The sequence below is a fragment of the Camponotus floridanus genome, unplaced genomic scaffold, assembly GCF_003227725.1.
Source record: "Camponotus floridanus strain SB8 unplaced genomic scaffold, Cflo_v7.5 scaffold164, whole genome shotgun sequence".
Lineage (NCBI taxonomy): Eukaryota > Metazoa > Arthropoda > Insecta > Hymenoptera > Formicidae > Camponotus > Camponotus floridanus.
Genome location: NW_020229286.1, coordinates 270,694 through 376,882, shown reverse-complemented (window position 1 = coordinate 376,882; position 106,189 = coordinate 270,694). Strand labels below are relative to the sequence as shown.

The 106,189-nt window shown below is 31.9% G+C and overlaps 3 protein-coding genes across 13 annotated transcripts; 1 reads left to right on the top strand and 2 right to left on the bottom strand.

Annotated features, from left to right (window-relative positions):
- The first annotated feature begins 7,772 nt into the window (after positions 1-7,772).
- LOC105248517 (histone H3.3) lies at positions 7,773-12,160 on the top strand. 3 transcript variants are annotated; one of them, XM_011253345.3, is made up of 6 exons: positions 7,773-7,833; positions 7,976-8,031; positions 8,307-8,346; positions 8,485-8,642; positions 9,149-9,338; positions 11,948-12,160. In XM_011253345.3, the coding sequence occupies exons 2-5, from the start codon at positions 8,006-8,008 to the stop codon at positions 9,318-9,320; spliced, it is 396 nt and encodes a 131-aa protein (XP_011251647.1). In that variant the 5' UTR covers positions 7,773-7,833; positions 7,976-8,005; the 3' UTR covers positions 9,321-9,338; positions 11,948-12,160. The 3 variants fall into 3 exon arrangements, with proteins under 3 accessions (XP_011251647.1, XP_011251644.1, XP_025262937.1); XM_011253342.3 differs by lacking the exon at positions 7,773-7,833 and having other exon boundaries at positions 7,840-8,031; XM_025407152.1 differs by lacking the exons at positions 7,773-7,833; positions 9,149-9,338 and having other exon boundaries at positions 7,840-8,031.
- LOC105248518 (sterile alpha and TIR motif-containing protein 1) lies at positions 12,079-105,972 on the bottom strand. 9 transcript variants are annotated; one of them, XM_011253350.3, is made up of 11 exons: positions 105,787-105,972; positions 103,608-103,807; positions 32,455-32,595; positions 29,537-29,775; positions 27,855-28,113; positions 26,976-27,143; positions 18,747-18,848; positions 14,762-16,792; positions 14,218-14,384; positions 13,689-13,910; positions 12,079-12,259 (listed from the first exon to the last, which is right to left on the bottom strand). In XM_011253350.3, the coding sequence occupies exons 2-10, from the start codon at positions 103,647-103,649 to the stop codon at positions 13,721-13,723; spliced, it is 3,339 nt and encodes a 1,112-aa protein (XP_011251652.1). In that variant the 5' UTR covers positions 103,650-103,807; positions 105,787-105,972; the 3' UTR covers positions 12,079-12,259; positions 13,689-13,720. The 9 variants fall into 9 exon arrangements, 8 of the variants coding, with proteins under 8 accessions (XP_011251652.1, XP_019882212.1, XP_011251648.1 ...); XM_020026653.2 differs by lacking the exons at positions 103,608-103,807; positions 105,787-105,972 and adding exons at positions 41,454-41,700; positions 43,293-43,439; XM_011253346.3 differs by lacking the exons at positions 103,608-103,807; positions 105,787-105,972 and adding exons at positions 41,454-41,647; positions 43,293-43,439.
- LOC112637424 (thioredoxin domain-containing protein 6-like) lies at positions 68,527-68,961 on the bottom strand. Its single transcript, XM_025407153.1, has one exon. It carries the CDS (start codon positions 68,959-68,961, stop codon positions 68,527-68,529), a length of 435 nt encoding a protein of 144 aa, XP_025262938.1.
- Positions 105,973-106,189: the final 217 nt, after the last annotated feature.

The following is a 106,189-nucleotide window of genomic DNA, read 5'->3' as shown; positions in this document are numbered from 1 at the left end:
ATCGAATAATGAATGATTGCGATTCGATAAAGATATCGTTTCATGTTCGCTAATTAATTTCTAATTTAATTAATTATTTATTTAAAATTATAGTAAATTATGTTTCGATACTAATCGTAATCGTGTTTAGCAAAAATTATAATATACGAAGCGTTTCTCACCACAACTTTATATACTCGAGAGTCACTGTGCGAATGATGACAAAGCGGTAACGTATAGAGCGCTATTTGTTTATATTTATATTGCCAAAGTCGAACGCCGTGTTTATCGATAATTTGCTGAAATATTTTATAAATTGTAAAATATACATTAACGCAGAATCTTAAGTTAATGAAGTATTTTAATTTATTGATTAAAATTGATTATTTATTAAACAATTTATCACGGAGCCTTTCGTTATGCTAATTATTTGTATCTATAATTCGATTGCTTTATTTCGCGTTCTCTCACATCCTAAATTATATTTAGATTATCAAGTAGAACGATAAAGTAACACGGACGAAATATATTTGTGATTCTGAATATTAAAATAATAATTATTGTCTGTAAAAATCGCAATTATCAAAGTGATTATTTCATATTTCAGATCCCTATAATTTAATCAATTTTCGATTAAATTGTGTATTTAATTAACAATGATGGACAAAACTTAAAGCATTGGTCGAAATCTATATTTAATTCTAATATTATATTCTAATATTATATAGAAATATTGTAATAAGTTTTGATGATCGAAATATCGCAAATATCTCTTATCCTCTTTTATGTATAACCTGTGTTTCAATTTTTTTCCCAGTAATGAATGATTGCGATACGATAAAGATTTATCGTTGCAATACAGTTTCATGTCGTTAATTAATTTTTAATTAATTCACATTTATTAATATTCTAGCAAATTATGTTTTAAGACTAATCGTGTTTACAAAAATTATAAATACGAAGCGTTTCTCACCACACTTTATTACTCGAGAGTCACTGTGCGAATGATGACAAAGCGGTAACGTTTAGAACACTACTGTTTATATTTTATATTGCCAAAGTCGAAACGCCGTGTTATCGATAATTTGTTGCTGAAATATTTTATATTATATATATTATAAAATATACATTAATGCGGAATATTTAAAGTATTGGTCGAAATATATTAATTCTAATATTATATTCTATATTATATAGAAAATATTGTAATAAGTTTCGATGAATCGAAATATCGCAACATAATCTCTTTATCCTCTTTTATGTATAACATGTTTAATTAAATCGCGGAAATGAATGATTGCGATACGATAAAGATTTATCGTTCCCAATACAGTTTCATGTCGTCAATTAATTTTTAATTAATTAACATTATATAATATTCATAGCAAATTATGTTCAAGACTAATCATAATCGTGTTAACAAGAAAAATTATAATATACAAAGCGTTTTTCACCATTACTTTATTACTCTAGAGTCACCGTGCAACTGTTAACAAAGCGGTAACGTATAAAGCACTGTTTATATTTTATATTGCCAAAGTCGAACGCCGTGTTATCGATAATTAATTGCCGAAATATTTTTATATTATAAAATATACATTAGCGTGGAATATTAAATTATAAAAGTATTTTTATTATTGATTAAAATTGATTATTTATCATACAATTCACAAAGCTTTTGTTATGCTAATTATTTGCATATATAATTCAATTGTTTTACTTTGTGTTCTCTCACAATCTCCCTTCCCAAATTATATTTAGATTGTTAAGTAAAACGATAAAGTAAAACGGATAAAATATATCTGTGATTCTAAGTAATAAAATAATAATTATTGTCCGGAAAGATCGCAACAATCTAAGTGATGATTTAATATTTTGCATCATCATTCATTCGATTCTCGATTAAAATGTATATTGTTTAATTTAACAATAAGGATTGAGAAAATTTAAAGCATTGGTCGAAATATAGCTAATTCAAGTATTGTAAAAGAAATTTTATAATAATCAGTGATGGATATCATAACATAATTAAATCTTTTATCCTGTTTTACGTACCCCGTGTTTCAATTTTTATGCAGTAATAAATGATGCGATACGATAAAGCTTTATCGTTGTGATACAGTTTCATGTCGTTAATTAATTTTTGTCAATATTTATAGCAAATTATGTTTTAATATTAATCGTAATCGTTTATAAAAAAATTATAGTATACGAAACGTTTCTTACCACTACTTTATTATTCGAAAGCCATCGTGCGAATGATGACAAAGCGGTAACGTACAGCGCGCTACTGTTTATATTTTATATTGCCAAAGTCGAACGCCGCGTTATCGATAGTTTGTTGCTGAAATATTTTATATTATATATATTATAAAATATACATTAATGCGGAATATTAATTATGGAAGTATTTTAATTTATTGATTAAAATTCATTATTTATTAAACAATTTATCACGAATCTTTTCGTTATGTTAATTATTTGCATCTTTAATTCAATTGTTTTACTTCGTGTTCTTTCACAATCCAAATTATATTTAGATTGTCAAGAACGATAAAGTGATTCGGATGAAATATATTTGTGACTCTAATAGTATTAAAATAATAATTATTGTCCTAAAGATTGCAATCATCAAAGCGATTATTTAATATCTTGGATTCCTATCATTTAATCGATTCTCGATTAAATTGTATATTGTTTAATTAACAAGGAGAAAATGTAAATCATTGATCGAAATATATTTAATTCTAATATTGTTAAAGAAATATAATAATCATTGATGATTGGAATATTATATTTAATTCTCTTATCACCTTTTATATATCCCCTGTTTTAATTTTTAATCATGGTAGTGAATGATGACGATTCGATAAATATTTATCGTTGCGATACAGTTTCATATAGCGCGCTACTGTTTATACTTTATTTTGCCAAAGTCGAACGCCGCGTTATCGATAATTTGTTGTCGAAATATTTTTATATTTTATATATTATAAAATATACATTAACGCGGAATATTAAATTATGGAAGTATTTTAATTTATTGATTAAAATTCATTATTATTAAACAATTTATCACGATCTTTTCGTTATGTTAATTATTTGCATCTATAATTCGATTGTTTTACTTCGTGTTTTTTCACTATCCAAATTATATTTAGATTGTCAAGAACGATAAACTGACACGGATGAAATATATTTGTGACTCTAAGTATTAAAATAATTATTATATCGTAATCCTACAATCTCTCTCTCTTATAATTTAATCGAGAATCGATTAAATAATAGGAATCCAAGATATTATTAATTAATCACTTTAATGATTGCGATCTTCACGGACAATAATTATTATTTTAACACTTAGAATCACAAATATATTTCACCCGTATCACTTTAGCATTCTTGGCAATCTAAATATAATTTGGATTGTGAGAGAACACGAAATAAAACAATCGAATTATAAATGCAAATAATTAACATAACGAAAAAGTCCGTGATAAATTGTTTAATAAATAATGCGTGCTACTGTTTATATTTTATATGCCAAAGTCGAACGCCGCGTTATCGATAATTACGTGACATTTATTATTAATAATAGATATGCAACAATAGAATTTAATAAGTTTTATATAACGTAAATAATCGTGAAAGAAGAAAAAGAATCATTAATAAAATTATTGATCGTTTCTTCGACTGTAAAAGAAAGTATTTGGATTACTGGCGCATTTTGTGTATATTATCAAAGGAAATATTCAAAATGAATAGAATACTTCGAAATCAACAATTAAATTACTAAATAAATTGCGATTTAAAATTCGCGAGAAAACTCGACGATTAAATAAATCGACAATAATTGGAATATTCGATTGCAGATGTGCGAATTAATAATAAATTTATAAAAAAATTAATATATGTATAACACTTATCATATTACAAGTTATTTCATTATAATAATTAATCATTTGGCTTTACATTAAGCTTAAAAACAATATCTACAACAAATTCTATAATGAACGAGCTATAAGAAATTAGAATAAGGTAAGTGAATAAGATAAATACGTGTTATAAGAATAAATTAGCATCAGATGTAATTGTTAGAATTTTTAATGTTCTTTCAATAAATTAGATAAAATTACAAGAGTGATCTTTTCTCGATCTTCTTTCTTTATAATATACTGTAATGTTTTCGCGATGAATGCAATACATTTCAAACGAATTTATTAAAAATTATTTAATCTATACCAGCTCATCCATTTTAAGGCAACAGATTTATCTACACAATCTCTACTATACAATCTCTACCGTTACCTTAAAATTAAATAAAAGTTTTTAATCACTCACCACGGCATTAATGTGCAGCAGCGGAGTTATCGTTATCCATATTATTGTTGTCATTAAAACTACGTCTAAAACATACAAATATAAAATTCATTTATAACAAGGCTGCGGAATTTCATATTCGGTGTGTAAAATAATAAGCAGATATAAATACATATGGGAAGATTTTATAAATTTAAAATTATTTTTTAAATAGAAATTTTCATATTTATAAAAATCTTTCTCTCTAATTTTTTCTTTAATTCCTTTAAATTATAAGAACCAATTATTATGCGTACGATTTATAACAATTGATATACAAATAATAAATATTCACCATCAGGTTGCTCCACCGATGCAAGATGCCTCTCCCAGGCCTCCTCCTCCTCTCATGTTGTTGGCGCGCGATACTTTGACGACACTCCCGCACTCGCGAGCGATATTTTTATATCGCTATTTTCGTTATTTTACGCGCGATACTGAACGACACTCCCGCACTATTCGATATGATTAAAAATTTTCTGTTTTGTCGCGCGATGTATATATTTAATATATATATACTTTAAACGGCACTCCCGGTTTCGGTACGAGCGAAAATCCCGTTTCACACAAGAGTCATCTTCGAGTTAAGGGTCCGGCTCTTTTGTTTCAATTTTTATTTTTCAATAACGAAGGATCGCGTTTCGATGGATGTATCATCGCCATATAGTTTCATGTTATTCATTAAGAGTTAATTAATTGTTAATTGTAATAGTCGTAGCGAATTATATGTCGATATTAATCGCGATCGCACTGTTAGAAAAAGAATTCAATAATACGAAGTGTTCCGTATCACTACTTTACTACTCGAATATCGCCGTGCGAATGATACAAGGTCTTCGCCTATGTAAACAATACAGCGCTACGTCATCAAGGCCGAACGTCGTGTTATTGACCTCGCTGCCGAAATATTTAACGCGTACTATGACGTACATATACGAAAATTGAATTTATATACAAGTATATTTTTAAAATCACACACACATGTACACACAGATTAATTATTTATTAAACGATTAATATACATCACAAGGCTTTCTATTACGTTAATTATTCGATTTTGCCATTCGATCAACGAAATATTCTTAATTATAAATATTAAAAGAATAATAATTATTGTTCCTAAGGATTGCAACAAAATGATAATTTATAATTTTGATTCCGGTCACACATCGATTCTTAATTGCATTCGATTCTATTTTTAATTAAATGAACACATCACGCGAAATACGTGTTTCGAAATTATATTCTCATTATATTCCAATCGTATAATCGAGTATTTCGAATAATGCAAAGAGCAATGATCAAATCAACTATTTATTAATAATAAAATTGTAACTTACGAATGTATTCCGTTTATCCCGTACGTTAACATCGCGGCAACAATGAATAAACTTTTAAAATAAATAATCAGTATATCGAAACAGTTTTACCGATTTAATTACTGATATAAAAACCGATCAATTGACCAGTTGGTGAAACTGTTTCAATATACTGGTTATTTTCTTAAAAGAATTGTTATATGACGAATTGATATATTATTTTTACGCGCGTCACGCGTTCGAACTCAATTTTGACTTCTCGCGGGAAGACTCGAATCGTTCGTCGAGAATCGATCCTTCAAAACGCGATTGTTCTGTATAATTTTTACAATTAGTGATTATTAATTTGTACGAGTTTTATTTACACAGCGAGTGGCGCGATTTGATTTTGATTTTAATTAATGTCGAGTGAGTCATAACTTTTTGAGATATATTGCATTATTATCACGTAGCAAAATGACAAAAGGCTTGGTGTAATGTCGCGAGTGTTGTACAAAGCGTAAATTGCTGTATAATCGTATGCTGATTAGTGTGTAATTACTTTTTTTGAATATCAAGTGAATATCATAAAGCAGAAATTTATTAATACATGTGTAGAATTTGTCAAATTAATCACTGATTCTTTTGAAGTTTTTATAACTATAAAGTTTTTATAACTAGTTTTATAACTATAAAGATTCGAAAAATATAGATGTTGCAATATATTTTAAGTCTCTTCCTTTATATAAAATATAAAGAATTCATATGTTCCATTTTAATATAGCTAACATTATTTTTATATATTTTTATTATAATTTTTATTTAATTTAAAATTTAATTTTTATTTAATTTAATTAAAAATTTTTTTTACTTTCTTGTTTTATATTAATTTTTATTTTTCAATTTTTAAATAAATTTTTAACTTTTTAATATTATTATTTTTGAAAATTAAAACAACTATTTTGTATAACTTTTTCAATTAAAATATTTGTATAATATTTTCAATTAAAATATTTCTATTTAACTTGTACAAGTTTTCTTCCTTGTACTTCTATTTATCTTGTACAAATTTTTATTCTTAGTTGGCACAATTTTTTTATATCACTACTTTTGTAGACAATATGAAAGTTGAATATAATTAGTTCATAAACTTGGCGCCCTTTTTTTACCTTTTTTTAAGAAGGTAAGTTTTTGAGGATTATATCACTTCTTTTTTTAGTCTAATTTGCTAAGAGATATTATATTAAAAGAAGTATATATATATATTATATTAAAAGAAGTATATATATACATATATATATACATGTATATATATACATATGTATATATATATATATATATATATATATATATATAGCTTTTATTAACAATATAACTAAATAACTACAGTAAGTACAGACGCGGAATTTTAAATTATAAAGGTATATTTTATTTTAAATTAATTATTAAACGATTGATCACGGAACCTTTTGTTATGTTAATGATTTGAATTTATTCGATTGGTTTATCGCGCTTTCCTGAAGTCAAACTTTTAATGATAATAATAATAATTTTATAATAAATTTTACAATATTTAGTTTTGTACTTTAAAAGACTTACTTAGTGCAAACTAAATAAATAAATAAATAAATAAATAAATGATGTTGAGAAAAAGAAAAAGAAAATACATAAATAAATAAATAAATAAATAATAGTGTGAAAAGAGAGAACATACTAATATTTTTATATAATAAATTATTATTATATTTATATATAATCAATTATTATTATATTTACAATTAAATTATTTACATTTTTATTTCTATTATTTACATTTTTATTTCTATTATTTATATTATTAGAGGAATATGTTATCCTCTGAGAACATTCGTGGACATTGGCTTTGTAGTTCATATCCACGTTTTCAATGTCCATAGAGGGAGTATCGCTTTCAAGGATCACCTAAAGGCCGTAGCACACACTTTTGCATAAGTGCATAACCATAAGCATAAGAAATTTGATTGGTTCATTTTCTTATGCATATACTTGGAGACCAATCAATTTCCTTATACTTATGGTTATGCGTTTATGCAAAAGTGTGTGCTGCGGCCTTAAAAGCAGGCCATAACATCTCAGTCTAGATCTCAGTCTTCTCTCTGGTTTGTCTCTCTATGTTATTTGGACTGTTTCATGGATGTATTTACAGATTAAGATTATGGTAAGGTTAAGATTATGCATAAAATTGGCGCCAACTCGACGACGCCTATTATGTTTAATCACAGACTTCTATATAATACACATATAGAAGTCTGTTTGTTTAATAAACGTGTATCTAATATTTTGATTGAACTTGTTCGCAGTGTCTGATAAAATAATCGCGATATCACATAATGGTTCGACGAAAATCCGTACCCAGGTTTATATCCCTCGATATTGTTAATATTTGCAAAACTTATCTTAACTGTGTGTGTTATGGTTTTCGTTAATTTCAGAATTTCCTTTATTTATTGTGATTATTTTCTATAGTCAACATAAATATAACATTAAAAGTACTTAATTGCTAATAATATTGTAGTATTGTATTGTCTGATAAAAATTTAATAATTTAATTTATTGTTCATTAATCAGCGTTGATTTCTGTTATTTTACATATCTTGATAGTTTAATATAAATACATATTTATTATTTCAGAACATTTCCATCTGAAGCGGAAGGAACAGAAAGAAACAGGGTAAATGACATTTACATTAATTATATATACATTTGTGTGTATATATATAAATTATTAAATTATATTCCCAATTATTATAAATAGGTAGTATGTCACTATTAAAATGCTGTCATCTAATATTTGCTTGTTATTGTTTAGACAAATGTAATAGTGAACAAACGCAAAAGGAAAAGCCGCGTACTGCAAGAAATTAAGCATCTAAGGAGGACTACGCACTTTCTTATACCCAGACTGCCTTTCTCACGATTAATCAGACAAATTATGCTGGACTTATTTCCAAGACAAGAAATCAACAAGTAAATATTTTTTTTAATTTTTATATGATCATTAAGTTAATTTCTATTAGTTTTTATCATTTTTTTATTAACTATGATTTCCTTGAGTTTACATCTTTTTTTATTTGAAGATATAATTGTGTTATTAATTAAAAAGAATTTTATCTTTTACATGCATATGCATTGAACGCTCCATGTATGAAACATGTAATAAATTATAATATATATGTATACATACCTCTTGTAGTTAATATTTTTGCAGAATATGCTCTATCCTTCTCAATTATATATATATAATATATTAGTATATATAAAATATAATAAAATATATATTTTCATAGAATATTTTTATATTATAATAAATCTGTATACTAATTTTTTTATACTAAAGTTTATAGATATTACTAAATTGAATTATAAAAAAAGAAAAAAAGAATTTACAAAGACTATTATATAGATGCTTAATGGAATCCATACAGTAAATGATAGATTAAAGATATGTAGATGTGATTAGAACTAATTTACAGGATACAAGCTACTGCCCTCGAAGCCTTACAAGAGGCAACAGAGATGTACATCGTACAATTCTTCGAAGATGCATTACTGTTGGCGTTGCACGCCAAACGGGTTACTCTTATGCGACACGATATGGTTTTAATGCGCAGATTGAGAGGCCGCTCAGATATTATCAATAGATAAAAATCTTATATTTTTTAGGTAAAATTTAATATATGTATCTTTTTTTCTACAATTAGAATTTTAAAAACTTTATTTTTTAACATTAAATTAAATTTTAATAATGAAAAAGAAGAGATACATACTAATTATATAAAACCTTGTAAAGTTTTGACGATATTATTTTAATAGATGAAAATTTGCTTCATGCTATTACGTTTAATTAATTAAATGGACAGTATAAAATATGAAACACTGAAATATTGGGAACATATTATATTTAAGGATTGTCATAATGACTAATGAAAAGTATTACGAATTAAACATATTTATTATATTAATATAAAAGCTATGTTTGATATTTTTGATAAAAAAACGAATAAAAAATTCAATTTCCAATGAACGCGATTTTTTCATGCAATATTTCCTCGAGGCATTCGAAAAAGGGAGTTGGAGAGAAGCAAAATAAAATTTTTAGCGAAATATTATTTCGCTAAATAAAATTTATTTTTACGAAACATTCAAATATCTCGATAAAACTCGTAACTTTACGAAACTTTGGTAAAATATACAGTTTTGCTATAATCAGGCGGATTTCTCTTAAACTACGAATATCGAAGCGTTGCCATTTCGATTCTCGGTGAGAATCGAGTATCAGCGATTGATACGATAAAAAAAACAATGTTAAATAATAAAATATCGCGCGACTTGAAAAACGATTACGATTCTATATCGGATGTTCGGTAATGAATGTGTATATTGCGCTAATGCATCTTACCATTTTTTTTCTGGTGACGATATTAAAATGTCAATAATTCACAATCAATTGAAAACAGAGATTTTAGAATAGGAAAGTAGGAATCGTGTAAATTGATGGTAAAGCTTTTTTTTTAATTAATTTTAGATGGGTTCTATTTTAATGGAATCTTAATTCAAAGTATAGCTACCAAGATATTTAAATTCGAAAATATTCTAAGAGCTGCAACAAAAAAAACAACGCGGTGTACATTTAATTAAATATTAATAAGAAAAAAATTTCTTTTTATTTATCGACTTCTTAAAGATCTTCTCAGTTTTCAAAAAGGAATGTCGCTTGTTCACGAGTTACTACCGAACATTCCGTACGCTTGTATATATGTTTCTGGTATTAGCTGCGACAAGAACAACCATAATTCGTGACTATGCGAGTCATACGTGGATTCTAATAGAGAAGAACTGTCTAGAAAAATAGTATTACAAATAACAATCTAGCCGCCTTAGCTAAACGTTCTCGATTCGTTTGCTTCTAACATACACAATGTAGTGTATATGTATAATGTATACAATACAATTCAACGAGAGAAAAATACAATACAAAAGGGCACCTGGAAAAGCAGCCTAAATTCACATTAACATATGTGTCCCATTCTGGGACTTGTATGAAGACACTTGTCGTATGTATAGGCACAACATTTCGCTATATACTTTCATGCTGCCTGTCATTGTACATAATGCGGATTACGAATTCCGCATGAAATTCAAAATATATCTTCGCATCGCGAGAGTAAATACGCGAAGTTATTCAATGCTGCGAAATTCAGAAATTGCCGACAGCAACAACCGCTGAAAATTTTCGCAAACAATGACTTGAAAGACACTGAAGACCTCCAAACAAAAAATATACTTCTTCGACCAAACTTCCTTTAAATAGAGTTTTTTAAAAAATGCGCCTTTTAATTTCTTAAACTAAATCTAAGATTTAGTGTAGCCTAGAAATGTCTAAAACACTTTAAGAAACTCAAACTTCCTTTCGCGTTTCTTTCTATATAAATACTTTTTTGATATCTAAATTTTTTTAAAAAGTCCTAAAACTATCAATATGACTCTGGAAACTTTTTAAACGGTTTTTTAGATATCTAAAATTCGCGCGTAATTGTTGGATGATAGAGACATTATTTTCATCCCTCAGACATCTTTCATAATATATCGCGCGCTCAATTTCCAATATTCGGTACGGTCCGCGGAATTAAATAACAAGAAGTTTCTCTTCGCTTCACTTCTTCATAAACGACCGCACCTTGTTCACGCACTTGTCCATGAAGTTTCGTTTGCGCTTAGGTTCTGCGCCTGCTGGCAATGATAACAGCGAACCCGGGCTTTTCGCAGTCCTGGACCCCCCATATTCATTTGACGAAATGCTTCCGTCAGAATCCAATCCCGCACCACAGCTTCTCGATGCTTTCAACAATATCGTTGATTTGTCGTCATTATAGTTGTCTTTTTCGTTGTTACTTTGCGTCATTAGCCTCTCTTGTATCGTTTCTCCAGTTCTTTGTTCTTCTACCTGATGCTCCTGATTTCCAAAGTGCTTACTCGAACTTGTCGAAGACTGCTCTGAGCTGGAATACCGACTCGGTTTCGGAGGACGTATTGATAAAATTTCTTTATCGTTTTTATTCTTATCCGAAGACGTTTGTGGGTCCTCCAATTCAGACTGGAATTCAATAGCGTCGGGCATTTTAGATTTCACTCTAGGAACCGGCCTTGGTTCATCCTTGGACTCAATACTTTCAATATTAGGCTTCTCTTTTGAAACAGAGATGGTTTTATCCTCCTCCGGATTTGTCAGTGATCGACTTTTCTCACGCTGCATTTTGTTTTGCTTCTCGCAGGACTCCTCAGCACCACTCTTCACATCTTCATCCAGAAGACCATCCAGACTGCGTGACCTCGGTCTGGGTCTAGGAAGCGGTGGTCGTTGAACGATCGCAGAGGAGACCGACATCTTTCGTTCCTGTTCCTGCTGATCCAGCAGTTCCAAAGAACGGGAACGCGTCGATGGCGAAGAAGGCTGCCTTGGCGGTCTGCGAGGTACTGCCGAAACACCACTGGCATTTCCGGAATGCGCGTGCATGAATTTGAACCGCGGCGATGTGGGTGGTAGGCCCATCAACCAACGGGATGGACTTGACGACTTTTTAAGCCTAGAAATGCAAAAACGCGAGTTGTAAACTTAAATTTTCAGTGCGTTTTATATATTTATCTGTTTATATATATGTTTTAAAATTTCTTTGATGTTAGGTATAAGAAGCTATATCTTCGCGTATTTTTATTGATAACTACAATAAAATTCGTTGCAATTAAGTTTTAAAGTGTAAGTTTCATATTAATTTTAAATCTTTGTTACTTGGTTAAAATCTATGATATATTGAGTCATTCAAAAAATTAATATATTTATATCTTTCCTTAAAAAATTTATATTTTAATAATTTTATATTTAACTTGTTTCCAAATTTTCTTATACTGAATATCGAAGATTTATTTGACACAATTACATTGTAAATATAATTGTATCAAGTTGAATCCCAATTGGACATCCACATAAATAATAGTGTTTATGTGTAGAAAAATTCTTGTATTTATTATATATATTTTTGAAAAATCTTCTTAATAAATTTTAATGCCGTCAAAGAATCTGTTATTAAAAAATTAAAATTAAGAATTCAAGTTAATTTCAATTTAACTATTTTTATAAATTTTTTACTTATTTTTATTTACTTTATTTATTACTTCTTTATTTTATTTATTTTTATTTTATTTACTTAATTTATTACTTCTTATTTTTAGTAAGCGAAACATAATTTTATTGAAAGAAAGAGGTTATATATATTGATTTCACACATAGACTGTAAACATTTAATACGATTAGACAAGATTCCACCTAAACTTCCATCTTAAACTATACATTTACAACAAGCACATACATGTAAAAGGACACAATTAAGGTTGAAAACGTACTAAAACGATATCAAGGAATAATTTAATGCAAAGGTCTGGCAAAAGCAACGAGATGATAACGAATTGACATCATTTAAACATTAATAAAGAATTTGTATCGCTGACCTAGTCATGGATTGTCATAGAGCGATTCGCAATCTCGGCTGCGTGAAAACAAAAATTAATATTGCGTTAGTAGAGCTTCAAGATCGAAATAGTAAACTCATTAATGACTAATAAAAATCCAATAATTCAAATTATTATAAAAACTTCTTTTTATCTATTATAATTAAATTGATTCCAATTATTTAAACTTTGGTTCCTTTAATTATTCTCAAAAATATTAAAAGTTTTGTTTTTTTTTTCGTTTTTTTTTTTCGGTTTATAATTTAATTATATAATCCAATTACTTAAACATTCTATCGTTACTTTCTATTATTTTTAGTAATGGAATTTATTAATAAATATGTAATTTGTAGTAATTCATTCAGCCTAGCTTCGTTAGTGACCAAGTCCAGACTTAGTGCTGCTCCAGTTTAATGGATTTTAAATATTTTAGATTTTCTGACGTTTTGACAAATCGATTCGCTCAAACTCAATATATTAGAACTATGTTACATTATCAGGAATAACTACCTGCTCGGTATGGCTGTGGGCGGGCCATCTAGTCAGTCTCGTCCGCACGTGGAATCTTTATCGCTGCCCCTGCTCTCGTTGCTATGCATCCGCTGATAGTTAGGCGGCTGTCGTATATTCGTGTTGCCCGGTGTGCTCGGCTGGGTTACGTCCTTGGGCGCCATGCTGCGCGGAATTCCGGCGGATAGCTCAGATCTTGCAGGTATCTCGCCTCGCATAAACCTTCACGTTGTGAGAAGTCAAAATAGGAGTTATTTTAATAGTTGTATACATTTTAAAGTATAATTGAATTATGCAGGAAAAAATTATATACATGATAGAATAATATTATAGATATAATGGAATAAAATTATTAAATAGTAACAGAAATATAATTATATGTTATATTAGAACAAGGGAGATTATTTTTTAGCGTCTTAACTATTGTCTTAGAAAATTGAGTCTTGCCTTTTTCTTTCTTGTTTCATGTTCTTTTAATTATAGGTACAAGAAAATTTAAAGATTAGATAAAAGATTGATTTTATTTTACCTTTCTAATTTATCTACGCAGGCATCTTGGTAGTCGTGAATCCAGCGGACACCGTTAAAGTGACAAACCGCTCGCATGTCCTCGGGAAGTTCCTCAGGTTCCGGCCATTGAAAGTTATCAATGATAGGGATTATGTTACATTGCGATTGCAATGCAGCAACAATCTCCTGCAAAATAATCGAACATTATAAAGTTAGCATATATTTTAAAGCAATTTATTTATTATTTAATATTTAATTTTTAATTAAATTTTAATTTAATTTTTGATTAAATATTAAATTTAATATTTTTAGAGCTAGAGATTTTTCTTAAAAATATTTTTTGGAAGATATCTTCTTTATTTTTTTAAATTCTTTAAAAACTGTAAATTTATAAAACAAATTTTTTTTTATATATAGAATTTTTAACCAAGTAAAAAATAAACACATAATCAATATATATATTTTCTCATTAAAATTTAATATAACTAAAGATTATAAAATCTCTCCAATCTTTCATAACTGCAAAAGAGGAGATAAATAAAATAATGAATATCATGACTCACCCTGTGAACCCAATCCTTGCACTCGCTGTCCTGTACACATCTTTCCAAGGCTGAAGGCGTGAGCACAAGGAGGAAGTGTTTAGCCTGTCTGATGCTCTGCAATAGATTGTTGTCAAACTTGCCGGCTTCGAGTCTCTCAACGTCAATGAATACCGAGAAACCGCGCAGCTGCAGGTGCACTTTCAATAGACTCGCCAACTGCGAGCCGTTCGATCTGCGATAACTGACAAACACGTCGAGCGACTTGTCTGGCGATTCGTACTCGCACGAGCTGAATTGATTGTGCTGCATGTTCTTGATGGCATCGAGTATCCTAAGTCGGTGAATGCTATTGGTGATGCCACATTCGGTCAGTAACTGATCCTCCGAGAGATTGCGTATCGAATCCTTGTCCACGCCGGCGTTTAACATGCTGTACGTATAAATAGAAAACTCTTGGCCGATTGATTGCAGGAAGCTATTCAAATTACCAGTGTCACGGCTGCTATAGTCGGCCATCTTCTTCAGATTCTGCAGCTCTCGAGCGAATCTCCGGCGCATGATACCGTTTGTCAGGCCAATGTCCTCTCGCAGATTCTCCTCCGTCAACTGCAGTAACAGATCGCCGTCCACTCGACTCTCCACAAAGTTCGGCGCGACCTCAGCAAAGCCGATTTGCTTCACCCACTCGCGAACGTCCTCGGTAGACCACAAGGGTACTTGTTGGCTGAGTTTGTGCGGAATTTCTTCACCGATCAATCTTAATGCCTGAGCCGCATATTTGGACGCGATTGCGTTAGGACAACTGGCGACCTTCTTTAATGGCTCGATCGCGCCGATCGTCCGGAATATCTCGGTGTTGCCCTGCCTCTTCTTGATGCCCGCTTCCATACAAAAGTGGAAGGCCGCTAGATTGCGAGCCTCTTCTCGTTTCGAACTCAAAACCGGTACGAGCCTCTCCAGCCAGTTCTTGCTCTGGCCGTGAGCGTGCGCCAGGTTCGACTTGGCAAACTCGTAGGGGTTGTGCGACGTAATAAACGGCTCGACGAGGTCGAGGGTACCGGACTTGAGCACGGCCGCCTCGATCTCCTTGTTGGCGACTAATACAGCGATCGCCAGACAGGCATAGTACTTAATATTATCGTCGTTGTGGAAGGCGAGCGGAAACAGCCACATCGGTACTTTCCGCTTGATCATCGCCTCCTGATTCTCGGCGCCGCCATACAATGATAGATTCGCGAGCGCTCCCGCACAATGTCGTAGCGTCTCCACGTCATTCTTTCGGCACTCGAACAGCACCGCATCCAGACCGCCCAACCGGACCACATCACTGCACGTGCCTTCGCTGTGCTTGAACAGGTGCTCGAGGATCCCAGTGCCGACGCGCGCGTGATCTACCGAATTGGCGTTCTTCGTGCACACGCACGCCACGTTCACCACCTTCTCCAGGCCGTTCTCCACCACGTGAGCGCGATTCTCCGTAGTCAGACATTGTTCCAGCAGCCTCGCCGACGAGAACTGCAACTCGTGATCGTTCGCCACGCAGTTCGACATTAGGAGATCGAGACCGCCGCGCATTCTCAGGGTGTTGCACAGAGTATAGCCCAATTCGTGACCATGCGTTGGTACCGCCCAAGCTTTTCGGATGATCTCGTTCACCCTATTTAGCAACTGGGGTGCCTTGTTGCCGCAACTGACGCTGCTGCTCTTGCTGCAGCCATCGACGTTCGCCTTCAGTCGCTCCACGAAATTGTCGAGCAAGCTACAGTACTTGGTGATCGCGCAGTCCACGTCCTGCGGATTTGACTTGGAACACAGCAGGTCGAGATCGTCTAGTGGCAGGCACAGTAGCTCGTCCTCGGCCGTTGGTGGTCGCATACCATTCATTAGTTGATTCACCGCACTCGCTGCGCTGATCATCTTGGATGCGCTCACACCAGACTTGGACGCGATCGTGATGCTTGACTGCGAGCTTGACTCCATGTGTTTCTCGTGGTTGAAGATGCCGGTCGACGTGACTGTTTGTCGTTGCTGCTGCGCCGCCATCGCTTTCTATGAAGCAGAAAATATCATTTGTCAATTTTTCGGATTTTAAGGAAAATCATGAAGAATATTGCCATGAAGGTCTTGGGGAATATTGTTGGAGTTTAGTAATTAAGAAGGATAAATTACAAATATGTTTTGAAGTATTTTTTAAAATGATCTTCAGAAGTTAGCAGGCTGTTTAGCATGGTATGGTGATGAGAAATAGAGTATTTATACTAAATATCTTTTACTGAATGATGTAAAAATATATAATAATATATGATAAAATTTATAGATTATATTAGATGTCCATTCAAAAATTTTTGCTAAACTTACAATGCATTTTTTCAATTTACTTTTAATCCCAAATAATTCTTTCTAATTATTAAGATTTTTTTGCTTCTTATAATAATATTCTTATATCTATATATGTCGTAATTCGTGTTGTTGATGTTTACTAATACGCACATTACGTATTTTATTTTTCTATGACTTAACACTTCTAACTTTTCTCTTAGTGTAAACTCGCCTTACTAATTGCTCGCTAATTAGTATAAGCGGTACGAGTGACATATGTTGTAGCAATATATCAGATGTGTACGTTTTGCCTTCGATCCATAAAAATTTGAATCAAAAGTTTACGATTTTTCAATATAAATTTCTCAAATATTATTAACTATTATTACACTATTATTAAAGCTTACAATATTTTATGAATATTTTATAATTATATATTTCAAATAATATTTCTAATATTTTTTATTATTCTAATAAATAATTTAAACAATTGAAAAAATTAGTAATTTCTAATAAATATCTCTCCATAAGTGAGTGTTTTAATATTTCGCAATTATATATTTTATCAATAATATATAAATATTATATATTAATTTTCTAGAATTCTATAAATATATAATTGCAACATTACAAAATATGATTTCTTTATATTTTTCCGCGTTCATTTAAAGAATTTGAAATTTTCTATCACATATGTATAATGATTAATGTACAAAATATTTCATAAAAAATAATAAAAACAATCAACCTCTCAAAAAACATTTTTACGCCCTTAAATTGTGCCAATCTCACATGGCGTTCATTTACCATTCGCGAGTCGAGGCTGCACTTCCTCAGCATCATCTTGCCGAACGAATGTAATGTTTTCCGGAACGAACGAGTGTATTACGCTTCTCTCGCAGCCGCTGTCGAATCACGCGAATTCACTTTTCGACTGAAGCCCGACCGCAAAGCTCACTGGCGTTTAAATCACCGCCCGGTGTATCGCGAAGAAATGCATTAAACGCCGACGCGATCCAAAATGTGCCAAAATGCGGCGCAGCCGCCCCAATCGCGTTCTCCGCCGTCGTTAAGGATGACGATTTACAATTTAGGCTGTGTCGCTACCCGTGTGATGTTTTAAAGCTTGGTGATTCGCCAGAAGTGCGAATGTAAAACGAGAAAATTGCGTCTCGAGTTTTTCCGCAAAGCGACGACACATTACACATTGTCGCATAGTGATCTTATTGTTAGATCAATCGCGATCATTTTCATAAATAAAATCGCGTTCAACAAATATAAAGTGGATATGATATTAGTAAAATTTGCTGAAGTTGCTAGTCTGCAATTTTATGAACCCCAACAATATCTAAGAAATATTAAATAAGTAATTTAAAATCATCGAATATATCTTATCTATTATTTCGAAATATTTTATATCTACTAAAGAATTTTTCAAATTATTATTTTTTTATTAATTTTAAATAAAATTTTAATTATATAAGTATATTATTTTGTATTATTTTATTTTATTTTCTACTATTATTTTCTACTATTATTTTTGTATTATTTTATTTTCTATAATCTACTGATGATTGTAAAAATATATGAATTAATTAATGATTATTTTATGTAAAGCAAAAATTTTATAATGATTTAATTTACAAAAAAAAAAAAAAAAAACGATTAATATTCGATCTTTTACCTTTTCAGAAGTAAACGAATCGCTGTGGAGTTTTATCGTAGACGCTGCCATATTGTTGCTCTCCTGATGCGATAGATCGCCAGCTTTCAAGCTTCTCTGTTCCTGTAAATAAAAAATACACGCAATCGATATATTTATCTCCTATTTTTGAATTTGAAATTTATCTTTTATAAATTTATTGTCCTAGAAAATACTATATTTATTATATTATTATCACAAAAAGATTAACATTTGTTTTGTAATTTATATTTATAATTATTATCTATTATTAATATTTATTCAAGAAAAATATACGCTTTTGTGATTAAGAATTATTTCTAAAACTTATAAATTTATAAAATTATTTATTTTATTATTTATAAAATATCAATTATGTTATTTTTATTATATTTAATATATTGTTTCAATTTTGTTACTTGATTTTTATTTCTCCGAAAAAAATATTCATGTCACAAAATCCAGTATGATTCTTGTACATGTATAAATACGAAATAAAACAGACATTCCTTATAGTAACGACACCCTATATAACATTCCGCGCGTTGCAAGGAATTAACGCATATTATCGAAGGTCCACTTATAACGCACTCACTAATTTGCAGTAGCAGATAGATGATAGTATCTTATATTGAGAGAGCACAACTGTTGCACTGTATTCGAAACGATGAATGATTTTTTCGATGATCCGACATGTAGCCACAACATGCACTTTGCGCGCAATAACGCATAATGAGATATGCATTTCTGTCATTTAAATCCCTCGTACAATCATTACCATGATTAACATAAGAAATCGAGGTATATCACAACAGCATAAAAATTTAATTATAACACATATAATACATTGTAAAAAAAGAAATGACTGTTTAAAAAATTATTTTAATGTTTTATTTATCTTAAAATTTTTATTTTTTATCGTGCTTAATTTGAATCAAATAATACATTCATAAATTCATATATTCAATAAAATTAAATGTATAAAATAATATTAAATGTTTCATGTATAAAAATTCACATAGAAACACTTTACATTTCGTTCTTATCTATTTTTTCACCGAAGAAGAGAAACAATACTTTGATTCGAATAATTAATGCTTAATTGTAACTAATCAATTCCTGATACACATAAATATCCAGCATCCAATTGTATTAATTGTATTAAATACCACGGTATCCCGATGATATGATATGACGCACCTTTCTTATCGCTTTTCTATTGCCGCGTTTTTACAAGTGTCGATAGCACAACGGTCCTTTTCCCCGCAACACTTCGCGATACAATGATCCGCATTGTGGAAAGTGCGTCGATCTCGTTCGTCTCGAATGTCGATTTCTCTCCTTCCCTCTCTTGACGTATTTCTCTAAATATAATTCAATCGTGTCGTCACGGCCGTCTATTATACGACGTATTAAGTTCGATCCGCTACTTCCATTATACTATCTTCTATCTTGATTCGTGATTCGTGACGTCTACGATAATATCGCATATAAACGTATTGCCGAAAGAGGAAAAGCGTTATCTCGTCGCGAAAAGCTTGTCTGTCTCACTCGATGTACTCTGTATCTCGAAGATTTATCATTTCGTTCTGATAGAACAATAATTAATAATAGTTGCATTTTTTACATCCCATTAAATTTGAATATTTAGGATACCAAAGTCATCCTCGAATTAATCGAGTGTATTTATTGCGGTTTTGAGCAATGACTATTTTCTAGCATTGAATAATATGATCATTTTTTTAAATTTAAACATTTTAATATACTATATTTTAATATATAATATTTAATATTTAATATATATTTTAATAATATATATTTTTTATTTTTTATAATAATTCAATGTTGCGTGTTCTCTTTTTATACTCTCGTGAAAAATTTTCTCGTCGACTTTCGACATTTTATTTACAAAAGTAACGAATATATTCATTTACACGAGGTCTGCTTTGTTTTATTTTTAGGCGATCGCATGTGATATTTTGAAAATTCTTTGTATAAACAAATCTTCAATTTTAAATATGCGGTTTTTCGAATATGAACGGAATATTTTTAACGATCATCGAATATTTTTCAAAGGCATTTACGTCAGTAGAACGTTGTCTCATATACGTTTCTCAAAATGTTACATCAAAATGCTTCATGTTAAGAATTGCCCGTTCGTTACGATTCATAGTAATTTACCGAGGAAATTACTAGATGTCAAAAAAGAATATGAAACATTTCCTCGGACTCACCACTCGCGATCGTTCGAATTGTTTTCGATGCAATATTCCACGATGTATCGGCCACGGTGCACTCATATTTTAATTGAGATTCACATCACTCTTTTAATATGGAAAATAAAAATGAATATTTGACGACAATTATCCCTTTTTATTTAAACAAATTGCATTGCTCGAAATAAATATTTTCTTTCACAGAAGATAATTCATTATTTTTTATTAAAGAAATTTTTATTAAAGAAAAATCTGAAAAATAGAGCACAATTATCAAATTATTTTTTTATTAACCAATGTAAGAGTATCTCAAATTAATTTTAATCAAATTTCTTTTATTTAATTATAATTCCAATGAAATAAATTAATTCAATAGAGATCTTGCAAGGTACTTTTCTTAATTATTCCAAGCTAGATTATTTTTTAATTAAATAATTAATATTATTTATAATTAAATTAAATTAAATTATGTTTAATTAAATTAAATTATTTATTTAATTAAATTATTTATTTAATTAAATTATTATTTAATTAAATAATTACGAGTCACACACATTCGTCAAAATATTTACAGATGAAAAATCAAGAATCGCCACTATTTGGCGTTACTAATTGTACAACACAAAGAATGCGGTAACAATAAATCACTGCGGTCGCGAACGTAATGGCAGCGCGGCGCAAACTAATCTGAACTGTGTTTAAGCTCGATTCACTACCCCGCGAGAGAATTTAATTTCGTTACGCCCACTATGTGTACGCCACTATGAATCAGAGACAGAGAGAGAAATGCATTTCGCACATCGATCGCGTAATCGGTGCGGCTTTTTAAAAGAGGTCTCAACGTTGCATCGTGTCGTTGCTATTTTTCGCCTAGTCTAGAAATAGTCCACGAGCAGATTCTCTCGAATCGCGAATGACTCGTCGTTCGTCTCGATTCGTATTCTACGGACGACCGACAACGTTAAACACTGACAGACAGCCACTGATGCATTATTCGCTCACAGCTGCACCCTATCACATTGATGATTTATATATGAATGTTGAAGGGATTACAGACTCTCGATTAGAATAAAATTAACCTCTTCTCCCCTGTATAAATTTCTTTATTGATTCAATTTGTGCTTTCAGTTTCAACCTCGTAATAATTATATTACGTATGATTATAATAGCCATGTACAAAAAAACACAAAAATTATTATTAATTAAAGAGAATGATTTCACGTTAATCAAACAATTATAACAAGCAAAGCTTCCCGTTGTAAGACGCTTTGTTCTTCCAAATGATCTCCACAGCCTCATAAATTCGATTGAATTTGCACGAAAGAAGAAAAAGCTGTTTATAAATTGTAATCTTGCGGTAATTTCCGCCAAGATGTCGCCGAGCGTTTTATCAAATTTTCATTGAGCTTTTATCACTGTGGCTCTCATTGGTCGATTCGATAATGGCCTCTGTACCTCGGGGAAATTCACGGTAACCTTCGTCTGCCTGTAGCGACCCTCGTGTCCTTGAAACCGTGACATTGCAGTCAGCTGGTAATCTGACTGAGAATACTCGCTCTATTTCCGCGTGGCGGAGATATCGGTGACACCTAGTAGTATTCGTAATCATCCTCAGCGTCGTCTTCTGGCACGTCTTCTAATTTCTCACCGAAATCTGAACGATGATGTCACATTCGCGGCGTTGAATGAACAACAACTCAGGTGTCGTTGACAAAACACGATTCTATTTTAATAACCCTCACCTTCTCAAAGTGTGGATCGTGTCTCAGAAGTCGGAGTACTTGCTTAAGCTACTGTTTAAATTTTTAAGCGCGTTGTCAGGTTGATGTGCAACAACAATAATGGACATTTTCATATTCTTTTGATTCGTGAGACAAAAATTGTCCGGCAATTATATAAGAAAAGAAAGAATGATGCAGAGAATTGTCCGCTGTAGTTTTGCACCCTCCTTCAAATTCGATTAAAGAAACGCTTGATTTTAATAGCCAGGATTGTCGTACCATTTGCGAGGTGTTAGTCAGGATTCGAGTACGAGGGAGTAGGACTATCGTATCGCTGCGGGACTTCGGACCTGGGCAAAGGTCCCGCGCCAGCAGCCTCGACAGTCGCTGTCCCATTCAAAGTCGACATGCAACCAACGAATCGACCGATTGACCGAACGACCGTCAACGAGGAACGTCACGAACGAACTGCTCCTCCGCGGGGATTGCGAATTATCGACCCGCAGCGGTTTACTTTCGCATTCTCGGCCATACCCGTGACTACCACCCCTTTGCCATGGAAACGAGGGTGATGTTTTCGCAAAAGTAGGAAAACAAGAAGATAGAAGAAAGCGGATAGTACTCGCATCGACTTTAGCAAAGCAGTTGGAATTTTTCTTATGCGAAACAAAAAGATTTTTCAATATTTCTCGATGGATTTTTATCTCAATGATTTTTGCTTTCGATTGAAAAAAAAATTCCTAATATTTATAAAAAGAAAAAAGAATTTTTAATATTTTAAGGGTTTTTTCTGTTTCAGAATATATGATATTTTCTTTCAATTATTACAGTAATAATTATATAATTTAATTAAAATAATAATTATATAAAATAAATAGTGTGTTTATTTTAAAATGTAACATGAAATTTTTAGTAAAATAAATATTATAAAATAACTATTGTTTTCATTAGTCTTATTCAAATATTAAATAGACTATTTTAAATCAAAACTGCGTGTAAATTTTACAAAAAATTATGTATCGGATTTTATCGTTCCGTAAATTATTCATGTTGTACTAAATAAAAATTCTTCCATATTGCGTTTTTTCCGAATCGCATGTTATCGTGTAATTTTCAATATTTTGAATAATATGTAGAAAAGAAAGAAAGAGAAAGATATTTACATTTCATGTAATATTACAAAAATACAAAGAGAAAAAAAGAAACATATATTAAATAAAAATTAAAATTAAATTAGAGAGTATTAAATAAAAAAATTATTTTAAAGTCTAAAAAACTATTAAAAAATATTACTAAATACGAAAAAAACTATTAATTGTAATATTTTGTATCAATGATATAAATCTGTTCGCATTGTAACAATGAGATAACATCGAAGAATATTGTTCTTTAAGCTAAATCTGGCGACATCTCTTGGAAAAGCTTGCAAGTCGCGAATAAAGATAAATACAATCGAATGTTCATTTATCAGATGTATACAGAATATCTTATTTTAATCCGCTATGCGCGATAATAATCGAATTAATTAGATCATTTCAACTCGCATGAGGCACACTTGCGCTATCGTTGCTTAAAATTCCGCGTATTTTCGTCGGATTGAAAAAAAAAAATAAATTTATGATGAAATTGCATTGCGTTAAGAACAAAGTTCGACACGAATGTTGCAAGGTCGACACGTGGGGTCAAGGATAGCACGGATAGCACGATAGAATGAAAAAAAAGGAAAAAAAATAATGGACCGAACACACCCACGGACGAAATGGCACGCAATCGTCCGCGGTTTTCGAGACGAGCACGCATCTCTTTCCCATGAAAGATGATTTATCTTCCTTTCGAGCTAATCGAGCTTTTTTGTTGCCGGCTGAATCTACCTACGCGACTCACGCGAAAGCGCTATCAACGCAAACGTCTGGAAAATTAATTATTCTTCCCTTTTTGTGGCTACATTAAAATATTGTGACATTTCAAAGATTTAATGTTTAAAGAAAGATAACATTTTTATTATTACAATAATGTGTAGAATCAAAATTCAAATAATGAGAAGTATTTGATTTGAAGATTTAATCATTTTTCGTGCAAAGTGAAAATATGTAAAAAAAATATATAATTTCCATTTTTTTTAGATAAATAAAATAATAAAATTTTTTTTAGATTAATAAAATAATAGATTAAAATTATAATGATTTAAAATATCTTTGTAAAGTGCATATTTTATAAAAATATATATTTTTATATATATATTATTATATATTTTAATTTCTATAAATTTTATAAAATAGTTATTTATGAGAAAAAATATAAAATTGCTATCAAATTATTTTATATTTTTTCTCATAAATGTACGATTCTTTCCTTTTATTTTCCACTTTTTATTTATAGGGAGAAAAATTAGATACCAGGGTGAATCGTATCGAAAGTTCGTGACGGCTCGATTCTACCGGGTGACCCGGATCGCGTTGACGAAGCTTACGTTTCGCGATTATTTACTCCTGGCGGCGTGTCGTAATCTAAATTTAGACGAATTCAGCTAGGTCGGCTACTACGTGGCTTTTGAGTCAGCAGCGTGCACATTTTTGAACACGAGCCAAACTGACTCCTCGTGTCGAACGACACGGCGTCTCACGATTATACGGGAGTATTCGAACTAACCGCTTGTGTTCGCTTGTATCTCGTGGTACTTTTTGCGAAATCATCGCCTTGGCTAATAGTCAAGGTCGAGATTACGGTCGTTATCAGATACACATATGTACGCATAAGAAACAGCAGCTTGGCTTATTTAACGTTACTTAACAAAAACATTGAATTTTTGAATATATTTCAGACAAATCTGACTTATGTTAGATAAATTTTACGTTATATTTACCTTCTTATCATTATATTCAAATATATTTAAATATATTTAATGTAATCGCTCTTCCTCTCTAGCTCGGACATATTAAATTACTCAGATGATGTAGCGTTTCTTTTTATTTGCGAATTTTTTACGTTTTTATATAAAAGATTTATGTATTTAATTAATTTTTATTAATCAATTACGCTTAGTATTTAGATAATATAATTAATAATAATATTAGTCAACATTTATAATTAATAATATTATTCAACATTTTTGAAGTAGGAAAGAATCTCAATTAAATTAATTAATATTAATATTTTTATAATAATTATATTAATTATATTATTTTATATTAATATTTTTGACATTTAATTGAGTCTCTCTTCTATCTAAAAAAATATCAAATAAAATAATATTATCAGAATTATTAGAAATGCAAGAATTCAAGAATTATTTCAACGAATATTAAGACTTTGACTAAATTGTAAATTCTATATTTTAATTTTATCAATTTTAATTTTATCACAAAACACGATTAATATTAAGCTTTAAATAATTTTAGATAAATAAATATTTTATTATTTTTATATTTTTATAAATTATATAAATTAAAAAAAACACTCGTTAAAAATCAACATTGATTCTTTCGCAAATCATAGGATCAAAACCGAAAGATCTCATTCACGATGCGCAGCTTCGCACTTCATCGAGTGCAACGCGTCGGAACAACACCGTTGTTGAGGAAAACGGAACGCACGCGCATGTCAACGACCCCCGCAACAGCGCCTTATCCGCGCTAGGTTTCCGTGCCAAATTATTCGCCGCACGCGGCCGCACCCACGGAGAGTCTTCCTCTCGATCCTTTTGTCGCTTAAACAAGAAAGGTCAGGCTTAGAGAGAAAGAGCCAGAGCCTGAACGGACGAGGAAACCTTGAAAGAGCCTCCTTTGTCCACCTACGATTTTTCATTCAGGCTACCATGTATTGTATACGAACGTGTCTCTCTTTATAAACCTTCTTAATTATGAAAAATATTGAAATACTCTCGTAAATACTCTCGCATCTGTATCTTTTACGCCAAACCGGAAATAATAAGAGCGTAAAAATTTTGATTTCACGCGACTTGTTCGGGAATACGTCCACTTTATATTGATATCGATACTTTTCCTTTCATTTATCTATTTATTTATTTTATTTATTCAGTTTTTATTATTTATATTCAATTTTCATTTTATTTCATATAAAGGAGAAACTGCAAATGTACGTGTAAAATAAAAAATTAATAAAAATACGTGGATAAATCAAATAAAAGTTGAATATAAATAATAAAAATTGAATAAATATAAATTTAATATAAATGCAACTGCTAGGATTTTGTTAAAAATCGAAAGCAAATTTCTCGCAATGATTGTTCACAGTCTGGCATCTCTTCGTTCATTCATTAAGAAGTAAAAACTCACCCTCGCGGCAGCGACACTCTTCTCTGCCGAGACGCCATCGAGCTCGACACGCGCTCTCGCCGCCGTCGCGGCGCTCTGCTCCTTGTACGAGACGTCGCCAGCTTGCAAAGCCCTCATCTCGGCGCTGTTGGCCGTCGCCTTCTCGGCGCTAAATCCATCCGTGACAACCTGATGGAAACAGATGATTAAGCATGAGGGAAGAGTAAAACCAAGCGAATTAATCAAATCTGAGATTATTATCTACTTTAGATGCAATATTAAAATGCGACACTTTCGGAGATGGACGCAATCCTTGACCTAGACTAGCCGGAGGAAGCCGCACCTCAGCCATTAAACATCCGCTCTAAACGTTATCGTTGATGTTTGTAACGTCTATCAAGCAAACTTCATTCGAGACAAATTCAAGAGCTGAATCATCCGCACAATTCTTATCAAATATGTATTTTCAGGGAACAGCCGAATAGCTCGACGAATCCATGTATTGATGACGTACGTGAGATAAATTCTTCAGTTTTAATTTTAATTTTATGAGATTAATTCGATATGTTGATAGATAAATATACATATAATTTTGTTCTTAATTCTAATTTATTACTTCTGTTTTTCGTATCTTATTATTTTATTTTGAATCAAATCTCTAATCAAATTCTGGACGAAATTTTTTATAAATCTTGCTGACAAGATTTTTCATTAATACTACTGCAATTTTTAATTTCCATAATTTTACTATTGTATTTAACTGTTAATGTTTTATATATTAATTATTTTTCAATTAATAATGAATATAAAGTTTAATTATAAATAATAAATATAGAATATTGAATCTTTTATTAATATTAAAAAAAATCAAAAGATAATATGAGATAAGAAAACGCTTACCTTTGTTTTAGAGGCGCTGGTCATTTTCTTCTGTTCAAACTTCATAGTTTCTTGACCAGCAGGTAGATTTGCTATATTAGGTATGTTTATCGGCTGATTTATACCATGATGAAGATTGTTCAGGGAATTCAGAGAACTCAACTGGGATGGAGAACCGCCCGTCAAAGTGACAGCGTCGCTGACAGGTGGCGGCGTATCCGGATCCGGAAAAGTCACCAACGGTTCCGTGAGATTGGTTTCTTCCGGTCCATTGCCATCTCTATGAAATAAACATAAAAAAGGATTCGTCATCGAAACGAGAAGTAAAAATTGAGCAAGATAAAAAATGACGTATAAATTTATAAGACGAGAATTTTTTAGAAAAATGTGCATAGCAAAAATTAAGGCAATATTGAAAAAATTAAATATTTTAAAGAGACATTTTTTTTAAATGACATATACATATTTCAAATTTAAACAATAAGAGACATTTATTTTTTCCAATTTCAAAAAATTAATATTATAAATAAAACAGTTCGTCGAAGCTAATTTTAACTCGATATTTTCAAGCAAAATTATCACCTTTACGTTTATATCATTGATAATAAACCAGTTTACGGGAATGATAATATGTTCAAACATATAGTATGTTACTATTGATTGGAAAAATACACAGTGAGCAGATAAAACATTTTAAGGCTACTTTTATGCAGATTAAATTTATATACAATGTTCTCTTTTTATTTATCTTTCGCTACGTGATATAATCAACTCAACACACATCAATAATGAAAGATTATCTCGCATTCCGATGTAAAATGACACGTGAGCAATGTGTTAAAAATAATCTGACCGTTTCGAAAATAACACGCAAATCGGAATTATACGTATACAAATATTCCGTTGACGCGTTTCAGAGCTTTCAATTGCGAAAATTTTCGTTATGAAACTTAAACGCATGTCCGAACCTTTATATATATCGAAGGAAATGAATCACTAAATTTTTAGTAACTGGAGAAGTTGAAGGCGAGAAACCTCTGATGTTTCGACAGAAGATGAAGTCAAATATTTTTCGAATTATTACTGCCAGCTAAAATTCTTTGAATTTTTATTTTAATGTTCTTTTAATTTTTATACTGATAATGAGATCGACAAATCTTTAGCAACAGAATATTTGAACGTTATTGTTTTTATTTTTCGATCTAATAAAAATTTCATTTTATTTAATATTTAAAACTAACCAAATATTGTAAAAAAGCTAAGTATTGTAAAGCTAAATGTCGAAATAATAGTTATATTTAGGCATTAGATTAAAAAAAATATATTATACAATAGTATGTATAATTGTATATAAATAAATATAAATAATAGAAATTTTGAAAATAGCTGCACGCAAAAATAGCCAAATATCACGACGATGAGTATTAGATTTGTCACGTTGGCAAACTTAAAGATGTTTCTAAAAATATCAATTACTTATGAGAAATTACGTATGAGAAAAGCACGCGAAATCACAATTATTTTCGCGAAACATTCAACGTGACACGTGATGTATCCCTTATAAACACACTCGTTCAAAACATTTTTATTAAACACCAAGTTTCAAAACACTAAATTTCTTCTCAACGATCCGAAGAGTCACTTTTAATTTACAAGTTAGATTTAATTTCGAAAGTTGTTGATCGACTCGAGAATGAACCAACCTGTCCACGAGGTTCTCCATACTGCTTCGCAGCCGTTGCGAAAAGTTGGTCGACATGTTCTTCATCTCCGAAATGCCGCGCTTGAGTTCCGTCAGATCGCTCTTCATGGAGCTCGCTTTCATCTCACTCGACGAGGACGAGGTGGAGAGGATCCTCTGCGAGGACTTGACCCTGCTGCTGCTACTACTGCTGGTACTGGTGCTGCTACTCTGGCGTTGGCTCTGGTTTGTCGTCAGCATCTGTCGAGTCAAAAGCCGTTTTCGTTCTATTTAAGATCCAACATGACTCATTCGTTTTGCCCCTCTCTTTTATCTCTATCTCAAAATCTCTTTCTCATTTTAAATGTATAATAATATATAATTTATTCGCCAAAGTTCTCTGAATTTCTCGATCAATCTAATATGAAAATATAGCATATAATGAATACATATAATCATAATATTCACTACAATATATATATTTTATTGATTACCCCTTCCATAGTAATTATATCTTCTTTTCTACTTTCTAAATTGATGATTGTAAAATAAATTTTTTAATTTGAATTAAAAAAATCGATACTTAAAGTATTTATTAATTAATATTAAAATGTATTTATTTTAAATGTATACTATTTTAAAATAATAAACATACAAAAAAACATCTTTTTATATATTTCTGACATGAGAAAAAATTCCTAATTATCGCTTAAAATTATATAATAATAATTTGATATAATTAGCAATAAAAAATTTATCACAATATTATTTATATATTATGTAATATTATTAATATAATATTATTAAATATGAAATTTATCACATTTATCCGTTTAAATAAAATTTACTAGCATACATTCCTTTAAAACAATCTTTTTATCATATAAAAACTACTAATACAAATTTATTTGAAAATTTTTTCGTGTAAATATTTTATTTTCAATTCCGTTTGACAATCATGATAATAAATTTTTTATACAGATCTAATATTTTGCAAAGTTAAATTGTGCCATACAAATTTAATAAATATTTTGAAGAAATAATCCTTCTAGAAAAGTTCAAAAGGAAAAATGTAAACAATATTTGTGCATAAGAGAGTAATATTAGCAATGGCGGTCGGCCAGCAGTCATTATGAGACACAAGATAACTCGGCTAAGACGCCTGGAAACGAAAAGGGCCCGATAAATTTAGAAAGAGGCAATGTTCTCTCAAAAGTGAGAAAACATCGAGAGAAGGGACCTTGAAACATAGCATCAAGATTCACCGAGAGATTACGTGGAATTAATCTTTAATGGCACAAAAAAATGTATGTGGGCGACCATATTGCGTAAATGCCTACAATCATTCGTCGAAGGATCGTGATTTCTAATTACGTGATGATCAGTCGGAGATGGACCGACAAGTGATTTTGCTCGTAAAATAACGTTTAATGTAATGTCGTTGACATTTCATAGAAACGATGAATTGAATTTGAATTTTTGCGAGATTTCGTATTTATACATACTATATTTAGCAGAATATAGAGTGCTATTTCTGCAGTGTTTGTAATTTTCGAAATCAAATCTAAAATATACTAAATAAACTATACTTATAAATTTATTTCAATTGGAATAAAATAATTTTTAATTAGATTTAGTAGTATATATTTAAGTAGTTTTATTTTTTATTTTTAATTAAATTAAATTAAATTAATTTTATTATTAATTTTTAATAACGTAATAATATTAAATATTCTATAAAATCTTATAGCTTGGAAAATAAAATAATAAACGAAAATAGGGGGAAAGAGGGAAAGCATTGTTAGAAGCGATTTAAACGAGCGATGACGACGATTATTATTTTTGGCGCTTTTAGCAGATTGTCGAGATAGACTCATAATAGATGAATAATTCGAAATTTCCTTGTACACACTTTCAGGAAATTCGTCTCAGACGTGGGCGTCAAAGACGGCGCGACACTTTGACAGCCGTTTCTAGCTAACGCAGAGATTAAAGACCGTGTAATCCTCCCGTGTAATCGTTGGATTAGAAGAAATAGTCTCGAAAAAGGCAACGATCATGTTTCCTCGAAACAGTGAGGCCAAATAAATATTGCACGGCGCGACTTGTTTCTGCTAAATATGCACAAACCTGTGCGAAGTGTGCAGAAGAATATGAGTAAGTCTCCGACTTACATTCGATTCGAAAATATCATACAAAAAATTACATTTGGTCGCTCCTCTTTCCTTCAGAATTAATAATTTAATACAATTCAGTAGCTTGTGTATGACTGAATTTAATAAGAGAAAAAGAATAATAAGAGATAAAAGAAGAAATACAAAAGTACTAAAGTGCGATTGATGATTTAGGTTCGAAATTTATTATTAAAGCGTATCTCTTTTTACCTCTCTCTCAATTTTTCTTTATCTATCTATCTCTTATTGTATAATTAATTTTTCTTTTATAGAATTATTATTTTGTTTTCCAAGCTACAAGATTTTCAGAGAATATTTAATATTATTATGCTATATTTATGAATATTTAATATGATTATGTTATTAATTAAAAATTAAATAAAATTACTTAAATATATTTTAATAAAACTAATTAAAAATTATTTTAATATATTTGATCGAAATAAATTATCTAACTAAAATCTCATTTCGAATAGTCGTAAAAACCGCAAAAATAGCATTCTATTTTCTTTTATAGAAAGAAAAATAGTCTTTAAGGATTTAAAATTTAAATAGTGAATTTTCTTGAAACCATTTTGAATAAAAATCATATCTCTCGCGCTTGTTAATCAGCAAAAAATACTCGAAACGCAAACGATTCTTGCGAAGATATGCGAGCGGATGACGATATCTCTTCTTCTTTCTAAAGAATCACGATGTCTCGAAATATATGGGCAAATATTTGAGAAACAAGTAAAGCGGGAAAGGAAAAGCAAGAAATAATCACCTGCGACGATGTGGTGGTGACCTGCGGATGATGGGTGACGTGGTGCGTCCTGCCCGTCACCAGATTGTTCTTCTTTTGGAAGTTCTCCATGACGGTATGCATGTCCCCGTTCTCGCTTCCGTCCACTGGAAACTCCGACATCTGCAACAGGCGTATCGGCATCGTTAATCGAGATATTTACGCATATATTAATTGCGTAATAAAAAGATATATGTCCATCCCTTTATTTGTAACACAAATATATGTCGACAAACGTGTGCACATGTGTTTTAATTGCGCGCTAATCAAATCAAAGCCTGATGTATCTTGATTGCAAGGCCCTAATAATAAATCCTGAGAAGCGATTGGCAGCGCGACTTTGGCAAGATAGAAGGTGAGACAGTTGATCGCGTTGACAGGAACTACGCGTTGCAACTATGCGTTTGCTTAAACGAGAGACATATGGAGAGCGAGCTCCCACGCGGTCACTAATAAAAACGCGCGATCGAACCCGGATCTATCCGAACACTCGATATTCTTCTAAGGTGATCAAGCTTTCTAGTCTCGCGATTCCCAGTCTCTCTCCAGCAGCGGGAAATCAAGCTCGCTGGTGGAAATGCTATCGGATATGCTCGAGGCCGCTCGAGGTCGACATAAACGCTGGATGTTCGATTAAACTCGTCCGATAATTGTGTAATAGCTTGTATATACGCGAATATAATCTTGGAACGCGATTCTAGAACGATCTCTCTCATTAGAAGGTTCCTCTTCGCGGATAATTATTATCTGAAACTATGCAAATCAAGTCTGAATGTAATATGCTTGCAAAACTAGTTAGTATTTCATATATTATTTTTTTACTGTCTTCTTCGTGATCCAAGTTAAATGTGTAATCTTAGGATATTTTATATTATTAAAGGAGATCGATAAAAAAAATATTGATTTTATCGAATAATCATCTTGAAACATTCTTTCCTTTCTTTGCGACATACTTGCGCTTTGTTGTTACATCATTTATACGCAGTTACATATTACATAAGTAACTTTACGTTGCATATAATGCAATCGTCGAAATGTTTCAATATTCCTATAATGCACGACAATTCAAAGAGAATAAATTTCGTCCGAGTGTTGATTTGCAGACACACTTGACAATATTATTGCAATGTTTTCATCAACTAAATGCAATGTTTTCATTTCATTAACTTTAATTATTACTCAATAATTGCCACTTTAATTATTTGTGAGACACGTAATACTTCATGCAACATGTAATAATGTGTAATTAGTCAAATGTGTAATTAGTCAAAATACCCCACAGTATTGTTGCGTTGCATTCGAGCTCGTTTCGCGTCTTGGATGCAGCAACTATATAATCGGGACAAGTGCAACTATCGCGAGACGTGCGTGGATGGGCGATACGTTGCATTCCATGCATGCACTCTTTCGATAATTCCGCGGGATTTGCATAGGCGTGGGCGCGTGCAATACGCGTGTGTACGCGAGAGGCGCAATATCCGGCATCTTTCGAGCAATGTTTAGAATCGCGTCGCGATTTTCTTTCGATTCAGAAGAGAAACCCGATTCAACAACATCGGTTTAATCCCCTTTAAAGCTTCAAAAATGTTACGTTATTTATCATACATTACTGTATTATTTCTGTTATATAATAATTATATAATTGTTATATAATATCACATAATTATATTATAATTTTTGTTATATAATTAAAAAAATATATTTAACTATTGTACATATGTGTATGAAATATTACCTCATAAGTTTTTAATTTGCATTTATTAAAAAGTAAAAGAAAAGATAACTATAAATACTCGGTGCTGAGAGATAAGAATTAAGTATGAATTGCAAACAAAAGAATACCAGAGAATACATACTCCAAAAAAAACATCTTCAAGAGTCTTGAGTCTTTCCGATCAAGCGAGTTAAAATATCTCAGATATAAACATCAAAGTATATAAATCAAATCTAAAAAGATCTATCATTTCCCTCTCTCTTTCTTTGTATTAATACACATATATATTATAATGAATTTAAACTAGTGAAAAAAAATAAATTAATAAACTGAATAAGTACAGGGTAAATTAAAACCTCGACTGACAGGTTTAATAAAGTGTCAGGTTAGGTTAGTTCTCAGTTTATGCGGAAACCGGAAGCTACACGCATGGAATCCGTGTATCTTTGTACATGCGGGCGACTTAAATATGCTTTTCCCGGACAAAGACAGCTGACATGTAGACTATTATCGAGCGAAATAGAAACGAAAAAGATCCATCTCTCTTCGATAATACAACGCATGGCTATCCCTGGTTATTCCAGGATATCCCTGATCGGGATCGGCCATTCCCTCTCCTCCCAAACATTCTTAAACATTCATAATTTAAATTCGGGAGCATCAGAGAGAACTCGGACCTCTCTGATCCTCCCGCGTCGAAAAAGCGAGGAGAGAAAAAATTGCCCACCCAGCTGACGCTCGCCGGCGTCCGTCCGCCTCGTAGTCTGGCACGTAGTCCGTGGCGACGTGAGATCGACGACGATCGAGGAGAAGAGGAGAGAAGGCTCCGAGGACAAAACGGACCGCGCGTCGTTGTTATGGCGGATCGGTGAGGGAGCCGAAGTCGCGCGAACGGATAGTACGTCGCGTACCGGCGACGACCGCTGGCGGGAGGAGCAACGACACCACCCCACAATCGACGTACATCGCGCGCGCCGGTCGCGCTCGCACTGAAGCAGCGTGCGGTTGCCACCCGTGCGACGCGACGGACGGGTCACGTGACCCGCGGTCACGTGACGCGCGGCAACATCGCGCCGCCGCCGCGCACGTGAGCGCCGGCGAGTTAAAGTGACACGAGCAAAACTGGAGATTTAAATGGTACGAGTTTGCGAATTTGCTTTCTCACCTCTATCTTACCTTTCGTTCATAACAAGCTTTGGAATATTGGAAAGGGATGTGAACGATAGAATGTTTTGATTGTAGATAGACGGAAAACAATAAAATCGAAAAGCCAATTTAATTGAAAAAAGGTTAAATAGATGGCTAGAATAAAATCTTGTTATAAGTGGGAAGTAAAAGATTCTGTAAGAGATAAATAGATAAAATTATAGATAAAATAAAATAGACAAAATTTTAAATTGATAAATGTTTTTAAATAAAATAAAATGGATAAAAAATTATGGATAAAATAAAATTAAAGTTTCTTCATTAGATATGTTTGTGTGTATAAAACACGATAGATTCAGAGTTCGAAGTATATGTGGAATTAATAAAATTTCACGCGTGCATTTGAAGAAAATTAAAATGAAAGACGATAACGTTGAAAAATGAAAAAAAAAACATTCTAATTAATGTTGAAATTCCAGGAAGTTTATATTTTGCTAAAACAATAGATTTTTCGATCTCGATTAAGACGAGAATTACAGACAGCACAAGTGGAACAACGATAATATTCATTTCTCAGAACGACGATGGCAAAGAGACGATGCTTCTTGTCATCATCGTCGCTGCGACGTTATGTAAGAAGCTCATCTCTTTCCCTATCTTTCTGACTGACAGTGCATCTGTTGAAGTGCTTTGCAGCGAGCCACTTGTGGTAGAAAGTTTACGAGGGCGCAGTTTTAGGGGAAGAATTATCAAGCAACTTGTCGCTTTTCCACGTCTCCTTTCATTGATAAATGCGAAACATGCGACACTTGAATAGCTTCACAAATTATGGATATTCTCATTTGTTACATTAATTAATATCGTTCATATTCATATTATCATTCATTTTTTATTAGAATTCTGAAGAATGGGATAAAATTTATCTTTATATTCGACAAATTAAAAGAAAAGACAAAAAAAGGTCTACGTTGTTTAAAATAAATAATTCTTTAGCATACACTGATAAGGAAACAAGTTTAGAAAAAATAAAATTACAATACTGATTATGTGTTTTTTAATGAAAAGACATGATCTGCTGACAGTCTTTGACTGATTTATGATTTAAAGAAATGTGAAATTTTATTATTTCCAATTCGTAACTAAAAAATTTAAAAATTCGATTAAGTTGATTTTCATATAAATAATTATATTTTCTATAGACAAATAAAGCAAGACAAAAAGAAACGGTTTACGAATATTGTAACGTGACGTCTGATGAAACTGACAATCAGCTGTTTCGCCAAATCAGATAAGTCACAACCTTTTCACAAATTTTCCAGATAATGCATTACAACAGCGAACGCATTAAAAACCGCATACACTTTCTTATTTCCATCTCTCTTTCTTCGGGAGATACGGATAATCAACCGGAGTCACTTTGTCAGGATATCCTTGCGCGGAAATCGCTTAACTCGACCGTCATAAATCAGTATCGACCGCAAAGCATCGGTCGCGAAGAAAGAAGCCTGGCATTCCATCTGCGGGAAAAGAGAGACACAAAGAGCGGAATGTGGTCCGGCGAGGTGCGCGAGGAAACTCGTAGCCGCGGAATTTCGGCGAAACATACCGGGTGTACTCGCGACGCGCAACAGAAGGTCCATTATCATAATGACATAGATATAATGCCTTATATTAAATAATATTATTCTATTTAAATATATTTGACATAAATTCCATCAACATTTTTTTCAATATTTTTAATATAATCTCTTCGATATTTTATTAATAATATAATTTTTAATATTTCCAATCAATACAATTCTATAAATTTATTATAATTGTTTTGTAATGAAATTCAACCTCGCCTCGACATTCCATCTTTAATTCCGATCGACCAGATTAGAATCGCTTAGCGATTTCGATCCTGGAATCTCGAGAGTTCCTCCTCGAAGTTCAAAAGCACGATTCTAATGCTGAGGCTCGTTGAATAAATATGCGGACGCGAAGGAGGGCCTCGATGGATCGAACGAACTACACTGAATATATTTCACGCCTTTAGCTACGTTGCGTCGCGGCAGCCACGCGCTCTTCGGCGCCGCTTGATTTACGGTGGCCGTAAATAGCGTTTGCGAGTGGCTTTTTCCTGTGCCCGACGGCAATAACAATTTAGAACACGCCGCTTAACCGCGGGATTGCTCACGTTCTTGCTCAAGATCAATTCTCTCATATTATATTAGCCAAAAACTGTCGAACAATCATCAATAATAAGAGAAACCGCAATGCGAAAAATTTCGGAGAGATCCAAAGTTGTAAAAATTGGCGTTATATAAAACATAAAATCAGTTTTTATCAAATATTTATATGAATATAACGTACATGTGAAATTATATTAATTGTAGAAATTAATGAAATTAATTAATTAAATGTAGGATTTTACTTGAGTAGAAAAGAAATTTTCTATCTCTCTCTTTCTCTTGATTTTACTTGAGTAGAAAAGAAATTTTAAAAAAATTTCTCCTTCATTCTATCTCTCTGTTTCTCTTAATTTTAAATACAAATTTCTCTTTATTATTAAATTGCTAAAACAATTTTATTCCCACTTACTTTTTAATCTTTTTAATTTAATTCTTCGTATGTTAACTGTTTTTTTAATAGATTATTTGAAACTTTCACCAAAATTTAATTTTTCTTTAGCGAGACTCTTTGATAAGACGGTAAATTTTCTACAATGAAATTATACATCATGAAAGCACGGAATATTACGAGAATCGATTTCTTCAATAGCCTCTATTGTCAAAAAAGTACACTGGTAAATATAACTATAATGTCTTGCTTCTTGCCAGACACGAAAAAGCGATTCGGAGACGATATTATCATCGTTGCGTGCATGGTATATTAAGTCACGTTCATAATCTTCTTTAGTTTTTAATCCCTCCGCGAATCATGATTTAAATAAATACTAAAAAATAATAATTCACATATCTAAAAAAAAATAAAAATAAATCGCAATAAAATCAATCTTATTAAGAAATATCGCTATAATCTTTTCAATGTGTAAGAGAATAATAAAATTGACAAATATTTTATAATTTATCAAAAATATATGTACGAAAGATATTGATTTATTTAAATTAATTTAATAAAATTTTATTTTGTAAGAAATTAAAAAAGACTGATTATCTAACGATAAGATGAAAGACGCCGCATCAATTTGTTTAAAAGAAGCAAGATACTCGAAGTGATTATCGAGCATAACGATCATAAATCTAAATCGTAAAAACATGTCGACCGATTCGACCGGTGAATTATCGATTTGCGCTTTGCAGTCAATTATTTATTGCTTACTTGGTTATCATATTTGGTTATAAAACCAAGTGTGAAACAGGCTTTAAGACCGGTAATATTCGTTGCTGTCCATATATTGAATTAACCTTTTGCGTGTATCCACTTCTTTCGCGCATTCTTATAACTCTGTAGGAAATTACGATCGATGAAGTTTTTTGGAAATTCTCAAGTGAAAAAGCAAAAATCCTCGTTTTCGTAAATATCGTGTTGGATTTTTATTCTGAATCTTTAATCTGAATCTTTTCAAAAATGCAATTGTCGTTGAAATAAAATTATTTATTATTTGGTGTTGTTCGTAAAATTCCTCGACATGCGATATATTACACTTGTAATGTCTTATTGTTAGACAAAGGTGCCTTGTGCTGAACATCGACACGCAAGAAGAAACGTGTTTCCATGAACACGTACTACCGGTTATAAAGGAGGCCAGCTGGTACGATTATAGCATGATAAAAATTTCGTTTCGTCGTCTTTTACAAACGAGTTTCGAGTTTTTAAATTTTTTTAAATTTTTAAACAAATAAAAAAATAATCTGGTGTATTTAATTTTATTCGCTGCTTATTTTAAAGATATAAAGACTACAGATATAAAATTAAACAATTTTCTCTTATCACAATCGCATTTAAAAATAAAGAATAGACAAAAATTCAGCAAAAATCAAATAAGTAAAATGCATAAATAGTAAAATGCTTTATAAAAATTTATCTCAAATTGATTCGATCATCTCTAAAATTCAAATTCAATTAACATCCATATTTAAATGTTTTCTGATTATTCTCTTATCTTTTTCTTACAAAATCTTATAAAATCTCAGATATATTTACGATATTTAAAAATTAATAAATCTCTTGCAAAAATCTTGTGTCACCTTCTTCATATCTTTTACTAAGAATAAATATCTGTCTCTCTCAATGTTCGAAGAAATGCGATTAGACATGAAGATTTGACGACTGATCGACAAATGATTTGAGACTGAAACAAGTGAACAAAAAATCCTTTCGAGTAGCCCGATGAGTCAGACAGTGGAATAATTATTTGATATTTAAATTATTTGATATTTCGCTGATATATCAGTGAAATAATCGTTTGCGAAAAATAAAGAGCGTAAAATTTCTCAAGTAAATTCATCGTTATTGATAATGAAATTTTAACAAAAAAAAAAAATAGAACGTGCGTGTCGTTAAAAATAATTATCATACACACCTGTGCCATATATTTCTGCGTCATAAAATACACTCGCAAGCCTAACTTAATCATATCTGATAAGGCTGTCTGCGAAATGTGATATTATCACCAATATTATCGGCGCTCATGCAATAGTTAAAAAACAATAAGAATGCATAAACGATATAAATGAGAATATCATCGATAAATAAAAATTATCTTACAATGAATCTAAGATAAAATAATTTAATTATTATGAATAAAATAAATAGATAAAAATTCAGGAAAATATAAGTTTTAAAATTGATTTTTTAGAAGATTGATTTTTCTTTCAAGCAAAAAAGATAAAATATTATGCAATATTTCGGAAATTATCATTATTTATCAAGTGATTAACTTATTAGAAAAATCGATACGCAAAGATGAATATTTGTGAAAAGCTCGTAAATTGTTCCGAGAAAAACAGAAATGGAAACTAAAATGAACATTTTCCAAAATTATTTTACTTTTTAATTCTTAACAAATCATAGTGTAAATTAAAAATATTATTGATAAATTAGGATTTTTTTATAACTTTTATTTTATAAATAATAAAGATTTTGAATCTTTTCTTATCTAACTTGTGATTTTAATCTGTGATTACTAATATAAAATAATATAAATCATGTAATATGTAATATTTTCTTATAGATATTTGTCATAAAAACAAAGAAGAAAAAATATTTTGCTGCATCTAATTTTAATTCAATGTAAAAAAAAGAATGGTACTCATTATTATTAGCTTTTATAAGCATAGAGTGTAACGAATAGTTTCCTCCAGTTCTTCAAAGCTCTCGAGGAATATCTTGCATATCATTGCATTCATCATAACAGATATTTCATCAATCAAAACACGATAAGAATATATATCTATGTTAAATCATCTCCGTTTAATAATCATTGAAGAACTTCCAGCATTCATTCCTAACATACAAGTTGTAAAAATGACGTAATATATTATTTATAAGATTTGTAAAAAAATCACTTTTATTTTTATCGGCGATTTATAAAATTATGACACACGTTCTTGAATAAAAAAAACCTTATCAATTATACTCTTCCTTTTCTAAAGCTTAAATACGCATCCGTCTAATTTCAGATGCAGCAAAACGGAGCAAAATGAGGCTGAAAAAGGCGAGTATCGACAAGTTCTAGATTTTAGACTCGAGTCGCGAGTTCGACCACCGACAATCATCGCACAACTAGTCATCAATGAGGAGGATCTGACCCGCACGCGAGTACACGTGCTTCCGCACGTGTCGTCCGTCAATGGGGGGGTCAAACTCCCCCTCAAAGACGCAGTAACGTAGAGAGGTCGATGCTTTATGACATCGTTCGTCGTTTTAACACGATGATGTCACATAATGTTTCCCTCGTGACGTACAGATATGACGTCGCGATTAGATCGACGATCTGCACCAAAGACGTTTGATACGGGAAAAAAATTCGAACAGATTAAGTAAAAAGGAATGATAAAAAATGTATTAGTTGGAAAAAATGTATTTAGTTGGATACAACTTTCTTTTTCAAAAAAAATTTGAAAAAAGTATTAAGTAGCGAAAATATGAGGTACGTGTGATTTTGACAACTTACTGATTTCAAGAAAGCACCTCTGCCCTTGTACACGGCGCCGTGCGACTTGCTTCCATGCTTGTGCAGCATGTTTAATCCTCTATCGACGCTCATTCATGAACCGAGATCTTCAGGGGAATTTAAATACTCGGAGCAATTTATGACGCACTTTCACACTCACAGCTCACGTTTGTTGACGTTTACTCTCGTGAAGTCTGAACGAAAGAATTTGTTGATATAAATACTCGAAGAATCTAGTACCTCTTGTCTATTCAATCGAAACTCTAACTTCAATACTTTTCTCATCAGTTATAAATAAGATAAATACGAAAAAAGTGAAATAAATTAAATAATTGCCTCGATTCTCTGTTTTTAACTTTGCCTGATACTTAATTAATCGACAGCTTGTTTTAGCGTGATTTATAAATATCGGTGTTGACGTAAGAAAATGTGTCGAGACAAGTTTCCCACGACACGCAAGATCAACACACAGAATGATTCTTCACGAAAGGATATCTTAACATGCTGTAATTTATTGACATGAAGCGAGTGATGATAAAGCGTTCTATATAAATCGTGTTATCGATATAACCCGATATTCGATCCCCCCGTAATTTCTCGGAATGTCTATTGGACGAGGCTCAAGATCGCGGGAATCTGCTCGATTAAATTCCTAAGTTGATGTCGGCAACGTTTTATTGACATGCGGGAAAAGATCGCGCATAATCGTAGATAAGGTCGTTATCGAGTTCCGGTGTTTCGAAATCAAATATGTAACGAATGATTAATCTTGTGAGAAAAAATTCGAAGAACAAAAATAATTTATAAATTTTTGAACGAAAAAAAAACCACCTCCTTATTAAAAAGACATGAATAAAATATTTTATAGAGAATTAATTCCTTCGGAAATGAAGCGATTTTCGAACTTGAAAATTTAAAAATAATATTCGCGAAACTATCGTTATGAACAAGTTCAATATTTAGTTCCATATTTTTCGCATAGTAATAATTCGTCGCGAAACAGCTGTTTAAATACGATGACTTGTTTATGCGCGAACAAGGAATTCTCGCGATGCGAGTAGCAAACGTGCTTTATCAAGTGCTTTGAGGAAACTAGTCTATATAATTGTCACGAACGATTCTCGATCGACGTGCATTTTCGATAGATGTATCAGCGAAACTCTATTCAATTTATAATCACAATAATAGCAAATAATATATGTAATAATTATTTGAAATTAATTTTAAATTAAGCAAAATTTTCAGCGATAACCGTAATAAATTTTTAAAGAACGAGTGTCGTATAATTAGATGGAAAAAAAATAAAATGTCTGTTTTGTTTCCGCGAGGAAGTCACGTAGTCGATGGTGCCATAAACGACGACAAGTCTCGCATACATAAGGATGCGTGTGCACGCGTCGAAGATGCGTTTTCATCTCGAGAATACCTTCTTGTTTCTCCTTTTACTCGTCAATGAGGATTTTTACGCGAGGTCGCGATTTCAAACAACTGTCAATCGCGAACTTGGCACTGTTTAATTAAACGACACGATTGCACTAGCTGCAGATAATGATAATTAATAATGTAATTTAATTGTTGAATTACAAGCTGAAGATATCTTAACTATTATATTTTCTTTCAGGTGTTTCCTTCCAAGCAAATGTATTATTGTAATATTTATGTATTTATGTAATATTTTATAACTACTCGTTATTATTTTATAACTATTTCGTTATTGTGTATTAATTGTTATTTTTTATTTCGTTAAACTAAATTATTTTCAAGCTTTAAATTAATATATTGAAGTTAGTGTTCATGACTAGTGAAAAATAAATAGAGAGAAAAAAACCATGTCTGTACAATCGCAATATTTAGAGGCGAACACACTCAAAAAAATTGCTGTTCACTGCTCGGGATTCGCGAGTATACTGTCGATTTATAGGCGCGATTTCTGGATATCGTATTATCGAACCGATGATTCATACACGTCCGTTGTCAACCGAGTTGATGCGTCTACTAACGATGACGACCTTACGATGACGAGGAAGACTCGCTGTCGTTGCGACGATAATGGCGGTCGGAGATCAGCTGGTCTGTAGGAGGTGGAGGAGGAGGAGGAGGAAGAGATAATCGCGGTAGGAGGGCCAGGTGTCACTTGAGGTAAAAAGATAGTGCCGGACTCGAGGGAGAAATACCTGGCATTCTTTACTTCTTCGATTTACTTCACTAAGGTGAATAAAGAAAATTAAAAGTTACAAAATTATTAGAAGATTACAAACAGTAATATAACAGTTATATAAGTATGATAAATTTATCTAATTTTCCCTTATTTAAATTTATTTAATTATCAAGTTTAGCATTAATTATAAAATTGATTTTCCAATTTTCTTTATTCTTATTAATTACCTAAAGCTATTCGAATGACTAGATTTATTCTTTCGATGATGACGTAATCGCGACCGTACTACTATTGCAGCTAATCTTTCAATTATATTTGCATTTTGATGGACTGTAAATTTGCCTGAATCTGCCATTCTGAATGGAGGGGCTGTCGTAATAGCGGTACACGTAATAGGCAACTTCTTCTGAGAATCGTACGTGCGTGATTCACCGCATGTATAGCTAAAGTGTGGAAGAGAGGAGGAGAATAATGTTCTCGGTAAAGATATTCAGTGTGTAAATACGGGCAAATGTGCGGTTACTTCGTCGAAGAAATTTCCCGAACGCCTCTCGGATTCAGTCCGACAAAAAGCCTCCGAAAGTGGGGTATTAAAAGATATTTATATATTATATTAACGAGAGAGAGAGAGAGAGAGAGAGAGAGAGAGAATTTAAATTCATGAAAAATTATTCTAAAAAATTTTTTTTGACTCGATTTTTTCGCTAGTAATTTACGTCTTTTATATAATTTTTCATAAAAAAATTCAGATACAGTTTCTTTAATTTTGTATGCTTATTATTTTTATATTTATAATTATAATATGATTTTTATTTTCTTAATTAATTTTCCATATCTTTATTAATTCACTATTCTATTGTTATATATATTTTTTTTTGACACGCACATCGTCTTTTACAATTTCATACAAGTATATCGAGAATTCAAATGCGATTTCCGTACGATTCCTGATATGGCATTGCCATAAACACGAGCGGCGCCTCGTTAATCATGTTTTATTCCCGGATTCTTGGAATCGCAGACCGATTAACATGTTATTTCTTTGCTCATTTATGTTGTCGACGTAATCGACACAATCCATGTCGAGTCGATAGCGACACGTAATCAACGCACGCTAAATAAAGCCAAAATCAGTGCACAATCCGTGTTCGTTTCCTCTTATTAACCAAAGTTAGCGCGGTCGCGAACAGCCATTGGGGTCCATTCATTCAATCGATGATGTAAGAGAATGATCATACTACCGTATGCCGTTGAATTGGACAGACAAAAGCATCGTTAAATGAGATGCATCATCGCTGATGCAACTTCTACTTCGACCATCCTCGTGTTTAATCATAGAATCAGAAATTTCTCATAAAAATATATTTTTTTAATATTTTAAAATGTTTCTTATCTTTAAAAAATGTTGCCCATCTAAAATGTTTAAAATAAAAAAAATCTGCTAATTATTTATGACTTTTTTTAATTGACAATAAGAGATTTTCGTATTTTAAATTTGATAAAGAGAAATATATATTATTTCCGAGATATTTAAAATATAATATATTAAATGTTTTTCAAACACAAAGAATATATATATAGAATATATATATTAATATTTTATCTTTTATTTATATTACTTTTATATCAATAATTAATTCAATAAAGTAAAAAAAATATTACAATATGAAATTTAATGAGATATAAATTTTGTTATATAAATCGTATTATAATAAAATAATATAATGAAAATTAACATTAAAAATTCGTTTTATTTTTTCTTATTATTTATATAAATATTTATAAAAACTGTACTGTGTGTATGAATGTCGTGTGTATAAGAGAGAGAGAGAGAGAGAGAGAGAGAGAGAGAGAGAGAGAGAGAGAGAGAGAGAGAGAGAGAGAGAGAGAGAGAGAGAGAGAGAGAGAGAGAGAGAGAGAGAGGAGAGAGAAAGAGAGAGAAAAAGCTTATTTGCGACATCATTGACAATTCAAAAAGTTAAAACCCTGAACTTAAGAGAAGGACGACTAACAAATATGTTGATTAATGAAAGTTTTAGCTTCGCAACGTCTATTGGCAATTCAAAAGATCAAAACCCTGAACTTGAGAAGAACGATTAACAAATGTTATATTTGTCATGTCGACCATCGCGACGGATTTTAACTCACTTTCAAAAGTCAAGGATGTCATAATTCTTATTGAAACACAAAAGAAGTCGTAACTAAATCGCCGTTAATTACCCAATGTTATTTATAACGTTGCTACGAAAAAGCAATTTCGCATTTCGATCAAGATCTAACGAAGAAATTTCAGTGCCACGTAATATGTAAGCGGGCGAAAATGAAATTGAGCCTCTCAAAAATAAAATTGACTCATCTAGATGATGAATTTAAACATTCGTCACTTCCGGAAATATTGATTTATTGTTCCACTTTAAATCTCTCGCGCGTATTAATATCGATAAATAAATATTTGTGCACAATCAACGTCTCTCTTCAACTCGAAAAAATTGACAGACTGAAATATATATAAATATATATAAATATAATTTATATATATTTATAAATTTATATATTAAATATAATTTATTATAAATATGCAAGCTTTTTTATTTTTATTTATTTAAATAAATAAATAAATTCGTTACTCGTTATCACATATCGATATAATAATAGAAATAATTATAAAAATTGCGAGAAACAACTGATTAAATTAATTTTGCATATGGAGCCAAAAAATGGCATAATTATCCGCACGAGCGAAAAGAGGCGAAGATTAAAAAACTCATGAGAAAGATAGAGAGAGATATACCAGGTATACAACCTCCTCGGATCGATTAGATCGAATAGTTCGCATAGCATCTGGTACATCGAACCTCTCTGCCACTAATCCAAAGATCGCGCAAGGAGACAGGTAAACTTGCTCTATTAGGATGCCGGGCATAACTCTGGGGAATTCTCTAGAAAATATACCTGTTTTTCTTTTTTCCGATACCGCCCCAGGCATTTACCGCCCCAAGAATTTTCATTCTCAGATAATTATCTCCGATGCATCGCATCAGCTGACATGGATTCCCCCTATCCCCTTCTCTTACATCGCACTCGTGAGAACATATTTTTTTTCTTTTATAAATGAATACTGCAATACTGCTTTTTGCTACGATTATAATATAAATAATATAGGAAGAAATAAACGGCGTATGTAATAAATAACTGCAAGTAATAATTAAAATAAACGCATATAATGAAAAATCAATGGAATAAAAATGAAATGAATAAAATATAAAAGTTATATTTCAATTAAAATATCAAATAAAATATAAAAGTTATATTTCAATTAATAAATAATTAAATAATTAATAAATTTACTCTTTCTAATATATTTATATAAAATTATATGGAATTATATAAAATATAACTATATAAATGACTGCAAAATAACTGTATTGATAATTTTTAATAATGATGAATTTTTATATGATAATGATAATTTTTATATTATAATATTAAAATTAATAAATAATATTAAAATTTGTATATAATTTTTTATATAAAAATTATTAATAGTTTTGCGTTTATTTACTTGCGTTTATTATTTGCAGTTTTCGTAAAAATGCACTTGAACAAGAAGAATGAGCGAGTACATATCGACGTGTGAATTCGCTTCGGACATATTTGCGGGATCTCTTGCAGAAATATAATTTAATCGTCTATGCAGGCTTAAAAGCGCATCAGTTTCCTCGCCGTTGCACTCGTTGCTCCTGGACGTGTTGCGTCTAAATCGAGATGCACTTCAATCGATCGATCGGTCGATTCGCAACTGAACTTGAGCGCTCGACGAGCTCGATGCATCGATCGAAAATAATGATTCAATGATCATTCGCGTAACGTATGAATAACACGTCGTAATAATCTCTATTATTTCTCTGTTGTTTCCGAACACGTTATTTTAATCGATATCTCAAGTTATGCGTGTATAATGCAAGCAACACAACGTAATGATACATAACGAGTCTCATAATAACCGGTCACACGCGTAACTCTATCTCGAGGCTCGCTATGAATCACGGTTCCTTATCGGAGGGTGCTTGTGTACGTGGTTTTCTGCGAGGCGATGATAAGGCAGACCCGCGAGCATGAGAAGGGGAATAATATTTTCATTCGTGTCGCTATTTACGACTGGGATCGTGGCTCTTTCGCGGGAAAGGATGATCTGTTGCAAGGCGCGGGCGAGAGAGATCGAGTGACTCATTAGACATTTCTTATTAATTACCCCGTCACACATTGAGCAACTTAATTACTTCTTACTCTTGCATTTCCGCGCGATAATACATCGTGTATTTATCTCGAATATTTGAATTTGCAAGAATAATTTGCACCATCAGAGGTATCTCAATTAATAATCACGCATTAATTTAGAAAAAAGATATTGTTTACTTGTTATTGGCAATTTTTTAAGCTTATCATTTTTATACTAAACCAGAACAAATAAATGTAAATAAAAATAGTTTTTCTGCAAGAATAATTTGCACTATCAGAGATATCTCAATTAATAATCACGCATTAATTTGGAAAAAAAATTGTTTATTTGTTATTGATAAGTTTGTAATTTCATACTAAATCAGATGTAAATAAAAATAGTTTTTATATTAAGAATATTTTCAAACATAAATAGAACTATTCACTAGAAATATAGCTTGAATCATCACGATTTCGTGTGAAATATAATATGTTCTCTCTTTCTCGTTTACTAAAATATTTTTTCAAACGGATAATCTAGTATTCAAGTTTTTTTTTCAAACGAATAGCTATGAATAGATATCTAGCATACAGTTTACAGGTTCGTACAGGTGATCGTACGTTGTCAGGTCGGTGAGTCACACGACGCGTATATCTCCGAGATATCTTTGCATACTTGAAGAGGCAGCTCTAAGACAAGAGACGAGTGATTCATCTTGATAGGCGTCTCTTTTTTTTCTCTCCCCCTCTCTCTTTTTCTTTCCGTGTTATCTGTCATGCGAAAAATTTATCGCAATCGCGACTATGCAAATATGCTGAAAATACGCATTATGTCATAGCTGCGACGAAATCATCTGTTAATTATATATTTATCGATGACTCGCAGAAATCACAGTCAAAATCTTTATGCGTCTGTATACATTATATGAATCATAAAGATTTCTTTAAAAATATAAATATGATACGAATCTCTCATTTTGAAAATTTATTAATATCTAAAAATAGCGAGGTAATCTCGAATCAATCGGAGCATTAATTGTGCAATTAAAATGTGCAAATTGTTCCTACAATGAATCGTATAATTTGATCTTTTAATTAAATCTTTTAAATAAATTTAATTTGAAAGACTGCAAAAGATCACTGTTAAAATTAGAAATAAAAATAATCTATTATAATTATGAAAAAATCGATTTATGCTGGTCCTCAGATGCATAATAAAATCCAGAGAGATAATTCGATAACTTTAATTATCAACCAATTTTCCTCAAATTCTTTGCGATTTCTTCGTGAAAATTTTTCAGAAAGTCTGAAAACAAATCTTTTTTTAAATTCTTTGAACTCGTGCAAGATAAATCTCTTTCGCAAGAGAATCTCGTCGCGAAATCATTACATTAAAGACTGGCATCCGTTGAAAATCAAACAAACAAGCTACGTATTTTAATGCACATCTCGCGCTAAACTGTTCGGGACGATCGGAGCAGACTTGAATGAACGAGAGGATGAATGAAAGACTCGTGAATCATTCGAGCAGGAAGTTCAAGGTCGCCATTTACGATACCGAGAGAAGCGCGCGCCTATATCGTATTGTACGTTATCAAGAACACGCAATGCGTGCGGTCATTTGACATCCTTCTGCTTCGAACTCGGGAAAAAGGTCAATCACCCCGCTCGTTAGTTTGTCGAGGAAAAGGGAACGCACTTGCTAATCATACTTGCAATTAAAGAAAAAATGTACGCATTTTCCAGAAGTTATTTTACAGATTTTTAAAATGTATGCACGTATTTCAAAAATATCTTGGAAATTCTGTGTAAAAATTAATATTAGAAAAGATTTGAAAAAAATTTTGGAGATATTTTTGGAAGACGAAAATTTATTTATCACCTTTTGTTTTGGATAAGTCTACTATAGCTCTGTTAAAAAATATTTTAAAAATTATTTGTCTTAAAAGTGTTCTAAAAAGTATTCTACGTAAAAAAATACATATACATTTTGAAAATATCCTGAAATATTCTAAAAATACATTCTGCAAACATCCTGAATAATATTCTTTCAATATAAAATAGATAATTATTAACTATTTTTCTGAAGAGTTATTATTCCAGTTATTATTCCAGATAATAATTATCTTTTTATGTTATTATTTAATAATAACTGGATTAATAACTCTTCGGAGAAATTCTGCAAAGTACATATTAAAAAAAACGGTAATCACCAAGCATGTAATATCCGTCAAAGAGATTAAAAGACGATAAGACACGAAGACCGCCTTTGACGTCGCGTGCAAGAAAGCAATTGCTCTCGTCATCGATCTCGATATATCGCAATTCAAAAGAAACTTTCGCTGAGGGCGATAATATCGAAGGGGCAGAAATTCGGCCGCGATGACTCACGCCTCTCGTGCATGGAAACACAGTGAACGAGACAACACGACACGCGGGGTACGCGGGTTCCCAGTTAGTCGGGGTCCAGGACAACCTCGGGCGGCGAATGCCGATGAGTCACGAAGGAATTCCAGCCTCGCGAGCACGGTTAAGCCCTGTAAAAGCGAGACAGAGAGAGAGAGGGAAGTCTAGAATCTCCTTCCCCCAACCTCTCACCTCCAAAGTAAGCTCGAGGCTATTGCGTACCTGTGCGTGTCTATCGACGATGCGTACTCGATCGATACTGCCAAGCAAGGTTCATTGCTGCTCTTTGTGAATATTTATATTTATGTTACATATATCGCTTTGATGAGAAAGAGAGAGAGAGAGAAAAACAGAGAGAGATCAGACAACTTGGCGAGCGATAGTCCATTGACCTTCGCGTATAAATACAACGCAATTTACATCACTCATCTATTTTGTGTATCTTTTTTTTACGATATCACATATGTAACGTGATTGGAAAAAATGAGACACATAATTAAAACATTATTTTGTAGCCTTTTTAAACTCGGAATTATCTTTTAATTACGCGTGAATTTGCACTCAAAATTATGAGGATAATTAGGAAATCAATTTGATTCTGTACAGGTAGGAAAGAATATTTGAGCAATTCGCGTTGGCACGAGAGATGTATCATCGAGCGTACTCGCGAAAGGGTGCGGATGCATGCGTAACGTACGCATCGTCTTCACGATGACTCATCGCGACTTTGCGAAAGTGGAATGCCCGGGTCTTGCCTTGCGTGTCGTTACATTGTGCGTACATGACAGTACTACGGATAGCTGCACCGTTATGATGACCAGACAACTTGGCGAGCGATAAGTCCGTCGACTTTCGCATACAAATACGACACAATTGAATCACACGCTTCCCTAATAAAAATTATATACCCAAGCTAAAAAATTAATACGAATATCAGGTGTCAATTTTGTAACATAACGTTCAGCTCCGATCTTTATTATCGCATAGAACGAAACTTTTCACGCCTCCTGCAAATCTTGCAACGAGGAAATATATAAATTCTCTTTTTTTCTATAATTTTGTTTCATTTTTCAAAAGGGAAAAAGTCGTTCACGCTTATCCGGCTTGAAAGAGGTCCTTTGGAGAGTCATTCGCGCCGACGCGAAAAATCGACGCGAATCGGCGACTCGGTCGATCGCGAAAGAAAAAAAAATACGCATTTGTACAAACCCAGACGACAGGATTCGTCGCGACACAAAGGACTCTCCGGCAAAAAACGGCGGAGATCCAGTCTACCAACGATTCAGATGGAAATTAAAGGTGCACTCACCTGAGACAGAGAAAAAAACGATATTTTTTTAGTCGCGCGACGAATTACAATATGAATAGACGAGACGAGATACATCGGACCGCTTTTAATCACGAGACCCCCATGTTCTACACCCACCTCTGCGGACGTCACGCGACGACTAGAAATTAAACGGATTATATCGATGATGGAAGGCACTTTTTCTCTACTTTTTATCTGCAAACTAAATTATAGCGATAGATCAGCGAATCGAAATTTATTTACGAATCAACCTGGCAGATATGGTATATCTGATGTCTGAGGTGCGAAATATGTCTGTCTATAAAAATATAACATAATAATAATAAAGCAACAAATTTTCAATACAAAAATAATAAACATTATATTTATATTGTAATTATTTTACATATTTTACACGTATATATTTCAGGAAAATCAAAAATATATAATCTATAATATAAAAATATATAAAAATACATAAAATCTTGGAAATTTCATTATATTTGTATGTGTAAATTTATATCTTTTAATACTTTTAATTTGTATCTTTTAATTTAAAATTATTATTTAAATTATTTAATACGTGTAAATTAATAAATTATTTAATACATTTAGAACTATATTCATCCTGTTCCTTCATATCGCGATTTTCTATCCGAATATCAGACAAGGCACAATAAGAAAAAAAAAGAAATTATCGATTGCACTCGGATAGTTACATTCAATGAGGCTTGTTTCTTTAATTGTGAATAACAAACGCGTCGGAGTAACGGTTGTATCATCATTTGCCAAACAGTTTGTACATATTTACCGAATGGCAGAAGAAGAGGGACGAGAACAAAGAGACGAATGCGAGGAAAGTGCGTGGGTGTCGTTAATCAGCGACGGCGCCACTCGAGGCGGATTATCAACCTGCGAGTCTCGAGGTGCGTCGATAAAAATTTGCAGCAAAGAAGGTGCAGGAAAAAGACGAGGGGAAAACCAGTGAGAAATGAGATCCTGTAAACCGTTCGCGATGTAAACGACCGCGCGATCGCGCCCGGTTACGTCAGGAACTCGCTGTCGCAGTCGAAGTGCATATGCAACGAGACACCCGAGACATAGAAACTTATCGACGTGATTCGCAAGCATCGTCTAATATCTGTTTACCGTTGAATAACGGTGTTAGGTTGACACTGTCAAAATAAACGAAAAATTATTTCTTTATTTTTATCAAAATATTATCAATCATTTGTTCACATTTATTTTAAATATATAAATAATAAAAATAAATATATAATATATAATTAAATAATAAATAATATAATATATAAATTAAATAATATATAATTAAATAATAATAAAATAATAATAATATATTAATGTATAAATAATTATATAAATAATATAAATAATCGTAATAAATAATAAAACATAATAAATCATAATAAATAATAAATATTAAATATAAAACTAATTCAATTCTTTTCTTTTGTTTTTAATTTTTTCCAAGGTGAACAAAAAACAATACATTTTTTTTTAGACAAATGTGAACAAATTGCGAATAATCGAATGCCATATCTTATAAAAATTTGCATTTCAATTGTTGAATTGTTGTGTGTCAATTTCATAGACCTTGTGGAAACGAAGATGATGAAGATCGATTAACATGATCGTAGGAAAAGTTTATACGAAACGAGTTATGCCAGTACATCAGATGCTGATTTACTATGCAAAACGTCTGCAGGATCGTTAGTCCTTACAAAGTGCGAGATAGATGCGCCGCTAAATGATTCCTTCGTTCGCAAGGACACAAGTCAATTTTTTTCATCCGACTTATGTCTTTTATTGTCATTCTGCATTTAATATCGGTGATCTTTAGGGTATAATAAACTCGATGATGCAAGAAATTCTTTCGAAATAGCATGTAATAAATTTTTTTGCATCTCAATTAAAAACAATTAAATATTATTATATTATATAAACACGCACTATTGCTATTATTAAATCTGATTGAAAAATAATGAGAAAAATGCTAATTTAAACTAATATATGGAAAAATTTTAATAATGTATTCAATAATTATTTCTATATATCTTTATCTCTTTTCCTTTTTAATTTTAAATATCTGTAAATATCTTTAAATATCTGTTTCTAAAATTATAATATCAATATAATTTTTTGATTATTTTTGAATTAATGTTACTTAATTTGATCAAAAATTATCAAATTCTATTTTCATAAATCTCAAACGCATTTTAATAAATGTTTATTATATTTTATAATCGATGCAAATAAATCATACAAATCAATTTTCTTCTAAAAAAATTCTCAAGGTAGAAAGCTAACTAAAAAATATAAAATGCTACAAAAACCTTGAGAAATCGTTCTAAAATCTCGCGGCGATTTTAGTACGTGTCAATATTATTATGTCCAAAAATAAATACGAAAACATCAATGAGACGATGACGTCTAAGTTCCTTCAGAAATTCTGCTTCGAAATGCTGGTTATTTTCGACATTCCGTTATTACACGTGTAATCGTAATCTTAATGTAATCTTAAATGATACAACTGCAATGCTAACGGGATACGCTTTAATACGGGCTTATCGTTCTTATAGAAAGAATGCTAGATAAACATGTATTTACGCGCAGATTCTAATTAATTAAAAATAACTTCGATAATATTGCACTTAATTGCGCGGATTTACACGAAACGTTTTCGATACTCAAGTACCGATGCGAATAGAATCGTAAGTTAAGCATTTAGATTTAATACAAGTCGCTAAATTTTAAAATAAAATTATAAAATAAAATAAAATTGTCAAATAAATTAAAAGCTAATAATTTAATTTTTTGTTTTATACATGTTATAAAACAGTGTATAAGAATGAAATGCATATTACCTAAATATAACCGACAATATTTCTTTCTTTTTCTGAAACCGATGATTCAGGAATGACATTTTCTCGTCGGAGTCGGAGACGCGCACGTGTCAGGTTGCGCATGATTTGCGTGACATTTCTGCGACAACAGAAATACGATTCGATAGCTAAGCTACATGTCGTGAAGGCGATATTCGATGCCACGGCGACCGACCAATCGGTTAGCCAACCAGATTTACATGGTATCATGAGACGATACCTATCCGATATGTGTGAGCAGTCATGTGAGAGTATATTTAACATATACACGTGCGAATAAGGCGGACTCGTTTCTCTGGCGAAATTAACAAATGACTTCAAAAATGCTGATTTCTCCAGCGATGCAAAGTAATTTTTTTTAACTGTTTGTAAGATACAGATTTTACAAAGTGACCTTTCAAAAAGAATATTTCGATGACTGATATTCATTATTTTTCATCATGTATTTCATAATAATTATAGATTTTATCACCCTCTGCAAGATTATTAGCTCTGCTTGTTCAGCTTGGATATTAATTACATTAATAAATTGCTTGATAATTCTCCTCATCACATATGAAAATCGAATTATCGAAAATATCAAACATTGGATAATTTTAAAATATTACGTTTACGTAAACGCAAGCGTTTATATAAACGTATTAAATATTAATGAAGCTCAAGAATATATGCTAATTTTAGAACGCTATGCATGTTCTATCAATCATTCTTGCTTACTTTCATATAGATTCCATGAAGATTTAAGCTTTCTAATGATATTTTCGTTTTCTCCAAATATCAAATTATTTATGACATTTTAGAAAGTTACGATTTAATATATTTCTGAAGCTATATATTTCTAAATAAATTTTTGAAAGTTTCACAAATAATTATATTAATGTTCCAAGTTTTCAAGCGATAATAATCATAAGTTTATGCAAATGATTATTCAAGAGAGAGAGAGAGAGAATTAATCAGGAATGCAATAATTATATTATAATCTTTAAATGTAAATGTTAGATAAAAAATCTCTAGATCGTCTCGTCGATTTCACATTACTCACAAATTAAACGCATCCGGTTTCCGCTCCAATACAGAAAAGCTGAAGGAAATTGATTTTATAAGAAGTGATTAGACCCCCGGAAATATCTTCGATGTATTATTAATATATCCTTTCGAATGACAAATAAAGTAATAAGAAATAAAGAATGACCGCCTATGATATGATATTTCCGTTGTATTTCTATCGAAATCATTTTGAAACAATTGTATTACAATTGCCTATTTAACAAATCATTTCCGTTTTTATAATTTTAATTATAATATATATATATATATATATATATATACATACATTAATTTTATTATATAATCATAAGAGAGTTAACAAAAAGAAAATTAGAAGCTATATAATAATCTTCAGTTTAAATAATTTTTAAAATTTTCGAATAAAGGTTGCATAATAATCATAGCGTTAAGTTTACATAAACGGTCGCGCAAATAAAAATTCACCACTCACTGTAATTACAATAATAATTCTCTAATGAGAGAAAATGTAATTATACATTAAAAAATAATTGACTTATATAAAACAAATTGATTATGCGATAAAAAACAATTCTCAATTCCTATTAAAACAGAAACCAGGATGAGATGATTAAAAAATGATTAAAAAATATATATACGTTTCTTTAAAGCGAAAAAACAACACTTCGTCTCCTAACTCTCGGCAATTTAGCGCGAGTTATACTTAATCACCAACTGCTTGATCGTCTCAACGAGATTACTACCTCCGTCCATTTCTTGTTTTACACGTGCTCACCTCGAGGGTACAGGATGACGGAAAAGATAGAGAAAATATCTCGCCTAAAGATAAAGTCGTAATTAAAAGACAATTTAAAGACAATTTTCTGATTTATTCGATATTATCAATTTTTCCTTTCTAAAAAAAAACATATTATGTCGATATTCGAAAATCTTGAAATGTTGTTGTCTCTTATCAAAGTGTAAATAAATGTAATATTTTTATTATGAATTTTTATTATTATATTTTTATTTAGAAAATTTAAATAGAACGGATTAATTAAATAAAATTCAACAGACAAATTTTATAAAAAAAAAAAAACAGTGCAATATATATATATTTATTGGATGAATAGTAAAAACATAATTAAAAAATTTCTATATAAATAATTGATTATTGTTATCGCTTATTTAAACATAATCAATATATTTGGAAGAAGTTTTTGTCCATATAAAAGACTATTCTAATATTTGAACATTTTTCTCGCAAATTAAAACGTTTCTGGACAAAGACAGAAAACGAAGAGAATCAGAGAATGAAAGAGAGAGAGTGCAAGGAGAAAAGATCCGAGAGTGCCGCCTACGGAGAGCGGATGCTGGGTCGGCGGGGTCACCTCTCCAGCAAAATGAATCTTTTATGCCTCTCTTATATCGGAGTCGCTTTTATGGTGTTCTTTCGCGCGTCCTCGAGAACGCTCTGTTCTTTCTCCAGACTCGATGGAAAAAGTCGGCTCGGTTGGTTCATCGATTAATTCGACGACTAAAGGAAATCAGGAGCAAGAATTGAATTTATTCCGAATGTGAAAAACGAAAAATTTACACAATTATTTGAATGGCAGACTATTTAGCAAGTCATATAAATTATGAAAATTATAAAAAAGTATTAGATATAAATCTTGCTATTTTTAAAATTTATATCATGTATATAAATCTTAATCTTAATAAATAATTGTTGAATTAAATTAGATAAACCTTGAATTTTCTATGTGAAATTTTAAATTGTATATTTATAAATTTGAGCAAAATCTTGTAAATTTGAAATTGAATTATATATTTTTAGATTAATAAATACTTGTTAGTTAAATGAACCTTTTTACATTATTTTATATGTGTATAAAATTATTACTCAAAAACGTATAAAATTATTACTATAAAAAATATGATTTCAGATAATATTTTCCGAGCAAAAGCGGAAGAAAAGGAGAAGTAAGTTTATCTTGCAAATAAATACGGATGCATAGAGTATTTGTACTATCGCCTCCAAGACTTAAATTATGAATGACTAGAGGAACTAGTATGACAGGCTGGAAAAGGGTGATTAATGTGAGCTTCAGGAGGAAACAGCCGCGGCCTACAAAAATTCTCGGCTTGCTTCGGGCTATTTCGGACACGAGCCGCGACGGTGGCTTCCCTAATTCGAGGTCTCGCTTCGCGTGAAAGAGCGAAACGCCGCCACAGGCATCTCAGCATCTCCTCCCTCGCTCTCTTTTCCTCTCTCGCGTACGATACATTGATATTAATGTCATCCCAACGGCCATGAGGCATTCTTAATGAGAGCGATCGTCGCTCGTGCCACGAGCTATCCTTATTCCTTATTCAATTCAACAATGCGACTCCACGTGTCGCCTTTTAATTCCCTATCAAAAAAGGCTGCTTAATCATGTCTCCAAGCAATTATAGACGGCATTCTTACTAACATTTTTTATTTCTTTTTTTACCAGAAATTATATATATTATATATATTATAAAAGAAACTATATTTTTTTGTATATTTTATACTTAAAGCAACTCTCGGCTATATAAAGTATTTTAAATGAAACGCATGGCCTTATTCGCTGATCATAAGTCTTTAAAAGAAAAAAAGGCTGCTAATCATGTCTCCAAGCAATTATAAATAGAATTCTTAGTAATATTTTTATTTATTTTTTTATCAGAAATTATATATTATAAATGATATTATTTTTTTGTATATTTTACACTTGAAGCAACTCTCGGTTATATAAAGTATTTTAAATGGAACGCACGGCCTTATTCGCCGATCATAAGTCTTTAAATTAAAAGAAATGTCGCGAAATATTGATATCCTTTTTCTGTTTTATACAATAGAAAATTTAAAAAAATCTCTCTTTAATTGCTAAAAATTTTTAACTATGAAAAATCGCGTTATACATCAATTATTTTTTTATATTAAAATATGTATTGTGTGTGTGTGTATTGCATATATTCTTTATATTAAAAATGTCACATGCGCATATATATAATAAAAATTCTCTCTTACTATAATATAAATTGAATATCTCGTTATTTCAACAACAATGATTAGATAGAATAGAATTGTTATTAACAACGTATTAGCGATAAAACTGAATAAAAAATAATAGAGAATGAAAGAGATCCGGCTCTAACGAAGCCGGACGAGATGAGACAAGTGCTTTTCTACGAGGAAATCACTCTAAATATAACGAGACCTAAATACAACGTTGCAGCGCGAAATTACGACAGTCCGTAAGGAAACTGTACTGCATACTTGAAGATACATCTCGTAATTCTCTCAGTCTATCATGCGAATTTCTTCTCATCATGTGATTAATTCAGTAATATTAATACGGATTTATAGCTAGAGATAATGAAACATCTTTAATACATCATGTCAAGGTAAACAGCATAGACAAATTAATAACCGTAGAAAATATAATAATTGCATATAATTAATACATTCTGTGAACTAAATATTCAATAAATTATGAATGGTATAAAATATTTATACATAATATATTGATACTAAAGATATCAGAATACATTAATAAAATATGAACGAAACTTTTTCAATATTAAATACTAAAATATCAAAGAATGTTTAATTAATAAATGATGTTGAAAAAATGTCGGGAAAATAAATGCATTTTTCATTTCAACCAAAATAAATGCATTTTTCATTTCAACCAAAATTTATTTCTTAATTTGTGTAATTGATTAAATTAATTTAACACGAGTTATATTAAAAATCTTGCAAATTTTTTTCATCGAGAATACATTCTGAATAAAAGCAATTTATATTCTCCATTTATATTGTCGACCTTTAAGAGAATCGCAACACAAAGATGCTAGTCTCGAATCGCGTAAGATTATTTTTGCGCATTAGCATGTATATTCAGGAGAAAAAAGTTGTTTTGTATCAACACAAGAAATATGTAATTGACCTTTTCATTTCGCGATAAACAAAACGAGACGTCTGTAATTCTTAGTGATGTTTGCGTTGACGGAAAAAAGAAGTTTTCGCAGCTGCGAAGAGACGAGAGTTTAATAAACTAGCAGAGAGAGTTTTGCGGTTCGTCGCCATTACATAAGTTACTACCAGCTGTTCGCTGAATTCGGCATCAACCAAAAAAAGATTGCAGCTCGCCGAGCATACATAAATGTAGCGACGTGCCAAAAATATCGTGGTGAAAAATATATCGTAGCAACGTGTCTGCTATTTCCTTCGCTTCATCCCCCTAATTATTTTTAAGAGAAAAACTCGTCGTGTGTATTGCACTTCGAAAAAAATAGCCACAGTTTATTATTCGATTCAGTTTCGAACCGTGATTCGGCGATCAGTTTATAGCCCGATAAGTTTTTAACGATATAAAAGTTTTTGATATGTGCTGCATGTCATTTTACATATTAACGATGTAAAATATTCTTAGAGTTTAATTTTTATTCAGATCGATTTAGAATTTTTTTTTTAATATATAAATAAAATATCAATGCCTTCTGAATTATAAGTCCATGAAAATAACGAGTTATTGCGAAGTAAATTTTACAGATAGAGTAAGCAGACCTTTTTTCAATTTAAACAGTTACAATTGTAAGATTTTAAATGTTGAGACACTGTTTTTTTAGAAAAATGTAAAATTTCTGATATCTTAAAAAGTTAATTTAAATACTAAATTATGATTCCAAAGTATATATAAGAGAATATAAATTTTTATTAAAAATAATAGGTTTTGACTCAAATAAATAAATAGAAATTTAAAATAATAATAATAATAAAAAATAAAATCAAAATCAAAATTAAATCAAAATTAAATTTTAATTTAAAAATTTTTATTATTAAAGAATTAAACTTGATTTTATAGGATCTGATTAATTAAACTTTTGATTATAGCATATAATACGACATCTTGTCGCGTATGAGATCTTTTTACCTTAGTGTGAAACCCCGAGAAGAAGGTACGTAGCGGCGCGGAATACGACGACATGTTGATCTTGTTGACGACCATTGTTATGCTAGCTGCTTATTAGCTGGACTTTCCCCTCGCGATTCAAAGTACGAAGTCTTCTCTCATCCAGCCGACGATGTTGCTCGTCTTCCGTGTAACATTGACGTGATACCTCGCGCCAAGAACAACACGTTCGTTCTCGTCTCTATCAAATGTCTCTATCAAATGTACTTATCCGCACGCTTCGTCTCGAGGTATTGCAACCATTTCAAGAATTTTATCGAAGTACGTTCGGCTGAGGAAATCATCGGCAATTCGAGGAATCTTTGATAAACCAGGATCTTGATCGTCAACATAAACTCGACAAAGAGGCTAGTAAGTAATTCCCGTTATCAAAGTCCGTGTCATTTCCTCCACTAAAAAAGTCTTGACCGAAATATATTTAGCTAGTTCCAAGTTCGATGTGTACAATAATAAGGATCAAGGCTCGAGGATATCTTGAAGAGTCTGTGAAAGTAGAGATTACATCTATCTTTCCAGGATTGACACACACTGGAAATAAGATAGATTTCCTCTTCAAGCGTCACTCCAAAATCCGTTTACTTAGGAGCTTGTCAAACAGATCCCTTTAAAGATCGCAAAGTCGGCGATCATCTGCTAAAGGCCCCTATCAAGCCTCTTATTTTCGTTTCTGTCCGAAATGCCGATAAAAAATTCTCCTCGAGGGACTTTCGTGAACCCCCCCAAAGAGAGTAAGCGAAAATCGATAATTGATTTCCTGGATCTCTTCCCCTTATCTTCGCGATCTTCCGATCGAGGATCAAAGAGATCTCCCTATTGACAGCACTCAAAGGAGATGCAAAGAGGCGAACTGGTAGCAGCGACAGACCGTGCACCTTCGAGATGGACGCGCGCAAGAATACTGAAGGAGAGCGCCTCGGCGGCGATGTTATATATAGCCTCCCTACTCCAGGGGACCAAAACGAACGGGGCCCTCTTCAGGGGGATACCGGATAGCGGCGATTGTTACCGTGACCTTCGAACTTCGGAGGGATGTGTCGCAGGACACCCTGAGGAGGGATAGAGCGCCGATCATTGGAAGCTGGACAGGATGAGAACGTCGTGGTAGGATCGGTGATGAAATCGATTCGCTACTCGCGACGAGATCGATTCGATTTGAGCGCGAAAATGTCAATGTCAGCGGAACTGTGGGGGACAGTGGGGGGATGTTACGAAGACACGAGGGTGACAAGTGTTCCCCTTTGTAAGCATGCGTAGAACGAACGAAATCGCTGAACATGTCGAGCATGATGAAACAATTTGCATTAGGCAAGTATTATTTTGTACGATTTTTTTTTCATTTTAGCATCAATTTTAAAAATATAATTTTCGCAGAAAATATTTAATTGGAATTTTTTTTTAATTGATAATGATTTTATAGAGTCACCGATATGATGATATACAATTTCAAAATGCAACGAGTTTGTGCGCTCATGTTATTTATTATTCTGTTATATGTTTCAAGGTTCAACTGAGAATTATCCTTTATTAAAGAGATATTTCGTTTATTTACTTTGTGTAATGTGTACATTTAATTTTTTTTAAAAATTCAATTTGTTTAAGTTCCTGGAACGAATATAATTCGTTCGAAAAGTGAAATTTTATTTAATGATGCGTTCCTCGAACCACACATGTGTCACAATGTCGCGTATACATCCGTAACATTTTTTGCAGATAAACTTTAGAGAGGAGCGCGAATATGATGATTCTTCACCGTCTTTTCCGGGGAAACCTCTCTTTTAGAAACTTTACGATAGAAAAGTCTCTAAGGGATTTTCGGGGGAGATAAATGATGACTTCGACAAATTACATTTGATTAAGGAGGTCAAGGAATTATACACGTGTTTTTTTCCGCTAATATAAAATTCTGACGAAGCATCGCGACGAAATTGGAGCGGAAGCGAATTCCCTTGTGGTCAGTGACATATGGTGTGATCGGTGGCGAAATCCGGAAAAACGTGTGATAAATATACGCACGAGACAAAAATATACACATCGTATCGCATTTATTGCGATGAAGAGAGATTCAATCTCGCTATAATTGATTCACTAAATAAACAATTTTTGTATAAAATTATTTATTATTTGAAATAATGTCAATTATACTTATTTATAATTACTTATATAAACATTTACCTAATTAATTTATTTAAAAAGGACATCTAAACAGAAACATTTTCCGTATCTATTCCAAGAATCGAGAATTTTACATTTTACGCGGCAGATCCTGTTGTCAGGAAGATCGACAACGTAGACGACTAGTAGGCGTCGATGAATCAGGGTCGGGCGTCTCGACGACATTAATTCCGGACGACGACGACAGCTCTTATTTGCGACGAGCGTTCCGGAAAGAAAACGATAAGCGGCAAACGGGAAGTGAAAAGGAAGCACAGCGACAACGAGTTGGGCGTGCATTCGTATACTCCTGTATGCGTTCAAATGTTACACAGTTATCAAATATATCTTTCGGATAAAAAAAAGTAGGATTGAGAAAAATTCTCATAATTGCAAATTTTTAAGCATTAAAAATTAGCATTTCAAATAATTCTTGGTTTACTTGATATTTAAAAAAAAAACAATTATTTTCGAATTTCGAAAACTCAAAGAATACTATTTGATTTCTTTTATAATTTTATATCATCTTATTATCACAAAAGATGTACAATTTCTGTTGCACATAGCTAGTTTCAAAGCTAATGACCTAAGTAAAATTTTTATAGACCCAACAAAAAAACAGAAAAATCTAGAATATCAAATTATTCGTGATGATTAGATCTGACACAATATGCCGTAATATTTGCCTCATCTTTTGTATTCTTTCACCTCCAATCGATTATTGTTCGAATTTCAAACTTAACGCGTAATTCAAGCCATTAAACCAATCATGATTATCTTATGAATTATTTATTCAGTAATAGGGACAATTACGACGAATTTCGTCTTTGAATATAAAAGAGATGTTTCAATGGAAGAGCATTCTTCTTGAAGCAGGCCAAGGCTATATTTTTCGATCATGAAAATCATTTCTTCCTCGCCCATTCCAGCTTTAATTAAAGCTTTAATTTAAAACTAGGCTAATTTGATATTTTATATATTATATTATAATATAAAATAAAGTCTTTTTTCTTTTCTTAATTATAATATAAATAGTAAAATTATAATAAAATATAAAAGTAAAATTATTTTTACTTTAATTAGATTAAGAAATTATAAAATTGTTATATATAAACAATTATAAAAAAAATTTTATTTATTTCATTACATATGTGTGATAAAATCAGCTTTTTTACAAAAAGATTTAACTGTTATAAAGATTTTTAACTAAAATTTTTTAGCCGAATTTTTATGATAAGCCTTTTTATATGAGCTTTTTTTGTAAAAGCTTTTTTTATATGAGCTTTTTTTGTTAAATTTATAAAAAACTTGCAACATATATGAATAATTATTTTGTTTCATACTTCATATTTCGAGCAGATAACTTTTTCTCTTATTTTTTTCACTATTTATTCTCTTATTGCACCAGAATTTTTCGAGTCTTGTAGGAAAAATATTTTTCCCTGTCTAACTAAGCATCGCGCATATTTTATGAATGTTTTCCTACAAACAAAATAAAAGAAGATTTCAAATGTTATTTGAGTTACAGAGTTGTAGAATAATATAATCACAAAGAAGAAGAGAGATGAGAGGATTGTTAATCGTACGTAACACGCGTGATGGATGTGAATTGCTCTCGGTGGCAGTAATTTGCGTCTTTTTCCTGTCTTCCCTGCTGCTTCCTCCTCTCCCTCACCTGCTCGATCCAGCTGTTTACTTATGTAATGCTTGTGCAATAATTAACGGCATTTAAGCAATTGACTTGCCCGCGGCAAGAATCGTGGCGGTCCCACGATGGCGAATAAAAGAAATAAAGGAAGAATAAGAAATACTGTTTTACGCGTCTTTTCTCGGCCAACTTGTCGAGCTTGACATTGCGGAGGTAAGATTTATGCCATCGCGTTACGTCGCGATGTTTCCGTTTGACATTTCTCATAACTCTTGAGATATTTATCTATAATAATTACGTTAGATGTACGTGAGGATTAAAAAAAAATAGGATATGTTACAAACGTCCCACAAAATTATTTTGCTAATTATAAATTTAAATAATTAAATAATTCGATTAAGGATTGAATTAATATATAATTACTTCGATTAGAAATTGATTTGATTAAATCTTCTTTTTGATCGAAAAAATCATTAAGTATTAAGCGAATCATTAAAATATGCATATTAATTGCAATCAGCTATTGAGTGCGTGAATTAATGTAATAAAAAAAATCTTTACAGCTTCGATTTTTTTAACTATAATAAATATAATATAATACATACACTAAAATTAAATATTCACACATATAATGAATTATAATAATAGAAAGAACATATAATCATATCAAATATATATATATATATATATATATATATATATATATATATATATAATATAATTATATTATATATAATTGAGAGTATTGTAGGCCAGATAAAATAATTTTGCGTGACGCGAAATAATAATTATAAATAAAATACGCGATAAGATGCAAGAAAGAATCAATCAACAATCTTCCTCTTTTTCTTGCTCTGGACGTAAAGTTATAGCAATTTTATTACAAATGAAATTTAGCCACGACTTTATTGTTTTATGTTCTCAGAAAGAAGACGCTACAGAGCACACAAACAAAGGCTACAAAAGCAACGAAAAAATTTCAAAATGATTATCATGGATAAAATAAATAAATGTTCCTACAGTATTTATCATAAGATTAATTAGAAAAAAAAAACAATATAAAGCAATTTGTCCCAAAAGTTCAATGCACGATTAATTGCAGAGAAAATTGTCTCCTAAAATAAAATTTATTAGTTATTGATGCAATCGACGCGCAAAATAAATAACTTAATACGTAATATCTTTTTCTATGCATCTTACATTTAAATCTTTATAAGAGTTAAATTAAGTAAATAATTATAATACATTTTTTTTAGAAATTATAAGGATATTATAAATTAAAAAATTAATTATATAAATTAGAATTTCGAATTAAAATTAAATTCTATTAAATTAGAGAAATTAAATTAAAAATTATAGACTTAATTCAATTGGTGGAAAGTTGAAGATAAAGACATATAAATTCTTAGAGTTTTTTTTCAGTGCACTATAATTCGATAAAGAATTAAATAAAATTTCGAATGAAACATATTTTTTCGCTGGCTTTTTTCATTTTTATTTTCTTGCGAATATTTCGGCGCGGTTTAGCTGGAATCAAAATTGGCAGCAGAATAGCTGCGCGTTTATAACTTCTACGAGCTGGTTTAGTATTTCGCCAAACTTACGCAAACACGCTGTGCCAAGCACACTGAGTAAATCGCACATTGGCGATCGCTGCCAAAACATGCGGAGAATGTAAATGTTGTGGAACGCGAATTCCATATGGCAAAAATTTGCATAATTTTTTTTAAACCTTATAAATCGTCAACTTTTGTTTTCACGCTTTTATAAATATTATCACAAGAAAGTGTTCAATGCTATGTTATAAATGTATTTTTTTTGTAAAGACGTAATCATTGAAAAAAATTAATATTTTTATTAAATAAATCTATTTTTTAACAATTATTTATAAGTATAAATGTATTTTTTTTAAATATATATCCGTGAGAGTTATTCTGATTATATAGGAACAGATTATTAGATCCTTTTAAATTAATAAAAAGGATAAACGTCATTTCCTTCAAATTCCTCATCTTCTTCCTCTTCTTCATAATCTTCTTCTTCTTCATCCTCATAAAGTGCTTCTTGCTCGTCCGGTGTTAATAGTATCACATCCTTGACTCCTTCAGGGAAATATTCCGTTAACATTCCTTGTGCTTCTTCGTCAACCTCTGTCACGAAGAACGGCCCGATGCTAGCGAAAGCAAGGAAAGCTTCTTCGCTAATCCTTCGAATTATCACTACGAACACCTCATCGCCAGTTTTGTACTTCACCTTTCGTAAATAATTCTTTTCAAATTTTCTATCGTAAATTGTATCACCAAATTATGATAGAAAAGAATAATATATTTAATCCTCATTAATTTTATCGAAATTGTAATATTAAATTACGGCAAAAAAGATTATATATATAATTTTATATAGCAAGTTTTATCGGATTATTTGTCGAATTATAATAGAAAGAACAGGGAGATGGAGCACCTTGTTTTCGAAATCTTCAGGCGAAGATACGAGGCGTCTCGCGTGAGGCGGTTGATCGAACTCGAAGACGCCAAAGTGTTCGATAGTGTCGCGATATTTTTCATATGTATCCCGCACGACGCCGAATTTTGACGCGTCAAACTTGAAGGCGCACAATGGTAAGGAAGGTACAGGCTCTTCGTAAGGATGAGTCTTCTCCATGTAAGTCGGAAACAGTGTCTTAAAGACGTTAACTTTGCTTCTAGCCTGGGAGCGATAACGCAGATATCGTGTTGTCAGTATCATAATTTGCAATAAATTTTCAATGAAAATAATTCCTTCCTTTGGGAAAGCATTTTTTGTTGCGAATATAATTTGCATGAGAAATTATTTATGATTATTATATTTTTTGTTATTTATCGTTATATCAAATCAGTATAATCAAAATTTAATAAATATAAATTGAATAAAATTTAATAAAATTAAATTGTCAACATCACAATTTGTAATAAATTTTCAATAAAAGTAATATCCTCTCTCTTTGGAAAAATATTTTTTATAGCAAATATAATTTGCATGAGATATTATTTACGATTATTATATTTTTTTGTTTTTTATCGTTATATCAAATTAATCAAAATTTGATAAATATAAATTGAATAAAATTGAATAAAATAAAATAAAATTTGATTTTAATCTATATAAATAATTTTAATTAATTTTCAATTAATATCTTCCGTACTTGAGGAGGTACCCAAGCGGCGGGATGCACGCGTCGCACATCGCCTTCAATTTTTGGGTCCGGTTCGTGCACGTACACGTGTCTCTCGATGTAAGGCACGTTATCATACGTCAGTCGAGACAAAGGCGCGCCGGCTTCAGTTCCTATAAGTGGAGGTGGCTGCGTCGTGATGATGCTGATGAGATAATTCTCGACGTCGTCGATTGCGCGAATCGGACATTTCATCGAGTTGCGTTCCGGACATTCGTGCGGATAATGCACCGGCCAATCCGGATGCGGCGGTTTGCCTTTCAGCCTCATCGCCATGCACTTCCCATCGGTCAGTCCTGAAGAATTCGCAATTTTTCTCGTTTCTTTTTTTTTTTAATCCCAAGGTGTTTCATGAAGATGCGATCAAGGGTAGACAATTTGATTAATATTATAGGATAATATATTTTAGTACTCCAAGCTAGGGAGTCAATTATTATGTCAGATCTCGTGGCTGTCTTGTTTACTGTGATGCACCTTTTATCAATTCCTTGGTGATGTCGACGCCACTCTCGACAAACATCCTCTCGATCGTGTCCTCATTTAACTGGATACGCAGCTCCTCCTGCACGTCGAAGCACTGTCTGAAGAGATCCTGTACGAGCTCCGTATACGGTGGACTCTGCCACTTGTCCCGCGGTCTGCCACGCTCGTCCTTGAAGACCCACGGGTAAAGCACCAGCACCGTTTTCTCGCATAGCTCGACTACCATTTGCGCCATAAATCGCTCGTATCTTTCCAGCCTCTCGGCCTCTTCTTTCGCCTGTTTCTTCTCCAGCAACACTCGCCTTTTCGGAGACGACTTTGCATGAATACACGCGATTTCGCCTTCTTCTCTTTCTTTTTTGGTAACCGCGAAAGCTTTATTAATCTCGCGGCGATATCGCGAGATCGCCTCGAGTATGTTTGAGTAAAAATATCGCGGGGATTTAAGACAGAAATTTAGAATACGCAAAGTTATCTAGTTTGTAAAATATGGTTGAATCTCGCTAATCTATCTCGCGATCATCAGAATATATTATTAAGATTATGGAATGTGAATAGATTCCTGATTTTTTTCTTTCTGTAAAATCAATTTTCTCTCATCACCTAATGGCTTCCTGCTCCTGCCATCGAGCTTGCTCCTCGGGGGCCCGTTCGCACACATCGAGTCGCCACTTGGGAGTTTCCAAGTGCTGTACCCTCCTTATCTCGTTCATCAGCAGCTTCCGCAGACGCGGACAGTGCGCTCCAAACATCAGGTTCACCATTTTACCATCTTGCAGGAACATCCAAGTGGGCTCGCTTCGACCACGGAATCTCGCCAAGTCGTCGATGTCGTCGTTACGCGCGATCGCGTAATCCACCGCGTCGCCTACCTCTATCTTGATCTTCTTCAGGGTACTCGCCATGGCAGAGCACGGCCCGCTCCAGTCCGAGTACACGTCCACGACGATCAGACCCGGACAGCTCAATAACTGTCGCCATTCCTCGTCGGTGCTCACCTCGACTTGCAGAACCCCGGATCCAACCTTCTTCATGATATCTCGCCGCGAATTATTTCGGGAATTCACGAGGAGACAAATATTCTCGCCAACTGCGTGAAGTGTCGCTCGAGTGCAAGTGTCGATAACGATCTTTGAAACGATTCTTCCAAGACGTTCAAATTGACCAAAATATCTCGAGTGTATTTCTTTGATATAATGATGATAATTTAACATCCCAGAATACAGCACAGAATATTGTTGTAACATTGCTGCAATATTACAATGTTGCTGCAATATTGCTGTAACGTTACAACAATGTTCTGTGCTGTATGGAATGTGTCATGATATTTTCGATTATGCATTTTTCTCCAGAATTGTTTAATATTTAAATATATAGGGTTGCACAAGACCCAAGACAAGACAATATTCGTAAAAATATTGTATTGGTATTGAACATTTTCAAAAATTTAAATCTTGTCTTGGTCTTGAGTGAATATTGGTAGCAAAAATCTCGTCTTGCATTGTCTTGTCTCGATTTTATTAACAATTTTTTATCTAATATTAAAAACATTATTTAAATAATATTTAACACAATTTTTGTAATATAATTTGAATTAATTATTACTATTGTAATATATTTTAATTATAATTATTACTATGTAATCGATATAAATGCCGTCTATTTACATAAAAAAACATTTACTGTTTCATGGAAAACAGAAATTAATAATTATTTACAGGCTCCAAGGGAATGTACAGATAAATATTTTGGAGTGATAAAAAAATCAGATTCATATTTATCCCACATTGTCAAAAATGGCTCGAAACATTTTAAGTTCAACTGCCTCATCCGTGCCAGTAGAAAGACTTTTCTCAATAGGAACTCTGACTAACTCTGTCAAAAAATAAAACCAGATTACAAAGTAAATTTTTAAAAGCACTAATATGCATCAATTCCTGGGTGAAATATTCTTTAATATCTAAAATTTGCGAGCTTGATTTCTAATTTATAAAAATGTTATATTGTATTAATATTAAATGTTTTTAAATTTATTAATATAAATGTTTTTATTGAATAAAAATTTTTAAATTCGTATATAGTGATATTTTTTCATTTACAAATATAAATATTTTAGTTTTTTTGAGAACCAATAATCTTGACAAGACTAATAATCTTGACAGTCTTAGTCTTGGTAACTAATTAAAAATCCTGTCTTGATCTTGTCTTGAAATTCAAGACAAGACAAGACAATATCAAGACTAATCTTGGTGTCTCGTGCAACCCTATAAATATATGATTCTTAATGATTATTAAAAATGTTACATATTCTAAATGATATCGTTATATTTTATATCCTATTTCAAACGGTATTACAATAAAGTTCTCGAAGGTATATTTATAATGATTAATACGCCGAAACGACGACTTCAGTTCCCTCGCACGTTTTGCAGATACGCAATTGCGGATGCAAATTGGTCGAAAAAACGACGCTTGTTCCAGCGGCGCGCGAGATAACGAGCTCGAGATTGCCTCGCTCGAGCGTGAAGGGGCCGACTTGTGTGTTTCTCGCGCGCGTAAAGATGAGAGACGAAAAGAGAGGAGCGCAGGAAAGAGAGATCGGGGCCGCCGATAGTGTCAGCGTCGGCTCCGCGCACTTATGACCGCGGCGGCGACGTCGTTTAGGTTTACGTCCTTAATTCACGTCCAGCCGCGATAATTAGTCTCGGGCGAGATCGCGAAGCGACTCTTGACACATCCAGCGTCTTCCAGAGAGCCCCCGATATGAATCACGAACGAGATCCGCGCCATCGCGAGCTTGATTGGTTCCGTCTTAAAAAAAAAAAAAAAGATTTCCGCCCATATGTCGCGTTCATCGAATTAACAAAATTTAATAAAAAAAGAAAAATAAGCATTTTCTTGCTCTAATACGTAGAAAGGACACGGGAGCGATTCACATGGTGATCTCATGATTTCATCGTCGATGATTCACAAGGAGAAATGATCGGATCTGTCGATACACGTGTTCATTTCGTTTCCACAAATGTTCCCGCAATTTCGCGGGAACCAACAGGCGCCGTTTATTGTGACGTCACTCGCCGCGACCGGAAGAGCGGTGAGATCTAAGTGAAAAATTACGACCGCAAATTACGACGCTCTTAGCGAGAATAATGAGCGCGATAAAAATAGCGGCCATGAGGATGCGACCGCTAATTATTAATCTTTTCGATGGTTGCCACGATGTCCAGTTTCGAATTATATAGGGTGTTCCATACGGAATATTATAGCATATAATTTATAATATATAATTTAATTATTTTTAGTTTATAATTTATTATATAATTATCTATCTATTTATTTAATATATAATTTATTTTCTCCTTATTTTTAAATGAAGCATATGGAATGTGATTGGAAAATGCATGTTAATGTACTCTACTCTCTAAAAGTGAATCAGTATATATACTACTTTCACTAGCATGAATCAGTGTATTATCACTGAAAAACAGTAAATACTCACTGATTACAAACAGTTATAAGTACAGCACTGATTACAGTGATAATACACTAATTCACTTTTAGAGAGTAGCAACTCTCGTGTGAAAAATCGGAGAATATATTTTTTAATTAAATGTCACAAGTTAAATTAATCGAAGACAATTTCATTTTTTTGTTATTTCCAAATAAGTTTTAATTTTAAAAAATTTAGTTTGAAAAAAAAATATACATTATGTTAAATATTGAAAAAATTCTTTTCAATCTTGTGCTTTTTTTCAAAAAAATTATATACTTTTTATTTGAAGTGTTTTGTCTTCGTGATGTGCAACATTGGTGTGCAATTTATTATTTCGTTTCTTCTCTTCAAGCATATGTATTTCATACATATTGCAACTTAAGCGATGTTTATCGAGGTCGTCACACGTGCCATCGAGTATTGCGCCATTAATTTTCGATTTTTTTGCAACATCCGATAACAAAACACAAGTCACACGTGTAAGCTTCCTCGACGATCGAAAACTAAATTCGATTTTTCACAGGACAGCATATTTCAATCGCTCGAGGACTCGTCGGCTATCGGCACAAAGATTCCGATTTGCTGACAAATCGAAACCGTGATTGGAATTTGTCATGTTGTGAGAAATCGATTCTCGGGTCAATCGAGTTCATTCACGCGCAAATAAAGTGTCTGAAAAAACATAATACGGCGAGTACTTGCACAATATAAGTCAAAAATGCAAAATATATTCACCTAAAGAAATATCTTTGTGCAAAATGCAAGCACTAAATTTTCATTTAAAAAATATGCCCTGCTAATAAAATATTTTAAAGTTGTTTAGATAATTTATATTTCAAAAAACAAAAATCAAAGTAGAATTTTATTTATATAATAATTTTATACGTCGCATATACATATTGCAACGTATGTGTGTATTCTGATTTTATTTTTTCTCCAAATGCTTTCATCCTTCACATATTTGATTTGATTTAAAAATTAAATTAAATTAAATTAAAATAAATTTTAATTAAATTAAATTAAATTAAATTTAATTTAATTATTTCAATCACTTTAATTCAAATTAAATCTCCAACATTCCTCGAAGTTCGATGTTACTTAAATTACTCAAATTTAAATGATTACATTAAAATGAAATTTATGCAAACTCGGCTGGCGGCAAAGTTTGCGAGTGCGCGAGTCCTCGAGCGCATCATTCGTCAATTTCATTTCAACACAATAATAGCGAGCCGCGAGCGTAGAAATGCGTCTAAACGCGTCCATCAAGCTAACGATCATGCCTGTTTACGATCCCATTGAGTGCCGCATTGTTTCGCGGCCGCGATTGACCGCGATGGCGGAAAGAAATCGTCGCCACCGCGACAACATAGTCGGCTCCTAGATGAAGAGCACGACGGCGATGTGCCTTGGAATGGAGAGTTGCTATAAAGGCAAATAGTCACGAGAAACGAGCCCAACGAGGCTTAACGACGGCGCATTTGCATCAGTCATTAAGATCGCTAGGAAAGTCTGGTGTCGGCCGGTTTTGCTCGATAAATGTGTACGCAAGATTACATGAAAATGATGCTTCCATCTCGCAGTTTTCTTACGCAATACCGCTTTCCCGCGCTACTCGTGCTTTGACACTATCAATCCAGTACATGAATACCGGTAATTTTGCATCCGAACAATACTAAAGTGGAAGACAAAAAATAGCTTTCGTTTAGAACATTTATTAAAATTACAATATATTATTTAAATACTGAAAAGGTTAAATTTGACAGAAATTATACATAATGTCTCAAAATAAATAAAAAAGCTAAAAAAAATAAAAAAAAGGAGCTAGAAGCTAAAAAAATATATTAAATCATATTAAATAAATAAATATATAAAAGTAAATTTCTTTTAGCAATTATTTTAATATAAATAGTAAAAAATAATTAAATTCAACACGCGCACATATGCATAGTGAATAACTGAGTATAAGGAGTAAAATTTAAATTAGAATTTTTTTTTATATATTAAGAAAATTCAAAAATTATTTCTCAAGAATGAAAGAAAAAGGAATTCTTTACAAATGACTAGCGTTTTATTATTGGTATTACGTTAGCTTATCAGAGATCGAGAAATCGTAGAATGATAGATTATTTAATTCTCACGATACAACATTTTTTTCGAAATGTATTCTTCACCTACACTAAAATGCAAATTTTCTCAATCTTGTCATGTTCTCAATCGGCGTGAATTATTTTCATTGGCGACATCAATCAAAAGAATAACAATGAAATTATCAATCTTGTTCTCTCAAGTTGATTTTATAATATTGAGGTCTCGAGGGAAGTACCTATATGCTTTCATAAAGGCTTCGCAAAATGATTCATATCGAGGTTATCCTGCTAATCTGTTAATAATGCATTCTTAAGTTACGATGCTTACGTAACGAAATGTCTGGAAATTATAACTGGCGCCAAGTCAAGCGCGCTCTCAAGATCAGCAAAGGATATTACGCACAACATCATAGGTTGCTTGTATTTTTTTTTTCATTCCTCCGATCAATCTGGAGTAGACCTTTATTTAACAGAAGTAGTTTTGAAACTGTACATTTTACAGACTTCTAAGATATTTTAAATATCAGAAATTATATGATTCAAAGAAATAGATTTTTAATTTTAGAAATTAGATTTTCCAAAATTATAAAAAATTTAAATTTTTACTACGAAGTAGTTGATTTGTGTTACTTTTCTTATTCATAATCTGTTCTTTATAATTACGGATGTATTCGATGTTTTAATATGACGTAAACTTATTTAAATTAAATTAAACTTATATGTGACATTACTCGATTTAAAAAAAATTTTTAATTGAAATTTAAAATGTTTAACTTTTTTGTTTGCATAATTGTCATTCTCACAAGAGTCCTGTAAAAACGCGGATGTATTCACTAACAACTTCTCTTTCATATGTACATCCGGCCTGCTTTCTTTACTCTGATCAATTCCATGGGAAGAATTCTCGGTACTGATCTACGAAACTTTCCTTGTTCGTCAAAAGGAAGACACAAAGTGTTAAACATACACGATAATCGAGGATGTGACTCACGTCACGAATCGCCATCGTAGAAGCCAATATAAGTATCGTGTTTATATAAATATTTTTGAAATATCAGACAAAACTATTGCGATAAAAACTAGAGCAATAAAGAGGTATATTATATGTTCTATAACTGTTATTTTGACTTGAAAAATGTGCAGCTCGTTAAATACGTCTGGACAGACATATTTGGACGACGTTACACGAACTTGTGAATATTAAACAAAAACGTGTTTGACGTATACAAAAAAATTCGTAAAAGGCACGTACTTGTTACAGGAATCGCTTTTTGCCGCGAGTAAAAGACTTCGTAACTCGCTCTTTAATTAACTGCCGTCATTTGTCTAGCTAGAGAAACGGGGAAGAATAATGAGCATGTCGAGAAAGAGCGAAACATCGCTTCTGCGCCTTGATTAATTTGTAAGTTAAATCGTCGTGAGGGTTCAGCGAAACCTTGAGAAACAAAGGGATGATGGATACAAATCAGGTGTTTGAAAGGAGTAGGCGTTTCTTACTAAATAGGGAGAGGATAAATCCTTTTGGCCTTTTATATTGGCATTTAAGAAATAAATTCGCCCTCGTAATATTTTAATAATTCTTTTTTAAAACATGTGTAAAGTATTTAAAAATTTACTAACATATAATATATATTTTAATATTATTTATTAAAATTGTTCAATTAATATGTCTTAATATTTTTCTACTTTATCTGATGATTTTGAATTATATATATTTTAATATATATATATTCTTAAGTTTTATTTATGTATTAATTAAATATTTTTAATTATATATTAATTAGTTTTTAATTACATACTTTAATATATACAATTTAGTAATATCAACTTGTTTTATTTTATATTTTATATTAAACATATAAAATGTTGCATTCTTTCTCTTATTCTCTCTCTCTCATTTACTTTATATATTTCTATATATTTATAAAAACTTATAATTTCCAAATAATATTATGAGTTTCAAACTTTGCTTTATTTTATTTATACTGAGCCTGTTTATCCACATAATAATAATGTATACAATATTTTGTATACGATAATTTCTATAAGATTTTAACATTATAATTTATGAAATCTTAATCATTCAATTGACTGTTACTTTATGAACAAGACTTTGTTATATTGCATTTTATCAATTTCAGAAACTGCATATGTTTATTACCTCATTCACGCACAATTATTATCTCGTCGTACAAAGTACGCGTCACTAATATGCTCCGGAAATAGTTAATCCCGCGAAAGAATGTCGGCGTCGGCAACTGAAATTAATCGCACACGTACTCCGTCTCTTTATCAAGTTATTTATCGTTCAACACACACACATACATATCGCTATTTACAATGTAAATTCTTCCAAATATTTTTTCACAACTATCAAAAGAAATTTATCATAAGAATTAATGGAGAAAATCATAAGAATCATATTTATCATAAGAATTAATGGAGAAAATCATTAAAACATTATCTCAAAATAGATCTAGAGCTTCAAATTTTAGTAAAAAAAAAATTTTTAATTTTTTAGAATTTTGTTTGTCATCTAACGAAATATTTCTGTTAATATATATATATATATATATATATATATATATTTTTTTTTTTTTTTTCTTTCATTTGATATTTTCATTAGAGAGAATATAATTAATATAACTATATATTAAAGTAATGAAAAGTATTTATGGTTAAACATAAGATTTTTTACAATAAAATTTTTGTTGATACTCGATGAGGATTTTTTTTCATTAAATATAATCAATAATTACTTTTTATTCGATTTAGCGATAAATGTCTTCCTTAAATGATGCGTTCCGGATGCACGATTTGTTTTTCCCCCGTTTCTAATCGCCTTATTCAACTGTGACGCGCCTTCAAACGAGTTCGGTATGCGCCGTAAAATTGTGCGGTCATTTGTCATCTTCATGCCATCGCTCCATAACTTCATGCATATTTGATTAAGTCGGGTGACCGATCTTAGGTCGAGCATTTAGTTTAACCCTCGAATTATTGATGTCAGTAAAATATATGAATTTAAATCACAGCATTTCTAGCGATTTAGAAGACTTGGAGGATCTTTTATTTGTTCCGATTCTTATCGCTCGCTATTATTTATTTATTAATCAATTAAGCGAAATTCATCATAAAATTTTTACAGAAATGCTAAAAGTCAGGCTAAAAATAGTTAAATATCGAAGAAGAAAAATAACAAATAATAATACTTATATAGAAATATATAAAACATACATATGTATTATATGTAATTATTATTATCTGACGAATTATTTCTTCAATTGTATTTTTCCTGTATATTCTTTCAATTGTATTTTTCTATGTTACTTGACAAATTAGTAACTTCCTAATTAAATCTAAAAAAAATCCTGCATCCGCTGATTCATAAATCTTTGCATAAACAATGTGCCTCGCATCGAGCTTCACAATTCCAGATCGACTTCGAGACATGCGTGAATGAGTATGAGTAAGACTATTTCCGTCTTTCAGCAAGGAAGAAGGGAGTATTAAGCATAATGGTCGGAAACATCAATTCTCATTAGACACTAGGAGACCGCATACCATCGCCGACACCCACCGGAATGGCGACGAATTGTTATACAATGTAACGCGTGCGCATTCATTAGGGTAAGGTCAGGGTGCAATATGTCATTACACGCTCCTGAAACATTCATCCTACTTGCGTAGACTTTCAATGTTCCTAAATCACGTTTAGAAAGAACATTTGAATAAAAAGAATTTATTTCAAATACGATAAACTAAATTTTATTTATGTTTTCTGCATTTTTCCTTTATTTTATATATTTTAATTATAATTATATAATTATATATAATTATATAATTTTTATTTCTAATGTCCAAAATTTAATAAATTTTCATATTTCGTGCAAAATTTAATACTAATAAAATCACACAATCATAATCCAAATTTCAAATATTTTATTTATTTAAATTGTAATTTAAATTGTAATTTTATTTAACTTTTTTAAATAAAAAAAATAATTTTAAAACTTTATTTATATTTATATATTTATTATAAATATGCAAGAATCGAAATTATATAATATACATTTTTTTTGTATCTTGTATTTAATATTTATATATATTTTATATTTAATATTTAAAAATTACCTATACATATTTTTAGTGCATATTTTTAAATGTTCTTTTACAATTAATTATGTTAAAATATATATCATATTATTTTAACCTTAAATATAACACCTAATAATATACGAGATCTAAAAATGTTTTTGGCACAAACGCCACATTGCACGTGAAGTCTGCAATTGCATATATCGCGATATGATGCATCTATGTAATACGCGTAAAGTATTGCTAAGATTTTGCAACTGTGAATTATAGATGGGTCACTATCATTGGATAAGATGAGCGATTTAATGACTTTCTTTGTGTACGTCTCTCCCGCGACAGACACGACGCGAAAAAGAATTGATTAATAGACCATAATTCCGCAAAAATACATGCGCTGCAGTGATTAATGACGTGCGAGTTAGAGTCGATAATTACGAGAATTTTAAATGACTTTTTTGTTTATCAACACAATAAATATAAATACATACAATACAGTAAAATCGAATATTGATTTAAATATTAAATGAAAATTTAAATTTTATTATCATGTATTTAGACATAATTTAGACTGACAAATTTCTCTCAACAAATTGACATTTGTAAATTAAGATATTCAAGTTCATGAGTACTCAAGGAAATCTTTATTAACGTTTAAGGAAGGAAGAAATTTTCGGATCGCATGGTAGAGACTCGCAAGATTCTCGTGGGAATCGCGAAATGATATACCGAGGTGTGGCATCGGGCAAATTTATTAGCATTTCAATGGAAAATATTTACGTCTAAGCTCGCTAGACACGCATAATGCGACTAAAGCTGCATGCGAGGACCAATGGCAATAAATAATTGCATGCTGTCTTATATCGAGGATGTACGAGCGAGAATTTTTTTCTAACAAAAATTCTCAACATAAATATAAGATATATAAATAAAAATACAAATAATAAAACAAAAATACAGATAAACACCGAAAAATTATTTTATTATCAGTAAAAGACATTTATTTTTTTACAACCGTAAAATTGATTCTTAGTGATTCTAACTGTCAAAGAAATGTAAAATAGCAATAATTTTTAAATTAGTTAAGTTAATTAACATTTTTTAAAATTTTTTATTTTAATTTGATTTAATTTAATTTAATTTATATTTGATATAATTTAATTTTAATTTTCAAATTTTATAATTATTTTATAATTATATTACTGCATAATTTATATACATAATAAAATAATGAAACTAATTATAAAAATAGCAAAATAATTATGAATTTTTTCTTGCAATTATCTGAAAAATTATTTTATATAGAGATCTACCTTTTTATAAACATAAAATATATTGTTATAATGATTGTCAAATAAACAAACTAAAATAGCGGCAATCAATAAATTATTTTATTACATACATAATAAAATAATTAAAATAATTAAAAGGCAGTAATATAATTATAAATTGTCCTTCCTCGTAATTATCTCGGATCAAGCACTGAAAAATTATTTTCGGAGAACGATGCGTTAGAAAAGATTGCACGTCGCAACAACATTTCGACGCAACTTTATCACAGTTGCTGATGCACGTGCAACGCACGCAACGTTGCGTAGTTCGCACGCACTTGAAACCGGTACGAATATCTTATCACACCCGGTGGATCTAACCGGACTGTCAATGCGGAAATCTGCTTTTACGGCAAACCGTAATTCACTCTCCTCGCGAGAGAGGATGATTAGCAACGGCGATGTTGTTATTCATGGCGAGTTTCTCGTTTCCTTTTTCTCTCCTCTCCCCGTTTCGTTCCGCCACGCGATGTAATTTTTCTCGCGAAGGGCTGTAACGATCTTGTTACAGCTCTCGTTGCACATGCGTGGTGCAACGGTACATATAGACTTTTATATCTCGCGTAAACATTCGCCGACGTAAACATCTCTTCGTCGTCGTCGATCGCGTTTCATGGAAGCGCTAAATAATAAGCGTTGAAAAATATTTAAGGATACACGTGTATTAATTAATTAAAAACGATAGAGAAAAATTTGTTGCAAAATATTACATATAACATGTCTGAAAATATAACCAGGTTACTATATAAATTGTGGAGAATTCCTCGAATATTCATCCAGTTTTTTTTAATAAAAATATTATGGCAATAACACAATTTTTGAACAATTAGTGATCGAAAACAAATTTAAATTTAAAGAAAATATAAATAGAAAACAGAATTATAATTAGAATCAATTAAAATCTTTAATAATAGTTTGTTTTTAAATTCAATTTGAAAAATATATGAAAATTTTCGAAATATCTTGTATTTTTTGACTGGTAACAATAGTACGTTCGTTCGTTTTGAAAGTGATTCATTCGAATCATTAATCATTATATCTTTATCCCTCGTTAATAAGAGGAATATGCTTAGCTAATCTTAAACAAATCTTTGATTTATGCAGATGCTTTTGTAACCTCTCCGAAGTAGCAAAGAGGAATTTGGAGGAAAATACGAGGAAGTGATTTGAAAGAGTTTATAAGAATTTTAACGATTTCGGAGAATCTTAAAGCATTTTTCTTAAATTTTCTGAAAAAAATCGGAAATTTTCGGAATTTTTGAAATATGTATATAATATTTAAAAAAATTAAACATTCTATGATCATAAATCTTTTATATCTTTTAATTTATTTGAGAAGCTTACATTTGATTATCGATATATTCTTGATCGATGATTTTAATTCATTATACGAGAATAATAAATTCCTCTATATGACAGATCTTTATCACTGGACACGCAAACAGATGTGGTTGCGATGAAAAAAATATGCTGAATAATATTGCAAATACCCTCCATGCCAGCGGTGCTCGTAAGCTAATAAAGCTTTTCCTCTAGATTGATTGATTGCATAATGTGCGACAACAACGGCGCGATTGTTAACGCGGGCGGTTATGAATTATGACAGCGTTGCAAGCAATTTCAGCAAGTTTATATGCGGCCAAATCGAGGACAGGCATCAATTTCGCCTTCGCGGAACGCGTTCCAATTGCAAGACAAACACGTTGCGACCCTCTGCAACGAGAATGCAACGATTTTAATCCTCGCGAATGACTTTTTCTCACGTCGTTGCGTAAACGCGGCTTATTCGAGCCCATCTGTCGTTATTCGATAATTAGGTACCACGTTATAGATACTGCATCTTCAAATAATATATATCTTCTTCGTGCAACTGCACTTTTATATATATTTGTGCATATATCTACAGAGTGTCTCTTTATAAATGTGAAAAATTTAGGAGATAATTCTTTATCGAAAATTAAGGGGAGTTTTTCATATAAATGTTAAAAAGTTGTAATAAAAAATTGAATAGAGATTGCTAATTTCATCCCCTTATAACGATACGGGAAGCTGAAAAAAATATTAATAAATAATCTTTTTACTAGTAGAAAATATTCACCTAATTTCATTTCTTCAACTTGTTCCAAACTTGAGAAAAAATAAAAACCTAATTTTTATCCCCATTTCGACAAAGAATCATGTCCTAAAATTTTTCGCACTTATTAAGAAACACCAATAATCTTATTAAAATATCTATAAAATCTGTAAATATCATATATTTATTTCTATAAATATTTTAATAATTTATTATATTATTTATTATATTATTTTGCAATATTATAAAGAATAATTAAAAAATTATGCGAGCTGCCATTCTTAATCCCGACATTGTTAGCAGACATATATAACTTACAGCAATACACTTATGAGACATGACATCACATTTATCATACCACAAATTTATTTTTCATAGGAATAAAACGTTACCTTAGATTTGACGTAAAAATTGAGGAAACATCATACTTCATTTATCGCGTTTAATATTTAAAAGAATCTTAATTCGCATAAAATTCGCGACTGAATCGTACACATATGTTTAATGCGTCCACGTGTTTCCGTCGCCCTCGAGAAAATGGACGCTTCATTCAGTAGTCCGTTAATCGCGTCTACGTGCAAATGCTTTAATGCCGCGTCTTTAAGCGCAACAGCGGTTCTCTCGTGTCTTTAGCGCGACGAAATTGCGAAACGTGTAATTTATAAGCGTGCCGCGGCATACGCCGTCCGTTGTTGTAGGTGGCTTGGATTGTATAATACCGTAGGTATAAGCGGCAAGAGAGCAAACCATTCGGCGAGGAGTGGCCATCGTTCATTGTTGCTGCAACAATGCACCGACGTGTGTCGCGACGATGGCGAACTGTCCTTGCACCGCGCGAAAAAAGAAGAGAACAAAGTAAAGGAAAAAAAAAGAGAGCCAAGTCTCTCTCTTCTATGCACGTCAAGCTTAATCACGGCGGACTTTCCGGCCACCCGCTATATACGGCGGCCCGATTATGCGAATAACGCGCTTTCTTCGCCGAATAGCGTTACGTAATCGGGACACGAGCGAGGGCCAACGTCGCCAAGCGAGAGCGGTGCAACGAATGCATTATTACGCGGCGCAATAAATCTCTTTCGTCCACGTAAGAGGGACGCGAGATGGCTCGAATGATTGCGAAAAAAAAAATAACAAATCGATAGAGCGAATAACGATTCGTCCATTCCTCGAGCGTGAAATAGATTCTGTAAAATTCACGACGCGAGATCTCAAATTCGACATTTTTTATACAGAACTTATATTTTTTTCTTAATTTATTTAACATGAATTTCCAACGACTTTTTATTTTATTTATTTTATCACATAATTTAATCGTCCTTTTCTTCTTTTCTTTCTTCTCTCTTTTTGCGTGTTTTTAGAATAAGGGTAAAAAACAAATATTTTTTTATGTTTTATATGAAAAGCTGTTTTAAAAAAAAATGTGATTCGCGATCGTCGGAATTTTCGAGAGAGTCTGAATTGGAAATCGCGTTATTAAACATGCACAATTTTACTCGGGCCGCTCGACGCAATAATAAGCCCGCGTTCCGCTGTTATTGTTAGCGCGTTCGGGTGATTTGAATTTCAATCTAGGAATAATAGCGCAGGTAGATTTTCAGCGCGGCTTGCACGTTTCGCGAATGCGCCGCGAATCCGACGCGTTGCATAACGCGCCTCTCCTCTTCAAGGTTGGGCCGGCGGACCTAGACCGGTGTTACGCTTTGGGAAATACCGCGCTCGTTAGCGTACGAGAACAAAGCCGAAGTCCGCGGCTACGTTAATGTTTCCGGTCTCGACACGCCGTTAAATCTTCCTCTTTCAGGAGACACGCGCTGATTTTAAACGATATTCTCGACAAAAAAAAAACAACGAGCAGGAAACATGTCAAGTTGTTAACGCGAATTTATTACACGGCGACCTATATATATATCATATACGCCTTTCATGAACAGTTTTTTGTTTTTCGAAAAATATCAGCTAAAAAAAATGAACGATTATTTAAGGAAGAAATATTGTTTGAATTTTATTGTGAAAAATGCGACAAAATCCACGTGATATTTTTGAAAGAGTTTACTATTTTTTATTTATATCTAAACATATGTTTCTCTGTGTTTAAAAAAAAAATAAAAATTAGGACAGTGTTTTGTTTTTCGAAAAATATCAGCTAAAAAATGAACGATTATTTAAGAAAGAAAAATTGTTTGAATTTTCTTGTAAAAAAATCCGACAAAGTCCACATGATATTTTTTTATTTATATCTGAATGAACATATGTTTCTATGTTTAAAAAAAAAATTAAAAATTAGGGCAACTTGAAATTATTTGAAAATATCAAAGTAGTACGACATGATTTTTAAACAGGGTCGCGTACAAAAGATCCCAACGAGAGAGAGCAAGTCTTATTTCATGGGTCAACCTATCGCTCTTAAACAAGTGACAGATGTAATATCCGTAATCGCATCGTATTTACTTGTACGAGCGAGTTCCTTCAAGGATCTTTAATATGAGTGACACCTCGTATTAGATCACTTTGTGTAGCATCTTTAATCGTCATCCATTACGACATATTAGTAGGCAAAGAATACACGACTGAGCTATTGTTTGATTCCGAGGAACGTGACAGAACATTAGAATGCCGATGATGCTTTCAGTATGAAAGCTTAAAGACGAATCTCTGGATCAATATTTGATAACACAATAGCATCAATGATATTAAAAAACAGACTTTAATAGCGTGATATTATGGAGCAATATTATGGAGCAATATTACAGAATCACGAATAGGAATGTTAATAATTGCCGCCTTGTATATATTTATCCTCTTTACATTAAATTGCTACACTTTAGCAGCACGGTACTTTGATGTAAATCGGAGAGACTAATAACGGCACGCGTGACGCTGCCGAGTTGGCAACAAAATCACGACACGCCAGTTAAATTGCGCTGGAATTGACGCGCGTGGTAAGAAATGAACCAACTAATGCGATTTAATGATAGTGTCGGGAAAACGCGTCTCTCAAACAATGGAGACATGTGGACGCCCACAGATTGATTCCGCGTGTGTAAATCATCCTCTGCGGGTCGTAGTCGGTAGTCTGTAATTACCGTGATAATAATTATGGTAGAAAAAATACCGAGATCGAGCCTGTTTCAAAGAGACGATCGATTTGATCGCCGTTTCTCCTGGATCGCGAATTTACCTGTAACCGCGAATTCTCATGATCAGAGTGAAATGGAGAACAAGAGAAAATTCGTAGTCCCTTTAATTCTCCCGCATTTAATCTTGAGAATCTTGTGCAAAAAACAAAGATAGAATACACAAGTAACGATGAAATAAAATTTGCAAAATGATATTTATCATAAATGATGCAATTTTGATGCAAAATGTGCGAATAAATGCGCTATTAATTAATAATTTTTTAAATATCTAAAAATTTCGTTTCATAAAATATTGATATACGCCGGTTAAAATGAGAAGAAGGAAATTTCTTCAAAAAGTAATGTAACGAAAAAAAAAGTGTTATAATGATTACTCGATAAATTATAATTTTTTTCCTATTAAAATAAATACAAACAAATAACGCAAATTCCTGAAGGTTAGGTTAGACATTTTCACATTGTTTATTATTTTATCGTTATTTAGATTACCTGTTTGTTTTTCCTAGAAAAATTTCCTCGCAAGCCTTGCGTGATAATGCGAACCATTGATGTGCCTCTTTGAAGCTACGCCACGTCGCGAATTATGGATCCCGGAGGCCTGATCTCGCAGGCCGGTCACGACGCAAATAAACCGTACGACGCTTTTCCGCAGACCGAGCCTAAGACTCGATTCCGAAATTTGACTTGCTAATAATGCCGGCTGGTTACTGCTGGTACATACGCACCGGTTACGCTCGCGGCCGTTGCTTTGCAAGTCTAATTCTGGCAACGCGCGCCTGCCTGGCGGTTATTAATTACAGAGTGCCGCCTTTCACAAACAGAATCGCGAGAAAGGATTGCGAACTCATTTTGGAAAATTCCTCGCGTCGGATAAAAACCATTTAACGGCGAAATAAATTCTGTCTGCCACCAAACACGTTCCAGTCCAATTTCTCGGAAGGAGCGTACGATGGGTAAAAATCTTTTGAGAAAATAAAGAAAGAAAATTCTGCCCGCTTCAGACAAAATATTTCGCAGACTGACCAAGTATTATATATTTTATCATGACGCTTTATAATCACGCGGTATGATTTCCGTCTTGTATAAATCAGTTGGCGAGTGTAAACGCATCGCGGGACTTTGCGAAAATAATCACCAATAACGTCGTCACGCGTTAATTTGCGTCAGAGAAAATCGCGAGAAGGCAGCATCACTTAGCTCGGCGAACAAATAAACGGACATTGTATCGAACAGGAAAATAATCACGACTCAGTGTTTTATAAAGTTGCATCACGACACATGCGTCGCGATGCATCGGACAATCAATCTTAATGATAAAAGAAATTTTGAAGTATCAGATTTCTTTTCAAAATTAAAAAAGAAGATTCTTAAAACATCAAAAAATTGTTATAAAAATGTTATAAAATGTAGTGAAAATTTGATTTATAAATATTTTTCAAAAATTTCTAAGATGGTAAGTATTTGGACAAATTCCAAAATTTCACCGTAATATTTCAGAAATAAAAAGTTTGAATAAAAACTCCCTATCGAAATATTCGAACAGCAAAAAAAAGCAAATGCATTCGTTCACGTTTCGCGAAATGTCAGTCGTTTTCTTGTAGAGTTACTTTCATCGCACGTACGATTCTGATAGGTTTATCGAGATCTGGCAACTACTGTTACAATATACTGTTATAATATTCATACTACACGTATTCCATTAGCCTATCTCATTATTGATGTCAATTATTGTGTCCAATAACTCATGCGCTGTTCAACTGCGACCTGGATAGCATAGGAATGATTTATAACTCGAATGCTGAGAGAGAATCCAAGATAAACGTGACTGTAGATTAATCGATTCGATTTTTGCATTCAATGTGTATATAAATTATAAGCTTTTCTATCCGTTCAATAGTTAATGAAGATAAAATCTCTAGGGGTAAAATAAAATCTTTGTTCGGCCATAATTATATCTCATTATTTATCTTTTATTATCCTATTCTTTATAACTAATAAACTAAAATATACTAAATACACATCTCTCTCTTTATATTTTTATTTAAATATTTTTAAAATGCTAAAAGGAAATGAAAAAAGAGGGGGGAAAGGCTGCAGCCTTAATTTAAAATGTTCCCAAAAATATGTATAAGATTATAATAAATCAGCATTTTTCGACTTCAAAAGCCTAATAAGAATTAACAGTAAATTAAAATTATGTTAAATCGTGGATTTTGAACTTGTAAAGATTTCACAGCACGACCTCAATTCCCTTTATGACGCCGCAGACGCCGCGCTGTTGACGAAACGCTTTTGTAAGCACGCCAGAAACACCGTTTTTCCGTGATTATTTGGATTCTGGCGGATGACGTTTCTGCGTGAAGAGCACTACGTAAACACTCCTGTAAAGTGCTGCTTTAATGCTACGCGCAAATCCACTTCAAGGAGGGATAGGCAATCAAACGAGCCGGAAGAGAGAAAGGCGCGTTAATGATAAATTGATCGAAGTCTTGGGAAAAAAACCATCGTAAGATAGTACAGTGCTTTCAAAACATATTACAAGAAAAACGAGAGATACTTTGAAATAATGTCAATTTGATTTGTTACTTCTTCCAACAAAAAATTAATAAAAAAACAAATAATAATCTTTCCTTTTAAATTTTATCACGATTCTCTTTATTTATTTAATTTAATGTTAGTGGAAAATGTATTTTTTATGTAATTTTATTGCATAATACCTCGAAGATTATGGCTGTAATCATCTGGCTATTGTCCCCGATTCATCTTTTCTGTTCATTAAAGATTCGAAAGCAGAGACGCTTGACACGAGCTCGAGTTTGACTGGCAGCGAGTGCAATCTCGAGTTTCCCTGTGACATTGTACAAACAGAATGATGAAACGCCAGACTGATGCCAAGAGCATCTTTATTCTTTGATTATTTCGAGCCTGGCATGCTCGAAAGATCGAACGCAATCGAGTCTTAAACTCTTCCGAGAACCCCCGACTGTCATATCAAGAAACGCGCTCTCGATCTTTATATTTAACTGTTATTACACACGTTATTACAAAAACTGTTATTACACATTATTTTTCTTTTTTTAGTTAAACGCAATAGTACAGATTATGCATTGTATTCATCATTTATGTATTTATTTTTAAATCCATAATCATAATAATTATATGTAACATATATATGTTTCACAACCAGTATTTTAAATAATTTTTCCTAATTTCTATTAACACAACTTTATTGCATAATTAAAAATAAGCAGACTCTTGATTTATTTATTGATTTTAATCACTTATTGATTTTAATTATTGATTTTAATTATTTATTTATTAATTTTAATGTTGTAACTTATCGTCTCTATTTTTATTTGCTTTGCTTTGCTTCTATTATATTCACGCAAGAGAGATGCACATTTAAAAGCATATGGCTCCGTTTGTTTCGCAATGCACTGACGTCTTCTCAATAAGGCCACAGACGTGCAATTTCCATGTCCTGGCACTAGGTAAGAAATACATATACCAAGCATACATATATCGGAAACTTCAACGTCCGAATCAACGCGACCCACGTGTCCCTTAAGTTTTACGTAACTTAAGTGAGAGGAAGAGAGAAGAGAACTAAAAAAAAGTTATATTATATCTTATTGAATAAGAAATATACAAGCTAACAGTTGCTATTAAAGATAAATTTGCATTATAATTTAGATATTAAATTATTTTCTTATATATTTTTAATATTGTATTAAAAAATTCTGTTTCTGTAATTTATGATATATTTTAAATATTAGTACTTAACAATAAAATGCAAAATAATTTTCAAAGACACTGACTTCATAGATAAAATAGTGAAAGAAGAATCTAGTCCGAGCCTGACACTTTAAATAGACGAACCGTCTTTCCTCGCCGTGGGACGACGTCTATTTTAGGATCACTTTGATTCTCGAAATAAAACCCGTGATTCACGCCGCTGTGTTTCATGTGAATGTGTTGCCGACAAATACAATATGGCAATTAAATTGCGATTTCTCTCATTGTACAAGAAGATTCAATTTTTAAAATAATTTTGCGAAAATATTATACAAGTATAATTTTATAATAGTTTCAGAATTTTATAATATAACTGTATAATATAAATTTATAATTTTAGATCTAGTTTTGCGTTTTTAATAATTATAATTTTTAATCAAAAATTTACAATTTTAAAATATATTATAATTTTATTATTGCAACAAGAGAGCACGTCGTTTTACTACATAAATGAGAAGTAAGACAGTAGCAACGATATCATTAGGTAGAATAAATATCAACGAAACATCAATTAATCCTGATAATAAATCAAAGTCGATTATGTGACGGCATAATTATCGAACATTATCGACGTGTCAGACGGAAAGAAATCGTTATCGATCGCGAATAAATTAATGCCAATACGAATATCGATGAGAAACGAGATCATCCAGGAGCAGGATCTCGCTTTGAGACACGACTGCAATCGAATTTATTATTTATTTATTAAATCGACCGACTTGTAAATTTCTTATGCGAAAAAAAAGAAACGGAGAAACGAGACAGGATGAAATCGCACGCCGTCACGCACATTTGTATCAATACGCACTTGTGCGCAAGTCGTAGCAACATCATTTGAATAGTCGTTATCAAGTACGAGCTGAGAAATCAAAATCCCCCTTTGCACAGATAATTTTTAAATGTATTAATTTTCCAATCAACTTTGCGAACATTTTTACAAATAACGGACATGAATAAATAAATAGATAAACAAAACAGGAGTCTTTTAATTAAGAGAAAGAGATAAATTGTGCAATTATATTAAATAATCCTTTATTAGAATTTTCTATTAGAATTATAATTTAAATAAATAGTTTAAATAAATAATTTAAATAAATACCATAAATTCAATACGTGCGTTTCATTAATTTAGATTACTCGCCATTAAAATTGTAAAAATATTTTGTGCAGTAAATATAATTTTATTACGATTGAAAAATTGATAATATAATTGCCACGTTAAAATATATCAAAGCCTCTTTGTTGATAAATAAAGAAGATTTAATTGATAATTCTTTTCAAAAATTTGCTTTTTATTTTACTTTAAATGAAAATTATTTTTTCAGAAAGCAGTTGTTTTCAAAACAAAAAAATGTATATTTCTGAAATAAAATTGTGACAAAGAAAAGATATTTCCTGGTAAGATAAATTTTTTTTGAGTTAAGCTATTCTCTCAGGCAATTTGAAATTTTGTCCATTCTTGAAGAAAACGAAAAAAGGGGATGTGGGCCGACGGGAAATCCAAGGATTGCCGGGCTTGGATTTACAACCGGTCGGCTGCGATCACTTTAAATCACGTCCGGTCGCCCACGCGAGAGCGAGCGAGCGTGTAACATGCGCGCGAGAGTGAAACGAAACGGGCGAACACGATTTCATTCATGCGCGACCCAATTAAATTTCATTCAACGATCGGCACGAGCCTTCTCGACCGTACGTTATTATACCGGTCCGCCTTTCTCTCGATTTGCCTGTCTGTCCTGTAAAACCCGCACTGCGAGTCGACATGGTAATTCTCCGAACACGTTGCATCGAAAAAAATATCAATTCTGCACCGGAAAGTCGCCGTTAACTTAATAACGCTATTTAAAACTGATACTATCTTAAGGCGTCAAAAATTATCAAGAAAAGTTTTACTTCTATCAATGATATATGTCTCGAGAAGTCAATTTAATATTATTAAAATTAAAATTTAATATTATTAAAAATTGGCAAAATCTTAAAATCAGATTTTCCTAAAGATTATAATATATTAAAGATTACAAGCACTTTTTATAATATTTATAATATAGAGCTTCTAAGTTGAAAGTGTGATGCAAAATTGGAGAGACAAATTAAAAAAAATTATTTTAATCAAATTTAAAAAATTAAATAATTATTAACATGAAAAAATTAATCAGAAAATTTATTTTTTCAGAATGAATATTCAAAGCTTTTAAGAATCATTTTTATTTGTCTATCCGTTAATCCGACGTGTCTGTCCGTCGTCGGTGCAGCATCTGCAGAATAAACTGCTGGATCGATTTTCGCGCCTAGTCAAACTTGATCTGTCTCGACTTTCGTTACGACGACGATAAAATGTCGTAGACAGATCTTAATATCGCGAGTCGCGTTACCAAATAAATATTTTATGCTGATAATGCAACAATATTCGAGACCGCAATGCAAATAGCAGGCCAAATATTATTTATAGACGTCACGATAATGCGTGATTATTATGCATGCAGAGATCTAAATTATCTATTAATTATCTTAGAACGTTTGAATTATGTAACGATACAACTGAGTAATAAATAGCAACAGACCTTTTTTATCGTTCAGTTTTATTCGATTACTTCAAATTTTTTCTATGTTATCATAAAACTACTTATGAATATCAAGTTTATCTGATATAGACGAAATTCAACAGAACAAGTCAGTAAATAGCTGTAAATAGCTATCTTTCCTAGTTTCTTCTCTCGTTGTTATCTTAAATATAATATTTTTATATATAATATAATATTTTACTATTATTTATATTAAATATAATATAAAAAATATAATATTAATATAATATTTAATATTTATTATATTAATATAATATTAATATAATATTTTTAATATTTATTATATTAATATAATATTAATATAATATTTAATTTAATATAATATTACTAGAGAATTCAATATCAACAATATAACATGTCTAACAATTTCTACTAATTATTTGAAAAAATGCATTTCAAATAAAAAATACTTTTTATTACATAATTATATAATTTTTTTATAATTATAATTCAATATTAATAAACCATGCAAAATAATTAATTAAAACATATAAATATTTTAATTCTTTTACTAATAGACATACTTTAATATTCTTCTACAAGAATTTTGCGTGTTTATATGATACAATATATATCTTGATATATTAATATTTAATACTTAAGATTAATATTTAATATCCGTGTGTAAATAACAATGGCAATTGCAAGCTCTTTGAGATTATGGGGAGAAAAGCGGATTGCAAAACTGGGAATCGATGATCAAAGAGAATGCAAAGCGTAGCTAATCTTAATCGCCAATAATTATGATGATAATTACGTTTGCACACGAGTTGATCGATTCTTAGTTATCTGCTGGCTACTCTCACCGAGCGATCAAACAGCCATTGTGTGTAATCGCAACACCTCAACGGGAATCAATATTCCTGTGATTTGCATAAACTATCACGGCCGCGTTCTCTTCGAAAAAAAAAACATACACATCCCAAGCATTTAAAATAATTACTCACGTGTACTTTTTCAATCGACTCCGCAATTTGTCGTTATTAAATATTTCTCTCTCCATTTTTCCTGCTCAATCTCGCGCAAATTGATCGAACATATAGAAACTCAAGCTCCTCATGATTAATCTTCGTTACAAGAAAATGCTGCTAAATTCCATTGCAACATTGAAGACAATTAGAGACTCGACCTCTCGTTCGCGTACTGTTACATAATTGTAATGTCGGGATGTAGCAGTCTGATTTATCTATCATTAATAATCATTGTAATAACAAACCGCGATCTAACAAATGGAAAATGCTGACATTCCACAGTTCAACAATATCGCGAATTCAATATCGTGAATTCAATAGCGTACACGTTTAAAAATACTATGTTAATCGTACAATTAAATATCAAGCAATAAAAAGCAATACTTAGAAATACTTTTAAAATAATTTCATAACAAATTTAATTTATAAATCAATATTAACATCTAAAGAGAGAGATATTATCAAAATAAATTCACAAATTTTTTCATTGACATTTTCATTTTACTTCGTAATCGCATAAACATCTTAAGCAAATATTAATTATTAAAACAAACGCCGATCTTATCGCTGGGAAAAATTTCAATATCTAGTACGTGCGCTAAATGAAAGTTTAGATAAGAGTTTATCTGATCGAACGTTGCGACATTCAATCAGCGTTGCATTAATACTTGTCAGTGCAACCTTTTAAATCTCATCTCTCATTAATATAATTTTAGATCTCGCGTTAAAAACAACACGCAATTATATCGGTAATGATGGAGGGGGATTATTATTCGAATCAAAATTCCATAAAAGAGATCTCTTTGAGCCTTCTTGTGATTGTGAGACACATTCCTTGATCGAAATACCTGTTTTTCATCGTCTTATTACGTCTTATACATCTTTTACGACTTACATAGTTACGTCGACATTAACAAGGTCAGGAGTTTCGTCTCTTTAAGATAGATCATAATCCATCGCGTATTGGGTTAGAGGTCGAATTATTAATCGGTTTTCCCTCTATCGATTTATCATAGATAGCATGGCAGATTACTTATCAACGATTATATCAGTTGGTGTTTACAAGCGCTACCAAGATAATTTCACTTTTCCTTTATGCGATTTATGAAAAGAAATTTGACGTTGATTAATAGTCTTATTATACTATGTATTGAAAACATTATGCCATAGATTTTCAGCATTTTTAACATATCATAGTTATATACAAGCTAAATATTTATACGTAATCAACAACATGTGTACTACTTGATGACAGATTTATTACACGAATTTATTACACTTTTCCAAAAATGTATTGTTTATTTACATTTTTTACATGTTACTAATTTCTATCAGTTACCAATTATTAATTAAAAAATTCGAAGGCAGCTTAAAAAGTAGTTTATTTTAAAAATCTCAATACTTTAATATAAAAATATTCAACTGCCTAGTTATCTTAGTCTTTTAAAGTAAGATTTATGAAATCTAGAGTCTATTCAAATAAAATCATTCATCAGCCGGTGGCTATAACTCGCTACTTTTCCAAACACTTTTCCAAAAATCTATTGTTTATTTAAATTTTTTACATGTTACTAATTTCTATCAGTTATCAATTATTAATTAAAAAATTCGAAGGCAGCTTAGAAAGTAGTTTATTTAAACAATCTCAATACTTTAATATAAAACTATTCAACTGCCAAGTTATCTTAGTCTCTTAAAGTAAGATTTATGAAATCTAAAGTCTATTTAAATAAAATCATTCATCAGCCGGTGGCTGTAACTCGCCACTTTGATGGCAAAATTTATTCAATAATCGCGCCGTCCATAAAATAACATGCACGACGCTAAGGAGTGATCAGAGGAAAATTGTCATTAGTGTTTAGACATCGTGTTTCCATCCCGAATCTCATAAATAATTCAAAACGCCGCGGGCGCAATCTTTATTAGTTTCGCATGAAAAACAGGAAAAATAATAACGATGAAAATATCGGCCAAGGCCGACGCCGCTACCTGGCGTGGGCGGCATGTTTGCAACGTTAAATGCGCGTTAATGACGCATCGCCGGCGGCTGCCGATTTTTTTTTTTTGAGGAATTACCGTCACCAGCCGATCTGTGTAATGTCGGATATCGTCCCGGATAAATTGCGTTCGTTATCGCGATGCATCTCGCGAATCGATTGCATCTTCAATGTCGAATATCTCGCGCCTCCAGAGGAGTATATCTATGAACATCTCTGCCATCCGAAATAAACGAGAAGGATAATTTGTCAGCAACGTTTGCTTCGATATCACATATTAAATGATAAATATTGCTTGCAATAATTACAATAAATTTATATGAATCCATATAATAAAAATATCATAGTACGAAATTATATGAAATACTGCGCCGATTTCGATTTAAAAGCAATTTGAAATATCAGATGAATGAAATATATTTAACTAATAAATATTTAAATGTTACAATTTAAATACTACAATTTAATAGTTTCAAAAATTTAAATAATTAAAATATTCAAAGTATGAAAGAATTATTTATTTATTTAGATTGTTTGTGTAACATGATTAAATAAATGTTTATTTTAACGACTTCAAATAAATATTTTCCTATCTCGAAAGTATTAGTTAATATTATAAAATATTATAAATATATTTCAAGTTTATTTTAACAAAACATTCTTCTTGAATTAAACAAAAAAAAATAAGTTTTTCTTAGTCCATTGTTCTGGCAAAAATATTGCATCAAATTTTGAATGACAAATGACAAGATTTAAATCTTTTTCAGAAATCTGATCGCGATACAAATAAAACTAATATTACATCACAAAATTTCCGACGTTCGTAATATGAATTTATCAATCATGTTTACAAAAAAATCAGTCATGTTTATACGAAACTCGTTCAATTGTTATCGGCAATCTGCGATGTGGGCGAGTCATTATCATGCAGAGTGCAAATTGACCAATGTTAATGATTACTGTCGGTTATTTTTGAAAACACAAACATTATTCACATGTCGATCTGTGTATTACATGCTACTTCATTAAATATTCCAAGGAGAACTAATGACATCGCAGACACGTATTTAGCTCTAAATCATAATTTTCTTGAATTATAACATACGAATGTTTTTTTCTTTCTTTTTCTCTTTCTCTTGGGTCATTCCAGTTTAATCTTGTGTGACAAGTCGGTTGCATTTATTACAATCGCGATTAATACTTTGCAATTCATTTTATAAATTCAAAAACGTTTAATTACATATTAATCGGTCGAGATTTTGCGTTGTAAGATGCTCGAGAAATATATTAAATATAGAAAATATAAATATATTAAATAAATATATTAAATTAAAAAAATTTGTACATTTAATATACAAACTGATAATAGTATTTTTTTATCAATTCAATATAAAGAATATTTTCAAAAATACAATAAATTGAAATATAAAAGCATTACATTTTATTGTTAGTATAGATTAATCTTTCCGCAATTTTGAACAGATGATTTGCATAATTCTTACGTAGAAACAATATCATTAATAATAATTGTCTTGCAAGTACTGACCATGACTTGATGTAGCAATGTTCGGTCTTTACGCATTTATATAGCCAATTGCAAACTAGATAATTGAGTCGTAAAAAGATTAGTCGAGCTTCATCGTCGAATATAATAGCAACATAATCGTAGACGAGTGTGGAAAAATATCCGGTGGTTGTTTTTACGATGGTTTAATAATTGACAATGTTAAAAGAGCGTCTGCAAAACCGGAAGTAAATGGAATTGATACTTTGATGGAATAGACGCGCGTTATCACGATCGTTTCGTCTGGGATTTCCCCAAACATCTCGTCGATATTTGTGCGACTCAAGTCTTATTGTCAATCGAAGTGTAATCTTTAGACTTTTGATAAGCCCATCCTTTATTTGCATCATAATTATCGCGCAAACGCGAAAAATCTTTAAATAGAAACGAAATGGTGAAAATAAATCTGTCGAAACTCATTCTATAAATTAATGCATATCACATCTTTTATGTATGTTAATGTTGAAAATTTAAATAAAATAATATCGGCATGTTAACAAAAAATTAAATTGTTAAAAAATTTAAAAATTAAAATTACAAATAAAGTGACTAATTTCATAATCCATAATATTATTAATGCAATTTTAATTGTTGTTGTTTTTGTCTCGATGAAGAATAATCTTATTTTTTGATGGAGCTTTAAAAATATTATATAATGCTAGATAAAAAGTTTTATAAAATGCTATCATTTAAATAAAAATTTTGCGAATTAACGCGCGCGTGATTTATTCATAAATCAAGAATCGAGACGCCTGTCAATAATGCAAAATAAAAATATTTTATCTCACGCACGAATGACGCCGATAAGTCTCCTAGAAGGTGAAAGGGAATTGCGTGTTTAAAGCTTATAGGGAAAAGAACCGGTTCCTTTGCGTTTGCAACGCACTGTTTGTTGCATCGAAAATGCTCTTATTCAAGTATTCTCGAGAAGGGAATTCGAAATTATTAAAATAATCGTACAAATAACAAGTCTAACATCATTTCAGGACGACGAATACGAATTAGAGATGAATGAATGAATAACAAAGTGAATAAGCTATGTATCTGTTATATAACTGTTATATATCGACATACCAAGCGATTCCTGTAATTCAGGGGAGCATGATGACCGACGTTCCTTCGGAGCTGTTTGACAGCTCTCGGTGGCGCCGTGGTATGCATTGTCAGCTTTCCCTGGATCTCCTCTCGATTATCGATCCATCACTACATCACTCGCGACGAACTGCGTACATTATTGTCCACCGTGTAAACACATATTTTGAGTGCGTCGAGAGAAACAAATAAATGACAACTCGCGACGAGAAGAGTATCACGCAATACGTAGATCTCTTATCGTATGTCGTATGTGTGTGTGTGTATCGTTTCGAGTCGCGAGCGCGAATGGAAGATCGAATAAATCCCAATAAAAACAATAGCGACGCGGAATTCGGCGGCTCGATAAACAGCGCGCGCGCGCGCCTCTTGCGTCGCGTGTTACGTCACACTTAGTCTCGCGAAAGGTCACCGGCTCGCTCGCTCACCCACGTGCCGCTGACACAACGAGTCGCATCTCCCGCGCGCGTGACAGACGAGACGCGTCGCTCACTTCACGTCGGTCCGCCGCCGCGGACGTACACCGTCGACTTTCCGCAGCGATATTCGCGGTACCAGCTTAGAAAACCTGGCGCGGAAAATGTTCGCTTTCCTCTCGACGCGCCGAAAGATCTCTCGTATCGATCCGCGAGTATCGATCGGCGATAATTCGGAGAAACGCGTATAATTTGCACGCACGACGGAGGAACGCGCGAACTCGTCGTCTCGATCTGGCCGCCGGCACCGCACTGAAGTTCGCGTTCGCTCTCGCGGGGTTCACTTTCGACGTGTCTCGAGGCGCCCGCTCGACGACGAGCGTCGCCTACGTCGGCACCGACGCGACCGGCATAAGAATGCAAATGATTAGACGAGGCGTGCGACGTGTTTGGGAAATCGGGGAGTGTTATTCCGATTCCGAACTCGTCGTCGAGAAGTCTCGCGGCATCTCGAAACTTGTAGAGACGTCATCGCGCGCCTATTCGAATAAAAAAAGAAAATACAGCGGCGCCATCTATTGCACTTTGCACTTAACGACGCTTTATCTTTTGCGTAGATTTATTCTTTTCTTTCTGCGTTATTGTACTATCTATATTTAAAATAAAGAAGAGAAAGGTAAACGAGGAAGCTCGAAAGAATAGATTTTACTACACGAGTGTCGCAAAAAAATCCATGCAAACAAAAAGAAATTAAATAAGGTTACACGAAGATTGACGCAATAACATTCGACACAATAATGTTGTAATTGTTGTAATGTTGTAATTGTTTCGTCAAATAATACAAATTCGGTACAAACATATACGCGCACACAATGCTAATTAATACAGTAATTTACTCACGGTTGTATAATTCTAATTCGATTCGTGTAAGAGCTCGCACTAACTACACGTACTATCGGGAACTTCAAGATTGCGTTCGAAAATCTATTCGTTAAAATAGAGCATTAGACTGACCAATCAGAGCCAAAAAATTCTTCGTCTTGATTGGTCACTCGAACCTTGCCTCCTACGTGAGTACATTTTCGAACACATCTAGGATGCTGCCATCTGGCGCTCGAATTTCGAATCATTCGCGACTATCGCTCCCGTTCTCCCTCGTCGCGAAAAGTACAAATAAAATAGCATTTAACGTCTGTAATTAATCGCTAATTAGTGTACAAATTAGTGTGCAATATTCGATCGTGATCGCGTGAGCTAACTTTGCGAGAAATTAACTTCGTCGCCCGCGAATTTCGCGCAATCGCTTGTTCTTCGAAAGCGCGTGACGTCACAGCTTCAATTCGAGTCGCCTGTAGTTTCGCGCGCGATTTTACGATGGCGATTCTCAGACCCTCTCGAGACGAATTTCCAGATTTCTCGGTGATCTTAATCATATTCGAAGCAGGTGAGTATTCGATCTTATTATATTTTCGATCTTAATATGTCTTATTAAAGTATCCTTAAGTAAACAAAGTTCGATTTTCGGAAAATCGCATGTACGAGAATCGGTGCATTGGTTATGGCGGAAAGGGGGGAGGGGAGTATCAAATTCTGATTTCATATTCGACGATTCTTGGAAATTATCGGAAATTCTACAAAACGTGAAAAATTAATTGTTATCATGAAAGTATACAAAAGAAAGTACGCGACGATCGCGAGTATACACAGTGTTTACAATCGCGAGTATACAAAAACGCTCTTGCCCCCAGGTTCATGGAATCCGTTCGAGCCGAGCTAATTCTCCGAATCGCGTCGAATCGATGATACGCGGTATTCGGTATCGATATTTTTATCTATCGGGATTCGGCGACTCTTTTTGATGTTTCGATTATCGGAGATTATTGTACGCGACGACAGCTCGGGAGTTTGATTGACGTCAAAATTCGGTCGACGATTTTTCTCCAAAAGCGTGACAATATAATTTCGCGATTTCCGAGTTGCAAATATCAAAGTTCGATGATTGACGCACTTCATTATCATGAATGAATAAAATATAAATTCAAAAAATAATGAAAGATGTAAGTTTAATATCATGTGTGAAACTGAAAGTATAATAATGTGTGTAGTGTGCGATCCTTGGACATCGACGAGGGATCAGCCGAAAAAGGATATACATCGAGGGATAAAAATATATCTGGAATAATGTCGCAAAGTGTGTGGAAACTCTTCCAGTGGTTCCCAACGCAGAGATTTTTATACAAGAAATGGCACCAGCATTTCAGGAATTATTCGATAAGCATCCCTAAAGGATCTAAGGATATTCGGAGAAAGAGAGAATCAAAATGTGAGTAGAATTATTTGTCTCATTGATAAAAAAATATAAAAATTTATATATAATAAATAATAAGTAATTAATATCGTAAAAAGCGATTTTTATTATTTAATATTTATATTATTTTATTTTCTCTTAATATTTATTATATATATTATTCATTATTTATTCTTTAATATTTTTTAATATTTATATATACATTAAAAATATTAAATATATATTTATTTTAAATATATAAAATTTGCAGAATATTATACATATATTTATTATCAAATTCTGCAATATTAAAAAAAACGATCGATTAGAGGAAAATATACAGATATTTAAGGTGAAATTATTAAATATCAGCTATATTATTTAATATACCTGATCCTGAGTTTTATTTCCTTGTCAATAGTATATATAATTGTTTACAATTGAGAATAAAATGCACGAATTACGCTAACGAGTCAAAAAATTGAAAAATAATATTTTTTAAAAGTAAATTTCAAATTTTTTTAAATTCATATCATTTACAATATTTTCTAATATTAAAAAATGTTAAATAATATAAATAATTTTATTAAATTAATATAAATATTAAGTAATCCTACATGTATTTTATATTAAATACAAGTCATATGAATATACAGATCTTCGTCTGCAAGTTATACAAATGTAGATACTATAAAACCCTGAGTAAGACATTAGATTCCTGATGAAGGACTTCGTTCCTTCGACCATATTCCCACGCGTACCCGTCTCTTTTTTTCTCTCTCGTCTCGTTTCCCAACAAATTAGATCTCCCGTTTCGATCGGGTCGCGATTTATACCACGCACGTAGTTATTTCGCCTGGTTAATCGATTCAAGATTGCCAATCGTAATTTGCAATGCGTCGTTTGCGCTAATTTCCCGCGTCGTTTTCCTTTGATCCTTCACGCTGCGTGCGCAGAATTAAGTCCCATCTACAGAATATATCATAAAATACGCGCATCGATTCAAAGTAATTCGTTTGAGAATTTTCCTTGGTCAATCTTTAATTGGAATTTGATACGCATAAAATCGAAAACAATAATTTATATATCTATTTTTGAGACATAATTACTTGTTTTTTCCGAGGCTTTTATTATTCTTCCTATTTTTTTTATGTTACTCGCTCGTGAAAATATATTATAATAATGTAAATAAATTAAATTAAATGTATTAAATATATAAAAATATAATAAAATGAAAGATATTAATAATAAATAAATTAAGGAATTTAATAATAAATAAAATTAGATATAAATTAAGGATATTTAATTATAATAATATTAAGGATATTTAGGTATAAATTAAGGATATTTAATAACAAATAAAATTAAGTGGAATAAAAATTAATAAAATTAAGACTATTTTTTCCGATATAAACAAAATTGTTTGAACAATGAAATTAATAATATAATATGATTCTTTAAATTTTACGTACGATATATAAAAACTACGAATTTTTAAGTACGATATAATTGATTATTTAAACATTAATTGAATAATATTTACGACGTTACACTCGATCGATTCCAATGTCAATGCCTTTGTTCAATGGATACCGCCTTGATTATTTTTAGACGCGATATCTGGAGTCGAGGAAGTCGTTTCCATGTCTGATTTCTCATCGCAACGAAGTTGCATTCCGTGCGATCATTATCGCCCCATGCGTCGACCTTCGCGGAAAATACGTCGCTTTAGTGCCGCTATTAAGTTAGGTATTCTCTCAATATTCGCAAATAATAACGTGCATCGTGTATCGTCTGGATATACGACGACGAGTTAACCCGTGTTCCATCCGCGAGAATTGCACGCTGCATATCAAGCACGACCGGGAATTCAAGGCGCACCGAGCGAGGATAATAATGGGATGATTTATTGCTGCGGGTTCCGAGATGCCGAGTCTTGTGCTCGAGCAAGAAAACTTAACAATAGATACAGAAGAATTGCATAAAAATACGATCAATACAAAGACCGATAGAAAAAAAAAACGAAAAATTCTTGTCATAATTTTAAATCCTTTACAAAGTACAAACAAGCGACACTAGAATATTTTAAGGTATATTCAAAGATTATTTCAAAATTAAATTAAAAATCGTGTTCGGATAATATCAAATAAAGAAACCTCGTGAATTGAAAAATTCTGATTTTGATAAATGAACTTTATAAGTAAGGGGGGGAGAGTAAATAGATAATTTAGAAATTTTTAATTACCATCTTCAAAAGCGATTCGGGTGAAACTTTTGCTTATTTCCAAAACTATCCGAGATATCAAAAAATATTTTATACAAAAGTTTCATTTAGTAAGAATATCTTTATTTAATCACATTAATAAAATAATTTTTTTCCTAAATTATTTTTTGAAAATTTCTAAATTTATCTATTTACGCTCCTCACATGTGTATAAAATTTCATCGAAATCATCAGGATTTTTTTTGCGAAATTCTCTTGTCAATAAAATGTCGAATTAAAAATGATAAAAAAAAGTCACACTTTCTCGCGATTTTTTCATCTTGTCAGCCGGTGGTCTTCGCGCTTTCACCTTATTACGAGACCAATATTACGGGTGTTAAAATCCCAACCGAAATTAACCGCAAATTGCGCGCGAGGCGCGATATTCGTCAATTGCCAATTACCATAAAAGGGCGCTTTACGATCAACGCATCGGCGAGTTGAAAATTGCCAATGTTAACCAACAGTTAACTGACAGTATCATGGTAATTCCATGGAACTAGTGCTATTGCGATAAGTGTGAGATGATGATTACAAATGTACACGTTTCGTTGCACATTTACATTCAAGGAACAATATATTTCAACAGAAAGAAGCGTTTTGACCTAAACCACCTTTTTCCGAAAAAAAAAAAATGTTAATTCAAGAGCTTGTCAAAAGGTTCGATATTTAATTCATTTTTCTAAGAAAAATTTGAAAGTTGTAGAAATATAAATTTCTCCAATTTTAAGAATTTTATAGATATTAAAAAATGTTCTATGAACTTTGCGTGAATTTTATGAATACTATGATATATTTATTGATTTTTATGGAAATTCTAATTTAAAAAGATTTTAAAAATTTCAGAAACTTTAAAAGTTTTATCATTTTCTCTGCATGTTTTAGCATCATTTAAAAAACGAATTGATTAAATTAAGTATTGTGAATGTAACGTGAATTTCGTAGAACTCAAGGAGATTGAAAGCTATCGCAAAAACGAAGGATATCGTGAGGATAACGCGTTTTCGATAAGCCATAAATATCATCCGCGTCATAAACGCATTACAGGCATGTAAACAAAAAGTGTCGTAACGGGATTATAAACGGGTTTTATCGTTAGACATTAAATTTCTCCGGTGTTATTAGCGGGTTAATGGAACAGTTGTTCAAAGTTAATTGCGATACGGTACGAGGGAAAAATTTCTAAAGAAAATCGTGGCTTTGATATACGATGGGTGATAAATTATCGCGCCTTTTTCTCGCTTTTTGTTTCACCTATCGTTCAGCAAAATGTCGCGAATAAAATACTGCAAAAAAAAAAAAGAAACTTTGCAGATAGAATCTAAATTCTTTACATGTGTCAAGCTATATGAAATAATTTAAAATTATTAAACAATTTTAAATAATTTAAAAATTATTTAATAATTTAATATAAAAAAATAATAAAATAATTTAATAATTAAGCTAATTAAAATAGTTATAAATTTTTATAAAGGGAAGATTTATTTAGCAAGAAGTATTTTTTTGTCGTAATTATTACAGAAGAAATTTATCCTCTTAATATAACCGAATGTCATTTTTATACGGGTGGATCGTAATATCAGGGCTATAAATGCTAATAGCTGCAACCAGCGGCGATTTTAAACGTTCCGTAAATCAAGCAAGGGGATTTTAGAGGACGCGTTTTAGTTAACGACCTTTTTCAGGCAAAGACAAATCAATATACAACGGACGATTACTCGTTATTCTCGTCTCGAAGGCCGCGTGCCCGTTCCTCGCATCGCGCGCAATCGCAACAGTTGCAAAATGCAACGATATTTATCGTAATGAAAGAAAGAGGAAACGTAGTCTCGTTCTCTCTCTTTCGGTTTCTATCCCGTTTCTCATGGGTGTCCGTTTTTCCAGGCTCTTTTCCAATGCGTCGTTTCTATTTAATGGAACGCGCGTTTTTGCCTCACACGCGCCTTGATAGATCTAACGACGCCGATCGATCGATTGCGCAATCGATCGCTATTAACTACGGGTGCCAACGGCGGATTCCTCTCTCTCTCTTTCCCGTCGTGAAAAAAAAAGTAATAACTATACGAGTCGAGTACCAGTGACATTTATATAACATTCGTACTTCTCTCGCCTTTTTATGGATTCGCGAAAAAAACAGGAATCGTCCGATTGAAATAATCGTTAATTATTTGAAAAGCCATACGTTGCTTGAGATACTGATTCTCATCATTTGGGGAATTTTGTGGAAATTATAAAACAAAGTAGATATTATAAAACAAACTTGCAAAGAAATTGTACATGCATTTTATTTAAAAAATATTCGAGAAATATCAGTGTCTGCGATGTTGAATTTATTTCCATATAAAATCGGATCAATGCCATATATATAGACAACTTTTAAAATATCTCCGAGAAAGACAGCGTGCTGCCATCTTTCACGAGGACCGGGAAGCCCCGGCCAACGCTCGCGTTATCAATGATATCGATAGCAATACTGATAAATATTTATCCACGTACCTTCTTGTTGCGATACGCGCAGCAGGACGATCCGTTACCCATGATTCCAGCGATCGATTCCGACAGCGATCTCGATCACCAAACCGTCAAACCGCTGCGACTTCTCGTTCTGCACCGCTCGAGATATCGTCCGCATCCTCATCGATCGCTTCCCTCCTCGCGAACCTCCTCCTCGTCATCCTGGTCGCGTTCGCGAAAACCTGTCCCGTGAAAGTCGCTCGTAAGCGTCGTTTCTTTCGGCGCCGAAAATCCACTCTTTCTCGATCACGTCGCCATTTTATTCGTTTCGTAATTTTTCTTTTACAAAACTTTTTTCTTCTTCTCTTTCATGTCGAAAATTCAGACTTGCACGGTTAAAACGGCGAAAGAACGGAATCGCTGCGTTTTGACGTCTTCAATGGAATTTGCAATTAAGATTTTAATCGCGTGGCTAATTGATCGCTTGCAACATTTTAATTAATATTCGCCTTAATTTGCCCCGCCTCGCCTTGCCTCACTATTTATCTTAATATTCCGTACAATGCGTAATTTATTTATCTTATTTTTTCGAGAATGAATTACATGATGAAATTAAATTTAAATTACAATTGAATTAATGCGAAATTACTTTTGTCTGGAATTTTAATAAAATTATAAACAAGCAAAGAAATAAATATAGAATAAGAAATTATTAGAAAAGCAATTATAAATTCTGCACAATGCGTAATTACTTTTATTTTTTCCGAGAATTACGGATTAAATTATATAAAATTAAATTTGAATTACAATTGAATTAATGCGAGATTACTTTTGTCTGGAATTTTAATAAAATTATACATAAGCAAAGGAATAAATATAAAAATTATTAGAAAAACATTGTCAAAGTTCTGTATTATATAAGGCTTCTTGTCTTGCCTCACTATTTATTTTCTAATATTATGTACGATGTATAATTTACTCATCTTATTTTTTGCAAATCACAGATTGATAAAATTAAAATTTAATTAAAATTGAATGTGATGTGAGATTACATTTGTCTGGAATTTTAATAAAATTATAAATAAAGAGAAAAATAAATATAAGAAATTATTAGAAAAACATTATCAATTTTCTATTACATTTATACGAAAATTAATAAAGAAAAATAAAAATGCATAAAAGTATGCCAAGAATAAATTAGTTAATGAATTATCAATTATATTATCAATTGTAATTAAATACAATTTTTAATATTGCTTTAATTATTTCTCAGATATTGATTTTAGGCCTAACTTTTTATAACAATCATTTGATATAATGTGCAAATAATTTTTAATATAATTAATGATTTACTAATATTGACGATCGCTAGGAAATTTTTCTTATATTAAAAATAGAATATGATGCGCGTTGCAAGCTTTTTTTAGATCACTCAAAGTCGCACTTGTTTGCGTTATTTGATTGGACGTCATTATTTATTTTTCGATACAACTTCGTGCAAAAATACTTTATAAATAATAATTAATAATTTTCGACATATTTTACCGTTCATGTTTAAACACACGCGATTTCTTTCTTTTACAGATTTTTTAAATTATTAAATTATTTTTTAAATTACGTTCAAAGTTATTTTTCTTTGTTTATTTCAAAAATTTAAATAATATTTTTATATTATGAATATCTTTTGACAAAACTATTTTATTATTATGAAGATTGGTCACAATACTTTTTCCTATTCCTTTATAAATTGCAAATTTTATAAAAATATTTATCTATTTTTTAATGCAATAAAAACCGTCCGAAAAAAATAATAAACGATCGAATGAGAACAATAGTATTCAACGATACTGTATCGCTAGTTTCCATTTCAAAATATTGTGCCCGAATGAAAAGATAAGAAAACATAGCAATCCGAGAACTATAAAGTCGATCTTAAATATATATTGATTCGCTTGCGAACTTTGTTATTTATCATTCACTAATTTAAATAATAAATATTTAAACAATTTTAACATAAAATGTAAATTATATTCAATACAGGAAATAACGCACAAATGTGCTTTTGTCCGCGACCATTCATTTTTACTTCGCTATTTAGATAAAAATTTTGTTTCGCAAACATTTTAGTATCAGTTCTCTTTAACACTCGTTATAATGTATATTAATAAAAATTCTGTATTAAAAAATTATTAATCGTATTATTTCTGGGAGCGTCTTTTACCCTTATAAATTGAATTCGTATCTGATCCCACGTAGTGTAGTTGTATCAGAAGAGCGGTCACGTTATGAAGTGCGTAACGCGTAGGTGAAGCAACACGACTGGCAATTCCGGAGTAATCTCGCGTTTCTGCGTGCCTCGCGATAACGGCAGACGCGCGTCTACGCACACGTGTCGCTGAACTTCGAAAAACTGCCGGCGAAAATCGCAGGAATGTCCTGGCTCGCACGCGCGCACCACGCGGACAGCGGGCCGAGGCCGACGCGGGTGCGCGCGCGCGCGCGCGCGAGCGAGCGAGCGCACGGTACCAATATCCATACTGGCGAGTCACCGCTTTATTTTCCACCGTTACATCACTGTCGTCGTCGGTAGCTTCGTAGCTTCGGCGTCGACGGCAGCGTGTCCG

Excerpts from the sequence above, each read along its gene's own strand:
- LOC112637424 (XM_025407153.1), bottom strand. The coding sequence starts at position 68,961 with ATGAAGAAGGTTGGATCCGGGGTTCTGCAAGTCGAGGTGAGCACCGAC.
- LOC105248517 (XM_011253345.3), top strand. The coding sequence starts at position 8,006 with ATGGTTCGACGAAAATCCGTACCCAG. Across the intron at positions 8,347-8,484 it reads AAGGAACAGAAAGAAACAGG|ACAAATGTAATAGTGAACAA; the intron begins GTAAATGACATT and ends GTTATTGTTTAG. Across the intron at positions 8,643-9,148 it reads CCAAGACAAGAAATCAACAA|GATACAAGCTACTGCCCTCG; the intron begins GTAAATATTTTT and ends ACTAATTTACAG.
- LOC105248518 (XM_020026653.2), bottom strand. The coding sequence starts at position 41,546 with ATGAGCGTCGATAGAGGATTAAACATGCTGCACAAGCATGGAAGCAAG. Across the intron at positions 18,849-26,975 it reads AGAGTGTCGCTGCCGCGAGG|GAACAGAGAAGCTTGAAAGC; the intron begins GTGAGTTTTTAC and ends TTTTATTTACAG. Across the intron at positions 16,793-18,746 it reads ATTCGTTTACTTCTGAAAAG|AAAGCGATGGCGGCGCAGCA; the intron begins GTAAAAGATCGA and ends TCTGCTTCATAG.